Source organism: Platalea leucorodia, assembly GCF_965183815.1.
Source record: "Platalea leucorodia genome assembly, chromosome: 12".
NCBI lineage: Eukaryota > Metazoa > Chordata > Aves > Pelecaniformes > Threskiornithidae > Platalea > Platalea leucorodia.
In genome coordinates, this window is record NC_138834.1 from 16929722 (window position 1) to 17031992 (window position 102271).

Here is a 102271-nt window from a genome sequence, read left to right on the forward strand (position 1 = left end):
TTCGGCTGTGTACTTCTCTGCCTAACAGAAACCTCTAGCACAATGAATGATAAAACCCCGGAGCAAGCACCAAAGCAGACTACTGAATGGAATCCATACTTTCAGAAAACAGCTCAGCCTCCAGCTGCCTCAGGAATATGCCTCTCGGGAAAAACATACCAACAAAACAAAAAAAGCCCTTCTTGTTGCTGTGGCTTAAAGACAGCTGTAATTTGGGAGAAAGGGAAAAAGGAAACGGAGGTAAGCGGCGTATCAGCAGGTGACATAGCATTTCTGGGCCTCTGTCTCTCCATCTGCAAAATGGGAAAAAATACGTACACAATCCTGATACATACATTTGAAAATGCTATAAGCAAGAGCGGTAATGGACGTATACCATTGATTTCCGTAGGCTCCAGAACAGACCTATAAATATAAATAGGCTGTCATTCCACAGTCCTCCTCAGCAGTTCCCCTAGTGAGTAAGACAGTTTGATACATTTCTCCCGTGCAGCTATTTTATTGACTTGCCCAAGAGCTGCTGAGCCATCCCTCCCCAGCACCTCCATTGTCCTGTTTCCACTTATTCACCCTATCATTTATTTCGTATTGTTTTCTTTCTCCAATTCTATCACCCACTGAAGACGCATCAGGTCTACTGTTTCCTTAACTTCTGGCAATCATACCCGTAACTTTTACAGCTAAATAAACATTGCAGCAGCTTTGCCATCGAGTCCCGGTCGCTTTTTCTGGAGCTAAAACAGCTCTTTATCCCCACCTGGAGGAGGGACCGACCCTTCCCAGTGTTCACCCACAGCCAGGGACAGTCTCCATCTGCAAGTGCACTTTTAAAACACGGCCCGCATCCCACCCAGGAGACGCGTTCCAAATACGTACAGGCATCACAGCAAGCATCGCTCCAACAGTTCTGTTCCATCACACTTTTGTGCCTGTCAAAGGACTCGTCTGTCATCTGTTACCAGCTTGCTGCATTCAAAACACTGGACATTTGCTTTAAAAAAAAATCATACATAACATAAAAAAGGAGAGGAATGAGCGTATTAATTGCCTGGCAGAATTCCAAATGGGGCTGTCTGAAAAGCCGCTAATTTGTCTTGTCAGTAGTCAGGAACTGGATTGCTCTACTGCCGCTGGAGCTGCTGCTTTCCCTCCTCCTCCCCGCCGCCAAGATCAAAAAGCAGCTTTGAGCTCCAGCCTGGGCAAGGCAGACTAGAGTGGAAGCACATGTCAATACCGGGAAATGATGTACCGTTTTTAATTCTGATCCTCTAAACGGTTATGTAAATATTGAATCATTTTACGCTGGCAAATAATCCTATTAAACTGGATGAATAAAGTCACCTTGCAGGGTCAGAGCCAACATTACAAAGGGAATTCCTCTGTTGTTCTCCCTAACACAACTTTTTACTCTTTGTTTCAATGTTAAGGACAGCAGTGGAGTATGAGGCCACATCGTTTCGTTTGGCCTCCTACACAACCTAAACCAGACCATTTCACTCAACCACTCCTGCACCTCCTCGCATAAAACAGTCAAAATGATCAAGAAAATCTGCGTTTTACCCACAGTGATCTTTTCTGACAGAATCTGTAAATCTTGTCACAAACAAAACCAAACTTGTCAGAGCAGGATTATTTTCTGTAATCATGTTTACTGGTGTTAATTATATAGCTGTCTTTGGTATTTTATAAAGTTAATTATTCTTTTCTAGACTTCTGACCGGAATTATCTCTCTGAATACTGGCACCATGTGAGCATTCCTCTGGTTTTATGGAATTTCCCCCAAATTCCCAATTTAAAAAAAAAATGAGCAGCAAATAGTTTTTCCGCCCATCTATTTTTCTTGCACACCAATTACTGGGGCTTTGCAACTAAATGTATCATCTTGCTTCCTTCTAAATATGAATCGTAAGCGTGTATCGAACACCCTTCTGCATTATCAGCAATTTTAATTTTACTTTGTCTACCTGCCAGTGGGATATTTCCACCAGAAGGATTTCTTTCGCTCTCCTTACACGCTGAGAAGTGATTATCCCTACCTCGACAACCAGGTATTTTTCCTGGTGACTTTGGCCTCTCAGTTCTCTTAACTTGACGTGTGTAACCGCTGTTCCCTGCAGCTCGGCGGAGGCATGCCGCTCCCTCCCATTGCTAAGAGTCTCATGCCACAGCTGCCTCATTTTCTGACGCGGTTTTCTGGGCATTCAATACACTTTTATTGAAAAACTCCTACTTTTCCTCCACAGTATTGTGATGGTTTCCTACTACACCGTTTTTAAATCCCCCCCCCCAGTCTGGAGGAGAACTGTCGCTTTGAACAGCCAGGGAGGAGGTGTGAGCAATGCTCACAGCGTGCCCCCTCCAAGCACCGGCGTCCGAGGCAATGACGGCTTCACCTTCACCACCGCCCCCGCACCCCGAGCTGCTGCGGGCCCCCCGGCCCCGACACGCTCCATTAACAGCGCCGGCAAAGAGCGCCCGCGGCCGCCGCCAGCCCACGGCTCCCGGCAGGGGCCGCAGGCCGCTGCCGCCGCGCCGCCCCCCGCGCCGCCACGTTGGAGCGGGAGGGGCGCTGCGCCCGTCACCGTGGCAACGGCGGCTCCCGCCCCGCCGCCAGGTGCGGTGGCCGCGCGGGGCGGCGTCACCGGCGCGCGCCGGGCGAGCGCGGTGACGCAAAAGGGCCGCGCCGGCGCCGAGCGCGGGAGGTGGCGGCCGGGAGGGAGCGTTAGCGGCGTAACGGCCGCGGCGCGCGGCGAGGCGAGGCGGCATGGCCGGCCCGCACCTGCAGCAGCCCAGCTACCTGCTGGTGGGTGGGGGCGGGCGGGCGCCAGGGAGGCCTCGCACCGAGCCCGCGGGGCCCCGCCGAGCGGCGCGGCGCGGCGCGGCGCGGGTCGTCCCGTCCCGTTTCGGTGGGGCTTGCGGTTTCTGGGTCGCGGCCGCTTTGCCGTGTGCCCGGGAGGTCAGCGGGGCCTCAGCCGAGCCTCAGCCGCGTCCGTGGGGATGCTGCGCCCGGGGAGCGGCGCGATGAGGGGGTTTCTCCGTCGCGTTTTGCGTCCCTTCTGGCAAGGGCGGTCTGATTCCCCCTGTGGTTTGTGACAGGCCACCTTGAAGGCAGATTGCGTAAACAAACCGTTCGTTCAGAGGTGCCACGACCTGGAGACGGTCATTGAGGAGTTCCCCGCCAAGGTGAGCAGTCGCGGCCTTTCCAGAACCTCGCCGCCCGGCCTATTGCAGGGGAATGTGCGTCTTTCGTATTACTGTTTCTTTGTTCCTATTTCTCTCCTCCAAAGTTTTGAGGACCCCAGGTGAAACAGTGGGAAGCCAGTGCTTCCCAAGAGTGAAAATCCTTTTCTAGCCATTAAAAGATTGTTTCAGTTGACTGCACTTCATTAGTGCCTTTCAGCCTCAATTTACAAGGAAAACTAATTTTTAAAATGTGACAAATAATTGTATGCGATGCTGATGAGTATCGCTGGAACTTTAGTACAGCCAGGAATAGGGTGGATTTCCTGTAAGTGCCATATTATAATACCTTCTGTTGAATGGAAGCTCTGCCCAGTGATAATCTGGAAACAGTCATAAATAGCTGGCAGGCAGTATCCTTGTGCTTTCTAGTACATGCAATAGAGGCTGTTCAAGCGAGGAATTGTACGTGTTAACTATTTGTGTCTGTTTGCCTTAAAGGAACTACATGGCATCTTCCCATGGCTGGTGGAGAGCATTTTTGGTAGCCTGGATGGCATCATCGTAGGCTGGAATCTTCGCTGTTTGCAAGGAAGAACAAACCCTACCGAATATTCTGTGGCTTTGGATTTCCTGGATCCCAGGTAAACTCATCCGATTCAGCACAGATTAAAAAATGCATGGTGAACAAATAACCGGTATTTGACCTTTTTCCGTTGTGCAAACATAAGTTCAGAAAAGTGAGACAGGAGAGGGTACTTACCAAGGATTTTCTTTCTGATGCTTGTTTGCAGTGGCCCAATGATGAAGCTGGTGTACAAACTCCAAGCAGAAGAGTACAGATACGATTTCCCAGTCTCGTATCTTCCAGTGAGTAACTGAAAAATATGTAAGATGAGAACGTAGTTGTCATTGCGGCTATTGGAACTTTGCACGCACTTTACAAGTATGGTTCGGTATAGGCCAGTATAACCTCAGTGCTCCAGGTGTAGAGCATAACCGTTTCTTTAAACGGTTGCTAGAGGAGAGCTCCCAGCCATACACTTTGTAGGAGATGGTGGCTGTCAGCAGCTAGATATTTGTGCTGTTCAGCCAAGAAAGCTGCATTGTGAATCTTATCCTGTCCCCGGAGAAAGTCGTGTGCTTTATCTTGGTTACCAGTAGTTGCAGGATTGAAAATAGTTTTCCAAGCTCGTTACAGGGCGGTGCCTTCCCTGCGCTTTGTGCCCGTGTGTTTGAGACTAACTGCTATCCTGGATATGAAGTATGGCATTTCAAACAAAAATGTTTATCTGCAGAGTTGTTTCACTATGTTTCTTCCATTGCTACCAGCTACCTGCTATCTAGAAATTGATTCAGATAGTTCTACAGCCTTTAACAAAAGGAAACATCATTTAAGTATGTAATAATTGCTGGTCCGCAGCTCAGTTACCCTAACAAAACTATCAGCCATCAGGCAAACACCAGTCTTCTGCTGCTCCCACTTCAACTGGAAAAGTCTTGGTGAAGGCTTGGTTTTTTTCCTTGTACCGAATACTCATTTTTGGTGAGAAAGTTGGCAGTTATCTAAAGAGTATGCATTTGCACAAGGAACTACTGCAATGCAGTAAAATCCCACTGAACTGAACGTAGGTATGATCCCAGGATGCTGGAATGCAGCAGAACTTCACTATCTGAAAACATACTCTGCAAGTACGCTGAGTAGCCTGATTAATATTTCATTACTCTGTCTTTCAGGGCCCTGTGAAGGCTTCAATACAAGAGCAGGTCCTACCTGAATGCTCTTTATACCACAACAAAGTCCAGTTTCCGTCATCTGGTGGTTTAGGTTTGAATTTGGCTCTTAGTATCCTTTTAACAGTTGGATATTTAATTCCTTTTAAATGTCTAAAACTGAGAGATTACAAAGCATTTCTGTTGTGTATTTATTATGCGTCTATGGTAAATCACTGTTGTGCTGAAGAGTTTGGGCTCATTAGAAATGTTTAAATTCCAATGAAGAATAAATTTGTCCTCTTCATAGAAACCCTTGTGGGGGAATTTCTGGCCTTATTCAAGTCAACAACAAAATTCCCAGTGATTTCAGTAGAGCCTGTATTTCACAATTTTTGTTCTCGTAACTACTCATAGTTTATATAATAGGATAGAAAAAGGGCATGTTAACTCTGCAGCTAGTGTACTTGTTGGAAGCAGTTTAGCTGCAGCTGCACGGTTTGAGATAGTCAAATGTGCTAACAAGAGTCATGCAAACACACCTTGCCACAGAGAGAGAACCTCAATTACCAATGTCTGAGTCAGCTGGAAAGCAAGAAGGCAAAGCTGAATTTGCTGTTAAGCTCTAGCAAGTTAATTTAGCATTGACAAAATAAAAATTCAATGTCTAGTCAGCATCCCCAGATATCTACAGCTGTACCTGTTTTTTATTATCTGATCCTTGACTCTGTTCTCTCAGATCCATTTGAATATTACATGTTTTACTTTGCAATTAGTTTGATTACACAGAAGGTAAGTACCTTTCGCAATTTTTCCCTTAATATAGTATTAGCCTTTCTTCGCTATGCTTTAAGAGCCTGCTGAGATGCTGTCCAGCTAAATTAACAGCAGTTTCACCTGTACTTCTAGAATTTGTTATTGCTTTGGTTCAGTTGATGATGTAAGACCAGATAATAAACAAAAAATACCCACAGTCTGTCCAACAACGTGCCAACACGGAGCGGGCAGTGGATTCCAAATGGGTTTCCTCCCCCTCTATCCAATAACACCGTTAAGTCACAGCCACAGCTTTGTACTACGGTGTCTGGTTATTTGGTTCCTCTTCCTGTTGTTATCTGTGCTAGGTACCGCTGCACTCTTCTCATACTTGCTTACATTCACTACTACAGCAGCAGTTCTCTTGCAGTTAGTTACTTTACCTTTGCTCCACGGTGTCTTTGTTGTCAATTCACCCCTTATAACCACCGGGCTGCTGCTTATTTATACTCCATGGGTCTGGCTGCGTAGCAGGCGCTCCCTAGCAGTGGCTTAAAGTAGCGATATACAACTCCAGGTACATCCTGCGTGTCTTGTTTCAGAACTCGCCCGTCACCCATCACGTCAGCCCTTCCAACAGCGCTTACTTCATCTTGGTGGACACATACCTGAAGTGCTTCCTGCCCACAGAAGGAAGTGTCCTTCCTCCGCCTTCTTCAAATCCTGGGGGAGCCATCCCTTCCCCGACTCCCAGGTAATGACTGCGGTGCCAGAGGCAAATTGCAGGACCAGTGCTTATCAAATACGGCTTGTTGGAACGGAATCTCTAACAAGCAGAAAACTCCTCCACTCGTTGTGATCTCTATGTGCTTATTATATAACTACAAAAATAAAATAGATTTACGTTCGCTTAATTTTACCATAAAGGTTGATTTGAAAGTCTGAAAGGTAGCTATTATTGGAGCAGAAAAGGCATGTGCAAGCAACAGAAATTCATCGGTTCAGCAGCTCCAGTTGTGTTTGGTGCCCCGCGACTGGAGGAGGGCAGATCTGACTGTACTTGACAGCAGTTTTTACTGTCTTCAGAGACATATGGTGTGTGGTGAAGATGGCACTGGTGATAGCCACTGGCACCAGGAAACTTGCCTCTTTCATTAGTGTGGCTCTACAGCCAGACATCTTGGCAGTTGGTCGTTTTGTTTCAGTTCTGAGGTTGCTGTCCTTGTTTAATGCTCTCATTACCTATTTTGCAGTTCTTTGAAACTGCTGTGTCGGGACCATGTCTGTGGCTTTGCTGCAGACTGAGAGTGCTCATAAGTTTCGTAGTTCATAACTTCTTGGTACAAAAAGCAAAGACACATATTAGTAATCAAATCACATAATGAGTGACTGCGTTTCAGGTGGCTTTTTGCCTGGTAATAGACCAAGGTGTTTAGCCACAATTGGAAGGAAGAGGATGAAGATTTCTGACCGCTTACTGAAGTTCTAGGTGTCTGTGCGATAACGGCATAAAAACAAACTCGCAAAGTTGAAGTGAAAATTCTCCAATACAAGCACCCAGTCTTTTGTTCTTTGTAATGGCTAAGTGTGTGAAAGTCCACCTTTTCAAAATTGGCTTTGCCGCATGAATTTATAATGTTATCGATATTAGCAATTTTATACAAATATAAAAATAAATAGCCATTATATTTTATATAACTGCATTTTAAATACATTTCAAATATACATTTCCATGGTCTGTTGAGCCTTAGCCTATACCTAGGAAAATACAGATCAGGTGAATTATGAAGATGGAAGGCGGGATGAAAGAAAACAAACCGAATAGGAGAAAGTAAAAAACCATGTAGTATTGAACATGACATCAGGTCTGTGTAAAGCTGGTCCAGTGCAGTATGAATAGTGAGGTAGTGGTTGTTTATAAAGTGACTAGTCGTTATAACACCTTGCAGAAGTTTGCAATATCTAATCAACTATGCAGTTTTACTTCTTAAAGACTGTTTTCCAGTTAATAAACCGGTGATAGAAAGCAACGATATATTTCCCTGTACTGAGGCTTACTGACTTGAGTATTTCCATTCATTTGTCTTCAAAGGTCTCCAGCAGTGCCGTTCACTTCCTACGGCATGCATCACACCAGCTTGCTGAAACGGCACATTGCCCATCAGCCTTCTGTGAACGCTGACCCGGCTTCCCAGGAGATCTGGAGATCAGAAACACTGCTGCAGGTAAAATGGATTTAAGGAAGAAAACACCCTGCAACATTTCTTGCTGCTCACTCCTTTTTAAACCAGAGACAGCTATGCCATTTTGCTTTAGCTTGTTTTTGGAATTGAGCAGTGCAGCTGTTGTTTTCTGTTAGTGAAACAAAGAACCACTGTGAAACTGTTAAGTTGTAATTTAGAAAGGCACTTATATCTTTCTTTTAGACTGCATATCAAACAACTGATCTCAAGCATTTGAGTAATTTTTTTCCAGAAAAGTTTCTAAACCTGATTTTCTTTTTTTTTTCACCCCTTACATCAATTCTGTGCTGTAAGCAAAGGTTGAGCACAGAGAAGTTGGTTCTGTTCACCATCAAGGGAAGGGAAAGGAGAATCTGGACTTAACAGTTGTTCTGAAACAAGTTCCTACCGTGTTGCTGAACTGACTTACTGATGCTCGGCAGGTGCTAACAGTATGCCAGCTCGGCCGCTTGCACTGACATGGGGATAACCTGAAACCTCTCTGAATAGGTGCCTGTCTCTTTACAAGTACAGCTTAGTTTTCAGATCATATACTGTGGTCCTCCCTTATACGTAGCTTGTAACTGACAACTCCCGGGTTATTTCTCTTTCTCTAGCTGAGAAAATATTTGTTTTGCAGATCTTTGTTGAAATGTGGCTTCATCATTATTCGCTGGAAATGTATCAGAAAATGCAGTCCCCTCATGTCAAGGTAATAGTTCACGAGCATCATCTGATGGTTGACCTCTTATCTTGGGGTAAATCTCCTATTCTGTGGAGAATTTTTTTGGTATGTTGGTCCAAAGGAAAGAAATGACATCAGAGTATCTACGTGAGTGTGACAAAATTGCTAATTGAGTTATGAAGAGTGTTGTGAATAAGTGTGTCATCCAGATTTGCCTTCATTGCAGAAGTTGTGTTTTCGTTTTGTTTTTTGTAAAAGACAAGTTTGTGGGATGGTCACAACAATCTGAACACCAATCATGAAACTAGTAATGATGAGGAAGATGCCACTGTAAAACCATAGTGGTAAATCCTACTGGGGCAAGGTGGCTGCTAAAAATAGCTAAAACTGATTTCCGGCAGTGATAGCAGCTGTTACTGAAATACCAGCTAGTAAGTTCTAAGATCTGTAACCATTTTTTAAGCATAAATCCAAATTAAAAAAGGAAATGTTACTAAACTGACCTTCAGTGCTAAGTGAATAAGCCATTTTTGTTGTTTCATATTCCAAAATAAGCTTTTCACCGTAATGGTTTCAGAAGCAGCTCTGCAGCTACAGAGCTCAGAGTATCTTACAAGCTCTTGCTCAGATAACACACTGTTTTAAGCAGTTTGTGGTGGCCTGTTCAGTAACAAACTACTGCATGTGAAAACTAAGTAAGTGTTGGGGAGGCTAAGATCGAAGGCATTATAAATGTAAAGGGAATTTGAAGGACAAAGTGTTGATCCTCTGAATTCCCTCTGGGTCACAGTGGGACTTTCACAGAAGGGGAGAGAAAAATAAAAGCTACTCAGGATTTATTCCTGTGTGAAAGAGCCATACGAGAGTTGACTGACCAAGAAATTCTGATCCTGCACTCCACAGGCTATAAAATAACAAACATATTTATATTTTGCTAGGGAAAAACATTGGAGAGCTGAAGTGTGATGGGTTTTGTCTTTTGCTCTTAAAGTTGAGGTCAAAGTGCAGACTCACTAATGTTGCAAAGTCTCCACTTGGGACTCCCAGCAGCATGGCTGTGCACCTGTGATGGAAAGGCTTTGCTTGAAGTACCTTTGGTCTGTCTGTCTGTCCAGTCTCTGTGCATCAAGCGCTGTGCTTAGGCCAGAAATAACGATTGCTTTAAACTTCTCTCCTCTGTTCACCCTCTGTATTTCAGATGCTCTCTTCTAACGCTAGGGAGCAGCAGTACAGACAATGACTGTCAGTGTTGTGTGGAACAGGGCCTAGGTAGAGCTTAAAGTTCTCCGAAATCATCACTTTGGGATCCTCCACAAGGTGTGCTGAGCCACAACTTGAGCCCGTAACTCCCTGATGGTATTTTAGTTTCATCTTTGATGGGAAGTAATCATGGGCATGTAAAGAAGGAAGTCTTCGCTCTTTGGGGGTTAGAACACCTGAGTAGGGGATGGGAATTCCCCATGACATCCGTAAACGGACAGAGGATCCCTCCGGCAGGACTGAGGAGAGGTTCCAGACCACCTGCGGACAGGGCTGTTCACAAGCCTGCGATGCTTAAACGAAGCTTTGTAGACTGCTCTCAGGGTGGGCTGAAAGGGAATAGTCTGCTTCATAGCTCCTCAAACGAGGAAGGAGAATATGCAGAAATGCAAGTTTTGTTTTAACCTAAGGGTTAAAGGACTTGACTGGAAACCCAAGATCACCCTAAACCTTATTCTTAAAGTTATTAATAATTATGCAGGTTCACTTCATTCCATTTAGCCTTCTGTGCATTTGGAAGGAGGGGTAATTAGTGACCATTCATCCCTGGCTGTAGACCTGTGTGACCATCAGTGACTTGAAATGGCTACGTACCTGTATTGGAAGGTGGGGTGAGGTTCCACGGAACTTGCTCTTTCTTTGTCCAGCAGCCAGACTCGTTTGCTTTGCCGGGCCAGGCCAGATCCCAGATAGGTAACTTTCCTGTGAAGTGCTTCAAGGAATGATACGGTTTCCTTAACCTTGTTATTGTCGTCACAGGCTTCTCTTTACAAGCAGAAGGCGGCAGAATGGGAATGAATAGTAAATAACTTCTTTTGAGAAGATGTACTTCTTTTCTACTTCACTGCTTTGAATTCTTTCTGGGTCTGGTGTGAACCTGAGGTTGATGCTGTTTTTGCTATGCTGACTTTCACTGTTTTCCCCGTTAATTCAACTATTTTCCCATTCTTTTACACTGTCTATTTGCTTTTTCTTTCTCGGATGATCCAGAGCCCAAGCGTGCAGCATCTCTTTTCCTATTGCCTTCTGCTGTAATCACAACGAACCCTTAAAAAGGAGTTGTTTGATAAAACTTTCTGCAATGCTTCCTGACCTTCCAATGCCAGGTGCCACAGACCCCAGCACTGCGTGTGGAACACCCACGAGGCTGCAGGCTCTTGCTGACGCCTGTGGCAGGGGAGTCGATCATGAAGCAGACGACGCGTTTGCGCCGTTGAGGAGCTTGCAGTGACAATCCTACCGCTCTAGGAGCCTAAAACCAAAAGACACCAAACTGGCGCTAGAGGGGGTTGGGTAGGGGCTGTTCACAGACAGAGGTGTGATCTGGAGAGGTAGTTTAGATGCCTGACAATAGTCATTGGGATCTGTGTAGTGTACATTTTTTGTTTTATGTTTTTTCATTAATTTCATACATGTGTGTCACTGGTGCTACAGTATCCTCTTCACCATCACGTTGTGAAAAAATACTCTTTACCTTATTCATCCGAGAAGGGATCTGGCCGAGGCTTGCAGAGATTTCAGTGTTAAGGCAGGATGCCTTTTGCATCAGCATATAACACTGTATGTTAGGTGTGTCTTTGCCTTTTTAGACGTGATGTTTCCCTAATAGTAAGCAATTTCCTCTTTTGAGGAAAGTCACCAGAACAGCAGCCTTCCCACATGGCCTTGAAATAGAAAGAGAAGACAGAGGCCTTCTCCGAACCGGAAACTTACTGGACAGGCTCCCAGTGATTATAAAAAGCCAAACTTTTCTCTTCCTGTTCCTTGGGAAGAAGAAAGCATCTATTTGAGTTTCTTCCCCGTGTACAGACCCTACTTCTCCAGCAGTGCAGGAGGAAATGGCAGAGTTTTCAAAATAGTATGAAAAAAGCTTGCAGAATACTTTTACTCCGTTACTTAATACAACACCGTAACAGCGTGTAAACCCGTGTTGCTGCAGTTCAGTTAACTTCTGAAACGGGGAGTTTATTTGGCAAAAGCTCCATGTCCCCTACCGTACCCACTCGAGGGTAGCGAAGACAACAGCCACTTAGAGCTGTGCGTTTCCGCCACCTGCTCGCAGCTGTGCGTCCGGGCTGACAAAGGGTATGAACTACTGTGGAATCCGTCTGCTGAACACCGGAGAGAGGAGGATACTGTGGCTGCAGTTGTTATTGTGATATGTTGTCCCTGACTGTAATTGTGATGTTCATTTTTTCCCCACACCCTTCTTCCTTGGGCTCATTCTCACTTTTTTTTTCTCTTGCTCTCTTCTCTCCTTTTTTCCCTCCCCCCCTTCCTTTTTGTTTCTGTTGTCTCAGCTGGAGGTTCTCCACTACCGACTCAGTATCTCCAGTAAACACCACGGTAGTCCTGCCCAATCCAGCTACCAGGCCCTCCACGCATACCAAGTATTACCATCTTTTCATTTTGTTTCCTTTTTAAAAATCTCGTTCCATCAGATAATCTGCAAAGTGTACAGGTGCTAGCTGTACAGCAGCTTTTTCTGCTAAGGTATGGTTTTGCAACTTGATTGAGAACACTGCATTGAGATTTACTAAATTTTCAGTGAAAACAGATACTGAGAGGTATTAGCAAAGGTCACGGAGAAAATAGTTAAAATCTAGCATGTTAGGAGGACTAATTGGGAGCTCCGTTTTTAAAGATGCATTCTTGTAGTGCATTATCGAAGGAGGCTTATCAGCTACGCTGACATCTTTTTGACACCAAAACTGGCTTCACGGACGGCAGATCTCTGCCCCTCACGCACTAGTTGTTTAAGCAAACTTTGCATGGAAGAGAAGATTGGAATTTACGTGGCTGTCTCCTAAAATTAAGGTAGGTAACACCTAGGGGTTTTTAGCCAGGGAAGTGTCATTGGATAGTACTAAATTTGTAGTGGCAACGTGAACTTGACTGTCCAGTTTTGCAAAAGCACACGAGTGTTACATTTGCAGATTGTTCAGGAAATGTGCATGCAAAACCATTCCTGTTGGAACAGATTGCTGATTCCTCTTTCCCTACTTCAGCCCTTTATTCATTGGGTCTTCATTTTGGGAAAGGGGGGGGCTGAGCATACGTACTGTAAAGCTCTTATTATACTGTAAAGCTCTTTAGCACTACATGGAGTTTTCCTGCTGTTTAATCCTTTTTTTTTTTTTTATAAAGTGCTATGATATCTCAAGGTACTGCGTAGAAAGGAAAACAGGAACCACTACTTGTCCTTAAATCTTTTAGTATTATGTTTATCTAATTACTGTGTTAAGAATGGCATCCATCCATCCTGTAAGCTAAGGCTTGACAACAAAAACACTTGTGAGGAAAAATACTTTTTAAACCAATAATTGTTCATAATGGTGCTGATCCAGGCTAAGAGGAAATTATAAGAATTGCTAAGTGGAAAAACCACTAGCATCACCTGAAACGATGTATTGAAATAGTGACACTGGTGGTTTTGTAAATTCAAAAGGTACCTTCAAGAGGCGCCTAGAAATTTTTTTTTTTTAAATTACACCCTTTCAAGGCCTATAGCAAAGTATTCAACCTCTCTAATTGCTTTTGGAGATCCTGATCTAAACTCCTAGGACCAAGTAACTTCTCCGAGCTCTACCCTCTGTACACAAACTCTCCTCGGGGCTGTAGGAAACGTGCCACCCTAACGAGCTGTCAGGAACACCAGGCCAGCCTTCATTAGAACTGGGAGCAGGTTATCCTCTCCCACAGAGGAGTCTGGGATCTGGCTGTACTGCATGACTGTGGCTGTCATCAAGCCTTCAGTCTTTCCCTGGAGTGAACTTTACAGTGTATTAGAAATTTTTTAGAGATTGTAAAAACACATCTGCTTTGCCTCAAGCATTACAGGGAAAGGACACACACAGACATGCACAGAACCGCTCCCCCCACCCCCAGTGCTGGAAATACTTTGAACGGATTTAAAAAGTGGAAGCTTTTTGGATAAAAATGCCTGCCAGTCCCCTAGAGTCGTATTCCGAGCCTTACCTCGGCATGGCTGCATTTGACATCCTGGGAGCATCTTGCAGCTATTGTCTAATGCAGCCTTCCGGCATCTTCCGTTAGACTTGCAGATGTAACTTGTTTCGTGTACGTTCTTCTCAACTTTTGAGAAACATGAGAGATGTAAAACTTAGAATACAAACGATATCTTAAAATCTGCCTTCAGTAGTGGATTGAGATGAGTTCCCTACTCTGAAAGCAGATTACAGTAGCAAAGGAATTAGTGCTTTGTCCCCAGATCCTGCAGCAGACCAGCTCTGGTGCTGGGCACCCGGGAGAACTAGCTCTTTTTTTACCTCGTTCATCTCCCTGCTATATCATGCACTCACTTGTTTTAGTAACGTCACTGGGGCTCACCGTCACTCCTTGTGCTACTCCCACCCAGGCTACTTCTACCTGTAACGATGCTAGAAGCATCCTGCTCTTGCCATAACTCTCTCTAGGGTTATTCTTTCTTATGAGGCAGATGAGTACCAGCATAGGAAGGAGAACTCAGTAAAGCCAGCCCAGAGCATAAACAAAGGATCTGTTGTGCTGTCCACAGCAATGAACTTATAGCCATAATGAAAGGCTGAATATTCTTTTTTCAGAAAGGGGTAAGTTGAAATCTACCAGTTCTTCTGTTCTTTAACGCTAGCCCGAAAGTCAGTGCGTTGGAGTACTGTAGATACTCTTTCTTACGATCACATCATTAAAAATACACTGCTGTTTCTTAGTGAACTGATGGCAGAAGATTGATGCAGCTTGTCCTGGGGTGCAAGTCTGTCTAAAATCAGGTGGCACCGAACTACGGTGAAGAACCTAGAAGGAAGAGAGCATTTCTTATATTTTGATTTATGATCTGAGAATATAATTTTCCTGAATCATCTCCTGGACATTTAGCACGTGATACTCATTATCCTCTTGCCTTTTGCTTTGAATCTAGGAGTCGTTCAAGCCCACTGAAGAGCACGTGCTAGTGGTGAGGCTGCTTGTGAAACACCTGCATGCTTTCAGCAACAGCCTGAAACCAGAGCCTCTCTCCCCGTCGGCCCACTCCCACACAGCCAGCCCCCTCGAGGAGTTCAAAAGGTAGGAACGTGAGCAGCCGGTCCCTCACGCGTGCAGAGCTTCTCCCTGAAAAGCTCTGCTTTCACCGAGAGGTTGAATTAGGTTGTTTTGAAGGCTAAATGCAGAAGTACGTTATTAAAATACGAGAGCTAATGGATTATGTTTCTCGCATCCACTAAATGGGAGGCAGCTTCAGGAGGGGGGATGTCTTGCTGTTACACTAGTCTGTATCTTGGCACAAGTCAGAGAAAAGAAAATGGTAGCAGAGGATTCTGGCCAAGGTTAGTGGAGAATTTTATATTTATGTATTTGAGTTGAAACTCAAGGGCCAGATGGAGCTTCAGTTAAGAAAGAACAAGTTTGGGTCAGTCCTTTCTGTATTTGCGTGTGTGGAAGTGTGTTGGGTTGTTGGTTGGGTTTTTTGTCTTTTAAATTTCCTGCCGGTTCATACATGTGACTGCCTTTGAATCTGTTTGCAGGGTTGTAATTCCTCGGTTTGTCCAGGAGAAGCTTTATATCTTTCTGCAACACTGTTTTGGCCACTGGCCACTGGATGCCTCTTTCAGAGCAGTATGTACCTGGCTTCTCTTCCCAAGTCTGTACTCAGCAGAACTAGTCATTACTTATTGCTGATTAGCAGCTATTTCTTGGTCTTTAAATCTTTTTTTTTTCTAGAGCAGTGAAATTCTTTATGTAACATGTACATTTAATGTTAGAGTGCTGATTAGACATAAGAAGTAAGTTGAATAGATCTTGGTGAGAATTACTACAGGCTGTTGGCTGATTTTCCTGACACTGAAAATGGCTGGGGATTGAAAAGAAGTAGGTGTTACTCTTGAGAGACATTCTTATAGGTCCTAATTTCTTACTATCTTATCTAATATGATAGGTCGTAAACAAAAGTAATACAATATTAATTTATGATAGCAAGATACTGCAAATATTACCTCCTGCAAGCCGGAAAAGAAAGACATCGGACCATGCCTCTTAGTAATTCATGTAGGAGTTCAAAGGTGCAGAGCGTAACAGGGCTAGCTCTTGCTGGCTGGAGCTATGGTTAGCGGTATCGCGGCGTAAGGCAGGCTGGCAGAAGCAGCGTTTACAGAGGCCGTGGCAAAGCTGTTCTTCAGCGCCGTCGGGACTCCGCTGCGTTTCCTCGGGGCGGGGGTACATCTGTGCAGAAGGCGAGAGCTGAAATGATATTAATGTGGCACCTTGTTCGCTTACTTCAACAGAGATGCAGTCAACGCTATCAGAGCTGTTAAAGGCACCTTAAGCGTAGCCACCAACTATGTTTTCTTTTTTTGTAGTAGCTGTTTGTGCTGTCTCATTCGGGTATAACAGAAAATCCAATTGGTCCCAATGAACGTGCACTTAGGTTTTTTCAGTTCTTTTTCAAAGTTAGTCAGGTTACTAGAGAGAGCTTTATTCCTAAAAACTTTTAGGTGTCATTAAGATAACATTCACTAGGTTTAAAAGAAACGAACAAAAAACGCTTTCTGTCTTCCTTTCCAAAAAGTATTGATACTCACGTGGTTTTATCTGCGATTTTGCTTAGGTTCTTGAGATGTGGTTAAGTTACTTGCAGCCGTGGAGGTATGCTCCAGAAAAGCCGCCACAAAGTGCAGAGCCCTTGCCTCGCAGCGTGTCGGAGAAATGGTAAGGAGGGAAGCAGCTTGAGTAACCCGAACCAAACCTCAAGTGCACGCAGATCCCGAGTGAAAGAGCAGGGTTTCAAGGACCACCCGCCAGCCTGAATTAGCCTCCTGTACAAGATTAGCAATTATTTCTTACAACACAAGCTTTAGTTTTGAGAGGAATATTCTTTTGTCTCGGTGCAAAGAGGCCATCTTTCCAGAGACAGTATAAAACCGTCCCTTAGTGACTCGTTTGGCAGATGACAAAATAATAATTATTTAAATAGCTGTACTCACAAATCCTGTACTCGCTTTGGCAGGGCTGCCTTCATTCAAGAAAACCTGCTGATGTATACTAAGCTGTTTGTAGGATTTCTGAACAGAGCGCTTCGAACAGACTTGGTCAGTCCAAAAAATGCTCTCATGGTGTTCCGAGTAGCCAAGGTCTTTGCTCAGCCCAATCTAGCCGAAATGATCCTGAAAGGTAAGTGGGTATTTTGGCATCTAATGCTGTCCTGTCTCAGTCTGCCTTCACAAGGGCTACGTCTTACCTCAGAAGCACTGAGACGTACTCTCCCATTTTGTGTGCTATCTTGCGATTCAGAAGCCTCTGTCTTCCCTAATGTTTGTTGGATGGGTTTAATGTGCCTATAGCTCTTTTCTAACCACCGTAACAGTTGGACTCGATGATCTTAAGGGTCTTTTCCAACCTTGACGATTCTATGATTCTAAGAACACAATATTGGGTGTTTACAATAAAGTTAGTTTTTCTTACACTTGTCTTACTTGATAATTTACCTCAGGATTAAAACTTCTTCTATCTCTAGAGGTATCTGTACTTAGCAAAATAGCTAGTCAGCTAGTCATGTATGGACTTCAGGATAATTAGGATACAGTAAATTTGGGAGAGGCAAGATTTGACAAGGATCAATGTCTGAAGTGTCGTGATTCTCCACTGCCTTTGTTGGGAAAAAAAAAAAAAAGTCACAGGCTTAAAATGCTGTCTGTGTGGTCTGCATTTAAATGTACGCTGACCTTCCCTGCTGGGGGCAGAGAGAATTAAATGAAAGAAGGGAATTAAGGCCTCTTTCCCCCTGGAACTACCTGCCTGTCTAAAAGCAAGCTGCCCAGCAGCCTTAAGATGCTTTGTAGCTAGACCTTCCCCAGGCAAAACCAGGACTCTTAGGTAAGCATCTTCACTACTTTTCTCAAATTCTAGGAGAACAGCTATTCCTGGAGCCAGAACTTGTTATTCCCCATCGTCAGCACCGACTTTTTATGACCCCCACGCTTGGCGGGAGCTTCTTCTCATCGTGGCCTCCAACTATTACAGATGCCTCGTTTAAGGTGAAGAGTCACGTTTACAGCCTGGAAGGACAGGACTTCCAGTATAAACAGATGTTTGGCACAGAAGTCAGGAATTTGGTAAGCAACAAGTTTCTTGTCACTGGTCTTTCTGCTTCGACAGGTGTTTTCTCATATTATGAGAAGTGAAGAAAGGGACACTTCGCACCCCGTGCTCCTGTATAATTAAGTTTGCTGATGGTGAGTTCTGGAACCTGAGGGGTTGCGATCCAGCACAGCTGTAAACACCTGCTTGCTCTTTGCTACCCAAGAAGTTCATGCAACAGTTTAACATGAAGTTAATATTAACAATTAACAGAAGTTAATGGCTGCCTCGGAGTAGTATATTGCGAGTATTTCCTCTGACGTGTTTACCGTGAACTCCTGACTCACTGTATTGATGGGTACCCATCAGCAAATCAGATAAAAATAGCAGGAGGAAAAAAAGCAGCTGAAAAACCTAAGCAGCACTCAAGTTTCGTAAGTGCTTCAACAGCAAAGAACTACCTTTGCCCTGTTGGAAGTGCAACTAACAGTCTTGGCACAAGTCCATAGGAGCTAAGAGAGCGAGTTTGCTGGGTTTGCTCTCACTGCCAGGTATTGGGGCACGGTTTTATCCATGTATTGATGCTTAGTGGTCCTTTATGTTTGTCCCACACGATGAATTTTTTTTTGTTTTAGGTGTTAAAACTGGCTCAGTTAATTTGTCAGGCGCAGCAGACAGCAAAATCCATATCGGACCATTCTGCAGAGACCATGGCTAGCCAGTCCTTCTTTTCATGGTTTAGATTTACGCCATCTGAGATGAACGGTTCCTACACAGGCAATGACCTTGATGAAATTGGGCAAGACAGCATCAAAAAAACAGATGAATATTTAGAGAAGGCACTGGAATACTTGTGCCAAATCTTTAAGGTAGGTACCATCTTTCTAAGAACCTTCCCTATGTGGCCGCGTGAACGAGAGTCAGGGGTCCTCAGACGCCCTTCTGTCACTCTTGTACTTTGTGGGGTCACAAAGCCACCCAGAGACCCTGCTAGCAAATCTTGCTGTAAACGTCTTTGGGCTTGACTTTACCTGACCACTTCAAAACCGCTTTCAATAGAGGTAGAACTAGATGCTCTCCATTTCCAAATATTAAGCCCACTTTGTTTCAAGTGACTGCTCTTTTGGACTACAGTTTATACCAAACTTGGCTCTTGTGCCTGTTCTCATGTTTACAAACAGGCAAGACATGGCTTAAGTTTCAAGAACAGTCCACTATCTTCTAAATGTAAAGAGCTATAACAATACAAGGTGTAACTGCAGCTGTAGGAGAGTGGATGGGCTAGGAGCAGGCTGCTGCTTTGTCTGCACTTGGAAGAAGAGGCTCACTTCTCTGTCGGCCGCACTCCCCTGTACAGAGTTGACCTAGGAGCAGACAGCTCTTAGCTCTCACGGAGTAAGGGACATGCGTAGAAAGCAGAACGCCTCGCTGGGACTTGACGAGCACAGACAAGAAAGCTGGAGACTTTCATCTCCTTTTCATGTCTAACTGCAAGAAATGAAATAGAAGGGGTAGATCAAACACATGCTTTAACCTGTGTTGTTCTTGAGTAGCTGAATGAAGCCCAGCTGACCCAGATGATGATGAAGTGTGGGACTGCTGAAGATGAGAATGGAAAAAAACAGCTTCCAGACTGCATTGAAAGCGAGGAGGGCCTGGTTCTTACACCCCTTGGCAGGTACCAGGTGAGAGAGGAAGGATTCCAGGTAGCTACCCTAGATGTTTTTCAAAAAACAAGGTGCCCTTCTGCATCAACAGAAATGCAGTTTATGTGGGGCCAAGAGAGGGGCCTGCAAAAGGTGTTTCGGAGGGGAGCTAGAAGATAAGGGGTTTATTTTCCTGTTTCTAGATCATAAACGGCTTACGCAGATTTGAGGTGCAGTATCAAGGAGATGCTGAGCTTCAGCCCATCCGAAGCTATGAAAATGCCACCCTTGTCCGCCTCCTGTTTCGTTTGTCCTCGGCGCTTAACGAACGGGTAAGTAAGTACAGCACTGCCGCCTCCTGTGTTTTCCATTGCAAATTCCTCTTCCTCACTGCACCTGCACATATGTGCCACTGGGTTTGTCTCCTTGATTGATTGTGGTCTAGGTGGGTATTTCCTAATAGTATCAGGCCTGCCTCTCTACCTGTGGTTCTTTTTCCTACACAAAACATGAATAAATAACATTTTAAATGTATTCTTCAGGAATATCATTCAGCATGAATGTTTCTAAAACAGGAACAGCAAATCCTTTTCTTTCTATAGATATGATAGGTAAAAGGCAAGTCTGCACTAAAGCAGTTCTACTATTTAAAAGTGCATTTTGCTATTTTTTCCATTTTCTATAATTCTCATCCTATAAATGAAGAAAATTGTAAAATGTCACACTTACTTTATGACAGTAGTTGCAGTAGAATCCTAACGTGTAAACTTTTCTTGCCTCAGTTTGCTGCTCAGATGGATGTGCTTTGCTCCAGGGAAGACTTTGTTGGCCGCCTCTGTCGCTATCATCTTACCAACCCCCACCTCGCACAGAAAATCAGGTGTAGTCCCGTGGCGAAGGACCGAACCAGCCAGAACTGGGGACCGAGAATCAGCCTGAGGTTTCTGGCCAGCTACAGGACTCTCGTTTCTCTGCTGCTCATCTACTTCATTGCATCCTGGTGTTACATTGGGCCCGTGGGCTGCACCTTCATTATCCTCATGGGATATCTTCTTTATGCCGTAATAATGACTTTTTTCTCTGAAGGATGGAAGCCACATGAACACTGATTTCCTTCTCTCAACTTACACTTGTGAAAATAAATGTTTTAAGGATGAGCCTGGGATTCAATGACTAAAATGTCTGAATTATTGTATCAGATCTTCCTGAAGTATTTTTTAATATTAAAGCTAATTGAGTTTTATAAACAATGATGTGGTCTGGTGGAGTGGAGATAATCAATGTAAATTTTATTTTTATAAAGGTGTTCCTATGGAATCTAGTGAGTGACTTTTTTTGAGGGGGGAAGAATGAGCCATCAGTACCACAACAGCTCTGCTGTTGGCTAATAAAGAATCTGAAGTTTGGAAACATCAACAGAGAATGGTGGGGGGTGGATCTAATTTAACGTTACAGTGGGAGAAGTACTTAGCGCTGTCCTCTAGAAGCAAGTCTATATTATATGCTGTCTCACGGCTTCCATGATACTACTAGGCAAAAGGTTGGTTTTTTAAATGAAGTCAGGTGCATCTCTGTTAGACACCTCCAGGTTCTCTCCCCAGCCCATCAGCGCAGTACGTACTTACCCCCAGTAAATGGCACGGCGGGTCGCTGGAGGGAACACACTCAGCAACTGAAACAATTCCCCACGTTCTGGCCTCGGGAGCCCGGCAAGCGCTGTGCCCGGCTCGGCAGCCACCGGCGCGCGGAGGAGAACTGAAACGCACCGCAGCGACGGCTCCAAAACCTGCACCAGGAAGGTTGTGGGAAAGCGGAGGGGCATGCCTCTTTTGCAGCTATTTCCAGATATGTTTTAACCAAATTGTTAAGAAATAAATAAATCCTTTAACTGTCTCAGTGTTAGACCCTAGCCGTATCTTTAACTGTGCCCCACCTCTATCCTGATTTCTTGGGTTATGACTTAATGACGTATTACAAACTATTGGTGCCGCTGGTTCTTCTGCCCTAAGCCACGTCACAGTCCTGGTTACACAACTGCCTCTCTCACTTGTAGACGCCATTACTAAGCTCCTGAGCAGGTCTTCCAGTTTACTTGAGGGCAGTGTTGCGGGGCACGAAGAGCCATTTAGGATTCCCTCCCCTAACCTTCAAGGCGCACGAGTTTTCGCTTACCATAGCACAAAGTAACCGTCATCCGATGGACACAACAGAACTGGTCCCTAACGATCGCCGTGGGGAGAGCAGTATAATGTTGGCATCCAACACGGGAATAATAATAAATTTATTACAATAGAAACAAACAGATAATGCATTAGTTCATGTACAAAATACTGATAGCGTTCTGCTGCCTCAGTCAGTGCTTACTACGTACCCACATTGAAAAACATCCTAAAACTGATGACACCGCACGGATTTACGAAGGTCATAGCAATGTCCTGACGCTAGGGTAAGTAAGTGCAAGGTGAGCCCAGCTGCTCTTTAAGGGCTGCTGCACAATAGAGGGAGACGGAGCAGGACGTAACGGGAACCCTGAAATCTGAAATCCTTCTGCACCAGGAAATTAAGAGCGAGCAACTTAGAAGCATGGGGAAAACGAAACAATCACTACACGTGAAATTAGTTACTCGTGGCAAACGTTTTCACTAGAAGTGCCCAACGCTAAAGCAGCTGATGACTGACCTGAATGCCCACCATTGCTCAAGGCACAAAATACTAGTTGTGTCAGCTCTACTCCTGAGCTATGCTGCTTTTGTCCTTTTCTTTTTAAACAAACTGATGCAGCATAGAAGCATTTCCACTGAACAGCATCAACGCCCAAAGGAAGCCAGACGCCTCAGAGAGACTCAGTAAATGCAGAAGCGTAGCTGAAGCCTGCGGGACTGATACGGGGCGTTCACTGCTGGGTCTTCCCCCCACCTTCGCCGAGTTCAGAGAGGAAGTCGGTACGCACGTTAGGATCTCTTCTTTCTCATCACCTCACTCTTTTGGAGTGAGAAAGATGTGGTCCATGCTAACCAAAAACCATTTATACAACGTAGTGTTTTAAATAAGCTATAAAATACTTTTTTTCTCTATTCGGTTCCCTCCCACCCCCAGGTATAATTATCCAGATTTCTCTCACATATTTGAGGGATGCCTTAAAAGGCTGTAATTTATCCCATCTCTGGGCAAAGCTAATAATAGGCAAAAAAGATTCCTGCAACCACTGAGAACTTTGCACGCACATCCTCGTTGCAGCTAATTTATTTCTGGGGCAGCATCAGGTCACAAAACAGACAGTGTGAAAGGAATACTGGCACTGAGCAAACTTTGAAGCAAATTAAGACATTCTCTCCCTACTCCCTCTTATACCAGACTCCCCGATGGAAGTCCACAAATAATTTCTTCTCTAAGAAGACAATAAAAACTCATCCTAATACAGTCTCAAGAACCATATATACACATTTTGTATATTTGAAAATGCTGGCAAAAGTCCACAGAGGCAGAAGATAAAAAGCATGAAAGCTAAATCTAACATCAGGTTCTCTACTGAACCTGACACCTAGAAACAAAACAACATAAGGCTTCTTTCTTCTGAAGTACCCTCCCCAAAATGTGATTTTCCAGTGGCGTGTGGAAAGGCCAGCTGTTGAGACCTTCTTTCCCGCTTCCCGATTTCGAAAGCGAGGCGTTACGCAGCGGAGAGGCAGGCCTGACGAATACTTTGTGCCCAGGTGTTTAAGAGTGCCGTGACTGAATGCTTGTCTGGAAGTTGCAACAGTTTTGAAGTCATGTACCGATACACTGACTGCAAAAAGGGATTGGCTGCTGGAAAAAAAGATAACAGATAAATGGAGTTATAATAAAAACAGTATTTAAAAAAATGTAAAAAAGAATAACATTAGGTGTTCACGTCTCCCCACTATTACCACACACACATGCCCAACATCCTCGTACCATATTGCCTAGGGTTTTTGATCCACAGCGGGCTCTGATCGGGATAGTCCGCCGGAACGCTGAGCTGTAGTGGTGGGACATTTGGAAGATTCTTGTCGTCTGGAATGCAAACACACTTCCCATCAGAACAAAGCATTCCTTGCTGGACGGAGGGGTTTTGTGCATAACTCAGCTTGGTTTCTAGCCTCTGAAGCCCAAGGAGGAACGAGGCTGTGCACATCCATTGTTACTGGAAGGCAATCTCACTGCTCACTTCTTTAACACCACCCCTAAGTTCTTGGGGAAAAAGCCTGGCAAACATAGCTCCATCTCTTACACATTTCTGCACCTCGCCAATCTCACCATTTCATCAGCTGAACTTCACTAAGTCAGACACCTCATTATTGAAAATTAAGTGCCTTATGTACTAATATTCAGGACAAAACCAGTTCAGATTTCTCAAAGGGGAGGAGGAAAGAATCTATTTTCCCCATTGGAATCCAAAGAGCAAAACAAGTGAATAGACTGTAACGCTTTATGCTTATTCAGCTGAGATGAAAAAAAGAGGCAATCTGAATTTCTTTCTTCTTGAACATACACCGCTGTCAGTGATCATTAGCACCAATTGAAATAGACCTCCCAAAAATCAACATTTCTCTAGCTCTGTCCTAGCTGCTGGAGGCAGAATAATTCTCACATCTCAGTATAGGTCAAATGAGGAATCAAGATTGTTGCTAGCGACAAGTAATTTTCTAGACGCTAAACGAGATTGCCAATTGCAATTTCAGCGCAAAGAAAGGATCGGTGTGAAGGAAATCTCCAGGCGTACACTGAAGCAGCCGTGCAGAACGTCACGATTAAGCAGTGCTATGAATCTGATAAGTACAGACTTCATGCAGAAGTCACAGGTTGGCAAGATTCAAGACTGTTAGCAAAAAACTCTTCAATTTTCTACAATCAAGCTCAGCACTTCTTCCTGAATTCAGCACTTAGTTTCTGCTTGCTTACCTAGCTTGCATATGAGATGAACTGTGCCGTTATTGCTGCAGTGGGAAGGGTCCAGGTTCACCAGGAATTTCGGATTTAATCTTGCAACTTCCCCTTGTAAGACATTTGGTATGGTCTGTCTTTCATCCTCTTCATATTTCCGTTTTCGAGGGGAAGCAACTGGGGCCCTATGTAAAACACAGCCCACAAAAGGACTAGGTGAAAGTGTTATGCCAACACTGCATTTGTCAAATATTTTACAGGTGGAAAAAGGAAAGATATAACTCATACCCATCCATAAACCCATCCGTTCTTTTAATAGTTTCTACAAATAAATATCTTTCCCTTAAATAATGAACATTTAAGACAGACAGCAAGTCAATGATACATACGTGATCGGTGGTCCATGAATTGCAGTCATAGCTGGCATAAACGTCCGGTAAAGGGAGTGGTTGAAGACTGGTGAGCGGATGTTGGCCAAAACAGCATCCAAAAGCGGCTGACACAAGTACTGCTGTTTGGTGGGCGGCACTGGGGGAGGCGGTGGGGTAGGCTAAAACACAAGAGAAGCCCCTTTTCTTTTAATCATCACCAAAAAAGAAGTGTCTACTACTGATTCTGCAAAATTTTATAGTAGTAAACTTCCAATGCATGAAATGCAAAGGATTCTCAAAACCGCATACAGTAACATTAAAAAAAAAGGTTCGTAGAAAGAATTACTCAAGTCTTTGCACAAAGCACAAGAATCTGAAAGTTCAGTTAAAAGATACATACAGGTGACACACGAAGTAAATGCTTGCCCATTTTTTCCTGTTTTCTTACTTTGTCCAACCTTACTTGAAGTCTTAACAGCACGAGCAACCAGAAATGAAGAAAATTATCTTGCCAAATCATAAGACCTTTTGGAATGAATTGCTTCTCTCTTGCTAGCGCAAAGCATTACGTACCACAGCCATATCATTTTTCAGCTTCTCCAGAGCAATTTCGCATTTCTGCAGTGTCTTCAGAGGGCATCTGCAGATGAGGAGAAATGTCATTACCACAAAACGGTCACCTCAGCTGAAGTGTTTCTGCTATCTGAGCCCCACAGACAGCTTCAATGCCAACATGGCTGGATGCTAAACAACAAATTTCTGGAAGAGCTGGGGAATCTGATGTCCAGCCAAAAGGAAAAGGAGTTACCGTTTTGAAGGGTCGGTCAGGATATCTAAGAGACTCTTCATTTTACTCAGGTCCTTCTTCCTATCTGAAAGAATATCGGAGACACAAACACTGACTACGAGAATAGCTTCCATACTTGCAGACAGAAATACAGTATACCGTTAAAAGTGAAAACACGAGCCAACACTGAAGAAAGTAGTGAGGATCCAAGATCTTTCATCTAATCCTAAGCATATCCATTGCATAAGCTCTGTGAGTCTCAAAACATCAGAAGCAAAGGAAAAAAGTGATAAGAATTTAAGGATGAGGATTTTACCCACTCTTCACAGTAAAACCTTTACAGTCATAGGCAAGCAAGAGCAACTAACTTTCACTGTCATTTTTAATCCCTGGAATAGGATCCATCACAAAAGGCAAGGTACTGCTTCTTTCATCAGGAGAGATAGCTAACAGAGAGAAATGCATGACTAAATAGAGGGAACCTCACCTTCATTTTTATCTATTTTATTGATCATCCTCCGGAGTGGCTCAATGTATTTTGATAGCTGTTTGAGTTTCTCCAGATACTGTTGCTCCTCTGACTGGCTAGAACTGGCTGGACTCATGACAGAATTTGGATTTCCTAGTAAGAAGTAAAGGCTGCATGTCACAGGTATGATCAAAGATACTGCAGAACAGCATTCTCACATTTCAGAATCTAGATCTGAAATGTGGCACTCTCAAAGCGTAGCTCACGTCAAATATCCAAATCCACAACTGGATGCCCTCCACAGTTTAAGTGCAACCCTCTAATCTTTGTGTAGAAATAACATCTTCTGTGGACAGAACAGCAATTCCCATTCAATACAATTTTTTCTGAAAAGGTCCGACGTTTCATATACCCATTTTCTAGGTCCTCATTTTGCCTTCACTCTGGTGCATTAAACACTAAATCAGCACACCCAATTTGCTGCAGTTTTCCTTAAGTCAGTGCTTTCCAAATTGCAGAGCACACAACACCGGTATGAGAAGGAGCCAGTACATTACTTCCATTCACAGTATCAGAAACTGCTTATTACATCTGGGAGAGAGGAGAGCACAAGTGTCACAGCACACCGAGGAAGGTGTCGTGGAGCAAAGCAGCCTGCTGCCTGTGGTTAAGTGGTTACATCCTTTACAACTGCACGCTGCTGCTAAGGGCTCCTTCCTGCATGGAGCTAAGGAATCATTATGCCTCTGTAAACTTGCTCCATTAAATTATCATTCTTTTTTCAAAAGACTGGGGAAGTTAGAAAAACCCATTACATAGTTCAGTGATGAGAAGAGGTTTCAATTGATTTTGATGTGGGATATCCATGTTGTTGTGTTACGTGGCGCGTGTGACGTTCTCTACTTGCAATGCTGGCTGCTTTGTAGAGCTCTCTAAAGTTTACATCCTGCCAAACGATAACAGGTTTCCTGGGAACTATCACCGTTACCAAAACATACCCCAACTCAGAGTCTGCAGTACAGTTCTCAAACCATTTACCTGGAGTGTTTAAAGGACCTGGGGATGGGACACTAAAGTTCTGAGGTGTTCGTGCAGCTGCTGGGCTCTGGGATGGTTGTGGAGATGGACTGGGGAGAAAGCTGCTGGGTGATGGAGCTGGCCCAGAGCTGAAAAATAAGCATAAAATCAAACCTGGCAGAATCTGACAAGGAAGCATGATCAGCCTGTGAGCAGATACGCTTTTAGTAAGCGTTGTTATGGCACTCTGTAGCTCTGCCAGTACACTTGATGAGGATTTCATACACAGCTGCTTTATTTAAAACGGGGGTTTTCAGAGTGTGTTCGGCACAATCCCACCTGTGCTCTCACTGAAGTTGATGTTAAAATTCATTCACTTCAATGGAAAGAGAGTAAGATGCATTGAATGCTTCTGAAAACCTCAGCTTTACGGCTGTGACAAGCATCCTCAAAAGCTGCAGTCTAGCTCACCTGACATTTGAATTTGGCTGAGAAGTTGGCTGGCCTGGCTGAGGAGATGGCTGCGGCTGTGGTGGCGGAGGCATTGACTGGGGCGTTTGAGCTTGCTGGACAGGAGAAGGGGATGACATCATGGTAATATTGTTCTGGCTGACCTGAAATGTGGAAAAATACAGGATCAATAACAACAAAAGGGAGTAGAGGATGGGAAGCTAACTAAAAGGCTTTACCTACAGAGAGCAGCGTATCCTCAGGCCTACAAGAAATGAAAGTGTTAGTTTCCTGTTCTCCCCATCATGACAGTCCCACCTGTATCACTCTCGAGGCTCTCAGGGCAGTACTCCATATCAACTTCACTAGAAATAACCATTAAAACTGCACATAATTTGAGTAGCTGTATAATAATTGTTTTTCATTTCCCAAACCATCACGTCGCAATTAAAATGTCCGAAGTGCCATCTGAAAAACCTGTATTTTATTAGAACTAGAGTAAAGAAGAACAGGAAGAAAAGACAGTTCTGACTTGAGAATTAACAGCCATAAAAACCCCTCCTTATTTTGACATTTTAATTACAGCCTTCAAAGGTCCGTCAGACTTGACTGTAGCTTCCCAACTGGTTTTCTTTAGGAGGAAAGAAGAAAAAAAAAAAAAAGTGTAGTAAGCCAAGCCACCAACATCTTGTTTAAATATTCAGCTTTGACAATCTGGGTGGAGACAGAAACACTCCACACTGAATGGCTGGATGGAAAAAAAAAAGAAGCAGCTTTCTGACCTTTGGAGAACGATGAGGTGTGCCTAAAGGACAAAAAGACGAATAAGAGCATTTCCAGAACAGCACCAAACTCTGGGTAACCACTAAGTTTATTCTGTACACTCTGAAGTGCCAGAGCCAGATGATGCTCAAATTAGAGCAACTTCTCACATTTGTTCTAACGGACGTTCTTCCCCTTGATCACTTAAAACCAAGCAAAAAAACCCTGTATCATGGTCAGGAGCATGGTATAGTAATGCAGATATTAAGTGATCACATTTGTTTAAGGCACATGCAGAGTTCTTATGACCTGAGGCTATAAATAAGTACATGCACAGATAAACTGAATTAGCCCGCAGAGGCCACATATTGTGACTCAGTAACCCATGCGTCCGTTCTGTAAGTCATTGATTAGCGCCTTTATGAATTAACAACTCTGTTTCCTTCAGTCTAAACCATTTTTAAGCAAAGCTCCCAGTAAATCCACAAGTCCCAGACACTTCATGGGCACTGCAATTTGATGTTGTCCTTCCCTCGCTCGTTAAACATCCATCTAAATCATCCAACTGTTTCCAGAGGACATGATATTTAGCACATTAAAAAGCAAGTACTGCATGGTCTACTTTTGCATGTATGCACTGAATGTGACTGGAAATGCTTTGCTTGGAATATCACATTACAGCTGTGCAAGAGGTCACGCTCCACTAAAAAAAAAGGGCCCAAGCAATCCCCAGCTAGGTGCAAATGTAAAACTACTAACCTCAAAAATACTTGTTTATCATCCATTAAAGCATAGTTTAAAAATCAAATGCAGCCTGACATACTATGATTTTTTCCCCCCAATTTTCAATAACCCCACTACCTTCACAACCTCTCCTACAAAGATAATATCTAGAACAAGTCAGGCTGAAATGATGATTTAAATCAGCTATTACATCTTCCTTTTGACCATAATCAACAAATACTGAGACTGTGCTTACTGTTTTTCATAGGAGGTAGATTCTTTAACTGCATGTGTCTCCTCAACAGCTGGAAAAGCATTTCTGAGATTGAAAAGCATAGTCTGCCTCCTGCAGAAACCGAGCATCTCACCACTGTTTGGAAGGAAGCTAGGATGAATACTGCAAAAAGAACTCCCTGATTTTTTTACAATTCTATTTAACATTCTACTAAACAGCAAGTGATTTGGAACTTACCCATATGGATACTGCACCCATCTTTCATCAAGTCAAACTAAGACCACTTTTGAGCAGTTGTTCACTTCCTGAAAATCAAGCCCCTTTTAAGCGTTTCAGGTTGGTTATATAAAATAACTTCTGAAAACTTAAATCCTTGTGTTTTGGGAAGGAAGGAGAAAGATTTCATTAGGTTTTTTGCCAGTTTTAAGCTTCCAACACCAAGGTCCCTTCACGTTAATTTACAAAAATGTTGCAGAAAAGGAAAGAACAGAACATGCAGCATCTACTGTGCACATAAGCACAGAACAAATTAGATATTTTTTGCATTATCCCTTCTCATTTAAGTACGTGCATAGGCAAACAGCTTTCCTTCTTGCAACAGGTTTGCACTTCGCCAGCTTCATTTCAGAATATCAAAGGCTAATGTCTAATATTAAGCAAAACCGTGACATTTTCAAAAACATATACTCAGAAGTATGCAATCCTGAATTTACTGCCTTCCTTTTCTTTGAAAGCAGTTAATTTGCAACATAATAATTTCAGATGTCTTCCTATAGTACAGATCTAAAGATGCTTTCAGCTTTAGACTTCTACATTGATTGCAGCATACAGATTAAAACAATTTAATGAAATTTCAGCTTCTAGGGAATGCTCTTTCCAAGTGACTCCCACTGAAAAGAAGGCTTAACAAACCAAAAACACCCAATAAACCCAAAAGACAAAAAACCTCCCTCTGGAGCTTTAACTTCATTAAACTCATTTAGCTTCTCATTTAACTCCAGAGTTAAGCTATGGTTACTGACCATTTGTATACCCTTCATCTTCAACATGTATGAGGAAATGCAACTACATATTTTTTCACTGCAGAATGAGAGTTTCTGCATCTACAAGCATATTCACAGACAGCTAGTACAGCCCACTGAACGTGAATTTACTCTGCAACTCTACAGTGACCTGATATGACACCAAGCCCTAATTTTCTGAAGTCTTGCCCAAAAGATATTTAGGCTTGCACGCTGAAAGCTTGCACTTAATACCCACTAAATCAAAGGTGTTCTTAGTGTTTAGAGCACACCATGCTGGAAGATAAACTTAACTATGAGACCTACCTCCAGTTTGCCGAGTCTCAGGCAAGGAACAGCACTCTGTCGATAAGGCTAGCGAGAGTTTTTCAGCAGCTCCCGGTAGCAAGAGTGCACAATATGCAGAAGCTAAGGGCAAGGAAAAGGAGACTGCAACAAGGAGTGATGGGTAATAATGAGGAACAGTAGAAACACTTTTAGTCTAAAGAGAAACTCTAGAAAGCATTTATGCTACTGTACTTACAGTTCCAATGTTAAGCCAGTAAGCACAGCCTTGCCTACTCTGTTGCAAACTGGGTTTAAAGTTCACCATTATGCTGCTTTACGTGACAAAATGGAAACTCTGCAGAGCTTCAAGTAAGTTCAGATACAGGTTTCCATATTCCCAGTCAGGCCAGTATCACTTGCTTTATTTTAATATTAACTCAGTTTTATTTTTCCCCCCCTATATTTTCAATTTGCTGAAGATTTCTGTGCCAACAATAAATTGGAAGTTAATGCTATTGCAGACTGCAATAAATTTGTAGACAGAACTTGGAGGTTTTGACAATAGAAATACAGGAGAATGATTGGTATTAGCACATTACTTATCTAATTGCTAAAGCAAAAGCTAAGTATTAGATTAATCTTTCAAAATTTGAAGATCAGCAGGTTTCTTGAGCCAATCCAAATATGGTATATGAAACTTCTTTTAGCTGTTCAAAAAGTGCCACTAACATTGATCGTAGTTCATGTTTGGTAACTATTCAGGCACAAACAAACTTCAGCTAAGAAAAAAAAAAGTCACTTCTAATTCTTTTGACTGAAAACACCGTAATAGTAAAAAAACCCCAACCAAAGAAGAAAACCACTGCAGAATCAACTGAGCCTTGTGATAAAAAAGGACAGACTGACATTTGTGTGATATGGGGTAAAAATAAATAGCCACACAGTACTGATACTACATCTGGTCCTTTTGTTGAAAGGGATTCTTCAGTGCAAGACTCTTTTCTAAAGAGAAAAGGCACTCTCAACTACCTATCACCAAGTCTAAAGGACTTTTGATACTTTAGTCAAGGAGGTGACACACTCCTAAATGAGTAATCAGTAACCAGATATATGCTACAGCCCTTTACTCCTATTGTGCACAGCTGCAAGAGCCCTGATGACAAGGAAGTTATACCCAACAGACAATATTATTTAAGCATTTTACAAAATTAAGAGGCATAAATGACAACATTTCTAATCCACCTAGAACCTGAAGGGAACGTTCAAGTATATGGCATGCCAGACTGGCTTGAAAAGCATGCTTCCCGCCACCATTAAACCAGGACTCACTCACTCATCCTACCACCTGCTTAGGAGCCATTTTCACTCCGTTCATTGTTCAATTCCCTTTTTTGTTCTGCCATCTCTAGTTGTTCAGTCTTCTACATCGCTTTCACAATCCTTGCCATGCTACTGAGAGCACTCCTTGATGACCAATTCACTTGGTGTCAGAAATCAAAGCTCCTCAATAACCACAGACATGACAGCACTAAAGGATCAGCCTATGGCACTGAATGCTTAAACCAGAGGTCTTTTGTTATGACTCAAATATCAAATATAAGCCAATCTAATACTTAAAGATCTATCGGAAAGCCTCATCATCAAACCAAACATTGTGAATACTTCATATGGGAGATGAGTGTCTCAGTACATATAAACTGCTACAGCAAATAAAACTCAAAGTAAATTCTCCTTGGACTCAACCGCTATGCCTGCGTTTTATTTCAGTTAACACGTAACAATGACCTGGACTGAAATGACCATCCATCTTAAACCAGAAACAACAACGGATGTGTTTGCCTAGCTCTGCAGAATCTTTCTGGTCACTGTATCTACCTGAGCAAATTCCTGAGAAGAACAGGCTGTGCCTACTAAACTTGATGCAGCAGCACTAGGAAGCAGTTTCAGACATTCCACAGCCCCACGACAAGCTTGCAAAGGAAACAAAAATGCAAAGAGTAAAGAAAATGTCATTAAACCTATGAACAAAATGCAGCAGTATTAAGAACTAAAACTGCACCTGGTATTAAATTTGAAAATTAGCATCTAGAAGAACAAGACATGAGGTTCATGAACAACAGATAGAAAAATGCAGTTGAACGCTATTCCACCATCGTAATACAACACGTATTTAAACCAACAGCAGTCACACTGGGCTCAGCAAACTTCGGCAGAGCAGAGCAGTGCCTCGTTTCGTGACTTACTGGTAAGAACTCGGTTCTATTTCATTCCAGTTCTCCCATTCCCGCTCCCCCAAAACGACCCATTTTGCTTGCAAAGCATGACTGTGAGGTCTTTAGCAGATCCGGACCTGCACCAGGCAGATGCAGTGCTCTGACACACGCATCTTCCAGCAACAGCGGGATAGGTGCTGCCAGCCTGCCTACAGAGGTTCTTCTCTGACGCAGGTACAAGCGGAATCCTTCTGGCAGTTCCTCCTACACAACCGTCAAAGAAAAGAGCAGCTCTGTTTTTCCTGGTCCCTGATACCATGCCAAGAAGCTACTCAAACTGCAATGAGCCGAGTTTACTATTAATGAAAGAAGCACCTGTACAGAGCACGAACACGTGATGAGTAAGGTCCCAGACACAACTCAGCCAGCACACTGCGGTACTGACGTGCAACACTCCCATAAATGCACGCTGTTGGAGTATGGACAAAGACTAAGCAGGAACCACAAAAATTAATTTGAGACTTGAATCAATTATGAACATGGAAACGTTTTAAATGTTAAAACAAAGATCTATGCTGCTTTAAAAATGCTTTATTTGATATCCCAAGCTCTCAGAAAACCTATTATTTAAAGTGAAAAAGGATCCATAAAAAACCTAAACAGCCCAATACCCTGAGTAACACCAGCAAGTCAGTTGTTTGATGAAAAAGCTTGCTTGAAAGCAAGTGCTATACAATCGCGTATTGAATGCTTTGCACAATTCCTGACACAATGTGCTTTGACTCAGTAAATACCTGTGGCATTTGCTGTCCGCCCAAAGGAATGGAGCTTGGCGGCGTAGCAGACACAGCGGTGGTAGGCGGGAACCGTGGTCTTATTTGCATCCCACCTCGGGCCATAGGTGCGGTGATCATCTTTGAGGACAGAGGGACAACAGACAAAAGTAATCGCAAAACAAGAAATGCAGTGCACTGGCAGGATGAGAAGCACATGCAACCTCCAGGAATTAGGGGGAAGGGGAGCATGAAGGGAAGGTTAGTGAGCTCTTCTCTAAAGGTTAACCTAACATGCTAGCTTATACATCAAACTCCTTTTTATAGCCTTTCTACCCATTTTTCAGAAAGCATCTAATGAATTCTAGGTACCTCGAGAGAGCTGATACGTAGATTCAGATTCATGGGTCAAGGTCTGACTATGCTATCATTTGCATGTAGGGCTTTTCCTAGATTTTGCCTGGCATCTTGAACTTCTAGAATTCTTGGAAATAAGTGCTCTAAGATTGTTGTCAAGAGTGCTCCATGTAAGAAGCTATATAACGCCATAGGTTTCTGATGTGCTTTCCCCCACTGTGGACTCAAAGGATTTAGCAGTATTTGCGTATGCCACCCTTCGTTATAAAAGAATTTGGCAGACAGTTCAACAGCAACTGTCAGCAGGAATGCTCCACAGCGAGCAAAATTTCAGACCAACCCAACCTATGACAGTATAACAATGCCAAAGACAACAAAAAGGACTTCTGGGTTTGAAAAAGCTATTCCCTTCCTTTCATAACCCAGAGAATAAGTCAAATACATCCTTGTAATTTCCATCATTTCGACAAATACCCATTCCTCTATTACTAAGCTGTGCTAAAATATTCTGAGTCCACAATCTGCCTCAAGCTCATTCACGCACTATTTGATTCTCCAGATGTATAGGCTGAGCACACCCTAAAGTACAACCACTTAGGACAAATGATGAAGGTTAGCATTAGAATTTGTATTTTAAAATAGCCTTGGGACTATGCTACTCTACAGCATCTAGAAGTGCCTTTCAGAACCATCAGCCTGCACAAGCCACACAGATTTAATCAGATATCTCTGCAGAGCCCTCTGTTACTTAAAATTTGATAATACACCGTATATGCTGAGAATTTACAGCAAATACAGCATAGTTCTGAGGTAGCATTCGGGTAACTTTTGGCAGCTTCTCTCTGGTACTTCAAAGATCTACAGTAAAGTCCTCTGGGGTACTTTTTTCCCAGCATACGTATTACCAAGGAACCTACACAGGCCCTAACCAACCTACAAGTTAATTAAGTCTCCTTTCAGTAAATGGTTTGGGGCATTCTTGCTTAGTGTTTTATGTAAATGGACTGAAGCAGCCAGCAACATGTCTCTAGAGAGTCAGAGAATGCATGTGCTTACAATTGTTAAAAATAAATAAAATTAAATACAACATAGCAAGACTGAAAAAGGAAAGCAATAACTGATAAAGAAAACAGTGTCAAATTCAGCACAGCTGTTAGTTCACAACATCAGAGCAATGCAGTCCCTTTCCATCCAGGCAAAGAGGGATGGTCAGAGACAGGATTTCAAAAGGGAAACAAATGCGAGCGCTTCAGACATCACACACACATGCACATGTACACACACAGCATGCAACAGCCACCACAAGCAAACACAACAACCCAGAACTGGCACAAAGCGCAGGTGGATGCTACAAAGTGCAGTGAGGGCTACAGTATCAACATGAGAGCTGGTGAAGCAACACAACCCTAACAAAAATACCAAAACAAACCCGAAAGAAAAACAAAAAAGGGAAATTGCTAGGAAAACAAAACCAGAAACGTATCCTTCCAGGCACAATCACCCCATCTTAGACCCTCGTGAATGCACATGGATCTCTGGAGCGTGTGAAATCCCAGGGATGTTATGGTGACCCACATGTCCCATCTTGGTCCTGTTTCTCATGCCACACCACCAAAGTGTGAATATTTAGATTACTTCCTCCGAGGTCAAGGAAATTAGAAGGATATTCACAGTTTAAGTGTCTGGCAAACCACTAAACACCAGCATGACAAACTCCGATTCACAGGCTTTCAGCTGTTCGTGGTATTGTGGTTGGTCAAACATTTATGCACATGCACACAATTTTGGTTTTGCTTTTTTGTATTTTGTGTTTTTTGAAATGTGTGCTTTGGAAAGGAAGTGTACATATAAAGTGACACCAATTCCACTCTCTTAACATGACTAATCTATTTTTCCCATTCTCCAGCTGATTTACATGTATGAAACCTGTGACCCTTTGACAAAGGAGTCAGGAAAGGGGGTTCCAAAGATGGCATCTGTTTTATGCAAAGCAATATATCCATGAAGGAGTTGTTCCTGTCAGTCCAAAAACAGAAGACAGCCAGAAGTGTTCAAGTACTTTTGAAAAAGATTTAAACTGAAGGCAAATCCTCCTCCACAACTGAAATTGATTTATCTCAACTTACAGAACTGAGAATTTTACCCCATAAAAACAGAGAGCAAGCAGAGGAGGAGAGTCTCCCTCCACTCTAAGATACAAACCCCATTATTTGAAAAAAATGAAGTGGATTATAACAATTAGAATCCCGAACCTGTAATTTCCTTTCATCTAAAATCCAAAGATTCAGAATTCCGTAAATACGCAGCTTCTGGTGAGCAGGTGTAAGTGCTGTGCCACTGTCGCTCCACTAAAGGCAGCTCTGATTTTCAAAGAGCAACAGCCAATCTGCATTCTGAGCACCTGGAGGAGTTGCACCAGTACAGCGATTTAAACTTTATTAACACTTAACATCCAGTGGATTCCAGATTTTCCCTTGGTGCTGCAAGCACTTGCGTAGCACCCTGTGGTCACCAGGACACCACCTTGTTGGTTTATCAGCTTCACCCGAGTTCCCTGCTCACAAGGACCAGACACCCACGCAGGGCAACACTGAGTGCATGCTGTCTTTACAACTTCAGAGAACTTCAAAACTCACATGGATCCATGTTTAAACCTGGGATTGCTTTTACTTTTATGTAGGAAGGATGAACAGAAACTTTACGGAAAAGGAAAACCGCAGCCCTAGAAACCAAAATTCCCAGTTTGAAAGCCCCTAGAGACTAAGTTTAAATGTAAGAAGCAAAGATTAGGATAGGGTTTGTTTATAACAAAAGCTTCCCTGAACCAGATGAAGAAACCAAGGCAGATTTATTAAAAACGCTGGTGCTAGTGAAAAATGTACTAAATACAAAGCAAAATCTACTCTTAAAAGAAACTTCTTATAAATTAAAGAAAATCCATATGCACTCTCAACACCAAAGCTGCATTGTAATACTGTACACAGCCACAATCTTAAAAGTAAACATTATATACAGAAAATATTTACACAAGTATAAGAAACCCGTTTAATTATTGGACTGCACAGTGGTAAGTGAATTTTAGTAGACTCATATTGCAATGGCATGAACATAAATGGAGTACAGCCTGTATGTGGAATTTTCTAAACTCCATCCGTGACAGATAATGAGGAATCCCTGAGTTTATTACACGTCTGAATAAGGCTGCAATACAAAACCCACTGTCAACCATTTTATCACCCAAAACTTTTTAAATGCACTGTGCTGTTAAGCCACTGGCATATGGATTCACTACATGGGGCAAGAATTAAGTTGACTCTACATAAGCACAATCCATCCGCTTAGGAGTTGAAAAGAGCACTATTAAGTTAGTAAAAAGAAAAAAAGTCAGAGTCTCCTTCCAGTCAGCCTAAGTCCCTGCAGCTCCCACCTGGAAATTATTTAAGGAACAAACAGAAGTTTTAATTCACATTTCAACTGTCGAAAGAGAATTCTGCATCGCTGCCAGTACTGTACCAACTGTACTTACCACTGCTCAGCTTTTACATCCTGCGTTACGTGGACACAAGCAAAAGGACTGATACAGAAGCAGAACTTAGCCACCACCAAGGATGTGGGCCACATGAGAGTTACGATGGTACAAGACACTATTCCTGATACAAGTCTGGGAGATGTATGTTGAAGAACCAATTGTTATCACAGGCCACGTAAAAAGCTTCCAAATGTCTTATTGAATCTAAAATATTACTTGTGTGCTGAAGGGAAAATGGTGCATGCAGACATGGAATGTCTGGGTATATGAAAAGAGCTCTGCCATTAATCCTAGTCAGCCTCATTTCATCTGTCTGCCTCAGCCTCTTCATCTACAAAGCGGTGATAATTGTACTTACCCACGTCTGTAAAATGCCTCAATATGAAACACTACAGAGGTAAGCCACAAAAGACTATTTCATATTCTGGTGGAAAATGGGATGAGAGGTTCAGCTCAAGCCATTCCCAATTTTTTTCCCCATGTCTCCTTCATACCAGACACACATCAAGGAACAATCACTGGGGCTACAAGTGTATTGCAGGATAAGAAAACTGTGTTAGACAATCAGCTTTCACACAGCACTTTTTTTTTTTTTAAAATGTAACTCTGCACTTGTGACACATGCCATTTTTTCTTCACAATTCACATCCAGAACAAGAGCAATCTACATCTACTGCCCATTTCACTCAGAAAAAGAATGAAAGATGAAAAGAATGAAAGGGGAGCGCAGAGAGATTTCATTGTCTATACTATTTTTTGTGGTCGATACATGGAGATGGAAGGTAAATCACATATGAGTAAAGATAGCAGGCAAAGATTCATGGTACAGAAATCAGTTTACACAACAAAGCAGTCACCTAAGAAAGTTTAACAAAAGAAGAGGTGATACACTCCAGGTACCAACAGTCAGACTTGTAGCGTGACCACAGCAGGTCGTCTTTTTGATGTGCATTCCTGTGTCAGTACAGGCAACAATCTCACCTACTCGGGACAGAGAGCATGCACAGAGAGGTTGTCAACGAAATCCTGCCTCTGACTCCAGGCAAAGGAGAAACAGCACAAAAGCCCACATCCCCCTTACAAAGGAGATGACCAATCTCACACCCCTCATCAGAAAGCCACCAGAAACCCTTCTCCATGCTCATCTCTAGCATGCACTTGCTACAGGCCTGTAACTAGTGATACTGGCGCCTGGGCCCTTACCTGCCCTGAAGCTCCCATCTGAGCAGCTTGGGCCTGAGCTGCTTGCACTGCTGCCGCTGCCTGCTGCTGCTGGACCAGCTGAGCTCTTACCTTGAGTAGGAAAAGAAAGAATGAAGTAAACATACGTATCTGATTAGGGTATGACACTTCTGTTTCAACTATATTGACTATACTCATTAAAAAGGGTGTGGAGACAAGATCAGCCACACATAGATACTCTGCCTAGAGTTTTTGAGCTTTCTTTATGAAAACAAGTTCCCACGTTTCTAACATTTAGACCAGTCTTCCCATAGACTGTGCACCCAAGATTTGATTTCTTCTTGCAACTTCTTCCCTGTACCATCAGGTCTTCCTATGACAATACTAGATACTGCAACTTTCTGGCACACATAGTTAACCACACACGTGCTGATTTCCCTCAAGCACACTGTATTAAGCACCTACCAATGACCAGCATTTCAAACGTTTACGCATTCATTCCGACTGTCAGTGCAATGCACGTGACTTCTAACTACTCCTAGCTTAGCCGGCAGGAGCACAAAGTGGATGTATCGACTCGTCCACGTGGGGTCAATCTCAAGTGTGGCTGACACTCCACTCCTCCCCAGCAAGGCCCAAAGAAAAGCAGGTCTTGGGATTGTGGCTGAGCTTTTGCTCAACCGCACATACAGAGCCCAGAAAAAACTGACTGTAATGCAACAGTTCAAAAAGCCGTACCATTAAGAGGATGACTCAGCAAGAGGCTCAGCGGAGTAAAACTATTGTCTTGTCCACATTCTCCCCAAGGCAGGAACTACCGGTATCTTAAACTTTGACCAAAACCTCTAAACACAGCAGCAGAAGCAAAGCCAGCACACTAGAGAGCCAACACTGACTCCAGTCACATGCACTAGGCACGTCAAAGCACTTGCTCATGTTCTAGAACAGCAAATATCATGGAGGTGATTTTTCTTTAACCAGAGTTTGCTTCTTTTTCTTTTTTTTACCTGTCCATTCAAGAGTAAGACAAGAAATTATTTTTAAATATTAGCTGCATAAATGGTTTTCACAGATTTCCAGAAGTCCTACTCTTAGACACAGAACTGTTCTCTACTGACAGGCCCAGACCTTTAAACCTTTAAACTCTCCATACTCGTAACATGCTAACTACAGATCTCTTAATAAGCTATGTTTTTTCCTACTTCATTATTAGCAAAAGTTGAAGATTTTTTTTATTTCTCTGGAGGGTCATAATGAACCAATAATGAGCTGGTCACTAGCCCTTACCTGCATTGCTTTTAATTGCTGTGGCGTAAGAGTAACAGGCATAACCTGGCTAGGAATTTGTCCTGAGATTGCCTGTGGCTGAGAAACCATGGGCTGGGGTTGAGGCTGGGATTGTGGTGGAAGCTGAGGCTGTTGTGCCTGAGCAACCTGTTGTTGTTGTTGCTGCTGCTGCTGTTGCTGCTGTTGTTGTTGCTGCTGCATCTGTTGCATCTGCTGTTGCATTACTTGCTGAGGTGGCTGCTGCTGTATCTGTTGTTGCGGTATTTGCTGCTGCTGTTGCTGCTGCTGCTGTTGCTGCTGCTGTTGTGCCTGCATAGCCTGTGCTGCCTGCAGCTGCTGCATTTGGGCAATTCGCTGTAGTTGCTGCTGCTGCTGTTGCTGCTGCATCTGAAAAGCAAGAAAAGCCAGGATGCTAAAGCTTCCAGCAATGCAATAGCAGCCTTATTTTTATAGCATAAACCAAGAGCAAACAGAGCTGAGGTTTTAAGTCCAAAGGGAAAGCCCAACCTTTTTACCCACTCACTCTTCATATATCTCAACTCTACATAGTGCACATCCTGTGGTTTCAATACTACAAGCTTGTCTCGCTACTAAAACAGTTTTCAAAAGCAAAGATAAAGTCCCTCAGCTTCTCCTGTACAAATGGGCTCAGAAGCACTTCTTCAAATGTAACCAGCCTTCATCAACACCACTATTTACCAGAAACTGCACAAGAGCATGACAGCTGAAGTTTCCTCTTCTGCTTTTGTGCCTAAGGATGATAGATATATACGATGTGCTCAGCACATATTTTTTAAAGTGGCAATGTGTAATTCACACAATGACAAAACAGCCACTATTTATAGAGTAATACAAGTGCTTTTAGTTCTCTCCTACATCCCTGTTCTTGGCAGAATGAAAGACTGTCCTGATGTTTATGAAGAGAAAGAGAGGTTTTAATTCTCTATTGCTATGACAGAAGAAAGCAACCAAACGACTGTTAAGCTTTTCCTCTGGGATGAAATATATTGTTGCCAATTAACTTGCAAGTCTAAGCTGAAGCCCTTATCCCAAAGTGGAAACGCGTTAATAACAGGCAGCGCTGATATTCAGTACTTCCATGCAAGGCAAGCCTCGCTTGACAAGTACCTGAACACAGTCACCTCAATTGCCATCGTAATTGTTTGTCATCACCTGCTGTTGGTTTTGCTGCTGCTGCTGCATCTGCAGTTTCAGCATGTGCTGTTGCTGCTGCTGGACGGCTTGCAACTGCTGCTGTTGCTGCTGCTGCTGCTGGGCTGCTGCAGCTGCTGCTGCCTGCTGCTGCTGGACCTGAAACTGTTGTTGCATGGCTGACTGCTGGGCCTGGAATTGCTGCTGCTGCAAAGCCACCTGCTGCTGCTGGAATTGCTGCTGCTGCTGCTGCTGCTGCTGCGCTATCTGCTGAAGCTGAAGCTGGGCTAAAAAGAAGGTAGACTGTACTTAAAACATGAGACCCAAACAGTGTCAGAGACAGTTACCCAGTATAAGTCACAATAATTGAAGAAAACCCCCAAAGTACATTAACGTTCTTCGTTAGCAGCATATACTTTTGCTTCCTCAAATGGACGAGGCACATGAACAGCAGAATTAATGACACTTCCTACTACCACCTTCTAATTCTCACTGCCTATACTGAGTCAGCAACCTAGGTAAAGAATGTAAAAATGTGCAGGAGGAAATATGCACAGAGGTCACCAGCAGGAAGCACCATACCCACAGAAAACATTGGTGAGCTCTACGAAAACAACATTCTGAAGTTGACATCTTGTAGGATGAAAGAAGCATTTGCTCATACAACAGCTACACTGTTCCTCACCATACTAAGGAAGACATTTATCCCATTATGTAGCAGTATTTGAAATCACTTCTTCCTGCAGGTCACCTGCCTGATTTAGCCAGAAGTATGAAATCTCTTCAGCACCCTTTCCTTGTGGAAGAGAGTTATGTACTGAAAGGCTGATCTAATAGTTTCAGTGGTTACGGCAAACCGAACACTTACTCTGCTGAGTAGCTGTGGAGACACCAGGCATACCATGAGGGGCCATTCCCGAGGTTCCCGGAGGCTGCTGCTGCCCTGGGAGACTCATCTGTTGTCCCATTGGGCCAAGGCCACTCATCCCACTCATCGCTGCTCCCTGAGCTCGCGAAGCCATGCCCATTCCAGGTGCCCCTGCTGGGGGACCCCCAGTGAGATTCTGCAGGGCATTCATCGGATCTACAAAGAAAATAGTTACCAATATGCAGCCAGCCATGCAATTGCCTCCCCGAAATCCTCCGTTCTCCATCATCCACTCTCTGATCGGTCAGCTTCAGACCACGACTAGATGCAACACCCTGAGAATCTAACATTCACTGCTCTGCCTGTCAGGCACGTTTTGGCCCCTCTGTAAATAGCGTGGAGATTACTTAAAGTGCTTCGGATTTGCAAAGTTCCAAATAGATTCTAAATACATTAGAGAAAAGGAACTTCGTAGCCACCTCTGGATTTATATGCAAGTCAAAACAAGCTGCCAACAGAACTCCATGAGGACATCCAGCTCACAACTGCAAAAACCGAGAAGAAAGTCCCACTGTGGATCCAATTAGCCTCTTCCTCCCGAGGTCAACACGGAGCAGCAGCGCTCAGACCAGAGGAAGTACTTTGCTATACAGTTCCCCCCACAACATCACGTTTATTATGCAGTGGATAAATTCAGTGCCTTTCAAGGCAATTATCATCTGAACCCTGGGCACACAGAAAAGTGAAGTCAAAGAGGGAATGGCAATTCAAGAGGGCAAAACACAACATGGGGTTCAGAAGCAACATTAATCAGGTACAGAATGCAACACCCCATCTTTCTTAAGAATACTTATAAAATAATTTCCAGCTGTCTAAGCTGGATGCTCATCAATCACACACTGCATATTTAGCCTCCAGGGGGATAAAAATGGAGGATTATACTGTGTTCCTACCATACCCTGCTGTACGAATTAGCACAGAGGCAGAAGACATGCTCAGATCTAACCTTGGTCAAATGGCAGTGCGTACGCCCCACAAACACAGTGCTTGCCTCTGATGCAACCCACTGAGGCACCCAAAGCTGGTAACAGGGAGAAACCTGGACTGCTCAGCAGGAGCTTATTTTCAATCACTCTTGTTCTTTAGTGTTGTGAGCTAACGAAGTACAAACAGGGAAACAAACAAGTCTCCTGTGTTACATCCAAAACGCTGTCCAAGCCTGACACCCCCATCACTGAACAACTCCAAGACGATCATGCTACCTTTCCTTTCCTCCAGCAGCATTTAATATTCCAGCGAGGGAATCCACAGCCTTCTTATTCTTAGTGCACGCCAGCCCTGATTTCGAAGCTGTTCTACTTAGAAAGGCCGGGGGAAGAAGGGGGGGGGGGGAAAAAGGAGCTCTTACCACTGACTGATGCTTGAGATTTCTTATTGTCTGCAAAGGAAGAACAATTAATTGCCTTTGTTAATCTTGTCACACATAAATTTGGCCCTTCAGATATACTCTCTACGAGAAATACATTCACATAATAATTTAAAAAAAAAAAAAAGTCACTGCCTACTGTAGTTCTAGAAAAATACATAAACCTAAGCCAATTTGTTAACCAGAACACTACATGAACAATGGAAAGAAAGCAAAAATCCAGGAAAAAATTAGCAAGGTGGAAAAAATAGTAAGTTTAAGTAATTTCTCAAAGACTTTTCAATTATAGATGGATGTGTAACAGAAACAGTATTTACAAATAAAGCATGTACATTACAGGAAAATTTTTAAAGCAACTTGTGAAGAGTCACATGCAGAACCACACATACAAACCCTGAAGTTTACTTTTTGGGGAGGATGGCATAACCAATCCCATTACTGAGGAAAAAAACCCAAAACCAAACAATTACTTACGAATATCTCGAAAATGGATAATAAGTCTGGCCACAAGAGAAAGATATTCCTCCTGAAGGTGAAAAAAAATGGGTATTTTAGCATAGGAAATAAAAACATTGCAACCGTGACTTTCTGGTTCTTCAGTATTTTTCCTCAACATAACAAATTTTACTTTACAATGTCTGTGGGCTTTTCAGAGCAGTTCATTTGCAAGGAACAGTCTGTTCATTAACTAAGTGAGAATATTTTTACTAATAGGTCATTGTGGTTGATGGTACAGAAGGCCAAGAAACCACAAAATTCACTGGAAAGAACGTCCGTGACAGTCACACTAACAGGATCACAATATGTGAACATAATTATAAACCAATACATCCATTTTCCACTTCTTACACACTCTAATTCCTTTTTCTTAAGGACTGAACCTGCTTACTTGGTACACCGAGTGACTTTAGTCCTTGAACTATGTCACATTCGGACTACAAGAACTTTTTTTAAGGTAAGTTAGTATTACAAATACAAGTAAGTTAACAACTTTAAAGACTAACATATGATAGAAGCGTCAGAAGTGAAAAGACAAATATTCTTTGCAGCATTTTATTAGTGTGCTTCATCACGTGCAAGAGAAACTGCACAGGGCTGAGATAGCCTTCCTGGCCATGAAACTACCAACTCACCAGCGAGGACGCCATCAGCAGGCATAAATTTGTGACATCAGCATTATAAGATTTTCACCAAGACAAGTTCTGTCTCAAACGTGACTTGTTTGGAGACAGCAACAGTATCCGACTTCTCATAACGCAGGCCCAGGAAAGAAGTTTACATTTTGGTAGAGTCTGGAATTGTACGCGATAACCAGACTTTCACAGAGACCACAGCACTTCCCTTGGTCTTACTCTTGACACAGCCTTTTCTTAGTCTCTCCTGACCACCAAAGTGGTCATACGGAATGGTGCTACACTGTAGATAAAGGACATTCTATGCAATTCACTACACACGAGTCGTCGGATAAGAATTAAGTGCAGTCCCATGTATGCACTAAATGCTGCAGCATCAACAAACCTGTCTTGGACTGAAGTTTGATGCATATATTGGATGCAAAACACCTCACTTCCCCTCAGGGTAAGAGAAGCACACATAAATCAAAAATTTTGCATTACTATGTACTCTGAGCAGAGACAGTTAACTAAGTGCATTGGGTTTGCTATTTCTGCGGGTTGTTCCAAACTTCTTTTGACACCCCAGTAACTGCTGGAAACAAAGAGAGATGCTTTACCCGTGTTTTGGCCTTCATAAACACATGACTCTCCATATCTTTGCTGGATTTATTATGGGCAACACCAGCCTTCCTCATAGCATCATCACTGAAAAAAGAGGAAAAACACAAGGCTGGGTATTAATTGAGGACATCAGAAAATACTGTCTGTAGTTAGGAAGGTCTGTAAACCAGCTTTTTACCCTTCCCTCATTTCTAGATTAAAAAACACAAAAAAAAACAACCATGACATAAATTACTTAAAATTGCCACGCTTTAAAATTTCTTCAAATAATGGAGAAAAAAGCCAACCAATTTCTAAAAGGTGACACAAATATTCTTTACAGAAATTCAAGAACAACTGCTAAGCAAATCATTATTTTACCACCTGATGTATTATTTTTGACACAATACCGGGACCTGTTCATTTAAGGAAAGCTGAATGACAGGATTAATGTAATCCATGTCTGGTGAACAATGGGCTTGATTCTGCCTAGCGTCAGGCATTCCCAAAAGAATCCTCTAAACATAAGGTGGAATAATTAAAAAAAAAAAAAAGATTGCCTAAAGGCATAGAGGTTTGCCCAATGAGTGAGAATAAGGAGCCGGAGCATCATCGGGGGCAGAGAAGAGCAGAGGTGCGCGATGTGCCGGGCAGGGAGGGGACAACCAACATGCAAGCAGCAGGTGAAGCAGTAAGACGAAAAGAAGGCCCTGTTGATGGTAAGTTGACGGGACAAAAAAGAACAGGTTTGGTAATAAAAAGTTTTCAGTTCCCTTACTACTCTTTCCCATTTGCCAGCCAGAATCACAGGGACTTGCTGTCCTTTCTCCATCACACCTCTAGTAAATTGGATCTAGGTCTGCCCTCTGGATGGTACATTGAACATGCAAGATGAAAAGGAAAAAAAAAACCAAACCACACATTGCTAAGGACACGGGTGGAAAAGAAGGGGCATTCTCAGTTCATCAAAAAGTAGCAAGCAATTCAACTGTGAAACATGCAACCAGATAAAGACGTCCTAAAAACGAGTTCAGTCAGGTGAGCAGCCCTACTCAAACCCTCCAGGCATTCTCGTTCTGGCGTTTCACGTCGCTGCAAAACCTGTTCTGTTTTAAAGCAGCCTAGCAGCTACAGTCTAAATTCCACAAACAGGTTACCAGGAAATACTTTCACCTTGTAACATCTCAGCAACTTATTTCTCAGTAACTGCTGTTGCGTGAGCAACTACCCTACACCAGATGCATCGCAGGACAGTGATCCCTGAAAGTTTCAGCCCATCTGAGGGGGGACTACTGTTGTCTTCCCCCCGAATTTCTGCCACCTCCCATGCAGCAGGAATGGTGCTCGCATGAGCAGTAAGCTGCTTCAGCTTCCTGAATTAACAACACAGTCACGAAAGTGAGAAGAGCAGATGCTATAGCCTTAAAATGCAGCTTAGGCTGCCACAGCTCACACCCTTACCTTGCAAACTAGTAGCCTGGTACCACACACCCAACCTGCCGTAGCCTGCGAAGCAGAAGGCAGTAGAACACAGCTACCTGCTGTAAGGCGCTCTCATGGTAACTTGTTTGTGTGGTCCGGCAGATACTAAAAAAATGCTGTTTATACATGGAGGTTACTTAAACTGAAGCAGAATCCGAACATAATGCAGAGTAACTATTCCTCCACAAGCAAACAAGCCTTAAAGTGAGCAGCTCATAAAGGAGCTCTGCTGCAGAGGAAGAAGCTATATCCAAATATTGACACCTCCCTTTTTTAATGCTTTCCCTTTCAGAAAGGCTGCCTCCAAACCCACACTACTCTCTGAATCCCCCTTAACTTCTCAGCCCCATAGAACAAGGACGATGCCTCATTCTGAGAGCACCAAGAACTGAGCAGGCAGGAGGACAAGAAAAAGATTATGCAGAGGCAAGTAAAGGAAGAAACGTGTAGGTAGTACCAAGGGGCTGTGAGACAGACAGTGATCAATGCGGTATCAGGAACTTGGAAAAAATCCACAGCAAAGTAGTTATCTATTTTTACATGTATCTACCATTTCCTTTTGATGTTATAGAACATGCAAGACATTTTATAATGACTACACCTGCATTAGCAATAATGCCACTCCAAGCACTCCATGTCATGTCTGTTAGCATTCCAATAAAGGTTTAGGCTAGGAGGAAGAGAAAAATACACAACTTGTTCTTTGTTCACATATTCATCCTCAATTGACATAAAAATATTTACGTTAAAAGACTAGGAAAGTCACTAAAAAAAAAAGCCATAGCTTTAGCACAGAGTTAAAGGTACCAAATAACGTATCATATCCTTGCAGAACACCGAACTCAACAAAACTCTGAAAACTAGATGGTAGCAGCCAATTCAACCTTCGTCTGCCTCATAAGCACTTACTAAACACATCATAAGATGCACACTAAAACTCTGCCTTTTTCATTTCATGCAGAACGCTCAAAGCTGTGGTTTCACAAGATGAAGCATTCAACACCAACGCCAGCTTCAGGAATTCCCCCTCCATTCCCAAGAAGCTTGTTTCCAGCCCAACAACATGCAACCTCTCACTCAGGCCAGCTGGTCTATTTGAAAAATCTTGCAAAACACGTTCTCCTTCAAAACGACACCAGCTCCCCTATCCAGTTCGCACTATGACTGCATGAATCAGTTGTTCCAATGACACAAAAGGGCAATGAGTTCCAGGGCCAACACCACATTAAGCCATGTAACATCACCAAATGCTGCTTCACGAAACAGACTATTTCATCACTGTAACACTCAGCTCAACAGACGTTTCTTGCTTAAAACAACAACAGGAAAAAGAAAAAAAAGCCTGCTGGTGAGCCATTAGCCACATCTATCCACATTACAGAGTTTAAAAACCTCCAAGTAAACACCAACAAACACACAAAACTTCAATCACTTCATCTTGTGCACACGATGCTGTCCCACACAACATCCTGGTCGTTACAAGTTTCAGCAAGAGCAGCCCTCGCTTGCAGGAACACCCCCATACAACACAGACCAGCAGAAGACCCAAACCAGGAGTTACCCATATTAGTTTATTCACGCTTGCTGGACAGAACACGTGAAGGCCTGAAGGGCCTCAGTCCCCAGAACACCACCTTCAGCTACAGAGGGGAAAGTAAAGGACACTCCAGCCTCCCAAGGCCTTGTTCCAGCATTCCCTTTCTTTCCAGTTCTGCAGTGATGAAAAACCCCTTCCCAGTACGCACAGAACGAGCCCTTCATAGCTTCCCAGCATGTCCTCCAGCAGAGGTGACTCGGTCAGAAGCCGCCCCTGCCAAATTATGCCGGTACGACTGTCTGTGTGGCTGTGCCATCAGCAGTAGTGAAGAACAACCAAGGTTAAAAATAACCACTTTTCCCGAGTTATTTTTAAATTTGAGAAATTTCTCTATCAATCAGGTTCACTGCATGGCAACCCAAACACTTGCAACGAAGAGGTACTGCAGAGGCAGTAGCTTCTTCAGTTCACAGCTGTGTCAAACTAAGTATTTATAAAATGCATCCCTCACTTTCTACAGTCCCAGGAAGGGAGCAACATCTGCCTTCTTGGCCTTTTTTGCCTGAATTCTCATCAGACAACCCAGGCTGGAATATAAAATTCAGGCTGCTTTATGAACTGGTTTTGTGAAGTGTTTCATAGAGAGCAGCAATGCAGATGATCTCCTCCCCCCCCCAAAAACCCCCAAACTTTAGCTGATCCACTAATCTCCCGCCTGCTTGTTCCTCAGCCTCTACCTCTTTTCATGTGCTCTCCACAATCTCATCCTCATTTCTGTTCACGCATGTTCTCTCTTCTCATCTAGCTGAATCATTAGCTAAATCTTAAGTGAGAACATACATATCAAAACTTCAAGCAAAAAACTGAACACAAAATTAATGGACCATCACACAACTTAAGTTACATCCCTTTTCTCCACTCAACACTATGCCCGTCTAACGTAGCCTAGAAGCAGCTCGGGGCAGGAACTGTACACAACCGCGCATGGAGCTTACCACCACACAACCCAGTTCAGATCTGTCCTTCGGGCAACACCAACAGTTAAACACATATTAGGAAAGGCCTTTAGAAAAAGAGACTGCCAAGGCACCAGTATGTGCCTGCTCCCTGTAAGGGCCAGAATAAAGGGGTGCCCGGCAAGCACAAATATATATTCACACTCCTACGCCATCGCTGCCTCCTGGAACAACCTGGGAAAAGCCAAAGCTGATCCCTGGCCTCAGTCATCGGAGCTCAGGCATTCCTGGATCTAGCAACAGTATTGAAGCCCTGCTTGGGCCTGCAGTCATGCAAGAGCCCAGTACCGAAGGGGGCTGCTTAGGTTATCAAATGCAGTGTTCTCTCAAATGATGATAACCAGATCACACACATGGACCACTGACACATTCACCAGGATCCCTGTTCCACACAGCATCCCTGAAACGTTCATCCACATAACGTCACTCTTTCAAAACAACAACAAAACAAAAAACTGCAAACCCCCCAGAAAAACCCCAAGCCCCCAAAACTTAAATTCAGTGTTGTAAAGGAAACCCAAGTGTGAAATAGCAACAAATTAAGACTCCTGTATCCAGAAGCTACAACAAGGCACTCAAAATGAGTTATGTGAGTGGTTCCATGCATTTAAGTTAACTTTTAAGACCAAGTGTTAATATTCATCTTGATAAATAAAAATCACTTGTTATTTGCAGGATGAACTGGAAGATACACATACACATAAGAGTATATTTTCATAACCGTTAGGAACAACCTTCCCACAAATTAAGAAAACTTTCAGATGATTCACCAGATATTTATTTTAATTACCTCCCTCTTCCACCTACCGCATTAGCCTCACTAATGGCAAAACTGGAAGCTTTTGGAAAGAAATAGGAACTCGTTGCATACAGAGCTGAAGTCTTTTTAGGCAATATATTGCTTCTATTTCTCATTCAACAAACCTACCTATAATAAACTCTACTTCTGGCTCACTTCAGTTTATTCCAACTACCAACACGAAACCAAGCCAAGTTGTTTTCAGATATCTAGCACATATTGATCACTTTAAAAAAAAAATCCACTGCAGTCATTGTATGCTTATCCCAGTAACAAGTTTGTTTGCTTTTTAAACAAGATAGTGAATACAAACATACGATGTATACTATGAAACTGGAGGGAGCACAAGGAAGAAACATCACTTACAGACACAATCTTAAAAAAAAACCTGTGTCAATACATCTATAACAAAAAGCACACAGATCATATACAGACAGCGGTGCACATACGTAAAAGACAATAAACTGAGGACATTTTATTTCTACTTTTTCACAACAAGAATTAAAAGTTTAAGATTACTGTCATCTCTTCATATGGCATTAACCTTAAAGAATTTATTGGGCAGCAGTAGTCATTTTTTTTACCTCTGGCTGTATGCTTCCATTGAAACGTTTATCAGCATTGTTTACTGCTCACAGAAAACACAGTTACAGTTTGCAGGGCAAACACAAAACCAAAGGTTTATATTGTTAAGGTTTGTATCTGCTTACTCATATTTATTTCCTCAAAGTTACACAGCATTCGAGGGCACTTTTGTTTGCTTGTTTTGAGGAAGGAGTAGAAGAGGAGGAGAAGAAAAAGCAAGGGATTAATCAAACAAGACTAATGACTTTGCAGAAAGTTTAGAAAGCAAAACATCAGTTCTGAGCACCAAGGAAGTTTGCACAGCTTGAACAGACAGGCACTATCATATTTCTTTAATGAACACCATAACAGTTTAATTCTGAAACAGCACCTTAAGTAAAGCCCACAGCTAGGCAGTAAAACCACATGCAGTCAAACACCATACTGTTTACATACAGTCAACTGTTACAGAAGAGAGTCTTTTTAAATATCGATTCTCACAAGCAACTAGGCAAGATCAAGCTTTTCAGGCACACATAAATAAGGATTTCAACATTACTTTAGAAGCATTGAGCAGTGCTTTCACTTCTGTAATAATCACCTTTCATAGGGTAAAAGAGCCTTCCATAAAACAGAAAAAGCATGCAGAGCAGCAAAGTAGTTCGAGTAAAATGACTGTTTCATAAAGGACAACTGAAAAGGCAACAAGCTGAACTATTTTTTTAACACTCTTAAGCATCAGCTAGATACCAATTACGATGATGCTTGCTCTAGAAGCGTGAAAGCAAATCCCTGTCCAAAACAGTAAGTCTCCAACATTTTTTATTTCATTTTTGCCCTAAAAAGTCAGATGTGAGATAGCAACAGTGGTTTTCGCAGGGCAGAACATGTCAAACTCGGCAAGGCTACGGCCGCTGCCAAAAGCGAGGCCCTGAAGCAGGTGCTGTCAGGCGGGACGGGAGGCGTGTGCCCGGGGAAGGGGAAAGCGAAAGGGAAGGAGGAGCGGAGGAGCGGAGTCAAAGCAGGGGCCCGGCTGACCCCGCACAGGCTCTGAGCAAAGCCTGGTAACCAGGCCCCCTCGCAGCGGGCGGCGAAAGGGCCCGGGGCAGAGGAAACACCGGGGACCACGGACGAGCCCAGGGAGCGGGGGAGGGGCGGGAAGGACTCGGAGAGGAACGGAGACGGGCGCGGGCGGCCCCGGGAGCCGCCGAAGCCCCTCTGGCAGCGGCCGAGGCCCGCCTGCGGCCTACGCAGCGGTGAGACCGCGGCCCGCACTCACATCTGGCTGACGAGCTTCTGCCGGAAGTTGGTGCTGCGCCAGTCGGTCTCGGGCCCGGTCACGTCCATCCCTGCCGCTCCCGCCCCGCCGCCGCCCTGCCGCACGCCGCCGCGGAAGTGCCGCGCACCCACTTCCGGCGCGCTGAAGGCTTGGGGGAAATGAAGTCCCGGCCAACTCTCGCGAGAGCTTCCGGCTCGGCGCGGGGCTCGCCGGGAAATGTAGTCCCGCCCCGGGCGCGCTGCTCCCCGCAGCGGCCCGCGCACCGGCACCGAGCGGGCGCGGCCGCCCGCAGCCGCAGGTGCCGCACGACCGGGCACACCCGCGCCCGGGCGCACCGCGGCGCCGCCGGCAGCCGGGGCGGCGGGTGTCCGGGTGACGCCGGGGCTCTCGCCCCCGCCGCCCGCCCCGGTGCCGCCCGCCCCTCCCTCGCCGGGCGGGCGCGTCACGCGCGGCCGCCGTGGTTTCCGGTCCGCAGATGAAGGCGGAAGCCGCTGGCGGAGGCCGCCGCCGCCGCTCTCGGTAGGTGGCTGGGGCGGCGGCGGGGGGAGAGGGAGCGCGGGCCCCCGGCTGGGCCGCCCGCTGCTCCCGGGGAGGCGGCGTTACCCGTTCCCCCCGCGGGGGAGCCCGGCCCGGCCCCCCGCGGCGAGGCCCGAGCGGGGGAGGCGGCGTCCCGCTTCCCCGGCTGCCCGCAGGGTGCCCGGGCGAGGGGCCGCCAGCTGCAGCGGCCGGAGCGGGCCTGGGGGCAGCGCGGCAGCACCGGGGCGGCGCCCGCCGGGTCCGCCGCCCGCCCCCGAACCGGCGGGGCCGGGGCAGCCCCGCACCGAGGGGCAGCCCCGCACCGAGGGGCAGCCCCGCACCGAGGGGCAGCCCCGCACCCCCGCCAGGCCACGGCCGCAGCCGAGGCCCTGCGGCCCTTGAGGCTGCCCCGGCCAGGCGGAGGCCGCCAGCCGCGTCCCCGGGCTGCCCCGGGCGGTGGGCGGGCAGGCGGGAGGGCGCCGCGGCCCGCGGAGGCTCGTCAACAGGGCAGGGAAGGCAAAGCCGGGAGCCTGCTCGAACTGGCTTTCACCTCTCCCTCGCGGGGTTACCCGGAGCCAGGCCGCCTCTCTCCATGACGGGCGCCTGCAGGCAGCCCTCGCCCGCGGAGCATGCTGCCCATTCCGTGTTCCTGATGGGGACCTGTATGGGTTACGGGGGGGGAACAAACCCACACAGATCCCCGCAAGCACGAAATTAATGTGGTGAATAATATGAATGAATTAATGTTCAATACAGAAATCGGAGCTGGAACATGATGGAAGAACCCTTTGCTCTCTTCCAGGTCACTTAAGTGTTGTATTTGGCACAGAATTAATTACTTTCTAATTTATTTTTCCTCCTTGTATTTTGGACTATTAAAAATTCATGATGTGGTTTAAGCAGTTCAACAAAGCAGGTTCAAGACTTGCCAGCTAGCCGAGTCTCTCAAGATTCATAGAACATACACCGCTGGCTAATTTATAAACTGTCTGTTCTGGTGTAGTTGTTACTTAGAGAGCTTGATCTTGTAGAAGCTTTATTAAAAAAAAGTGGTGGTGTTCTTATTATAGAAGAGACTTTAGGATTTTTGAGGGGCTTTCTAAAAGTTCTTGGGATAATTAAAACAATTCTGTCAAAAGAACATATTCCTCACAGATTTACCAGATCTGTCTGGACACAGAACTAAGCACTACCTCCTGATTCCGGAAAAAGCTGGAGCCTGAATGGCAGGCCGCTTGTTTTTAGGGCAAGCCGGTACACCCTGCCTGGATATAGTTGGCTAACACTCCTTCCTTCAAACACAAGCAGCCACTCCATCCAAACCAGAACATGACTATTGAAAGATTCAGATGAAAAGCAAATCTTATTTCAAGATCAGAAATGAGACAAAAAAAAAAAAAAGTAGTAAGACATAATCAAACTCTTAAAAGATGATGAAGCCATAAGAGAAACCATTTTAGCACTGTATTGAATTTTTGTTTTCCTTATTACAATTTCTTGGTAGCATTTGGGCCACAGGCCACCTCCCAAAAATGCACCGCAGAAAACTTACCCAAATTCACAGAATTGTCAAGTTGCAAATTACTCATGGATAAGGCAAAATATGCAAGTTAGAAAGCTCATACTTTTTAGGTTATGCTACTGTTCATGGGGAAAAAAATCTTTTAAAATATTCATATATTTAAATATAGATACATTTCATGGGAATTTTGCCATATACATATTAAACATGAGATGTTTGATTCTTGATATGTCTTAGAAATAACTTGTAATAGGCTTGGGGGAAAAAAAAAAAACAACACAACACAACAGGTGTTTGCTTCTGAAAGGAACGAATGCCAAAATTTGAGAGACAGCATAGTTTGCAAAAGCTGTTTCCCAAACCACACCTTTTGGTTTCCTCCCACACTTCAAGTATACTACTAATGCTAGAAACTGAAAGTGGCTCAGAAATTCAGCCCAGAGCGATGTGCTTGCGTATCTCCATTAGTGACTTAAAGAAAGATGGTGTGCGTAGACCTAGCAAAAGCATCTCATCATCAAATGAGTGTTCAGAACCGATGTTGAGATATTATATGCTACCAGATGTCTTTGTTTCTTTTTGTGGGGACCTTGGTCAAAAGGAGTTTTTTGGGTTGTTTTCTGTATTTGTAGAAGGTTCCTCAAGTGAAGTGGTATTTCAGGAAGAAGTTTGGGGTTTTTTTTGCACAGTTGTGAATGCACAGAGGGATAATTCTGAAAGAAGCACTGCTCAGCAAAGCTTCTGGTTTTCCTTCACCCCTCTTCTCTTCCCTTTTTCTTCAAAAAGCATGGAAGTGGCTCAAGTCTTGCTACACATAATGGTGTACTCAACTGTCTTCTATGTAGCAAAGTCTTACAAGTGCCCATTACAAATTATGGTATAGTTAGTGAATTATTCCAGTATTTGCACTCCAGTTAGAATCAACAATAGTTTTGCTTTTCAGTTTATATCGTTTGTGGCACCACATCTGTTTTCTGAGCTATTTTGGCAGGCACCCAGCTGCCTCCCCATTCTGCACACTCCCTGACTAGTTGATCCATTTGTTTGTGTGCCCTCTGCCCTGTTAAAATTCTGGTATGTAGCCAGTTCTGCCTATTTGCGTTTGCAACCCCTGAGAGCTAGCATAACTAGCATTTTGCTCTAGTCTTGTATCTTGTCTTCTTGTCAGGCTTTCAGCTGAAGCCTGGCTTAGGTCCTAATTCATGTTACTCCCTAGGGAGAGATGAAGGCGTGGGAAGCCTTAGGGCACAGATTTTGAACTTCCTTCAATGCACTAAGGCTTTTAAGGGTCTAACCTATTTGGATCACAATCAGCACGCCATACCGGCTGCTGTGTATTAGAAAAAGGCTATGAAGAAGATGGCCTGCAAGGAAGAGGACAGAGCTGCAACTGAGGGCGTCGGCAAGCTTTAAGACTGGACCAGAGGAACCACATACATTTCAATAGCAAAAGTCATGCCCCTGAGCCAGAGTAACTCTATGTATCAGAGCAGGTTGGAGACAAGCCTGGCTAGAAGTCAGCCTTGCAAGACGAGAGCCTGGGGGTCCTGATGAGCAGCAAGTTGAATATGATTCCTCCAACAGGGGCCAGCTTCATACTGGGCTGTGTTAGCAAGAACATAGCCAGCAGGTCATGGGAAATTATTATTTCCCACTCTATTCAGCACTTATAAGCCCACAAAACCTGAATACCTGCCCGGCTTTGAGCTCCATGCTGGAAGAAAAACCTGCGAGTTCAGCGGAGGACCACCGTACGGGGCAGGAGCACGTACAAGGAGATGCAAGAGCACGCAAGGCAAGAAGGCTGGCCTTGTTCAGTACAGAGAAGAGGCGGCTGAGGGGAGAGCCAGTTGCCATTGTTAAGCTATCTAATGGGTACAGGAAAATGTCGAGCCCGACTCTTCTTTGTGGTGCACAGCGCCAAGGATGAGAGGCAAGTGTCACAAATTGCAGAATTTCAGAAGAAATTCAGACAGGATAAAGAAGAAAACAACTGTGATGGCTAAGCACTCAGTTTTCCAATTATTGATGAGGATGGAGATTCTGCACTTGACTAGACAAGGCTCTCGGCATCCTGACCCAATTCTGAAGTTTTCCGTGCGTCGAGCAGGAGATTGGACTAGAGACTTCCCAAGTTTCTTTCCAGCCTAAATTATTCTGTAATTCTAAGAAAGCATGGGACCCCCCCCCAGGCTTGAAGCACCTGTCCACATGGCAGTAAGCTGAACAGATTTGGATACCCGACACCAGCAAGCTCTAGTTTATTTTGGGCACAGCTGATGCACAAGAAAATATCACTATCTGCATAAGACACCTCTTTGCAGAGATGTAACTGACAGCCACGAGCTCTTCAGTACAAAAACGTCTGAGTTTCCATAGAAACTAACTTGGATAATCCTTCCTGTATCCAGCCATTTCTCAACAGTAGAGAATCAGGGCTGTCAGCACAACTGCACAAATAAAAAACCAAAACCCACCCCCACACCACACACTAGCACGCATGACCGCATGACACGGATGCTAGTCACAGAAGGGGTGAATACTTGCCTAGGTGTGTATCGTGCCGTGCAATGCCAGTCATAGCAGCAGGATGCATGCAGGACATATGCCCTGACCCAACTGCTCGCAAGTGCTCCCAGGTACAACACGGATAGATCCTTAGGGAAGCAGGACTCTCGATCTCAGGAAGCATGTGCTCTAAGCTGTATGAATTCCCACTCCCCAGAATGTTCTTTACTGGAGCAGCACACAAACACCTTGGTGTAACAATTGCTCTGCACTTAAAAAATTCAGACACTGCATTCTCTTCTACCACATCTATTTTACCATGCCATTAACTTTTTCTTTCCCTGTTCTAGTTGAGCTACTCCATTCCCGTACCCTGTGTTCTTAAAAGGATGAGGATTTTCAGTGAGCACAAGAGCAAGCCAGCATACCAGTCTCACCATTTTGCCATTTGAATGATCAAGCCACAATCCATTCCCTCAGTTCCTCCTGTCCCAGTGCCAACCGCCTCACTCATAAACCACATATCTTCGCTGTGAAAGCAAGTATTCTGTCATTGATCAGAGCGGGGATTTTGTTAAAAAACCGAACCACAATTCTTTTCACGTACAGATAAGCAATTACTTCAGTAGAATAATCAGAAGCCTCGCTGAGGCTTGTATTTTTTCATACAAGTAATCTGCAGAAGCATGTTGTGGTAGTGGAAGTTGAATACAAGACAGTCACACAGAGCTGTCAGCAAGCCACTGAGACGCTGTAGCTTCCACTGTGTCCATAGCTTATTACAAGAGACCACTAGTGATTCAGGGAACTTTGAATATAGTACAGGAAATAGAAGGAAATACTAGATTGCCTTCATGCTCCCTCCATGGCTACCGTTGTGAGACATGGCTGCTTTCTCCTGGTTCCTAAATGGAATCCAGGCGCAGAACATAGACAGTTTCACTCTATTGAAAAAGAGCAGAGGTCTTTCTGGGTACCTCTGAGGGTTTTGCCATTTATGGGGGGGTTGTTTTGTTTAACTCCCTGATTTGAAGCGACCGAACAGCGCATGTCTTCCTACATTAGCACTGCCCATAGAAATGCACATACAGTTACTGACCTTATACACCTCCTTCTTCTTTATGTACTGGGCGCTCAATTGTAATACCCTAAAATTAATTACCACATTAACCCATGTCCTCTAAAAGACAAATGCAAACCAACATAACTGCAGTCTCAAATACCTTGTGCAGCCAGCTAAAAAAATCTCTAGTTTGATTTTCTCTGCAGTTTCAAAGTGGTTAGAACAAGGACTTGCCTTCCCTTGTTTCTGGAGACAGCAGCCCACAGCACATAAGACAATACTTGTTATCTTTGCTACTGTTAAGGAAGCACAGCGAACGGAAAGAGTTCCTCATCTCTTCCGCTTTAGCGTCAGTCCTGCAATACTCAGCCACTGAATCCCACTGTGAACAGCAGACCGGCACTGAGAAACTTGCACAAGAAGAGAGGGAAAAATAAAAAAGGTATTACTCAGATTTCTAGGAACTTGGCTCAGTCATAGAGCAAGTTTCTCAATAACAGAAGTAAGAGAACAGAGCGGCCTCGAGAACATCCTCCAAGCCCCCTTCTGGTAGAGAGGCTCAGGAGAGAGGGAACTGCATGGCTCAAGGGACTGTGCATTTGTGTTAGCTAGCAAGGGCCTGCCTGCAGCTCCTTCATTTACAGGGACAGATACGCCAGCCTGTCAAAACAGTGTCTCGAGCTCTAAAAGCCAGCAAAGTTCACGAGTGGTCAGGAAGGAAAAACAGTAAATAGAAGGGTTTCTGCAGCATGCGAGAAGCTGAACAAACCTGTTCTGTCTCTCCATTCAGAGCTGTACTGCTTGTACTACATTCAGCTTTTTCTTTTTTGAAAGGACAATAAAGATTAATCAAAATACAAGTTTGAGGAAATGGGGTTAAATTATTTTCAGCTAAAAATATACAGAGGTTATTCAGTAGAGTTACTTGCTATTTTTAAGATCAATGGACACTTAAAAGGCGTAACAATTCCTAGATACATTAACAGTCATTCCCCCCCACCCAGCCGGTGCACCACACATAAAATAGCACACTTCCACTGTCTGGGGTACCAGGTTTTTAGACAGTAACAAAAGCACAAAGCACAGAGGAGAAAGGTCATAGTTAAACCACACAGCCTGAGAAGCAGTGTGCTGTGCCAACACCAATGCCCCCCCAGCAAATTTGTAGTCAGCATTTAGAACAACATTCAGAGAAATATGCTAAACTATCAGCTCACCATTTAATCCAGAAAACTCGAATGCCAAAACCACCCCACTTTTCCTCCAAAGAAGCCCACAGCACAACTCCACTAACCCTGCTTCAACAACTGCTCTTTGTAACTTCCTACCCACCCCACCCCAGCTGCTCCTTGTACAGCTACTACATAGGTGAGGGCACTCAGCAATCAGCTAAGGGAATCTTGGTGGCCAGCCCCCACAAGCCTGCCTCGTCCCACAGGTCTTGTCTACCAGCTCCTAAGACTACCTAGGTACAAATTAACAGGCTTTCCACGGCTTTTTGGCTCCAAGAAGAGGACTTAACCACCTATGTCAGTCAGACACCATGGATTAATACCGTCAATGCTCACCTTTAATTTTATAAGTAGGCAACAATTCATAAAAATCATAGCAGTGAGAATTTTTCTAGAGTCCTGTGTTACTGCTGGTTAAAACTATGACAATAGGCATTCATACTTATTTATAAGCCCTGAAGCCTGATTTAGCAGAGTAGGGAGGTACACATGACAGGATATAGGTTCTCTGAGTAGCCACAGTGTAATTAAGGAACTTCACGTATCCACGTACAAAAAGAGCTTATGAGTGCTGGCAAGTTTTAGACCACGTACACTGTACCTGTTCAGTAGTATTCCACCCTTTTTCCACAGCAGCATCAGTATTCAACCTACACACCCAAAACTGGTTAGCACCAAGTAACTGTGGATGGCAAAATACTCACAGGTAGCTACAGAGAGCAGTGAATTTCCGTATCATAGTGGCTCTGTGCTCCAAATGCACAAGGCAGCTCTTGTGTTGGTGTAGATGCATGGGTGATCACCCTGAGGACAGTCCAGCTCACCAGTGACAGCCCAGCTACAATCCAGGGGCAGAAGCTGAGAACAAGAAGTAGAGGCTGCCAAAATTCAGAAAATGGAGTGTAGCAAAATACCTGTTAGCTCAGCTGTTGACTGGCCAAAAACCAGCTGTGGAGGATGGTTCCGCTGCACTCCCAGCATCTATGGTTGACCACCCTGGGCTTACCACAGGTCTGCTAGCAGGGCTGGTTTGTTCAGCTATTGCTAACAGTTGTGGGATAATTCAAGTCCATCTCTAGTAGAACTAGCAGTGAGATAAACTCCCTGCAGATCTCCAAGACAGCCCCATTTGTCACTGAAAGCTCTGCAGATACTAATGTTCATACAGGCTTCAGAATCCCTGAATCATTTCTAATTTTTTTTTTATTTACCCTCTTTCATAATACTATTTGATCTTCCTGGTTCCAGTTACCGTACTTGTAAGATAGGATCCCTTCTGGGGCTTTACTTGCTGAAAGCTTCACCCCCTTTCTGTTCTTTTTTAAGATTATTTGGATACAGAATGTATTCTGAATAGTAACTGTCTACAGTTATATTAATTAAAGTTAGATTTAAATAAAGGCTTGGCATGATTATACAGGTTTCCCACTCTACCCTGCATGCCTCTCTCTTTCTCTCTCTCTTGGGAAGCCACTTCTCCCACAACACATTTCTTTCCTAACACTTGTTACAAGTGTTCAATGGCCTCTGTAGTTTAATATATCTCACTTATTTCTCCCTCGCTCCAACTCTCTTCCACCAATGGCTGTAAGACTGCATCAAAGGTCATGCTGCTTCCCCTACCCAACAAAAGTCTCTGAATTCAGAAAATAGTTCATTTGTTACATTTACTTCTGCTTTTTGATGCAATAATTTTACTCTCATAGAGACTTCTTTTGATACAGCTCTCTAAGTAGCGGAAAAGATGCAACCTTTTTTGGAGCATTAACCACATCATTAACTCTGAACTGTTAACCACATTAAACTTATCTGAATCTGTTCCTCATTGGACCATATCTCACCCTGTTTTGGTTTTGCTGCATTTATTCCCTTCTAGTGAAATGGGAAATTTCTGATCAACATCCAGTAACACTCACTCCTTCACTTGCCTTTCTTACGGTATTATCTCCCTTGCCTCGATCCATCACTTTTCAGTATTCCCCAGGAGCAAATCAAACGATACAGTAATGTTTTGTCTGCTTCAAAAGCAGTCATCTTATTTCTAGGAAAAGCATCTACCTGTCATGAAAAATAATCCATTACTCATCTCTTCAGCTGATGATGGATAGTTTCCCCCGTATAATCGACCTGAATGTGCTCCCCAGAAGGCTGTCTCATCAGAGCTCCTCTTCTGAGCTGGTTGTCTTGGGTTTTGCTGGCAAAAAGCAGACAGCCATTAATAGGCTTTTTCAGGTTTTTGTCCCATCCCATTTACCATGCAATGCCACCTAGCTTCCTTTTGTTTTGGACAGCATCAGGTAGCTTCCCTCAGGCAGGCCAATAAATATTTTTGTATTTCTTGGTGTCGTCCAGCGAGCTTCTTCCTCACTGACCACACACAGAATACCTTGCAGTACCTTGAGAGATTTCCAGTGCTGCATTCACTGTCTATGGCTGGCACAATTAAACAATGGTTCCATTTCTTCATTGTTTGTCTGGATTTGCTGGGTTTGTTCTGCTTTAGCCTCTCCGACTGCTGATAACCCCTTGTGACTATCCCCTGTGCCACTAAGCTATTTCCCAGGCCGCTGGAGGAGAGGCTATTATAACTGTGTCTTAAGCAGCCGGATCAGCTAAGTTATTTCCTTTTGCTAATGAGATGGGGTTTTTCTAACGTGCTCCGACAACTGGATAGAGTCTAAGAGCTCTAACTGCTCCAACTTCTGACATTCTTCCAAGACAATGGAAAGGGTAAATTACAGGATGGTAGAAGAGGACTCAGGAGACTTTGAGAGCTTAACCACAGACATGAAACGCAGTCACTTCCAGCTAGCTTTTTACAGGTGTTTCCCCATGTGCCATAGGGGACCTTCCTGCAGTGTCAACGGCAGCCCTAGAAAAAGGTGCAGGATAGCGCTCTACAGGGCCTACGCTGGAGGAAATACCCTCTCTGCAGGGAGTCACGGTGAAGTGAAAAGCAGTTGTGCACGCTAGCTTGAAGTTGTCTCAATAAAGAAACTCACTTTGAAGCCTACAATTTCATACAGTATTTTATAGAATGATAGGTGGGAATGTGCTCAGCTAAGGAAAATGAAAAAGCAAAGACGGGAAGAGAGGAGAGCTTTCAGATTCTGGGGTAAAATATCAAGAGAAAGAGTGAAGGTGGGATTTACATTGCAGCAAAGTTATCTGAGGATATTAGGCAACTTGGAATTTGGCAAAAATCACGTCACTTTTGTTCTTTGTTATAAATTATGCAGAAATGCAAAGGAAACAAGGGGTTCTGCTAATGGGTTGGGAAGTGAAACTCTTGCTAAGGAAAAAAAATATCCCCACATGGCACATACTCTGACTCTTGAACTGAAAACCCAAGAGTCAGAATACTTGTTTGAAAAACCATGTTCTGCCCGTTTGGTGTGCTGCTATACACCTGTCTGTTTCCCCTGTCATCATTCAGAATAATTTCTTCAGGGTAGAACTGTCTCTCCGTTGACTGAAGAGTTGGTTTGGTTTATCTTTTGTGACAGGCAGGGGTCAGAGGACCATTCATAAAGCAAAAGGCACAAACCTTTGCTGATTCTGTTGTCTCACAGATTTCATTCTGCTACAGCTGGTGGCTGAGCATTTCTGCCTGGGATGGCGGAGGATCAGGAGCTGACTCAGCCACACAAAGCTCAACTCGAGCCCTCCCTTCAGCAGCGCACCAGCAACACATACCGCAGTGCAGAGCACTCTCAGGCCTTGCTCAGTGGCTTGGTATCTCTCCGAGACAGCAGCATCCTCTTCGATGTAGTTCTGGTAGTGGAAGAGAAACCTATTGAGGCTCATCGCATACTTCTAGCTGCATCCTGTGACTATTTCAGGTACACTTCAGTACGGCAGTAACAAGCATGTGTCTGAATGTTACTCAAATCTGCAACATCCAAATCTTCTGCCTTGGCACACTGCTTCTGGATGTAAAATTAGACCCGTAAGATGGAGCTGAATGTGTTTCACAAATACTAAGTATGGCTTTATTCATCTCTGTGTTATTTCTCTACAGAAATAAAGCTCTTGTTCCTGCACACTGAGCTTACCTCCACTAAATTCACTGCCTGTGGTACTTGGAGGTATATAAAGAGGAGAGACGATCTGAACAGGTGTCTTCTGCATAAATGCACTCTGGGTGGCTTTTAACATGTCCTGAGCATTGTAGGACTTTGCCCATTGTGCTGATCATGTCATAACACACAAAAAGTCACTGGAAGTGGGTCACTCCTCTGTTACATGCCTGTAGTGTGACTCACCGTCCATTAAATCAGGCACTCCCTGGTCAATTCGACTAGCGGTTTCTTGAACTGACTTTATTTTCATAGAGCAAACAAACAAATCCCAAGGCAATCCAGAGAAACTTCTAACTGGAGGAAGAACTGCTCTAGCTTAGAAAAAATTCCTACAGTCCCAAGTTCCTCTGTTTTTCCTCTTCCCCCGCACCCAGAGTATCTGCTTCTGCCCACTGGCTATCCACTTGTACTGGGTCTGTATTTAAGTCCTTCAGCCGTGAATCGTACCTTTCAGGTGGCCCCTACGGTTTTCCTGCAGAACAAAGAGTGTTCCTTTCTTAGGTCCTGAAGGCCTGTACTCTTTCTGTCATTGGCTTCGAGAAGAGGTAATCCCATAAAAGTGTCTGGCTAGGTTATCTTTCTGAATTTTTTTTATGTTCCCAGGACAACATAAGATAAGCAAACTGAAAATAGCTTCAATGCAAATCTGCCATAGCATGTGCCATTGTCTTTTTTACAGAGGAATGTTTGCAGGAGGACTGAAAGAGATGGAACAAGAAGAAGTTCATATTCATGGCATCTCCTACAATGCAATGTGTAAAATCTTGAACTTCATTTACACTTCTGAGCTGGAACTCAGTGTGAACAGTGTACAGGAAACCCTAGCTGCAGCCTGTCAGCTTCAGGTGAGGTATGGGGAGATGTGACAAAAAAGAAGCAAGAAACAAAAGCAACGATGAAAGAAACAGAAAACATGGATATCTGGTTAGATGGAGGGTTAGGGGGTGAATAAGAGCATGGGTCTGATGCGAAGAATTTCTTTGGGACGCTGTATCCACTGGAACTAACTATGTAAGGGTAGGAACAATGAATGAGTACTTGCACATCTCATTTGTGCCAATGGTTTTATTACTTATATAAACATTTACCGTTTCATCTAGAGGACTATTTTATATAGTACTCACTTCCACTGATCTGCTTGTGAAAGCTTCCCTGGAATGGAATGCCTCTGGCCTATGGTAAAGGACAGGGCTCGCTGCTCAGAAATTGTGCTGCTCAAGATCTTCCCCAGATTGAGTCCACAGGCACGTAACCTCCCCTGACCCCGTCACTACAGGAAATCCTACCCCTGTGGTTTCTGCACCAAGTGCAGAGTTCCTGCGACTTTAAGCCAAGGTTTTTTTCTCTAATTTCCCCTGCAGCTAACCGCTGCACAAGGCTTTGGTACTAAATCTTAAACTTTCTGAGTGCTTGCTGTGGTTGATTTCTACACACTTAGCACCACTTTGTTAGCAGAGGGCCTCTCGGACAGCAGTTAGTTCTTTATTTGCCAGTAGTCCCTCCTGCCAGATACAACTTCAAATTGCATTCAGAAGACAACAGTAAATATTAATTTTCCTTTCAAATGGCTTCCTGTGCTCGAGTGATGCAGATATATCTGTTACAGATACAGTCTCTGATACAGTATGTCTGCAGTGCTCTGAAAGAACAATTACGGAGTGACTGTAAACCTGGCTTTCGCCATGTCCTCCGTGCCTTCCGTTTTCATGACTGCCTCCCAGGCAGCCCGCAGCTTGGTGCCGTGCTAACGAACCAGGCAGCCTGGCTGTCCAGTGTCCCATGTGTCTTGGAAGACATACTGCTGCTGCAGCTGAAGCCAAACTCGTAGGCTTGCAGTACAGCGTGGCTAGAAGATCTGTATTATATTCACCTACGTGCCCGTGTTGAGTTCTTTTTCTCTGGAGAAAGGTGAATTGGGCACAAGTGAACATGGTGATCAGACTGTGAGGAGAGCAGTCGTTTTGTGGACAACTTTCTTACAGCCATCCCAGGCTTCTGTCACCCGTCTCGAGTGTGAGGCAAGTGGTGTCTGAAATGAAAAATATCTCTCTCTTGCAGATTCCAGAAGTCATTAAGTTCTGTTGTGATTTCCTCATGTCCTGGGTAGATGAAGAGAACATCCTTGACGTGTACAGACTAGCTGACCATTATGACTTGAGACATTTGAGTGATCAGCTGGACTCCTACATTTTGAAGAACTTTGCGGCTTTCTCAAGGACACAAGTGTATCGACAGCTACCTTTGCAGAAGGTCTACTCCCTTCTCAGCAGCAACCGTTTGGAGGTTAACTATGAGTTTGAAGTTTATGATGGGGCACTTTTTTACCATTATTCTCCAGAGCAACTGGAGACAGATCAGGTCTCCCTGATGGAGCCCCTTAAGCTACTTGAGACAGTTCGTTTTCCTCTGATGGAACCCCAGATCCTGCAAAGGCTTCATGACAAATTAAGTCCATGTCCTTTAAAAGATACAGTCGCAGATGCATTAATGTACCACAAGAATGAATGTCTTCAGCCAATGCTTCAGAGCTCCCAGACGCAGCTGAGATCAGAGTTCCAGTGTGTAGTGGGATTTGGAGGGATGCATTCTACTCCATCCATTGTCCTCAGTGACCAAGCCAAGTATCTGAACCCCTTGCTGGGAGAGTGGAGGCACTTTACAGCTGCACTAGCCCCCAGAATGTCCAACCAAGGGATTGCTGTTCTCAATAATTTTGTGTATTTAATTGGCGGAGACAACAATGTAAGTGGTTTTCGAGCAGAGTCAAGGTGTTGGAGGTAAGATAAGGATAATCCTGCTATTATTTTTATTGCCACCCTGTTGCCCATCTCTGAGTCAGCAAGCCAGTAGCGCAGTCTGTACGCTCGCTAGCCGAAAGATTAGGGACTGAGCAGGGGCCTCACTGAAAGAAAACACAAGAAATAAAGAAATGAGCCTCAGTAACAGGAAGCTTCCAGCAGTGCTAATGGGACACAGCCAAGCCTGACAGGGTAGAAACAGCTACTCATTCAGGAGTACTACACGTGCTACTTTCTGCCTTGTTGGAGGGGGGAAGTATTAAAGGTGTGGGAAGCAGTAATGAACCTAGAACCCTAGATTGTCTAGATGCTCTTGAACTAGGATTTCCTAGAAGTCCTCTGTGTGTAGTTTTGGACCCAATACAAAGGGATTTAGCTACCAAAAAGGGTTTTTAAATAAAATGCTATTACTGGTTGATTTTCAAGAATTTGTGTGCACAATAGCAGCATTCCAGGGCCCTCGTATATTCTTCTGTGCCAGGGAAAAGCGCAGGAGGAAGGATCGGGTTTAGACCTTCATGCCCATTATGCTGCAAAAACAGATATAAACCCTTTTGTCTCCATATTGTGGTAATTTTTACTAGCTTTAGCTGAGTTGCCCTTATTTTATGGCATGCATAGCTTCACTTCACAACTAGTTTTCTCTGTAACTAAAATTTCCAGACCAGATCAGTATTTTGACCTGAAAGTGAATCATGAGGTTCACTTTGAGCAGCAGATATTTGGGAAAAAGAATCAAAGAAAGAACCCAGCATGTGTTTATGCCCTCCTTGGACTCTTGAAGATCCAGATTCAGTCTTTGTGCTATTTTTAGACTGTTTTACCTTGTAGAATGGCTTTGTGCAAGCAGAGATTTTGATATATAACCTGACAGCGGTGTATAAGGTAATGGAAAACCTAGGCTTTTATAGCATGGTTATGTCAGCTAAAATACATCTTCTAAAAATAGAATAAAACAACTTTGCTAATAATAAAATGCTGACAAGGCCAAATTTCACTCCACTTACTTACAGCTGAGCTCAATTTCAGCCAAAGACAGTACAGTAACCCACATCTGTGGTGCTGTCTGGTATTCCAGCAATGATTCTGTGGCTGTATGAATAACTCTCTTTGATCCCATTGTTTTTCAAGGTATGACCCGCGACACAACAAATGGTTCCAGATCCAGTCCCTACAGCAAGAGCATGCTGACCTCAGTGTCTGTGTTGTGGACAACTATATATATGCTGTCGCAGGCCGAGATTACCATGAAGACCTGAGGGAAGTGGAGAGGTATGACCCTAAAAGCAACACTTGGGAATATGTGACACCTCTGAAGAAGGAGGTAAGAAGTGCATTAGCCACACACGCTACTACAGTTCCCCAATCTGCGATTTAATCTTTTTAGATGCTTTTCTCCTGTAGCTTCAAATTTGCTGCTATTCAGATTGGAAACAGTAGCCTCTGTATATGGGATAAATGAATATCAAGAAAGGAGAATAATTATATATGTAAATTACACTTTGAGGTTAAATGCTTGTTTTTCCTGTTTTCTTGTTGTTTTCCCCTGCACCTTTATTGTGATAATCCTTAAAACCATTTAAAATTGAACACATAACCTCTGGGAACAGGAAGTTCCCATTCCACCTGTGCAGGTAAACTATGAGCCACAGTAGTACAAGCTTCTCACTTACAGTCCTGACAACACGCTTTACTCCTGATCAGAAGAGATAATGCCCCAGTAAGAAGGTACAGCAGCTTCTGTAGACTTCTATAGACTTCCTGGACACAGAACTGAGATTGGGTAACAAGTTCCGGTGACAATAGCTTATGTGATGCAGAATCACATCTCAGTCAGCTAATGTGAGACCATTACTCATTTGAAATACGTGAGTGAATAACCACTTTTGTCATCACTACCATTTATCCTTCTAGAACAGCAATTGCCAAACTAGCAGTTGTGACCCCAGGAACCAGGAAATGGTGTAGTGATGGGGGAACTGGGGTTATGAGTGGAAAAGTTTGTTCCATTACTGCTAAAAAAGGCAAGAATTTCCATTTTCAGGTTAAAAGTGTTGCAAAGGAGGAAGATAAACAGAAACAACTGCTTGATGAATCTTGGTTAGGGAAGAAAACTAAAATCCTGAGTTGTCTTTCAAGAAACTATGCTGATTTCTACTACACCTTTTAAATGCTCACACCTTAAAAATATAAATACATGTATATTATTAAATATATAGACAAAATTAAATGTATATAATATTAAATATAAATATATAAATATTACTGCCATTTTTTACAAAAGGGATGCAGAGCTTGCATGAGGTCACAAATAATAAATGTGTGTCAATGCTGAGAATATAAAAAGCCTTAAGATCCAGCTGAGTGCTACTAAGTAGGCTATCTTGCGTTCCTGATAACACTGCTTGTATAAGAAAAATGTGCAACAGAAAGGCTTCCAAGTAGACTAGGGAGAGAAGCAATAGCATGAATGATCTTCTAATCAAGGAAAAATAAGGAACGAGAACCCACTGCAGTTCTGGGAGTTTTAGAAATCCTAGTGTATTTCATTCAGAAATTGACACTTACAGCATAATCACCTAGCAAGGAACTCTCTATACGAAAATCCTTCCAGATGTTGATACCTGCATAACTCATGACGAATGTCACTCGCTTCATGTCTATTCCATACTTTGAAACTGGGAGAAATACATAAATCCAGGCCTCAAGCTCTTGCCTTCCCGTGTGGTGGTACAGGTATATGCCCATGCTGGAGCAGCACTGGATGGGAAGATGTACATTACTTGTGGGAGGAGAGGAGAAGACTATTTGAAGGAGCTACAGTGTTATGACCCAAAGACTGACCGCTGGGACGTTTTAGCAGATGGTCCAGTGAGACGTGCTTGGCACGGGATGGCTGCACTGCTAGGAAAGCTCTATGTCATTGGAGGAAGCAACAATGATTCTGGCTACAGAAGGGATGTTCACCAGGTGAGAGCACGTCATACCTGTGTCTTTCTTGGAAGAGTCTGTCTCTTACGGATGCTTGCACTCTGATGTAATGCCTTTCTCCTACTAAGTATGCAAATAAAACTGTCTGCCCAGCAACAGCTACTGCGCTAGCTCTCCCCCACTCAGCTGCAGAACTTGCAATGATTTATTTACTGCTGTGTCTTGAACGCACTGTTTAACCCACAAAGCATTACAGCTCTAGCGCTTGGAATTCTTACCAATTTAACATCATCTTTGATGGATAACATTCATTAGCATGCACATACCCAATAAGTAGCACATCAACTAAATTTACTTGACATTGTCTTCTCACGCGCATTTTTTTCTAAGCTGAGGACTTTTGAAATGTGTAATTGTTACGGATATGTTGGATGGCAACATATAATGCAATTAAACGTACAGTACCTGATGATGAGTGATGGCTGGAGAGAATTCTCTTGAGTCTTATTCCAGCTTCTGGAAGTGCTAGAGACATGAAAAGAAGACACAAAAAGTAACTGCTCTTATAAAGCCAATGAAGATGGCAGAATTAAATCTAGCTGCAAAGTGTATCTGAATGATAAAAAGGTGCTTACAAATACAAGCAGTTAGCCAAGTAGGTACCCAGTGAAATCTAAAACTTCCCAACATATGGTGCAGGCAGCTTAGCAGATTTGTCATATTTGTATGTTCCAGCACATTTTTCCCTAATGCAAACAGATGCATTATGTCCGAGCTTATATTAGCATGTATCCCCATCTCTTTCACTTTCCTATACATTTTTCGAATGACATACAGCTGTTACTCCAGCAGCAGGGCCAGAAGTTGTGATTCAAAGCTGTATGGCAACTATGCACACTTTTCTGCTCAGTACTATGCTTCTGCTACTCGGTGATATGCTCTCTCCATTATCAACACCCTGTCAAAAGACTGATGACACTGCATGGCTTCCTAAATAGTCTGCCATATGGCCAGGCTCCGTCACTAAGATACACGTTCGATTTTGGCTCATCTCTTTCTTTTTTCACAGGTTGCCTGCTATAGGCCAGGCACTGATCAGTGGACAAATGTATGTCCACTTCCTGCAGGACACGGAGAGCCAGGTATTGCGGTCTTAGACAACAGGATCTACGTCTTGGGAGGCAGATCCCACAACAGAGGAATCCGCATGGACTATGTCCACATTTACGATGCAGAGAGAGACTGTTGGGAGGAAGGACCCCAGCTGGAGGATGACATTTCTGGGATGGCTGCCTGCGTCCTCACTTTGCCCAGGGCTATTTTAATGGAAACGGAGAAATGGTTCTCCGAATGGCATGCAGACCGCGTGAAGTATCACCTTGACTTTCCATCGGAAGTTATGAGCGTATCAGACTGGGAGGAATTTGACAATTCAAGTGAAGATTAGAAAACTTTAATATTTATTTTTTGCCAGTGGATGAGGAAATTAAGGCTTGGGGAAAATACTTAAGAGATTTTATATGCCTTTCTTATATACATAAATCAGTATTTAAAGGTTTGAAAAATAAGTGTTCTGCACAAAATGCCATTCACAGTCAATATCTGCCCATCTGCACGTGTTCTGCACAAAACGCCACTTACAGTCAGCATCTGCCCACCTGCCGGAAAGCAGCATTTTTGAAGTAACCACAGAACTGCCATTTTCCCCCAGTTAAGGTATGGAGGGTCTTTTGCTTTGAAGGAGACTTTTCTCAACCTTCAGCGTGGACAGAAAAAAAGGCACAGAAGGCTCAGCTTGACTAGCTTCTTTCCTTCCAGCTTTTAGCTTGAAATAGCTTTTTGAGATTTTTTTTTTTTTTCCTTTTCTTTTTGGTAATAAAACTTCCTAGCCAGCTTACCACAGGAAGGTAACACCGAGTGTCTCCCGCCAGTGCCAGGTGTCAGACAGCTTGATTGGTTTTTCAGCAAGATTGAACATACAGAAGCAGGAACAGCAGCGAGAAAGTCTGAACCTTCATCTCATCTGGGCATGCAGCCATCTTTGTAACTGGGTTAGAGCCTGTGAACTGACACCCACTCCTGAACTTCCATATCGCAAGTTCTGTCAACACAGTCGAAAGAAGATTTCTAGAAAAAACTCTCTGTACAGTGTATGACAATCTCATCGTTCAACTGTCAGACACATTTGTTCACAAGCATAAATTAATAAATCCTTGTCAGAACTTTTTTCTTTTTAACTGCTGTCTCCGTTTTATTAACCGTGATGTGGAGTCTGGAAGTTCGTGAGCTTCATTAGATCCTATACTACTACATTAGGATCAGTGAAGTTACACCAGCTTGGGAGATGGGCAATCTTTTTTCATTCTTTTATTATATACTTTAGAAGAGGATAACAAGAGCAGAGATTGGTTTGCCAAGAAAAAAAGTAATAAGGAGATAACTAGAGGTACTGAAGATTACACTGGTCCAAGACCCTGTAGTAGCTGAACTAATGCCATGATCGTAATACAGAATTACTACAGCTCAGAAAGATAAGGCATAGTAAGTCCTTCCTTCATGAGGCCTTAAAATAATTGGCTTCTGACTACCATCTTCCTTAACATTAGTTTAGAAGCTGATTTAAAGTCTGAACCAGTGTGATACCTGAATAGTATGGGATCCTTCCTCTTGGAGGGGCGGGAAGCAACCAGCGCCACCAGAAAATCATGAAAAACTACCAAAGGCTTTTAAATCTTGTAGCAATAACGGGGTTGCAGACGGGCAAAACCAAAGTGACAATCAGAACGATATGATACTCGTCAAGTATCATCACATCATGCCAAATACTGCACGTGGACGTGCGGCTTCAGAGAAATGAAAGCAGTTTCTGGATATTACCATTACTTAGGGCCATTACTTAGGGATATTTTGTTTATGGAGACAAAGAAAGAGGATTTCAAAATGGACCTAGATGACTCTACATTAGTAGACTGGGCTTCTGCAAAAGATTCAAGAGTATTTGCACCCTTCTTTTAATAAGCTGAACAGCTTTTTCTTGGTACGAGGGGCATTTGTTGGATTTTTTCTCTCCAGCACTGTCAGTTTTCACCTCAATCTCTGAACCTTTGCCAACTGGCAAATAAAACAAAAGACCTGGTAACTGCAGGAAACCCTGATTATGAGCTTCTTCAGAAAATCTTTTTTTGATAATGAATGCTGAACTGCACATGGAGTCTGGAAATACAGACAGACCAGAGATACCCTATGTCATTTAGCCTCTTTCATGATACAAAAAAGTAATCATTCTTTCTTTGTCTAGCTTCTTTTCCTCTTCCTATGTGTACCACTAGAGGGTATGACTTACTATTACAAATAACCAAGCTGATGCTAGGCTAATTCTTAGATTACATAGGAGAATATAAGACACTCATGAGTAATTATTAAGCTAAAGAAACATCTTGAGAAAACTCAAGGGGTTTTTTTTTCCAGCTTCTACCCTATCACTCCTCCTGTGTTTGAATACTGATTTTTAGATAGTCGGGTAATCCATTTTTCCGTTTATCAGTATATGCAGTTTTGTGATTGCATTATTTATTAAATGTCGCAGTTGGAGGCTGTGCAAAGCAAATCAATAGAAGGCTTAGAATGCAGTTACAAGGAAGCTACTTTTCCTTCAAGCAGATCATCTACCTTAGAGAGAAGTGCTGCGTTACTTTTTGTTTTTTTAGTTACTGGTATAATACCCCTAAATTACATGAACTATACCTTAGGGCAGGTAGCATGTATTTGGATTTGATAAAAACAAAGCCTCTGATGCTTTCACTCCCAAAATTTCTTTTCATCTGAGTGTAATGTGACTGTTGAAAGTCATGGTATGCTCTATCTTACTTGCGTGTATTTTGTTTAGGTAAAAAACCACGGAGTTTAGCTTAGTTCAAACCACCCTAATCATTTAGCAGTAGCTCATTTTAGTCCAGCGTGTACCTTCTCAAACTAACGCATAGGCTAAACAATAATAAAACTGCTTTGCTTTAATATTGGCAATTTTATCTAACTCAGCAGATATAAAGCACTTTGTTCTTGTTTACTACAGTTACCTGTATGAAGAAATTGCAGGAGAGATTACAGATTGATACGCAGAGCTATAATTATTATTGATTGGTGTTCCTATCAAGAATGATGCTTCAGGAACGTGGCCTGCAGGAGCCCACTTTGTGTTATCTCAAGAAAAACAACTCTCTTCCAGAACTGAGTGATCAAAATACCAACATTTAAACTGCTGATATGTTAGGAAGTCCAGAAGAATAATAACTAGGTTTCTTGATGATCTGTTTTCCTATTTCCTGCCAGCACAGAGGTAAAGCCGTATAGGCATATTTGCTAGGTTTGTAATTAGTGGACTTGTATCCTGAAGTATTTCAGGCTTCCACATTTGGAGAAGTGATTGGGATTGCTTCAGTTTTTGTTTCATAACTGCTTTCACTACTGTATTTCTTCTCCAGCTGTCTACCTCCAAATCCAACATATCCTTTCCCATTTCCTCATGGTTTGAATTAGGGTCGTTAATTTTGCATTGGCAGCATACCCAGCACTTGATTTGAAACAAATAAGGATTCTCATTCTATACCCTTGACAGAAATTTACTTCTCCTTACTTAGAGACCAGCCACATGTACAATTTATCTGGCATTCAGCCCAGCTGATGGGGTCAGAAGCTTCTGGCAAAAGGAAGAAGGAGCGGCTGGGCGCGGGGAAAGAGGGACGGGACTTTCTCAAGGGAATATTCTGCCAACTGAGTTTTTATGTCATCAGCAGCTGATGCGCTTAAGAGCTCCCCACCTCCTCAGCTGTGCTACAACTATTTGGCCATGCTCTGAGGGTGGAAGCTGCCAACAGGTAAGACAAAGAGCATAAATGTTTTTATATGTAATAAAAATGTAAAGCGCTACCATGTATTTATCCATTCTTCCTAAACCAAATGCAGTTGTAGGGATGTAATACACCCGAGATGGTTGTAGTCTAGAAAGCTGAAGCACAGTCTTATCAGATAACATTAATGATCTTGAACAAGTCGCCTTTTTCTCATACGTAAGTAGAACGTGGGATCTTTTACCTAGATCTGGCCTAGTTCAACCAGTTATTGAAACTGAGGGGGAAATACTTGAAGGATGCACACAGCCTGCATGAACACAAGTTCAGAACAGCTAATTGTGGCAGTTCCTTCCAAACGGAAAACCTCTCCGTGCCCGAGTATCCTCTCTGGATGGGAAGGTGGGTGTGCTGGTTCTCCAGCATCAGTCCAGCCCCGTGCAGTACTGCACAAAAACTGGTTTACAATTAAATACTATTTACTCCTGACATGTTTCAACTCTTTTGAGATTTTAGCATTATCCACACGAAATGGAGGGAAAATCACTATGTATTTGACCTACTACATTTGATTTTTATTATAGCGAAAATTGTAATTCAATAAAATGCAGCAATAGGAATTTTTATTTCCTCTTTATATACTATGTGTTACTAATTCTGCTGCTAACTTGTGGCTTTTGTAATTATTTTTAAACATTATTTATCATGTTATTGCAAGTCCAAGTACTATCTTTTAATCTATGTTTTGGCCACGGCCAAACAGAAAATGATCCAAACCAGTTCAAATGACAGAAGAAAACATAATAACCTTCATAATCTATTGTAGCCTATCTACGTGTGTTTAAAACTGACTCTCATTGGCAAATACAAGCACTTAGACCAGTAGGAACGGATTAAAAGTATAGCTACTAAGTAAGCTTCTCTAGCAATGGACAAAATATTTTTGCATAGATGTGAATTTTCAGATGGTATTATTGATCTCTGAGTCTCCTGTTTGGCTACTATTGCTGTACACGACCAAGCAGCTGCTGTCGTCCACCCAGGAGATGGCTGTATTTCAGCGGCTGGTAAAGTGATACCTGGACATGCGTTCGGGGCCTGCTTTTAGATCCTTTCGTGTTAGCGATGAGACTTTCCTGGATGATTTTGTCTAAAGCGTAAGAATGACACTGGATGCGTCTTCCATTTTGGAGGATTTGAACTCTGCTACATGTCTACAGAGGCACAGCCCGCATGTTCCGATCCGAACCCCTCAGCTGGCACTAGCTGCCAATGTAGGAAGAACAAAGAGAAAAAAATAACCATGTTGTGACTGAGCTTTCAGAAAAGGCAGAGCATGAAAGACAGACGGGAAAGCTGGAGTAAGACTGCACAACAGTCCAGTTAGGCGCTTCAAGACAGTCAGATCTGTTTCTCCGTTTTAAATGTTTTTTCGCTTTCAGGTGCTGCTTCATTTCACATTGTCAGCCCCCAAGCAAAACGAAAAAACAAAATCAAAAGCACAAATTAAACAAAGTCACGAGACTGAGCTCAACTCACGCTATTTGCAAAGGTTTCTCGCACGCCTGGGGAATTAGCGCCGTTACCCCGCCGCGCCCTTGCCTCCCGCAGCTGCAGGCGCCGGCTGCCGCTGCCCGCGCTCCCCAGCACCCGCCGGGCCGCGCAAGGGCCCGCGCCGCTGCCTCAGCCGCCCGCCGCCGTGCCCGCCGCCGTGCCCGCCGCCGTGCCGTGCCCTGGCGGCTCCTGCTGCGCCGGGCGCCGGCCCGGCCCTGCCCCCGAGGCCTCCCCGCGGCTCCCTTCCCCTCAGCGGCGGCAGCGCCGTCCTCCCGCCCGCCCGCGCCCGCGGCGGGCAGGGCTTCCCCCGCCGTCAGGGGAGGCGGCTGCGGGAGGCAGGGCGCTGCCTCTCAGAGCCCGTAGGAAGTCATCTCGAGACCGGGGGAGGTTATCACAGCGGTCCCCTTTGTTCCTTACAGAAATAATCAACTCATAGCAACAACAAAACCCCAGGGGAGACGATCGCTGCCTGCAGACCGCCTGCGGTCCGGGTGCCCGGCTGCGGGGCGTCCCGCCGAGCCCGGGGGGGCGGAGAGGGGAGGGAGGCCCCAGGCGGCCCGGGGCAGGGCGGGAGGCGCCCTGGAGGGAAGGGACGGGAGCCTCGGGGCGAAGCGGGGAAGGCCAGGGGCCGGGCAGCACCGGGGAGGATGCGCTGAGCGACGGGGAGGCGGCGGCGGCGCGACGGCGGGGCCCCCTCGGATGGCTTCAGCCCAGGGACCGGGCAGCGCCTGTGGCGAAGCGCGCCTGCAGCCCGCCAGGGCGGTGCGCGGGGAGCACGGCCCCGCTCCCCGGGGGGCTGCGGCGGCGCGGGGCCCCGCACCCGCCTGCCTCCACGGCCGGCGGGGCCGCTCACACGCACTCACCCCCCGAGCGGGCGGGCGCTGGGGCGGGTCTGAACGGCTGCAGCCGGGAGGGACCGGGCAAGGGGAGGGCGCTCCCTCCCTCGGGGCGCCAGGACGGGGCACCGCGGCCCCCGCCCGCCGCCTCCCTCGGCGCGGCCCCGGGCTCGGCCCCGCCGGCGCTGCCCTCCCCCCGCCGCGGCGCGCCTGCGCGGGGCGGTGTCTCGGAGCGCTCCTGCCGCCCGGCGCCGCCGCCATTTTGGTGCTCGGCTCCGAGAGGGGAGGGAACCGATAGGAGAAAGCGGGAGCCCGGCGCTTCTGCCTCCCCCGCCCCACCCCCGCCGGCGCCGGGGCACCGTAGCGGGCTCCCCTCGCCACCTTCCCGGGCCGCCTGTCCTTGTCAGCCGCCGCCGCTCCTCGCCACCCGCCCAGCCGGGCCCGCCGCAGGCCTGAGAGAGGCGGGAAGGATGCCCTGCACACCCCGCCGCTGAGGGAGACTCGGGGGCCCTGACCGCCGCGTCCGGCCGGCCCCACGCCAGCCGCTCCTCGGTCCTTCCTCCAGAGGCACGGAGCTTCCTTCTCCCTTATCCCCCTTTCCCTGGGCTTCCTCTCCTCTGGGCCGGGCACCAGCCGCTTCCTCCTCGCCCCCAGCCCGCTCCGCCTCCCGGGCCTCCTTGCCCAGGCCTTCCCTTCTCCGCGCCTCTTCCTCCGCCCGGGCCTTCGGGCTCTTCACCTTCCTCCCGCTCCCCGCCCGGAGCCATGTCCTCCGCCGCTCGTTTCGATTCGTCGGACCGCTCCAGCTGGTACGTGGGCCCGGTGTCGCGGGCGGAGGCGCAGACGCGGTTGCAGGGGCAGCGGCACGGCATGTTCCTGGTGCGGGACTCCTCCACCTGCCCGGGGGACTACGTCCTCTCCGTCTCCGAGAACTCCCGGGTTTCCCACTACATCATCAACTCCCTGCCCAACCGCCGCTTTAAGATCGGCGACCAGGAGTTCGAGCACCTGCCCGCCCTGCTGGAGTTCTACAAGATCCACTACCTGGACACCACCACCCTCATCGAGCCCGCGCCCAGGTGAGTGCCGCGCTCCGGGTGCTGGCTCTGGGCGCAGGGCCGTGCTGTCCGCGCTGAGAACACGGCTGTTGGCGGCCCTTGCTTGAAGCTGTTTCTAGCAGCGGTGCTGCTTAGCACTCTGGATCTCGGTGACCATTACGGGTTGCTCTTTCAGTCAAGTCATCCATATAACGCACGGGGCCTGTCCTTACAGTGTGCGTCGCGTAGGCCTATGCAAAGGTTCCGTGTACATCTCTACCACCGGCTATAATTCCCTTGCAAGAGGGTGTGGCCGTGCTTTGTGTCAACCTTTTCCACTGGCATTGTCCTTCTCTTCCTAGGATGGTTGAGAAGCTGGTTCACAAGTCGTCTCAGTGACTGAAGCACAGCCCTGAGCTTAAGTCGCCCTCTGCCCCTGCATGCACACTGATTACAATAGAACAGGCCTTTATGCGATTAGACTGCTTCACCCTGTTATTTCAGCTTTAATACATTCTAGGACAGCGTTTCCCAAACTTCTAGAGTGGCATTTCCACCCCCCAAAAACGGAAAACATTTATTTCTCACAATTTGGTTATGTCACCGTTCATCTATATCTGCATACTGCACGCACTACACTGAGAAATGCTATTCTGGGAGGATGGGAAAATGTGACTTGGCTATGAGCTCATTCTTTGTCCTGTTCCCAACACAGGACATACCTGCAACTCGCATCAGTAAACTGCTTATCAAGAACTCTAGAACATATTCCTTATTTTTCATTAATAAAGCCTTTCCCAGTGTCTTATTTCAAAGCTTTTGGGCTTCCTGGGTAGAATGAAGTGAAATAGAAGTTAGAAAAGTAGTGACACATTAAAAAAAGAAATTCAAATTGGTTTGCTTCTAAATTCTGCAGTTCAAAATCTTGCTATGTTTTGCAGATTAGCAAGTTATAGAATAACTTTGAGGTTTATAGCCACAATTTAATCTTGGCATAGGCCAGCTCTTAATGACAATCAGTAACTTGTCAAAGGTTGACAATAGCTTGTCAAGTTGGAAAAACTCAAGTGGTCAAAAAAAGTCTTTCTGTAGAGCTGCCAGGTGATGGGAGGGATGTGACGGCACTAGCTTCAAGAACTCTTAAAGTTGCTGAGAATTTTTCTGGGTAGGGATTGTGCTGTGGCTAGAGAGATGGGTAGGTGGTGGGGAAAAAAAAGCCGCTTTCAGCATTGGAGGAACGCTTACATGGAGCTGCCGAGTGTTACGTGCATGCTTCAACTTGTGGACAGTTGGGAGGGGATGAAAGTCTACACTGAAGCAATCCTTATGCTTATCTCGGTTCTCCTTGGCCTGGATGCTGTTGTGCCTTTCTGGATGTAAAAGCTTGTTCTTAACCATTGATAGCAGTGACTGACTTGGCTTTCTCAAAACACTTGAAAACTTAGCTGATTCCACTTGCTTACTTGGTATTTGTTAGGAGTCTTGTGTGAAACATTTGTGAACGTTTTAGTACCACCTTATTTTCAGGGTTTTGATTGCATATTGTTCTCTCAGCATGCAGAGACAGATGGGACCTAGCCTACTGTGAACTGACAAGCTTTTTTATAAAGCAGCAAATGGGATTGCCTAGGTGGTTTCCCTCAGCATGATTTTTGTTCTGAACTCTCTTAGAAAAATCAATGACATGGTTAATGGTTTGAAATTCTGTTTGAAGGAGACTTCCTGCTGCAGTAGGGAGGATGAGAGGTAGCATTTCCAGATTTTTTTAAAATGTATTTTTAGTTACTGGACTAGATTTAGAATAGGGGTGGACAGGTATGTGCTTCAGAACTGTTATTGCTAATCCTTATTTCTCTAGCATTTTCAGGGAACTTTGCACTCAGGTGCTTGTGCTTTTGAAGGCTGTTGATTCTTTTACTTTCATAAAGTACAGCATGAAGAGGTGGTTTTCATGGTAGGATTAAGTAGTTTGTTGCATATAGCCATACAATGCTTTTAGCTCTCGGAGAGGACATTTTAAACTTGTAAAACAGTTGAAAACTGACTGGTTTAAGCTTTCTGTTTGCTTTGTGTCAATAGTGAGCTCTGACCATCATTGCAGATGCTCCTGAGAGGTTCCCTCTCTCCCTCAGCTTTGGCTGCAGCAGGGTGTCTTAAAGCAGCGTATATCTTTCTGTTTAGGGCTTCTGGCCTATCTTGCCAAAATCATAGGGACTTGACTTCCATCTTATTTTGTAAGTAGCAAAAGAGAATTGAAGTAGGCTAATGACGTGCATTCTTGCTATCGTAGCTTAGATAATAAGTATCTGCTCTGGCCTAAATGTGTTAAAATTTCTGACAGCTGCTCTGAACAAAATGTCTAAGATTTATGATAAAAATAGATTGCAGTGAAAATAGTCTAATTTGATGAACAATGTTACATATCACAGACAACAAAGTGACTGTATTGAACAGATGATGGGCATAGTAATAAACAATGATGTGAATAAATTAAAGGTAATATTATGGTTAATAAGGCAAAGGAATATTTCTAGATGGTTAGCTTTTTCATTTCTTACTCCATTCTTAGCAGCGGATGCAAGTATTTCATATTGTCTTTTATAAAGATGTCACTTTTACATATGCAGTAAAGTACTTTGAAACTAATAATTTTTCTGTTTTAACAACCCTTTGAGTTGTAAAAATAAGATTAGGGAGCTTAATTCCATATTACTTTCCAGACAAGGAGAAAAGTGTTGTCTCTTAAAAACACAGGATCTGCCCCTCTTTTCTTAAAGAAAGGAGTTTTCAAGTATAAATGTGACTGGCTGTCCCCAAAATTCTGCATGTAAGTAGTAGGAGTCGGTTAGAAGGGTGCTGTAGTACCGATCAGAAAGACAACATTGGACTTCTAGCTTTGAGTTAGAAAACTGTAGGTGTTTATCATACCCTCCCCTTTTGTTCCCTTTTCCCCCACTATGCTCCCTCAAGTCTAGCATTTAGAGTTACTAAATTCTTTAGAAGTGGATGCTGAAGTTAAAAATGTAGATGAACAGCAGAGGATTATTTAGCTCTCCAAGAGCCCCTCCACCCCAAGTCACCCAAATAATTTTCATTTATGTATCACGACTCTCATAACTTAAGCTATAGAATTAATTTTATTCAACGCTAACATCCTCACAACAATCCAGAACAAGTGGATGAAGATTTTGCATTATTTCTCCCAATTTTCTGCATCTGTGATAGACTTTAAATTGGGTTTCTGGGGAAGCTAATTTGCGTATTTAAGTAATTACTTGAGAGCATGAGTTACTCATGAAATGCCTCACAGTGCTACCAAGCCAATACTTTTGTTACAAAGCTGAATAAGTAATTCTCCTCTAATTGGTGTTCCTACTGTAAAACTGGTACTTAACTTTGTTACTGGAAATACAAAACAATAGCTGTCGCTTATACCGAATCTTTTTTAAACTTAGGTATCCAAGTCCACCAATGGGATCTGGATCTGCCCCTGCTATGTCCACTGCAGAAGAAAACGTGGAGTATGTTCGGACTCTCTATGACTTCCCTGGCAATGATGCTGAGGATCTTCCATTCAAAAAGGGCGAGATACTGGTAATTGTAGAGAAGCCAGAAGAACAGTGGTGGAGTGCCAGAAACAAGGATGGTCGGATTGGGATGATTCCTGTTCCTTATGTAGAAAAGCTAGTCAGGTCTTCTCATGGGAAGCATGGAAACAGGAATTCCAACAGTTACGGTATTCCAGAACCTGCCCATGCTTATGCTCAGCCTCAAACCGCAAGTCCCCTTCCCTCAGTATCCAGTACACCTGGAGCAGTGATCAATCCTCTGCCATCAACACAGAATGGACCAGTCTATGCCAAAGCTATCCAAAAGAGAGTACCCTGTGCTTACGACAAGACTGCGCTGGCATTAGAGGTAAGCTTTTCCTCTGAAGTCACATGGTTTTCAATTGTTTTGCAAAATAAGAAACTAAAAATTGTTAGTGGCAAAGCTGGTGTGGATGACTTCGTATGGAGTCTGCTTATCTATGTCAAGGGACTGAGAAGTTAGGTTACATTCTTAAGAAAGATCTACAAAAATTGCTTCATCTATACCACTTCCTTTGAGAAAAGTGACCAAGTTACTTCAGGACCTCTATTTACCCTCTCTTCTTGCCCGTTCAGCAGTGCAGATATGTTAGAAGGGTAGTGGAGTGTATACATCCTGCTGTGGAAGTAAGTGCTAGTGAGAGGATGGATGATTTTGCTTCTCCACCTAATCTTGGGGAAGGAAAGAGATGTTTCATTAATCATTGCAGTATCCCAGGTTGAAAACTGGCAGTAGCATCCTTCAGAGAAAGGTAAGTATTGCTGATAAACATAGTCTTTATATCCTCAACTGTAGTATGAGATGTGCTTGAGTACCTGGGCAGAAATATATTGGAAGTACTCTAGTCCCTTTTGTTTTCAAAAGTGGGGTTTGAGAAACCGTAAGACCTAAATGGGGAGCAAGGGGGTTAGATGAAAGGCTGTAGTGTAACCTCTAAACTTGCGTTGAGCCTTTAGTAAGTTCCTGTGCTTGCCAAAGCATTTTTAATTTTATTTTTATTAGGGATGTCTTTAAGACTTTAGAGCTTTATTCTTTAAATGGTAAAGAATTCATGTTACAATTCTAGTTTAACTGGCATAAATGACGGATTGGAAGAAGTTTTTAAAGCTCTGTCCAGGACACTGAGACTATTACATTCAGATTATACTGAAGGCTAGTTAACCCGTAGTTCAGAGGTGTCTCACCTGGAAAAAGTGCTAGTCTCAAAGATGAAATTTGAGTGTGCTACAATACTTCAAGAAGCAAATGCAAGGAAACAAGCAAAGGAAGCAACAGTATTTTAGCAAGTAAGATATAGTGGTTTTAAAAATACTTTTGAACTTTCCCTGTTGCTTTTGCTCAGTTACGTTGCAAGTTGAAGCCGTTACTATAGCTGATGCTTTTGACTGAAATTTGAAAGGTTGTATTTGTGACTTCCAGTTTTTCATAATAGTTGCCCTAAGTGTTTTTCCTCCTGTATTTGTAAAACCTCTACAGGTGATTACTCTCATGGGCTAAAAATTAAATATGTATCACTGGATTTTCCTTGAGTCTTGTGAAATCTAGCAGCTTGTTATTTGTGAACAGTGTCTGAAAATTATCAGAGAGCAAAGTGTAAATTCACTGCCAACTGCCCTGTACAGAAGATTCCTGCCAAAACTACTCATGCTTCTGAAAACAAAGCAAGACAAGTGATTGATTCTGTTATGTTGTCAATGTGTCATGGAATTACTTCAGGGAACTTGCTTTGCTGCATGGCCCTCACAAATAGATTTTTCTGACTTGCTTGGAAGGATGGCCCTCACAAATAGATTTTCTGATTGCTCTTTAGTGACCTAGTTAATTCCATAATTTTAGCTACTCTAGGATACCAATAGGATTAATTCTCTGACCAACATGTAGGTTTGAATTGTTTCGAACCTTGAAATTGCTGAAGTTCTGTTGGAGAGATTCTTCTCTTCCACTGAATTCTCATCACTTATTGCCTCATGTCTGTGTCTTCCACCACTGGCACGTTTTGTCTTCCTGTGTAGTCTGTTTTCTTTGCAAGTGCACCTCAGCCACGCTGTGGCTTCTCAAGAGGCTTCAGAAGTAGAATTCTGGGAACTGATCTACGTTTTCATCAAAACCAGTGATCACAGCTTCTCCATATCTATCCATGCATAGGGAACTTAAGCAACTTCATTATAGCAATATTTTTTTTGTCGCATGTACTACTCAACAAAAAACACGCAACTTCTTTTCATGATCTTCCTTCAGATTGCCTAACGCCTGCTGGGCCCTGATGATGTATTTAATCCCAACCTTGTCGGGGCTCTACATATCACTAAATAATCTTGACCATTTGAAGCTTCTATTTTGTAAGCACTCTGAAAGTAGCTACCAGTAGGGAAAGAACAGGTTATGGGAGTGTTTGGGGGAAGAAAGTTAATGGTGTTCTTTCAGAATAATAGCATTTGACAGTACTCCACCTTAGTATAGGTGTACTCTAAATCGGTTCAGCCTGTATAGGTAGAACACTGTGTTAGTATAATTGTACAGTGCCTGATTGTGTAATCTCATTTAAACTGATAAAACAATATGAGAGCAAAATATCTGTTTGCTGGCTTTAGCTTTGTGTGGTCAGCACACAGACAGTACTTAAAAGGAAGAGAATACCATCTGTAGTAAGAAAGCTGTTGCGTAGTAATCGGCTCAACTTCCTTTTAAGTGGAGGGATGTCATTCTCCTGGATTCGGCTTGAAAACAGGACAAGCTCTCTGCTTTTTCTGTTTCACACTATTGTTTACGTAATCTGTCAGATGTTTTCTTTGGGAAAAGATAAAGATTCATAACCTGTTACAGAGCAGTTTGCTTTATAAGGAAGGTATAATTATTTTTTTAAATTTCTCACATGAAAAATGTAACTTGTAAAACAAGTGAATATTCTACTGAAAAATTTGAAACAAGACCTGTTGGATAATGATGGAGCACTTAACTTTTAAATAGTATTTAAAGTGTGACAGTTTAAGGGCAACTACAATGTTGTTCCTGTAAGGATACTAGTTAATATGGCATTTATTACAATTTGGACCTTGCCGGGCTAAAATTATTTAGCATTCATATTGGTATTGTTGAAGTGACTAATGTTGACTTAGTCCTACTGCATTATATGCTCTACTTTTATTCTCTAAAATAAAAAATAGTAATCTGTTTATAGGCTAAAATAAAAGTTTTCAGTATAGCTACTATCTCAAAGCGTACAGGTGGTATACAGATAATTTTGGGCATCTCCCTGCACCAGTGAACAATTAGTAAAGCCTATGATTAATTAAATGTATTTCTAAGATTTACATATACGGTTGTCAGTTGAGTTAGTTACCTTGGCAGTTCAGATTTAATGTTTTTAATGAAATGATTGAAGTCTGCAGCTTCTCACTGCAACTAACTAACTTTACTACTAATGTGTGTAGTATTTCCACAGATACTGCATAAAAAAAACAAACAAACCACAAAAAAACCCCAAACCAACCCCAAAACCAACCACCCAGATCTGCTCCTTTACTTGTGTGCTTCTAGCCAAGAAGCAATTTCCTTCCCTTCTGGTGCTCCAGAGGAAGGAATATGAAGGACAGGGCTACCATGTCCTGTATTTATTGGGACTAGGACTCTGCATTACAGGGGTAGGTACTGCTGTTCTTCAATCCTGCTTTCCTTTGGGAAGGCTAGGAGGGCAATCCTGTGTTCAAAGGTTACACAGGATAGCACTTGAAGGAGGTGCTGAGTTTTGTAAGAGCAGAGATTCTTTGGCACTGTTAACATGATACAGAGCAGCAAAGTCTACCTTACAAGTTTCTCCGCATTTAATAACCTGTAGGTCTATAGCCAGCCTGTTAACAACAACATGCCAGTGAAGCCTTGTTTAAACTGGCATGCTCTAACCCGCACGTGAAGCGTATGCAGTGCCCAGCAGACTAAGACCTGGTACGTTTTACCTTGTAGGAGCTTCTCTCTTGGTAGTTGGGTACTTCTCGTTTGGATCCAAAGTAGCTGATTGATCGCTGACTTCTACACAAAGTTCATTATGTCCAGCATAGTCAGTAGATAAACTAATGGTGGATAATTCCCTTAAAATCAGTGAGCTGTTTAAAGGTTGATTCAGGACGTGAACAGCAAATTCCAAATTCACTTATGAAGTGGAATGAAATGGCGTAAGGAACCAGAAGATGGGAGGCCTGGAGCAGCCACTAGACTTCTGTCTGCCACATGTTTAAAAAATGGTTCTTAAATATACTGCAAACACTGTAATAAGTGTCATAGACCATTTTGAAGGCAGTAGTAGTTCTGGACTTCATCTCCAGACTTAACATGACAGTGTTATGGAATCTGAAGATTTTTTTTTTTAAAAAAAAACCAAGAGCTTCATTATATTTTTATAGCAAATTTTTATCGTAATGATGGCTTTTTCTAGACCTGTGCCAGCATTATAGTATTAAGTAGTTTATCTGTTCGTGATCTGTCAGGCATATACATGTATGTTTGCTAGTACAGAGTTAACCTGTCACTGAAATATTTTGGTGAAATAAATACCCATTCACCATAATTATATAACTGACTTACAATATTCCTCTTGAGCTTGTTACAATTAGGTTACAGTTAACTTTTTTCCTGTTCAAAGGAAAGTTGAGACAAGTAGGCCAAAATGTGCTAGTAGTAGAACTTTCTTAATTAGGAAATTAGGCTACTTCTTTCACTAGACAACAAGCATTGTGCTTTTCTTAAGCCAAGGAAACTTAGTATTGCTGTGTTAAACATTAAAATGCATCTAACCCACAAGGTCTAGATTTTAAGCAAAATATTGAGCCTATACTTGTGTGAAGTGGTGATCGGGGAGCTTCAGTTCTGATAACTACTGAATTGAAAGTGACATTGGCAGCAGGATTCCTGTTTCTGTGCTGACACGCACCAAATTTTCAGTATGCTACCTTTGGAAATACAACTGACAATTACTTCAGAGATTTCGTGTGCAATCTTGATCTTCGTAACTTCCTTTTCCAGTCACAGTTATTGATGGTTCCCATCACGATAGTGCTGAGTGCCTCACAATTTAATATACGTTGACCCTCAGCGCTGTTTGCAGAGTTTGTTTTTGGATGAAACTGAAAGCAACATGGATAACCTAGACAAGATCCTGTGCTACAGTGAGATTCAGTATGGCTCAGGAATGATGGTCTATGGGAGTTCTTTGCTCTCCAAATTCTGTACAATCGTGACAGCTGGCTTAATCAGCTGGAGACAGGCTACCATCATTTAATGAAAAGCAGCACTTTATATGTGCTATTGCAACCCCAACTCTGGCAATTGTCCTAGCTATACTTGAAATGCAAAATTCTGTTGTTTTACTCTGTTCCTAGATGAGGCTAGATTAATTGCATCTAGGACTTCAACATTTCTGTGCTGTCCTTTGACCTGCTTTCATGTCTCAAGAATGGTTGAAGGTCTGTCCTCTGAACTACTTGATTCTCTGGTTTGGGCATCAACTATTATTCTTCTGGCACACAACATCAGAAGTTGCGGATAATTAAGCTGTGCTTTCAGCCTGTTGGTTTCCTGAATCTTCCAGTATGTAAAGCATCGGCTACTTCAGTGTCACTTTGTCCTGTTTGCAGCGCTACTGAACTCTGCCTCTTGTGTGGCTCAGGTTTATACCTTTTGGGGACGCTGGGATATCAAGTAATTTCTTAGTATTGAGCCTTGTTTATTCTTCTCCAGAACAGGCAGCTGGTCTGAACAATTGTTTCGTTTTTGGTACTAATGCTAGTGTTACCAAAGAAGGTGAGTTGTAACACTAATTAGGATAATGACTGAGATTCAACACCCTGTAAATTCCAGAGAGCAATATGTTTTCTATCGCTCTTGACCCAGTGGGCTAAAATGATGATTTAGAGTCTTAATGCATTTTTATCTCCTTAAACTTATATTACAGAACTCTATCAGCCATAAAGCTATTAACATACAATTGTTGGAATAGCTGTGAAACACGTTGAATTGGTTGACTGTGTGACTAAAATGGCATGCAGGAAACCACCTGCAGCGTATGACTCAGCTTCAAATGGGAGACAGGTATGGAAGAGTCTAGAGCGAATGAAGTAACCTTTCTGACTGGCATGTTCCACAGCTTGTGTTTCCCCAGGGCTTTGAATTCATGCTGTAACAGGGACATAATGAAAGGATGCTATCTAAAACACCTTTTGATTTTTATCGTTTGGGTGGAACCAAATGGCTGCATTTCAGAACAGCAGTTGATACTTCCATCCAGTGATGCTGGCATGCTTCACAAGTGAAGTAACTTATCGGAGAGATGCTGAGACTAAGGAAGCATTATCCTAATTTATAGATAAGGGCTGAGCTGTCTGGAGTAATACAGGAAGTTTGTGGCAGAGATGAGAATAGAACCAGGTCTCCTGACTCTGCCCTGTGCCTAATCATAAGACAATCCTTCTGACTGGCTTAACACATTCTCTGAAAAAAATAGCGTGTGAAATAATTTTAGTGGGAGATCACACCTCAGCTGACCACATTATAGATGCTTTAAAAAGCATTTACCAAATATTGCTTTTAGTTAGTACTTTGGGGAAGAATTACACAGAGGGACTGCTTGACCAGATTCTTCTAGACATTGTCAAAATGGAATTCTTTAACATAAGATCCACAAATTATTCTATCATGACATCAAGGTTCCTTCTCCAAAAATCTTGTTTCAACATGCTGTTTCATTTAATCTTCTTAGGGGAACTGCATTTTTTTAATAATAGCACAAGAGGATATTCAGAAGCTCTCATTAAAAAAAACTCAAAAAATAATATGAAATTATTGCAAATCATTGTACTATTCCAGTGGTTCTTGGCATATGGGAGTCTTTTTTGAGTAGCTTTTGTCAGCCAGCACTCTTTAATGGCAAATACTGATTTGTAGCAACTTTGCCCACCCAGTAGTCTAAATAGCATTTTACATTGCTAATCTCTATGGCAGTTTGTTGCAAGGCAATAGATTTATATTGTAAATACTTTTTTTTTTTTTCACTCAGCTGAAGCAAGACTTCCAAACCTATTCACGTTGTAGAAATCATTCAGAGTCAAATTGAAGGATATCTTTTTCTAAAGCTTCAAAATGAATAATGGATTGATCTCTACAGCACGTGAGCAGAATTAAGTTGTCAAACTCTCATAAAATACAGGTCTATGGTTTTGATCCAGCATACTACAGATTTTTTTTTCTTCCATGAATAAGATTAAAGTGTTTGAGAGTGGATTGGTTTTATGGTGTGGTGCAAATGCGGTTTCTTCCTAGGTTTTAACTGTTGTGATGTTGGCTGCGTCTTCTTGAATTTGGGTCTAAAACGTGGAACTTGGATCTGTCTTCAAGGGTTATTTAAATCTAGCAGTGTAACGCTGAGTATTTATAGATGTTATCAGCCTTTTCCTAAAGAGACATTTGTTAAGTTCCTGTTTAGGTCATCTTGTTACTATTTAAAGCTTTCCCTAGCCTTTCTATTCAGCAAGAAGTCTGACAAATTGTGCTTTATAGCAAATACCCAATTAAAGCATGCCGCAGTAGTCCGTGAAGAGTTGAAAACCAATCAGATCAATGCTATATGTATGTGCTAACTCTCATGGGCAGTGTATAACTACTGAACAGTATATACTGGCTTCATGTTTGAGTTTAGGAACAGCATAAGAAAAGATGTCCATTTAAGAAAGTAACATGGTCTCAGTTATATCCCAAGAACTTACGGGAGTGCAGAGGGTTTTCTCCTCTCTTAAAAGCACAAGATTACAATTGTTCCAAGTGTGACAGTCTCGAATTTGGGGAGGGTAGACGGCACACGGACAACCCAAGTAGTGGAGAAAAAGGAGAGGGGGTGGAGCAACACATTTTGCTTAAATGTCTCATTTCGTTCTAATATGCAACATAAAGCTTAAATCTCTTAAGAAGAGTTTCAAAGGTTGAGAAATTTTATTTTAAGATATGTAACACTGAGTGACTGCCAAGGAGTTTATTATAGTATCTTAAACTTCACTTGAGGATTCTTGCTTCTGAGTGATCTTCAAAAAATATCTATTGGAGTGGTAACTGGTTTAGACAGGCTTCAGATCATCTAGTGACATGCACACTGTTCTGTAAACTCAGGCTGTTTTTCTTTAACAGAAAATACACAGGTGTCACCTGAAAAGTTTTAAACTAAGGCCCTTGGACAAGGTCCTTAAACTACCTGCATCTGTTCTAAGTTTTAATACTATTTAGATAATACAGACAAATTGTTATATATAGTGCATCAGGACTAAAATCTAGTTTTTCCTTAAATAAGAAAACCAGAGCTAGTTACCTTTGGCTTTTACAGAAGTGGCTTGGTAATTGAGACTCAGCTACAAAGAGCCTGGACCTAGCTGGGGGAAGAAACTTACGATCTGTTGGCCATTCGTCATAGGCTGCTTCTACTTTTTGTGAGATTAGTTATTGGCAGCTAATGTCACGTTTCTAATATTTACTATAGTTACCACATAGAGTAAATTAAGTAAACAGGAAGGGAGGTGTAAAGTTAGAGAGCTGCTGCAACAGACCACACGTTCAGCTATTCTGAAGCACTTAAGGGAGAAATGACTATTTAGCAAGTCTTAAACACTACTTGTCAAATTGGCTATTTTGCTTTGTAAATTATCCCAATCCAAATTAAATGCAGGCATTGAACAATGATAAGAGTATAACTTATCATTATTTGGGCTGATGTTTCTTACTTGATCATAGTTTAGCTTTTCTCATCTTTCACTGCCAAATAGGAAGAGACAGTTATGGTAGGAAAGGCCTGACGTGTCATCGTTCCTGTTTCAAATTCTTTGGCTCAAAGTAGAGGTGAAAATAACAAATAAAGCTAGAATCTCTACATCTAATACTTAAAAAAAGAGATTGCTTTTGCCTGCTTCAGAAGTGCACCATTACTTTAGAAACTACAGAAGCTTCTTAGACTGTGATAGTCAGAACTAGAACTTCAAGCAGAGGTTTCTTTGCCATAGGAATCTCTCTCTGAAAAACTAAATTTCTTTTGAAATAAGCCAGCTGATGCTAAAACCAGTAGGAGTACTGTGCTCTTTTGAATGGATGTTGCATCTCATTACTGATGGTAGATTTCGTGGTGTTAATTTATATCTAAACTGAATATATTGTTGCATGAAGTTGCAAGCTTTGCTATAGGAAAAGGCATAGTTCAGCAATTCATCTGAATATGTACATACACATATAGTTGAGTCTGAAAAAGAGTGCAGACAACACTATTGTGTTTAGCAGCAAAATGTTGTTATTTCAGTGAAGTAAAGGTAACTTTTCTTTTCAGTTGAACCTTATGCCAAGAAGAGGGTGGAGGTTTTTTCCCTACAGAGGGCTTGTATTTGTTGTTCCTCTTCATTTGATTTGTATTTGTATCAGAGGTGAGATTCCTATGTGTGATAACTTTTTTTTTAATTCTGCAGGTTGGAGACATTGTGAAGGTTACAAGGATGAATATAAACGGTCAGTGGGAAGGAGAAGTCAACGGTCGAAAAGGGCTCTTCCCATTCACGCATGTCAAAATATTTGACCCTCAAAACCCGGATGAGAACGAATGATTCCCTCTGCCTGATTTACACTGCTGCTTCATTTTCCTGGCTATCATTAGCATTGTTTGAGGTGGGAGGATGACTTAATGGCGCATTGCTAGCATTGCTGATTTTCCAGCTTGATGCAGTTTGATGGTTCTTTTAACATACATCTGGAATATACAACTGAAGTCACTGCCTGACCTTCATACCATAGTGGCGTCATCCAGAATTTAGTTTCACTTTTAAAACTATTGGGCCATAAGCTGGAGAAGACTGAACTGGTATATAGCGGAGAAGGATGGGAAGAAAACCTTTCCTGGAGACTTCCATGGACTTTTTCTGGCTTGCTCAGTAGGAAGAGCCCTAATCTTAGATCAAACATGCAACTTGTGCATTACTGTCCAACAAAAAGCAACAACAAAAATGCAATTTTAGGACTGAAGAAGACTTAGTTTTAAGAGAACCTGTCCTAGGTAGTACATTTAAAATGATGGTCTCTTTAAAGGACAATAATTGAAGCTTATGTATTCTAAGCAGTTGTATTAGAAGCTGCTCTTTTCTGTTAACTCTTAAGCTTATTGTTGACCTTCCTGAAACAGTGTGTGCTAAATGCAAATAACCATTGATTGAGCTGCATTGAAGCTGAGGCATTTATTTATAAGGAAACTTAGGAGAGGTTGATACTTGTAAGCTGTTTTTAAGGCATTTCTGTCAATTTTTGCAAGCACTAACTGTAGGAAGTGAGCTTTAAAGGGAAACACTTTGGCCTGGTCTACATACAGCTCTTCTGCAGTGTGGAAAGTGTAGTTTTACTGGCATAGAAGTGCTTGTCACCAAGCTGTTACTTGGTAGACAGATTGATGAGATTGCCATGGTGTGGAGAGGTAGGAGAGGAATGGGAGAGAAGACCTTGGTAAATACTGATAAAATCCTCTTATTTAAACATACACCTTTTATACCCATTTCTCTACAGGCTCCCTTATCTCTCCAAAGTTTCCTAGCTATGCCAGCCCCAGCTTGCTGAAAGCTCCTTTTCAAACACAGTACCTTTTTTCTTGGGTGTCTCCATGTTGCTGTGCTTCTTTTCCAGAGCTGCTTTCATCTTCTTTTTTTCCTTCCCTCTTTTTCCTTGCTTGCATCCCAAGTCCTCTGCATGCTGCCATCTTTTTTTACCCTTTCAAATGAGTTGGCTCTGGTTTATATATGCCCCAATCCCTCCCCCTCCCAGCATCCTTTAGAAAATGGTTAATTGGAGTCAGCTGCCAGGGTTCCCCATGTGATAAATTAATGCTCAGGCTGGAGAAGGCCACAAAGGTGTCTGTTATCAGTATAGCTTCTTTCCCTTTTTCTGTACATAAGCTATACTGCTGTAATTGTACTTACAGTAGGGAAGTAGATGGCTGCAGCTAAATAAGTACAATTCACGCCATGCAGGTTAAGTCCTTAGCCTGTGTACAGGATATGAAAGCTCAGGCACAGTAGTAGCCTGCGTCGCCTTCTTTACATGTGTTTTGTAGGTGAACTGGAATGCTCTTTTAAAAATAACTGAACACTGAACTAACAGAATACATGTCTGCAAAGACTACAGCTACAAAACCTCCCTTTTCAGACAGCCTGGTTAAAGAAAAATATCATCTGTTGCAGAAGCTGACAGGAAAACAGCAGCCCCCCATTTTTTCAACTTTTGAAGGCTGTCAGTTGTAGCAAAATGAGAACCTTCAGACACCTGCAGAATCTCACCAGTTCTTAGAAATGTCAAATTATATAAAAGTTGTTGTCTTAAGTTCCAGCATGTTTTCTTGTTGATTTGTGTCGCCTGAACCTAAAAAAAAGCATGTTGTTCTTAGCTCCTGTGAAAGTGCCATGAGATCCTTAATTGGAAGGCACTGAAGAAATGCAAAACTGGCATTTGCAACAAGACATTCAAAATGCTGGGGTTTTTGTTTGTGGTTTGTTTTTTTTTTTAAAGAAGTCTCTCCGTTCATCTATTAGCTGATTTCTGTCTATTGATCGAGTGGCTGACAGTCTAGAGGTTCTTGTAGAGCATTTTACTACCAAATTAACTGTGAAGTAGAGTAGCATTGACTGAAGTGTTTGGTGCTGTAAGAGTAATTCTTGACAATAGGCATTGACATTTTGTCTTGCAAAGAAAAGCTATGCAGCTCTCTTTCTTAACTAAAGAAGGTCATGCTTTTTCTGTGCCCCAACTATATCCGTAAGTTTACTACATAGATTGTACTACTGAAAGTCATCTTTTGAATACAGAAACTGCACTAAACTCAGTCTGCTGCAGAGAAATCTTACTTCAGACCTGACCTAGTTACAGGCAGCTCTTCAGAAGACTGATTGTAGAATTCTTCCTTTGCATGGTAAATAAATACTGTGAGATTTGAGATCTTGAACACAGCTTTTGACCTGGATTTTTTTTTTCCACTGAAATAAATGTCTTGACTCATCCCCTCATTGAATAAGGTACACACTCTGAACACAAGCATTGTTTTAGGTTTAATCATGTTCTGATACTGCAGAAAAGCAAAATATTTTACCTTCAAAACTATGCAAAATTTGTGTGTAGTGGCATCTGAGGCAAAGACAAGAATTCTTAAATTTCTGTGAACCTCGGTTTGGGCCACGGACGAACAGTGGATGAACAGTTTCTGAGTAGCAGCGGTGCGGTTCAGGTATGTTAAACGTGGTTTAAATGTAGCATACTGACCAGCCTAAGCTGATTGTAACCTTGCTTCAAAACGTGTCTTTGCTATTTTACTAGGAGACAAGTATTTATATGCAAATACTGCATTTGATCAGTTTGTGTTTCTCTTTGAAGGACTCTGGATTCTCAATCGCTCGCTTGCTTACATGTGTGCTGCCTGTTGCTTTACGAAGCCCCTTACATTTGAGGGAAAACCTCTCAGTGTAAATGTTCCTTGGGCGTGTGAGCTGTACTTCGTAGGAAGTGTGAGAGCCTGCAAGTGATGGCTTCAGTCTCTGCCCCATTAAAGTCGTTCTTGCTTTTGAACTAGGAGCTGGTTTACTTACCTGGTGCCGCAATAGTTAGCTGTCATGAAAGGCTTATTACTCTTCGACTTTCTGCTGTTGTGTACATGTGTATATAGACATTGAAGCCTCTGACCAGTCTGAAAAGTTTAAATGAAAACTGTTCTAATCAGTGTCCATCACTGGATAAGCGCTAATTTAAGTCATGATTGTTTACAAATTGGGAAAGACTAAACAAAAGGGAATATCCTGTTTGGGTTGGAGCTCTGAAGAACCTGAGCATTATTTTTGTAAAGGGAAAAACAGCATTCTTTGTGCCATTTCACGTGCCTGTACGGTAATTTTTTTATATTGTATGTACATCCTGGGAACGAGTTAGCTGCCTTTAGTCAAGTTTTCAAGCATTTTCCTCAATACCTGCAATTTGAAAGTGAGACCTGCCTAGAAGACTACCTTTTGGGACCAGTGAAAGCATTCGTTTGTAGTTGTCATTTTCTGTTTATTTGTGTTAAACGAAAGCATGTTTTGGGACAAGTATACAGTTACTGCAGTGGGAAAGGTGGCCTTGCATTTGAGACAGTCTTCACTGTGTAAACTTTAAACACAAGATGTAACTTAAAGACCATGATCTTCAGGCAATAACATTTTATGTAAGCTTTTAAAGGTTATTTTGGGGATCATAGCTTGGTTTATTTTTTCTGCTATAAGATTAACAGTATTAAATGAATTATATTCTTAGAATATATGGAGTGTCTTTTCTTAAGATTAGTGCCTTTTTAATTTCGTACTCCACTTCTTTCATAGAACTGGTCCCAACATGAAGCCACTGTTGTTTTTTTCCCAGTGCCCTGTTTGTACAGCCTGAATAAAACTTGCCACAACTTACAGTATTATTTGTTGTCTTTAGTCTTAAAACCTTGACCATATACGTAGAGCATTTCAGTCCTGACGCCGTCACTATGACGCCTGTTTTGTGGGTGAACGAGAGTGCCAGCCCAAGGTTTCCAGAACCAAGGGAAGAGCCGAGCAGGAGGAAGCGCTGTTGCCAGGCCGCGGGCTGCTCTCCTGTTCGTCCTCCTGCCTCTCCTCAGACTACGCTGCTGCGCTCCGGAGGCTCACCTGAAAAAGAGGCATCTCTGGTTACACAGATCATCGCCGTCTCCTCCACCCTCACTCCCGACACTGCAGCGCTCTTCCCGTCGCTGTATTTAGCGCTGCTCTTTTGCCGAGGCTTTTACGGGTCTCTGTAGAAACCGTGACCTCCTTTTACTGCGGTACCCTTGACTGTGCCTGTAAGAATGACTGGCTTATGCATACGGTTTGAATTTCGCTTGTTATCGTTTGAGTAAGTAAGGTGTAACCTGTGCAGGTACCGGGGAGCGGAACGGCTGGCATTCTAGCCGCTGCTGAAGGGTGTCAGCGTAATCCGTCATAAATACCTGCTTTTGCAAGTCAGCAACCAGGAGGTCGCCTTTTGCCTTTTTACAGTCAATCCAGGTCAAGAATAGCACTAACCAGAACTTAAGGGTTTTTAATATTTGGGATCATTCAGTTAAATCATTAACAGCGTGCTGAAAGTTGAGATGATCTTATATAGGAGAAAAACTTCAGAGGAACGTCAGGCTCAAGTGCTGCAGAGGAGGAGTCTGAAAAGCTTGTGTTGTTTCCCTGACTCCGCCTAGGTACGTTCACAGCCTAGCGTTTGTCTTCTCTGGAGCCCAGATTGCCACGCGATGCTAATAAACGTTCATAGCCAACTCTGTATAGTGTCTGTCATCAGATACTCGCCTTCGGCAAGTCACATTTCAGAGAAAAACACTAGTATTTCAGATACACACGAAAGAACAGGTAAGGTGCATGCGCGAGGCCCGATAACCCCGTTTCAAACTACGCGTAAGCTTTTAGCTTTCAAGCAGCAGCTGGAAGCGCCAGCCCGTTCCGGCAGCGGCTCCTCGGGGCACCTGCAGGAGCTCTCGCGTTGCCGTTTACGCAGCAAGGGCGAGCGGCCCCCGCTATCCCAGCGGCCTGCTGCTGCAGACTGCGTTGCAGCCGCGCTGCGCTCTGCGGTGCCAGCGGCCGGAGGTGCCGCGCATCCTTTCTGACGCAAGGGTGGGCCACGAAGAGCGACGGCGCGGGACGGAGGCCTGGGCCCCGTTTTGTTCTGGTAACACCCAGGCTCCTCCGACAGCAGCACCTACCTGCGCTTTACCAGGCAGCGGGAGACGACGTGCCTTCGTGGGGCGACGGGGAGGTTAGAAATGCTTGTGTTTGTACAGGAAAAACTTCATCTGTGCTCCAAAATGCCTCAGTGCCACCAAGTATAAACCTGCACCGCTTGGTAGTGATGCGAGGCCACAGCCACCTCCACTCCCTTCCTTCGTTACATGTCTGGAAAGAACTCCTTTCCTTCCACCACCTGAGCGAGGGGCGGGTTGCTGGGTTGCTTTACTGTGGCACGTTTCAGTTACCAGAAGGGCCAAGTCCCGCCGCCGGAGCGGGCTGCCCGGACCGTGACTTGTCTGCAGTTTCAAATGCAGGCTGCTTGCAGGCTCTGCCACCCTCCGCGAGCCTGGCCCCGCTCCGGCCGGCGTCCTGCCCCGCTGCCCAGGTGGTTTTCCAGCTGGGGACCGCTGCCCATAACGCCGCCCTTCTCCCCGGGCTGGCACGGCTGCCCCCTCGCTGCAGTCAGGACCGGGGTTCTGCACCAGGACGCCCAGCGCAGCAGCCAGCGACTGCCAAGGTCACTCCGCAAAAAGTCAAAGGTAACAAGAAACGAGCAGTAACTCACGCTGGGTTTATTTCTGGCTTACCTGCACTCAGGCCTTCACTAATTTAAGTTTGAACTAGTTTAGTTAGGTCAGTCCAACAACAGGCAGCGTAAGCCTTAATTTTTAGATGCAAGCTAGCTGGGATGAGCTGGGTTACGTTTGTCACCCTCATTTAATTAAAAGGTTTTATTTCTAAACCAGTACGATAGTAAACATCCCTTTAGATTCAAACAGATGTATGCCTGCTTGAGCTTACACCGGTAGGAAATGTGCCTAAATACACTCAAATAAAGTGCTGCCACAGCAAATGAACATGTTTCCTTGTAATTTTTTATGTGATTTACCATAGCGCGGATCGTGCACGTCGGAAAGCTCTTCAGGTTCGTGCTCACCAGCAGGATGGCTCACCTTGGAGCAGCTCTGTCCCTTACGCTGCCCCCGCTGCCGTTTTTCGGAGGGCACATCGGCTGCTCTCGTAGCAGCTGTTGAAGCCCAAGTCACGGCCCAGGGTGGCAAGGTGAAGCATTTCCAATTTCAGGTTACCTTAACGCCCCGAGCCGCAAACTGCGGCAGCCACTGCGCAACCAGCTGAGCCCTCCGGCAGCGGGGACAGGAGCCACCCCAGCTGTCCCAAAGCGAGCCTCCTGCTCCGAGACCCGAGCCCGAGGAGCTTGCCTACGGCCAAGCATGCGCCAGTATTGTAACTCATTGACACAGACTGGCGTGTGCCCACCTCGAGCCAGGCCACCGACGCGCGGCTCCGGCCGGGCCACCCTCCGCGGCAGCAGCCTGGGAACCCAGCGCCCACCCCTGTGGCTCGGACCCATCTCTGCTCCGCGGGGCTCCCGCTCCACACCAGCACAACCGCCGGGAGCCACGAGCTGGGCCACTGCCCCGCTCAGCGGCGGGACGGCCGCTCGGCGAGGGAACCCAGCAGCCCCTCTGTGCCAGACGCAGCCTCACCTGCGGAAGATGCCGTCCTCGCTGCTGCTGCGGCGGGGGAGCGAGGGGCGACGGGGAACTAACAGCGCTCTCCTCAGATAACCTCCCCAGCACCTGCTCGCTTCGTCCCAGGCATTTTGTAACCAGAGCCCTCCCTGCACCCGTCATTAGTCATTAGTCTAACCCGCCGCGGGCGCACCAGACAATCGGGATCAGAGCTAAATCTGGGGTATCCACAGGGAACCGGCTCCTGCTTTGTACGTCCTGCCTGGTCCAACAAGGGCAGCTGAAAGTCAGCGCTGAAAAATCCCCCACTGTAATCTTGCATTTGGTCCAGAAATAAAGCGCTAAGGCCCAAGAGAAAGCGCGGATCCTGGGGGCCATTAACGCCCCTCCGCTGTACTGCGTGTCCCCGTCTGCGCTGTCTGATGAACCCTCTCCAGGCCCGGGGGCAGCGAGGGCTCTCGCGCCGGCGGGGGCAGAAAGGCCGTGCTGGATGAGCTGCTTTGCCTTCCCCCCGCTGCCCCTGCGCGGTTCGGCTGACCCCGGGGAGCGGCGAGGCAGAGGGGAGGATGCTATTCTGAAAAGACAGAAGGGGCTGACGTACGTGAACAACGGGAGCCGGTTTGAAACTCTTGGCGCTCGGCTCCTGTTCAGCCCACCACCGCTCGGCAGCCAGCGCCCCGGGGACGCTCCTGCGAGAAGCGACAAACCCGGCCGGGTCTGCGAGCACGCCGTCACTATCCCTGACTTGCCGTTCAAAACACAAAAATCAAACTTGCCCATTTTTCATTACTGTGAAGCACCCCGGGTAATTTACAGACTTACGGGCCCTGTGTGTTTCTAGACTCTAATCCCAGGAGTTCTTTATGTATTTTATGTTACTTTACTAACTTGATCCGGATTGTGAGGTAGTTCAGGGGACTCTCACGGGGATTTCTACATGCTGAATCCATTTCTGTAATCTTGGACCGCCTCCTTTTTGCCCTCATCTTGCGACCAGTGATACCATTAATCCACTGACCTTGAAGAGAAACAGCTTTTCTCTTTCCAGGTATCGCAGCTGGTGATCTGGCTCCGAGCCTGCGGCGAGGACGGCCACGCACCGCGCTGGGCTGGCCTCCTGCTGAGCATCCAGCCTAGCGCCTGCACGGCACGAAGGAAACGCCGTTCATCAGACTTGGTCTTCTCAATGTAAGAAAGACCGAATGCCTCCCGCTGCCCCCGACTACCTGGAATAGCTACTCAGCACTTTGGAGAACTAGATCTAAAATTAACAGAGATAATTTCCCTGCAAGAAATAGCACCTTGGCCTGGACACGGGACACATCGGGGGGAGTCTGAAATGGAAAGGCTAAAATTGGCTCCGGTCTGGGATTCTGCTGAATGGGCTAACACAGGCCTGAGCAACACGTGCCCGATATCGGCACTACTGGAAACCGCTGGCTGAGATCATCCCCAACGGCAGGACGTACCCCAGTAACAGCGTAAAGGTTACGTCCAGCACTCAGCAGCAGCTCCCGCCTGGATGGGGCTGGGTGACCCACCTTCGCTGCCGCTCGTGGCCATCTGATCGAGGCAGAGGCAGGCAATGGGATGGAAACAGCTCTCCAGCCGGTGGGACAAGGTGCTGGGTTTCTAGCGAAGGTTTGTGCTGTACAGCAACAGCAGCCCACGGACCTCCACAGCGGTGTTTGTGGTATCAATGCCGGCCTAAATTTAAACGGACAAAAATAAGGACAGGTTGGAGAGCAGCCCAGGAACAGAAAGTGTGCACAGTCCTTGACAGGGCAGTAAAGATGTAGGGCTTTCGTCCATCAAGCATGCAGGGCTCATGCCTCCCTCGCTGCAGCGCCGCGATTTCAGCCACACGTCGCAGTCCCGCGGCCCGGCAGCAGCAGGGCATTGAAACAGCTACGGAAAACAGAGAGGAGTGGAGGGAGGAGACGACAAACCTGGAGAAGGAGAGGCTGATTTAACACCCCTCCCTGCTGCCAAATGCTCCATGGGCTCTGTAGTCATCACCCAAAATAGAGCCACAGCCTGTGCCTCCTCCAGGAGACGGTCCCTGCTGGAAACGTGTCAGGGCAGTGCTGGGGCAGCGACTCACAGCGCAGGCAGCCACCGCGGGAGCTGCTGACGCCGCACCCCACCGTACCTGGCTCCTCTCCCTTTCCCCCACTGCTCGAGCTGCCTGTTGATGCTTGCTATAGCCTGGGAACATGACAGAGGGCTCGACACAGCGAGGAACGTAGCAGGGTTTGGGCAGAAAGGAGGAATGGGTCTGCATTAACCTGGGGGTGCGAGTCAGAAAGCCACCACGTGTGGCTGTCATCCAATGTCCGAGGCACCTTGACGTAAGGGCTCCCTCCCAGTCCAGCGCCATCCCGGCAGGGGCTGAGCGGCTCCGAGGAGCCCTGCGGCAGCCTGGTCTCTCCAGGACCAGCGGCGCTGCCCTGGGAGCCCTCTTGGCTTCCCAGTGCAGACGCATCCTCCCCAGGCAGAGCAGCTCGTCCTGGGTAACCTCCTCCTTCGCTTGCTTGGCTGCCAGGTTCCCTCCCGAAACGTGAGCTGCTTCAGCCCCAACTTGCCCTCGACTCAGCCTCCAGCAGCGCCTGAACAAGACCGGTCACGCAAAAGCCCTGCTCCAGGCACGCCGCCACAGCGCGGGAGCTTCGCCCCCTCTGCGCTTTCTCCGCGAAGCAGGAGCGCGGCCGGCTTCTTGGGTTTCCCCGCGTTCTCCATCGCCTTGGGACGCCCTCGGTGGGGCTTCCAGGCCCCAAAACCTTTGCAGCAAACCGGCTGCCGCAGCCCTGCTCCCGCTGTGGCCTCGCAGCCGCAGGCAGTCACTGGGTGGCACTGTGCCCCCGCCGGCTCCGCTCGGGGGGCCCGGGGACCCCCAGCCGGGGCAGGGCCCGGGGACCCCTCGCCCAAGCGCGCCCGCAGCCAGCCCCGCTCGGCCGCCGCCAGGGCGGGAGCAGACGGGGACCCCCGGGAGCACGCAGGGAGGCGACCCCAGCTCCCAGGCTCCCGCTGCCTCCCCGCGAGCCTTTCTTTCCCCGCTACGGTCACATTTTCATTACCACGGTAAAAGGAGATCAACTGCATCTTCACAATATCCCCCTCCATAAAACTAATAGGCCAGGCAATTGGTGCTGCCCTGTGAAGTACTTTATAGTCTGGACTCAAGGAGTCAGCGCCGCAGCTCACAGGCTGTCCCAACCCCAGATCCCAGGAATCTCAGCGTTATTTCTCCTCGCCATCCCCCCTTTGGGTCTGGGAGCAGGGTGAGGATGAGCACGGCGCCCTGCCGCCTGCCCGCAGACCCGTCTCCCGCCAGCCAGAGCCCCGCTCGGCTCCAGCGGCACGAGGCTGCTAGGAGCATCTGTAGGGATCGGGGTTTCTTCTTTCCAGGGCCTTTTTCCAGGGCGACTCGGCTCTGCCCCGATTCCAGGAGCTCTGACACCACCAGGGTGAGTCAAGGGCCAAGACACCGGACCCAGCTCTGGGCCAGCCAGGTCTCTTTGTAAAGGCTTTGCCGTTTGCTTCATTTGCAATTGAAAGCCAGAGGCCAGGCTCACCCTGGGAGCAGAAGACAGCCCTTCTTGACATGATGATGGCAAAACCCACTCAGCCCTGTAAAAGCCCCTTCCCTCCACGTTGACGGCCCCACGTTTGTTGGGGAAGCTGGAGGCGACACATTTGGTGTAACCTGGAGCCCCGTTTCGGAGGGTCCCTGGCAGGGTTTGAGGGACTGGACACATTGCTGGGACCCGGCAGATCGCAGCGGTGCCCCCCACACGCACGTCAGCCTGACACCAGTCCTGGCTCCAGCAGACCTCGGGGTCTGCTCCCCCGACCTCGGGAAAGCGACAGCCAAACGGGGCAGCGGCTGCCTGCCTCCCTTCTCCCTGATGCCTAAAGCAGCCTGAGAAAAGTTTCCTTTACTCCCTCCCCCTACATTAGACCTTCCAGGGAAAACTAGCACAAATACAACATCAGTGGCACCGAGGGAACGGACCCCGAACGACTCGGAAGGGCGTTAATGAGTTTGTTGAAGTCCTCTCTTCGGTTGCCACCTATAGCTCCAAAACCTGACAAACAGCTGGGAAAAAGGATCTCTTTGCTGAAAATCAATGCTTGTTGGAGGTAAGAGCTAAAGATCCTCCATGGAGTATACTGTTGCAAAATAAAGTGGAGGAGACTGTTCCTCTGCCATTAGGGTAGGAGACAAATGGGAGATGGGGAAGCAAAAGGTTTCCAGGTCTCCATAAAAGTCAGAAGGGAGGCAAAGAGCTCATTTCTCCCCTCTGTGGTTTACTGCCTTTAATCTCTCTCTGCCTTAGTGTCCCCACCTACCCCGCGGGACAGAGTCACGTTTAGACGTGCTGAAAAGCTTAACTAGGATTTGCAAAAATGATCCAAGATCCCCAGATACCGACTGCCAGAGACGTGCGAGGTGTTCCTGCTCGTCCCTTCGGAGGACGACCTGCTCCTCGGCGCCGGAGCTGCCGGTGCACAGGCGCTCCGCAGGTAACAGGAGCGCGCTAGGCAGAGGGAGCAACACCCGAAATCCCCACAGCCCCTTACAAACAGTTCCCTCCCTAGATTAACTTAATATTAGACTGCATTCACTCCAGAGAATTTTGTAAAACAACTCCCAGTCCCGCCGCAGCCGCCCTGAGCACGGCAGCGCTGGTAACCTGCAGCAGAGCAGCCCCGGGGCCCTGCCGGCCGTTCTGCTGCCTCCACCACCATTTTAGCGTTGTAACACGGTGGGGGGGTTAAAACAAAACGCTGCAGCTGAGCGACCGCCATGGGTAGCACTTTGGGATGAAAATTTCCTCGAGTACCTGGTTTTAAAGTTGGGACTAACTTCATTCAGACTGCACACCAGAGCTCCGTGCTGTCCCGTGGGGGACAGAAGGGAGCACAGCTCCAGCTCCATAACCAAAAGTCTCCTCCTTTAATCCAAGGACAAGATTTCTTTGCTAGGCACACGACGAGCTGCCCTCCCTCCCTTCTATACTGTCTGCTGACGTTTGTATTTCAAACTAATTGCCACTGCATCACCTGATCCTGCCCAGCTGGCTAAAATAATCCAACACCCCGCGCACCACTGGGACCTCTTTGTCAGGGGCTGTGAACTCATCCCCATCCAGCACCAGGGTGGATTGAACAAACTGAAGCAGTATTTTATTGCTGAAGCATAAAGCATGGGAATAAACAAGCACCAAAGTGCTACTGATCATTAAAACCAGATGGGAGCCCGTTTACTGCCTCCAACAGCGAGGTGCCACCGCTGCTCGGCCGAGGCCCCGCTGCAATCGGAAACCATCGCACCACCCGGGAGGCGCTGGGCGGCAGCGGCTACGCGCGGCCCCTGCAACTCAGGCCTGGATTTATCCCTACTGTCCTCTCACCGCCGCCCCGGGGATAACCGGGGAGCGACAGAGCTCTTAGCCCTGGCTCCAGAAGCACAGTCGCTCCTGTAAGGTTGTGCCTGCACGAAAACGCTCCAGTGGGGACAAGCAGCCTGTCCAGGGCCAGTCCCACCGTCCAGGGGAAGCGGGATGGGGAGAATCCCAGGCCAAATTCTCCACATCCACAGCAGAGACTTAGTGGCATTTCAACAGCATTCGTTCAAATGTACGCCTGAGAACCATCGTGGGCTCTGGCCGCCGCTGTGCGGTTCAGCTCCCGGCTGGTGGGTTACCCAAAGCAGCCCAGGTCTGACCTT

At 44.5% G+C, this 102271-nt stretch overlaps 4 protein-coding genes and 1 long non-coding RNA gene across 11 annotated transcripts; 3 read left to right on the forward strand and 2 right to left on the reverse strand.

Annotated features, from left to right (window-relative positions):
• The first annotated feature begins 2689 nt into the window (after positions 1–2689).
• On the forward strand, positions 2690–20771 carry SMPD4 (sphingomyelin phosphodiesterase 4). 2 transcript variants are annotated; one of them, XM_082325094.1, is made up of 19 exons: positions 2690–2804; positions 3098–3184; positions 3683–3825; positions 3976–4051; positions 4919–5027; positions 5634–5686; positions 6253–6404; positions 7743–7875; positions 8513–8584; positions 12118–12207; positions 14736–14881; positions 15340–15430; positions 16419–16519; positions 16818–16981; positions 17717–17922; positions 18523–18756; positions 19441–19572; positions 19737–19865; positions 20316–20771. In XM_082325094.1, the coding sequence occupies exons 1-19, from the start codon at positions 2766–2768 to the stop codon at positions 20640–20642; spliced, it is 2484 nt and encodes an 827-aa protein (XP_082181220.1). In that variant the 5' UTR covers positions 2690–2765; the 3' UTR covers positions 20643–20771. The 2 variants fall into 2 exon arrangements, with proteins under 2 accessions (XP_082181220.1, XP_082181221.1); XM_082325095.1 differs by lacking the exon at positions 12118–12207.
• A 1024-nt stretch (positions 20772–21795) lies between these two features.
• On the reverse strand, positions 21796–51822 carry MED15 (mediator complex subunit 15). 4 transcript variants are annotated; one of them, XM_082324993.1, is made up of 18 exons: positions 51721–51822; positions 45061–45148; positions 43803–43854; positions 43311–43340; positions 41903–42118; positions 41056–41321; positions 39883–40269; positions 38617–38706; positions 33549–33668; positions 27554–27696; positions 27104–27231; positions 26084–26218; positions 25618–25681; positions 25383–25449; positions 24828–24988; positions 24457–24623; positions 23470–23568; positions 21796–23340 (listed from the first exon to the last, which is right to left on the reverse strand). In XM_082324993.1, the coding sequence occupies exons 1-18, from the start codon at positions 51786–51788 to the stop codon at positions 23204–23206; spliced, it is 2418 nt and encodes an 805-aa protein (XP_082181119.1). In that variant the 5' UTR covers positions 51789–51822; the 3' UTR covers positions 21796–23203. The 4 variants fall into 4 exon arrangements, with proteins under 4 accessions (XP_082181119.1, XP_082181118.1, XP_082181117.1 ...); XM_082324992.1 differs by having other exon boundaries at positions 21796–23337; positions 24457–24650; XM_082324991.1 differs by having other exon boundaries at positions 24457–24650.
• Positions 51823–52103: 281 nt separating this feature from the next.
• Positions 52104–70277, forward strand: KLHL22 (kelch like family member 22). Of its 3 annotated transcripts, none has more exons than XM_082325097.1 (7): positions 52138–52239; positions 62134–62403; positions 63323–63488; positions 64702–65420; positions 66573–66765; positions 68178–68411; positions 69442–70277. In XM_082325097.1, the coding sequence occupies exons 2-7, from the start codon at positions 62177–62179 to the stop codon at positions 69817–69819; spliced, it is 1917 nt and encodes a 638-aa protein (XP_082181223.1). In that variant the 5' UTR covers positions 52138–52239; positions 62134–62176; the 3' UTR covers positions 69820–70277. The 3 variants fall into 3 exon arrangements, with proteins under 3 accessions (XP_082181225.1, XP_082181223.1, XP_082181224.1); XM_082325098.1 differs by having other exon boundaries at positions 52141–52239; positions 62151–62403; XM_082325099.1 differs by lacking the exon at positions 62134–62403 and having other exon boundaries at positions 52104–52239.
• On the reverse strand, positions 65431–70357 carry LOC309596628. Its single transcript, XR_014229585.1, has 3 exons — positions 70271–70357; positions 68838–68897; positions 65431–65545 (listed from the first exon to the last, which is right to left on the reverse strand). It is a non-coding gene; the product is annotated as an uncharacterized lncRNA (long non-coding RNA).
• A 5479-nt stretch (positions 70358–75836) lies between these two features.
• Positions 75837–90576, forward strand: CRKL (CRK like proto-oncogene, adaptor protein). The gene is made up of 3 exons (XM_082325328.1): positions 75837–76685; positions 80099–80561; positions 89717–90576. The coding sequence occupies exons 1-3, from the start codon at positions 76372–76374 to the stop codon at positions 89849–89851; spliced, it is 912 nt and encodes a 303-aa protein (XP_082181454.1). The 5' UTR covers positions 75837–76371; the 3' UTR covers positions 89852–90576.
• The last annotated feature ends 11695 nt before the right edge of the window (positions 90577–102271 follow it).

What these genes read in the sequence shown, in the direction of transcription:
- SMPD4 (XM_082325094.1), top strand. Translation starts at nt 2,766, where the DNA reads ATGGCCGGCCCGCACCTGCAGCAGCCCAGCTACCTGCTG. An exon ending in ATCCCTTCCCCGACTCCCAG is followed by an intron (nt 6,405 to 7,742) that starts GTAATGACTGCG and finishes TTGTCTTCAAAG; the next exon opens with GTCTCCAGCAGTGCCGTTCA. An exon ending in AGCCGAAATGATCCTGAAAG is followed by an intron (nt 16,982 to 17,716) that starts GTAAGTGGGTAT and finishes CTCAAATTCTAG; the next exon opens with GAGAACAGCTATTCCTGGAG.
- MED15 (XM_082324991.1), bottom strand. Translation starts at nt 51,788, where the DNA reads ATGGACGTGACCGGGCCCGAGACCGACTGGCGCAGCACCAACTTCCGG. An exon ending in AGCAGCAAAACCAACAGCAG is followed by an intron (nt 40,270 to 41,055) that starts GTGATGACAAAC and finishes CTTGCTTTTCAG; the next exon opens with ATGCAGCAGCAACAGCAGCA. An exon ending in CAAAAACCCTAGGCAATATG is followed by an intron (nt 23,341 to 23,469) that starts GTACGAGGATGT and finishes CTTTTTTTCCAG; the next exon opens with CAGCCAATCCCTTTTTGCAG.
- KLHL22 (XM_082325097.1), top strand. Translation starts at nt 62,177, where the DNA reads ATGGCGGAGGATCAGGAGCTGACTCAGCCACACAAAGCTCAACTCGAG. An exon ending in GCAGAGTCAAGGTGTTGGAG is followed by an intron (nt 65,421 to 66,572) that starts GTAAGATAAGGA and finishes TTGTTTTTCAAG; the next exon opens with GTATGACCCGCGACACAACA. An exon ending in TGACACCTCTGAAGAAGGAG is followed by an intron (nt 66,766 to 68,177) that starts GTAAGAAGTGCA and finishes GTGGTGGTACAG; the next exon opens with GTATATGCCCATGCTGGAGC.
- CRKL (XM_082325328.1), top strand. Translation starts at nt 76,372, where the DNA reads ATGTCCTCCGCCGCTCGTTTCGATTCGTCGGACCGCTCCAGCTGGTAC. An exon ending in CTCATCGAGCCCGCGCCCAG is followed by an intron (nt 76,686 to 80,098) that starts GTGAGTGCCGCG and finishes TTTTAAACTTAG; the next exon opens with GTATCCAAGTCCACCAATGG. An exon ending in AGACTGCGCTGGCATTAGAG is followed by an intron (nt 80,562 to 89,716) that starts GTAAGCTTTTCC and finishes TTAATTCTGCAG; the next exon opens with GTTGGAGACATTGTGAAGGT.